This window comes from Setaria viridis, chromosome 3 (genome assembly GCF_005286985.2).
Source record: "Setaria viridis chromosome 3, Setaria_viridis_v4.0, whole genome shotgun sequence".
NCBI lineage: Eukaryota > Viridiplantae > Streptophyta > Magnoliopsida > Poales > Poaceae > Setaria > Setaria viridis.
In genome coordinates, this window is record NC_048265.2 from 6,009,980 (window position 1) to 6,150,675 (window position 140,696).

Below are 140,696 nucleotides of genomic sequence, written 5' to 3' on the forward strand. Positions count from 1 at the left end.
TGAGAGGAGGGAGAGTGTTGAATAATGATGTAGAGCATTGGCAGTAAAGAGGTAATGCCGAAGAAGGTGAGATGTGATGGAGGCTAATAGGTGAAGGACTGAACGGCGGTGGACGAAACACCTAAAAAACACATGCGGTGGAGATGGAATTTCGTTAATTTTACTTTATATTGTTATTCTTGTATTTTTAGATGGTTCATCTTATCATTGCAACTAAAACATAGATACTGTATTTCCACCCATAAAATATAGCTAATGGGAGCCATATCATTTTTATCTTCTTTTATCTACTGTGTTGCATCATAATTCTTTCGAGAAGAATGATGATGTATTTTATTTTAGCATTAATATTGAGAAATCAACTATTTGTTCAAGAAGATGAATATTCTAGAACTAATTATAGGTTATCCCAAATCTCTCATGCAGAGAGTGGTCCCATAAGATCCTAGTGTTCATCTTGTCATATACTTTTATTCTTGGGACTAGTAATACCTCAGGAAATACAGTCCATAAAAAGTCCACTCCACTTTAGAGGTAGCATGATACTTCTTATGACTAGTAATAATATTCTAAAGATAATATCATCTAAGGCTATGTTGGGTTTAAAATGAAGATAATAGATAATTTTCTTGCCATCTAGTGCCAATAAATAAAGATATTTTGTCTTCCCAAAGGCAAGCACATATCAACATTTTATATCATGTGCATAAAAAGCAAGCTAAGTCGTAGTAGGGTGCAAAAATTAGTGGATAATTATCCAAAAAATAATTTTAGAAGCATCCAAGAAATTTTCAGGATGTAATAATTTTCTTAGTTAATGCCGTATATGTGATCATCAAGAGAAAAACTATACTAAGAAAAGATAAATATGAGGCTCTCGGGGTACTTATAAGTCTATGGCCTGCAAGATTAAGAGAGCTCATATACCGTAAACCATGTTTTTGATGTAATCATCCAAGGCCTTGTTATTGAGATATAACATAGCATGTTCATAATATTGGATAATTATTAGGAGCATTCATAATAGCGTAAAAATATCAATATAAGGCATATATACATCAACAATAAATAAATGATATAAATGTGAGGATTTAATTATTAAAATTCCTGCATAACGTTTTGCAGGAAATTCCAAGTTCCTTGACACCTTATTTTCTTTATTCAATACTCCATGCAGTTTTTCTAGAAAACAGAGTTGTTATTGCAAAAAAAAAAATAGAACCTATATTTTTTAACAACTGTGAGGGACTAGTTTGCAATTATAAAGTATAAAGGACAATCCTAATAAGCTTACATAATGGTTAAGATGTACTTTTTTAAAAAGAAAAAGAAAAAAAAGAAAAAAATATAGTGGGAACTCATAATTTGTCGGAGTTTTTAAAAAAATGTGTGGCGCATTTTTTTAACAAGTCCATTTGTACCCCCCTCTAACAAATACCTGGGTCTTTTTTTGCTTTTCAACTTGAAAACAAAGAATGTTTCATATGGAACTATTATCATGAAAATTTTGAGCTTGCACATAAACTTGCGTGAGTATAAAAAGAAATGGCCTAGGAATAGTAACGTGCAAGTCATGTTTAGTTTACATCTACTACCATTTAATATTTAAATGTTGGTTTTTCTTGTTTTTCTACTTGCACAATTTTTTGGGCATGCTCTATCCACCTATTTATTTCGGTGATTGTTCCTGTATTTAGAAGTGCTACCAAGTATAAGTCTAGCATGGTAGCACTTGTTGGTAGCAAAGACGTCCAAATCCATCCACCAAGGTCCTACTTCTCACTCTCTCTCTCTTTTTTTTTTTGCGGTTATAATTAAGGTAATGCACAGTTGCACACGCACATATACTACACGTATACCATGTTCACACGAGCTCAAGTATGCCGTATGCCCCTGTGGCCCTGTCACAAATCATTGAAAAAAACACGTATGTGCAAATTATTATGGGCGTCAGAATTTAAATTTTAGTAAATGGATTCGTGCGCTCAAGCCGGCGGCGCCCCGAGCAGGGCCTTGCGTCCACCGACGTGTGACTCCAAAGAGCGAGGCGGCCTGGCGCACGGCCATTAGGCGGACATGGAGTAGCAGCGAGAACGCGGCGGCGCTCTGGCGAGGCGGCGTGGCGCACGACCATCCGCCCGAGTGAATCGCGCAGCGGCGGAGCTCGATCGAAGGCGTAAACGATACCCCAGGACGTCGGTTGTCTCGCCGCTGCTTGCTTCAAGGGCATCTGAATCTGCGGGGAGACGCGACGACTGGCCATGGAGCGCATTCACCAGGACGTGGAACGTTGACGGCGGCGGCGCGCGGACGCCCGGCCACGGCATAGGCGGCGGCAGGCGCGTCCCACGATGCCGTTACTCCATCGGTGTCCGTGCATGGATCCATATGCCGCGTTATCAGCTTCCCGTTCTCGCGGCGGGCGGTGATGTCGCGGAGACGGCCTCAATCACGCGCCAAGCTGGACGCGATCAATGTCCTCCAGGAGAGCGTGGCCGGGAACGGGGCCTTCTTGTTCACGAACGTGTGGCGATCCGGCTTGGCCTTTCTGGCTCGGGCGTAGTGCAGCGACGACGTTCCAACATGAACGCGACGTGATCGGAGGCGTGCGGCCCAGATTTTAAAGGGCTGCACTTTGGCTTGGTCAATTTACTGACTCGACGGCATGGATCGCGTGACGGAGCGAGCACGGCGCAGCGAGCGGCGACGGCTCTGCTGCCTGATGGAGGTCGCCGGCGGTTCCCTCTCCGGCTTCTGGGCCACCGGCGACATACGTCAGGCGTTTCCAGCTCGGTCGTTGCTCCACCGGCCAGCGTTTGGAGAGACCCCGTCCATGTCGCCGAGGAAGTCGGTCGACCAGCTCCGGGTGCTCGGAGCCCAGCGCGTGGCGCCTGATGCAGGCTCCGGCATAGCTCGGACGACGTGTTGGTCTGCTCGCCGACTTTCGGCAAGAAGACTGCGGCTCGACGGTGAAGTGCAGTCGTCAGCGATCATGCTCTGTCCACACTGCACACTCAGAGCGCCATTCGCCAGGGCGCTGCCGCTGGCCAACGGCGCCCGTGCGCCGGCGCCGCGCCGAGCAGGTTCATGTCCATCGCGTCGATGCATACCAGGCACCAGGACGTCCTTTTGAGGATCAGCATCGCTGCCAAGTTGGTCCGAATCAAGGGAAAACAGCAGATTGCTGTGGAAGTTTCTGCCCGCCACAGGCCGTCGACGTTGAAGCCATGGATGCCGGTGGTGCCGGTGAGCGGGCAGGGCAGCAGGACCTATGTGACCTCACGACGGATTACGTATGGCATCCGGCTCATGGATAGTAGCCGCGGGGATGCGGCGGCGCTCTTGCGAGGCGCCGGGCGCGGCAGGAAGCAGACAGGACCCAGGCCAGGGGGTGGAGGACTGGAGGTATTTCTTTACCGTCCACCCCTTGGGGCCATCCTAACCGTCCGATTGGATACCTATGGTACGGATTCGGCAGGAGATCCCTTGGACTTGGTCGTTTCGTTCTCGCTTCTCGGCAGCGAGAGGGCGGACGTCGTAGGCCTCGCCCGGTGCAGCGGTGGAGCTCTACGGCGACCGCGATGCTCGGGGACGGCGACCTTCAAGACCATCTGTTTCTGCGGGAAGACGGAGACGACCGGCCGCGGAGCGCATTCCCCACCCGGACGGGGACGTGCGTCGTTGACGGTGGCGTCGCGGACGCTCGGACGGGGCATCGTCGGCACTGCGCAGGCCGCGTTGCGTTTGGAGCCGGCCGGGTGAGCGGCCTCGGGCGCGCGGCGTTATGCACCGTGAGCTAGGTCGTGGCGAAACATCTGACGACGCCGTCGCGCTGCAGGAAGAACTCAAGCAGCCCGAGACGTGCGCCACCGCCGCTATGCCGGAACGGCATCCACGGCCGCAGCGTCGATGGCATCAGGCGAGGCCTCCTCGGCAGCGGCGCGCCCTCGCGTGGTCTATCCGAACATTCGCGGTCGCGGAGGTCATCGTCGCTCGATCGGAACGCGCGCCAGGCGGCGCAGGGGGTGGACGGTATTTCATTTGCCGTCCACCCATTGGGTCGAGGGCGCCAGGCCGCGGCGCCCGATGGCCGATGCCATGCCACCAGTATCCGTACCTTGCCCGTGATAGGCGCGCCTGCGCCTGCGCGCTTGGGCGTCTCGAGCAATCCTCCACGGCTGCGATGTCGAGGGCGTCGGAGGCGCTGGACAGCGCGCGCGGCGACGACGACGTCAGCTAGCTAGCCTGGTCGTGGAGACCGGTGAGCGGACGGCCGGGGCGCCGGGCAGGGTGACCGGCGAGTAGCGGCGGGGACGCGGCGTCGCTGTCACCGTGGGCAGCTTGAACGTCTTGGCACAAGCTGTTACTTGAGCTAAGATGTGATCTGAACTTTGCAGATCAACTAATGCCCCTGAAACTTAGTCTCATGCAATATATCTGCAGGCCAAAACATTGTTCTCACACTCAGATTCAAGATGTACATGTAACATGAAAGTAGTACTAGCAGGCTAGCAGACCATCGAGTATGCTGACAACTCACTGGAATGGCGAAGTTTTCATCTCACCTAGTCGTAACATCTAGTACCATCATCAAATTACTGAAACTTGTAGCCTTTAGATCACATAAAGAGTTCGTGTGACAGTGTTACAGTCAGCAACCTATCTTATCCCCAATTTTCGCTCTCTGTGTCCTCAGTTCTAAAGAAAGAAATATCATCACTCAGACAGGCATAGAGATGAAGTTTTAGGTCTGAAGGATGAAAAAAGATCAACTTTATCGCCCATCAAATTTTCTGCTGCTGTCAAGATCCATTCTACTGAATTCACAAGAGAGGAACTGAATCATGAAAACATGGAAAAGATAGGTCAAACACATCAAATATGCGGTGTTTTCCCATGTATTCTTCGCTCGCGAATGTAACATCATAGTCAGAATCTTGCAATTTTTTTCAGGTGTGCATATTCACACATGCTTAGTCTCTGAAGATTCACCTTGTCCAGGCTTGTGCTGCGATCTTAGCTCTCTTAGAAAATTAGAAATCAAACAGAGCATTCAGGCTATTGGCAAATTCAGAGTTTGGGCTCAGCTAGCCACTGTGTCCGTTGCTTCGACCACACACCACGGCGTCTCGCTGCAGATGGCAACCTCGAAATGCTGCACCGCAGGGAAGCAATTCCTATCTCGCCATGATTGATGATGGTTCACCGCGCCGGATGAAGCTTAGCACCTGCCATGTCAGCCGGAGCCCTCTGCGGCTGGTGTAGCATTCCAGCGAGCAGCCTCTGCACCTCTCTCATCCAGCGGCGCTTGCGGGCAGCGGGTGCCATCGTCGGAGACCGAGTGGGTGTGGAATCCCACCAAAACATCTCGGGTCCAGCACCGCCGGAGATCGTCATGCAGAGGTCAATCGCACGCCGAATGGCGTCCGGTCAGAAGATGTTGGGTGGCCAGGATGCAGCTTTGCAGCCCTGGGACGGCGGCGGACGGCGAGCGGCGCTGCTGGATTGAGACGACCCGAACTAGGGGCTTTTTTTTAAATAATCGGATCGCGATTAATAGTCGCGATCTAAATTAGGGGGTTATATGTACATAGTAGGGAGTATTTTGTAAATAATTGGATCGAGATCATTAATCGCGATCCAAATAAGGGGGTTATTTATAAATGTTCAGGGGTATTTTTTAGAAATTCCGGATCGCGATCCGATTCTCCGCCGCCGATCGCCTGAGCACGCCGGCCCTCCCTGTACCTCTTTGTCCTTGTGCCCGGCTCGCATCCGCTCCTGATTGCGTGCACCAACGGTGTCCGGAGCCCACAGTGTTTGGCGGGGGACAAGAGACGCTCCCCTGCTTGGCTGCTTCACGCCGTCCGCGGCTAGCCGGAGCGGCATGTACGGCGGCGCCTCACTCCGCGTCCCTCGCTAGTTGCTTACATCACCTTCCTCCTGCAGTGCCGCGCCCGCGTGCATCTTCTCCCGACCGGGTTCCGGCCGCCCCTCTCTCCGCCCCAAGCGAGCGCGGCGCGCTGCCGCCTTTGCTTAGTCACCCCTGCTTCGGTCCCGCACAGCCGCTTTCTATCCCGCCGTCGCCCGGAGCGCGCCGCTTTCTATCTGGAAACTTCGAGAATGCTTTGCTGTCCTGGCAGCCCTGCCGTCGCTGGTGCCCTCTGTTACTGGTGCAGCTTTTCAACGAGCAGCCTCTGCACTTCAGCGGCCGGCGGCATCGCCACAGAAGTGTTTTTGTCGGTAATTTTTGGTGTTCAGGTAGTATTTTCTGATGAGCACATGATTCTCAATACATTGTATCATCGTTTAATCGACAGTAAGGTAGTATTGTCAGTCAGCAATCTATCTCATCGCCAATTTTGGCTGTCTGTGTCCTCATTTCTCAGACAGGCATAGAGATGAAGTATGAGGTCTGAAGAATGAATAAAAGATCAACTTTACTGTCCGTCATAATTTCCTACTGCTGTCAAGATCCATTCTATTGAATTCACAAGAGAGGAGCTGAACTATGAAAACATTAAAAAGATAGGCTAAACGCGTCAAATCTGCGTTGGTTTCCAATGTCTTCCTCGCTCGCGCTGTAACACCATAGTCAGACTCTCTGAAGATACACTTTGTCCATGCTCATGCTGTGATCTCAGCTCTCTTCGCAAATCAGAAATGGACCAGAGCATTCAGGCTTTTGACAGATTGATTTTGGGTTCAGCTAGCCATTGTGTGTCCATCGCTTCAACCACAGATCACGACGCCTCGCTGCAGATGGTCAACCTGGCAATGCTGCACCGCTGGGATCATCTGCTGATAATGATTGCAACATACAAGATGAGCGCGCGCCGTCCGCGCTCGTTTCGCGGCCGGAAGCCACCGGCCCCGACCGCCTGCTGGCGACCCTCGCGCGCCACGGCCGCTTCGCCGCTACCGCCACCCACTTCTCCAGCGCCTACTGCACGACTCGCGCCCTCAACTCCCTCCTCGCCGCGCTCTGCTCTACCACTTCCTCCCCGACGTTCCTCTGCGTCGGCCCCTACGTCCTCCTCCGCGCCGCGCCTCACGTCGCCCCCGACGCCACCACCTTCCGCATCCTCACCTCCGCGCTATGCCTCGCCCGGCGACCCTCCGCCGCCGGGGACCTCCTGCGCTGCATGCCCGGCCTCTTCCTAGACCCGGACCCACGCCACAGCCCCGCGGTCCTCGCCTCCCTCTGCCGGTGCTCGCCCGCTCGGAACGCGCTGGCATTCCTGGACGATATGCGCCGCTGGGTCGTGTCGCCGCCCCGGTCGGACCACCACGCCGTCCTCGACGCACTCCTGCGGGAGGGGATGGCGGCCCAGGCGTACGAGGTCGTGGCGAAGCAGATGGACGACGAAGGGGTGTCCTCCGGGTCTCCCGGAGTTCGAGCGGGTGCTCCGTCGGAAGCCGAGTGTGTGCGGAACCGCCAGAGCTCTTCATGCTCGGTTGGGTGGGAAGGATGTTGGGTGGGGAGGATGGAGCTTTGTAATTGTAACTCCGGGATGACGGCGGAAGGCGGCAGCGGCGGGCGGCGCTAGATGGATGGAGGACACCACCCGAACCAGGGTCCTTTTCGCAAATAATCGGATCGCAATTAATAGTCGCGATCCAATTAGGGGTCATTTGTAAAACATAGGAGTATATTTCATTTGTAAAACATAGGAGTATTTTATAAATATTCGGATCGCGATCCGATCCGATCCTCCGCCGCCAGCCGTCCCTGGTACCTCCTCTTCCTTCTTCCTGGCTCGCATCCAATCCAGCGCGCGTGGATCGACGGTGTTCGGAGCCCAAGGGGCAGTCGGTGTTTGTGCGGGGACAAGTGACGCTGCTCTGCTTCACGCCGCCCGCTGCTAGCCGGCAGTTGAGATGGCATGTTGAGAGGCTTTTTAATGTAAATTTTGTTTCCACCTTTTATTTCGCGCGTCTGAACTAACGTCCTACATCGGCAGCCAGCACATCACCCAAAATAAGATTCACGTCCATTCTGTCACCCAAATGCATTCAGAGTTCATTCGTTGAAACTCAAACAACGTATACAAAACAACCGGTCCGCAATCGCTGGAAACGCTTTGACAGTTTCCGAATGATGGCTTTTATTTTCAGAACAAACAGAGGAACTTAGATGCCCTTCTCCAGCATCGCCCGGACCCGGGTCGGGAGACCATAGAGCCTGATGAACCCCTCGGCATCAGCCTGGTTGTAGATCTCCCCGTTCTCGAACGAGGAGATGTCCTCCCTGTAGAGGCTGTAGGGGCTCTTCCGGGACGCAACGTTCACCGACCCCTTGTACAGCTTCAGAGTCACCGAACCAGTAGTCGTCGCAGTGATGTTCTCCATGAAGGCGTCGAAGGACTGCCGGAGCGGGTCAAACCAGCGGCCTGCGTAGACCAGCTCAGCATACTTGAGGGCGACCATGTCCTTCCACTGCATGGTCTCCCTGTCCAAGGTCAGGGCCTCCAGCTCGCGCACCGCAGCTGCCATGATGGTGCCACCAGGGGTCTCGTAGACACCACGAGACTTCATGCCTACAAGGCGGTTCTCCACCATGTCAATGCGTCCGATTCCATGCTTTCCACCGATTTCATTGAGCTCCGCAAGGAGGGATGCAGGCGACAGGTCCCGTCCGTTGATGGAAACAGGAACACCTGCAATGATGCCAATCTCCAGATACCTGAAAGCATGGAGCTTTGTAATTAGTCTATGCATCCGGTATGCCAATGAAAACCTCTTTGTTCCCTAGAAAAATGACCAGAATCCTTCTCCGAGAAAAAAGAAAGATTAATAAAATATATCTTTATCAACCAAGTCTGCGCAGGAAGATGGAAATTGACAGCTGGTTACACTAATATGTAAAGAAAAAACAAAAGCAGCTGCGGCAAGGATTTCCTTTTCACGTATAAAAAACCTTATCTCAGTATGTGTATCTTAAAGTGTCTAACAGTCTCACAAACCACTGAGAGCTTGTGACTAGATTCCTAAACCACAAAAGGCAGGCAATATAGGGGAGGCCCTGCTTCACTTCTATCTTTCATAAAAATGATTAATTCATTTCAGTTTCACATTGTAACAACTAACAACAACATGAAGGTACTGAGAGAACGACATTGTAAATTGCGCTGTGCCAATAACTTGCAATTTCACATTGCTAAAGATTCAAAAGTTGAACACAGGTAAACTAGCCATTCTTAGTTCAAACTAATCCTATTCATATTCCAGAGCCACCCTGTTTGGATGGTTGTGTTCTCCAATTCTGGAGGACCAGGTGCCACAGTTTCAAAATATCTCAAACAGCTCTACAAAAAAATGGGGCAATTGACCAATTGTCAGTTGGGCATATGTAAACTAAGCTTTACACTGCAACAAAGGAGATAAAGGACCACAAAGGGCACTTTGTCCTTCAGAACCAGAGCAGTGAAAAGATAAATGATTTTCATCCCAAAAATAAGATCAACAATTGATCACTCACTCAGGTTCCGAAGGTGCATTTTCTGGAGCAACAGACATCATGTACATATCTTCTTTTGGCTCATTTGCTGGGTCCTCCAAGATGTCACCCTGAAATGTATAGAGAACAATTCACTTCATCTCACATCAAAGCCAAGATAATAATTTTCGATTACATACATCAACAAGGCAAAGATGCCGATGATCAGTGGAGAACATTAATATGATATGCACATATTGATGTAAAAGTTTGGAACGTATACATCTTGTAAAATTCTGATAAATAATATTCTGGTGTACATGTATCAGCAAAAATATGAGTATAAGTTCTATGAGAAAACTAAGTTAAAAACAAGAAATTGGATGATACCTCATGGCTAAGGTGCCACAAGTTTCGGTCTCGGCTGTATATTGATTTCTTTGAAACTGGAACTGGCACATTATGTTTCTTTGCGTACTCAATAGCATCTTCACGCCCTGTGATGTCCCACTCCCTCCAAGGTGCAACCACTTTGAGTTCAGGATTTAAAGCATAAAATGTAAGCTCAAAGCGAACCTGCAGGAAAAGTAAGCATCAGAAAATGACTGACCATATGATCCACACCAACAGCATCAGCATATTTACCTGATCATTGCCTTTCCCAGTGCATCCATGAGCAACTGCATCTGCACCAACTTCCTTGGCAACATCGACCATTGCCTACAATGGAGATTTACTTGCTTAATTGCCTATTAGGCTATTACACTAGGCGCACCTGAAGATTAAGAGCATACTGATACTGCGAATACAGCCAACACCCTAAAGACCCTCTAAGGATATATGCAATGTCAGTTTATCACTGCAAGTATAACATTTCCATATTTAATTCATTCGAACACTTACATACCAAATGTTTCTCACGTAAATGAGAGCATAAACACTGGCCAAAAATATAATCCATACAAGAAATAAATGAAGTGCATATGAAATACAGTTGACAAGTGTTAAATACATTCATTCAGCCACCTACACTCTAATTGACAAGTGGATCAATCAAAAGGAAATAGACAGTCATCCAAAGCTTGTAGCACAGACTTCCATGGAATAAATAAGAAATAGAAGAGTAATTGAGAAAAAACTTGCCAAGTCTATGTCAAAAAAATACATCATGTTCTACCAAAACAGATCTGAAATTTACAAAAGTGATAATGGCTACCAAAAGTTACATAAGTTTATACCGGTGATTTTAATGTAGCAGTAATTTGATCCAAATAATAGTATTCCCACATGTGCAAGCGCAATTTCTTTTAACAATACACTGTGTGCTGTGATGTTACAATATACATTCTTGGTGGTTTTACATAAACAAGATGCAGTTGTTGTATCAATTGTACCTTAGCAATAACAGGCCTAGCCATTGAAGTCCCAAGAAGATACTTTCTTTCATAAACTGCACCAGCTCGCAGGCAGGGGTATATATATTCACTAACAAATTCTTCTCTCAAGTCCTTCACAACAAGCTGGCATGCTCCACTAGCTTTTGCCTTCTTCTCCAATCCTTCCAATTCAATGGCGCCCTAAGGATGGTTTAGTATATGCGTTAGACAAAGAGATAAGAGGAAATAAGTGGGCAGAAAATCCAAAGTATGGTACATCCTCATTTACTTACTGACAACTAAATAAAACATATCAATATACGAATAGAATCTAAAAGGAACATAAAAATAGACATTTCAGATAAACAGGTTAAAAATCATTAATTTTTTAATCCGGGGACCTTTGCAACCAGCAGAAGAGTATGCAAACTACTAATCCCTACATCTGCTTCTGTAAGGTATATTTTGCTATGAGACAGTCTTCAAGTGTAGACTTTTTACCTTTGTTAAGTTTGACTTTTCGAAACAAAATATGCTTTACATAAGTGAACAGAGGGAGTGCTAAGCAACAAACTAACATGGGAGGGAAAGAAAAGGGATATGTTGGAATTAGATCACAATTTCAAAAAGGACAGTGTATCCAATTCATTATGTATGCTTGAGTGCTAGTCAGGTTGTTATGCATCATTACGTACCTGGCCAACATCAGCAGTGAAACAAACGACTTCACAACCATAGTTCTCCCTTGAATTAGGCACAAGTGAGGTCAATATTAGACTAAGATTGAAAAAAAAAATGCATAACAAAGCAAGGAGTATTTATACCTGAGCCATGGAACAATAACCGATGTATCCAAGCCACCACTATAAGCTAAAACAACTTTATTTAATTTGCCACGCAAACCACCTTTGTGTTGATCACTACTAGCAGTGGTGACTGCACCCTGCTCTTTTCCAGTTGCCATTGCACACCTGATAGCTGCATAATTTCAGAAAGATATAGGGGTTATCATCATAATAAAAGCAAATGGCTACTGTGCCATCTATATAGCTTTTAAAAAAAAAATGAAATAGACTAAGTCACTAAAATTTCCTATTGCAAGCAGTAAGAAGCTCATGAGTAACTCCAACTCCAACCTGGCAAGTCCATTTTTTGAAAACTTTTTCAATCATGCAACTTAGTACCTTCTAACCATAACATACCAATAATCACCAAGTGTGAAGAAAACAGGATTGAATGATAAATGATGTTTATGCAGTTAAGATCATTTAACCAAAGGCAATTAATCTCACCATGCAATGGGAATTCTAAAAGCAGTTTGACTGGAGCAGTAGAATATTCACCAAAGTAAGATATGACTTGCACATGTTAGATATTTCATGATTGATCAAATTCAGAATGCCAAACGTACACAAGGAAACCTAGCACAAAACAGATGGTGCCAATAGCATGTGCTACATTGCAGGTACAGGGGATGCTGGTTCTACAACGAGTAACTGCAAACAAAAGGTAGACAACACACAAGGCCCACTGCTCGACATAATTTCAAGAAGGCTTGGCATATATCACGAAATACCTTGGCCATTGCGGGCCTTGTTGTGGCACCGGCGAACCTGAACAGGGGCTGCGCCAGGGAGGGAATTCGATCGGGATCCAACCTAGCATCCACATCAACGGTTACACAGGCGTTATTGCTGATTCCTTCCAACAACAAGCGAAAAACAGAGTGGGGGAAAAGACCACCGTTTACCTTCTGAAAGAGGCAGGCCGCACTGGAGTCCGGACGGACACTAATCCCTGCAGGGCCAGCAAGATATTCATTAGAGCAGCCGAACAAATACATATACATAACGAAGCCTAAAAACGTTTAGAGACTGAGAAGATTGGGGAGAACAGGCTGCTACTGCTGCTCATAAGTCATAACAAATAAATCAGCACGGCGCACAGAATACAGCGAGTTCGCGGTCAGCTCGACGGGGATTGGAGCGTTCGCCGCATCCAATCCCGGCGAGGGAGATTGGGGGTTTGGTCGCTAACAAGGCGACGACAAGCCGGGGATATGTCGGAACGAACAGAAGAGGGCGAGAAAGGAGCCGCGACTTACCTACGACCCCGGAGGGCCCTCCCGCCGACGCCATTGCAGGGGAGGGGAGGAAGGAGAGGCGGAGAACTGGAGGGGGCGCTCGAGGACGCGGCGGGCTGGCGGTGGCGGCCGCGCGGGGAGTGGGACGGGAGGAGGGGTTTGGTTTACCCTTGTGGCGAGGGCGTGCGGGGGCTTTTGACCACTGGGGTGGTGGGTGAGAGTTCGGAAGGGAGCCGCCGCAGTTGGGCCGGATCGGGCCGGCAGAAAGCCGTCGCCTGTTGACCGATGACCGGGGTAGGTGTGGGGTCTTCTCCAATAATCAGATTTGGATGCTATCTCGTGTCAGTGTAACAGACGGTTCTTCCCACAATCAGGGCAGACTGCTGCGCTCAAAAAAAAAATCCACTCCACCAACTCCACATTTTTAGGCCCTGTTTGGCATGGCTCCAGCTCTGGATGGAGCTGCTCCACTCCAGAACTTCAGGTGGAGTCAGCTCCACTCCAAAACTCCAGAATAAAATGGGGTGTTTGGCTAGATGGGTACTCTCAGCTCCAAAAAAATCAATTTTCAGTGTGGATTGCAATTGTTACCCCCAATTTAGGTCCCACTTGTCATTTTCTCCATCCCCATCTCCTTCTTCCTCAGAAAGGCTGCCCGGCAACCATGACACACCGTTCCCTCCTCTTTTTTTTCCTTGCCCCGGCGCTCCCGTCGCCTCGCAGGAGCAAGCAAGCAGCTCACCGGCGGAGGGGCTTCGGCGGACGGGCGAACTGGCGGCCGGCAGAGGAGCTTCGGCGGACGGGCGCGAAGGCCGGCGGGGGATCATCGGCGGCGGGGCGAACTGGCGGCCGGCGGAGGGGCTTCGGCGGACGGGCGCGAATGCCGGCGGCGGGCCTTCGGCGGAGCGGCGCGAAGGCCGGCGACGGGTCCTGCGGCCGGTGACGGGGGCCTGCTGCCGGCGGCCGGGGGCTACGGCCGGTGACGGGGGCCTGCGGCGACAGGGCCCTGCGATCGGCGGGGAGGGTCTCCGGGTGGCTGGCAGCGGGCCCTGCGGCCGGCGACGGGGGGCTGCTGCCGGCGGGGGGGGGCCTCCGGCGACAGGAGCCTGCGGCCGGGGGGGCTCCTGCGCCAGGCGGCAGCCGGCGTTGGGGCTCCTGCTGCAGGCGGCGGCCGGCGGCAGGCCTTGTGCAGATCGGGCGGGAGGCGGAGGAAGGAGGCCGGGCTGGGGTAGGAGACCGGCGGCGGGGCTGGGCCGGCCACCGGCGGGGCTGGGCCGGCCACCGGCGGGGCTGGTCCGGCCGGCAGCGGAGGTGGACGACGGCCGCCGGTCTGCCTGGCGGCGGCGGCAGAAACGTCGGGACGGAGGGAGGCGCAGGATGAGGAGACGGAGGGAGGCGCGGGATGAGGAAAATGAGATGCGCGGGGTGACTGGAGAATAGAATCGAACCGTTTTTTTCCATAACCAGTGGCATTGGTGGGTAATTACCCACCAACTCCACGAGGAGGTTCAAAAGAGGGGGTTTTGGAGCAGCAAAAGAGGTGCTCCAAAACTCCACCCCCATTTGTACTACAGCTCCATGGAGTTGGCAGCTCCATGGAGTTTTGGAGTTGAGGTATTTGGCTATTTTTTTTCCTGGAGTCGCTGGAGTTGTGGAGTGGAGCTGTACCAAACAGGACCTTAGCTCCACTCCACCAACTCCAGAAAAATAGGGAGCTATGCACCTGTTTAGCTACCGGATGCAAATTCAGCTGAATTGTAGGAACGAGTGAAAATAAGTCACTCTTGCCCTTTGGTGTTTTTTTTCCACGCCGCTACAGTACTCTAGACAATACCACATTATTATTATTATTTCACTATATGGATCTGCAATAAACAAAATGTTGCTAGTAATGTATTCCACCCGATCCTCCTAACGATGAACCTCAGGCGATACAAGCCATTCTACTACTTCAACTCCACCACCTTCATGGCTTCCTTGGCCGCCATCGTCCTGGGCCAGAAGAGGTCCGCGCTCAAGCACCGCACACTGGAGGCCGCCATGATCATCGACCTCTTTGGCCTCATCGACGCTTATGCCACTTGGAGCTACCGGGACGTGGGAACACCCATCTACGTTATGGCAATGGCCGCTACAGGGCCTTCTCCTACAGCAACTCGTTGAGCTTCATGTTAGTCATCGCTCACATCCTACTCCTCGTGCATCCGAGGATGTACAGGCTGGCGATCCGGAGCTACGCGTTGTCCGTGTGCACGGCGGCGGGTCTGCTGGGTCTCATGGCTGCCTACGCCGCCAGAAGCACGCAACATCTGAAGACGTCCATATACATATTCGTGCTGGCGTTCCTGGTTGTCGTGTTTCTAGCGGTGCTGCTCTTCGTAGGGAAGAAGATGATGACCGGCAACGTCGGAGATGAGCCCACCACTGAATCAGGAGGCAGAGGCGTCGCGAGGGAGAGGGAGCGGCGGCGGAATAGGAGATCGGGCGTTGGTTTTTTTTTCCTTGAAGTGTGTAAACAGTAGCATTGGTGGGTAATATCCACCCAACTCCAAGAGAAGGTATGAAACTAATTTTTTGGGAGCACCCTTTGAGGAGCTCCAGAAAAACCTTGGAGTTGCCCCCCAGATCCACCAGTTGGTATAGTTGGAGCTGGAGATATTTGGCAAGATGAATCTGGAGCGGAGCAGTCCCAAACAGACCCTTAGAGTCTCCTATGCCTATATAGCTTGGGTGTTGTCTGTATGTCGCCGGAGCCAACAAAACCGGTGATGTCGCCTCTAGTGACATCTTTTTTCTTGCGACGCTGACGTCACCGACGCCCCTAGCGCTACCTCCTCCTTCAAATCGCGCCGTCGTTCGCCCCCGCACCGACCTCTTGCCTGTCTCCGACAACTCCCGTCGCCGGCGACCCTCCCCCTCCCTCCGCGCGCTAACCCGGCTCCGTCGCGACTCCCCACCATTTTCCTCCTCCGGCTCCTTCCTCCTCTCCTCTGCTTGCCCTCGCACCGCCTTCCTCCTCCGACTCCGGCAGCTCCGACCGCCACCACCCTCCACCGCCCTAACCCGGCTCCGTCGGGGAGCTCACCTCCAACCTTCGCCCCCGCTCGTCCTTAGCCCATCGGCTGTTCACCCGCCACGCCGTGCCGCCTCGCGACCCGCATCCGCCGCCGGACCTCCCTGCCCCCCCCCCCCCCAAAAAAATCCCCCTTTTCTAAGGCTGGCGGCCATGAACCTCCCCCGACAGCCCTAAACCCCCAAAACCCGAAAACCCTAACCGGTGCTCACCGGCGGGACGCCGCCACACCGCGCCACCCCAAAGCCCGAAGCCCTAACCCCGGCAGCGGCGGCAGCGCGCTAACAGGAGAGGAGGAAGCCAGGGGAGTCGGACAAAGGGAGAGGAAGAAGAGAGAGCTGACAGGTGGGACCCATGCATATGCGACATATAGTATCGGCGATATAGCTTCATACTCCATCCATCCCAAATTATAGGTTGTTTTGACTTTTTTAGATTCATAGACTTTGTTATGCATATAGATGTACTCTATGTCTAGATGCATAATAATATCTATGCATTTAGAATTTAAGGACGTGTGTATAAAACTATCTCTTAAATAATAGATACGTTTTCTTTTTCTTACCTCTACGTATACCTATGAGCTAGCTCAGTTGACACCGTTGGAGAAGACCTAACGCCAATTGCTAAGGCCTGCGGGTCACTCTTGCCGCCTCTGGTGTTTGGTGGCTTGGTGCATTCAACGACTCAACATTCACCGGATATGAAATGAAAATCGCTCAAGCGCACGTGGCATGCATGATATGTTTTCTTAGTTTGATAGATCTTGAAATGTGTCCATGTCTTATATTTTGGCCAACAACTAGCTTGGGTCGCATCTCAAAAATTAAAAGGATAAAGAAGAGCCTAGTCCGACAGTCCAAAATGCTAGAATATAGAATGCATCCACTTATGTTTTTTGGTTAAGTGGTAGTGCACACCAAAATGTTTAGAGTTCTTGGCCGAGAACAGTTAGTCTCATGGTCAACACCAAAGTTCTTTAGTTGTGATGTAGCCACGCAAATTGTCTTTTTACCTCAAACCTGATTTAACATGCCAATCTTCATCTATATTAGCCAAGTACTACACTCCTTACCTTACCTTACCGACTCAGTACACTTATAAAATCGTATTTGCTACCTCTACCCCTACACGTTAGAAATAGAGAAAGTAGTCACAAATTAAATAGTAGTCCATGTGCTAATCTGCACTTTAGGTGTAGCTACACCCAAATGAATTACTGAACAAATTTTCAGTAGTAACCTGATTCGGTAATTCGGAAACTATTTTACTGGACTTGTAATTCGGTTCAGTAATTTCTGCTTAGTTTAGTCAGTAATTTAATACTGCTACACCTAAGGTGTAACGATATCTTCAAATATGAATTGTGTTAAAATTTTCAACCTTTGTGATTGACCAATAATAAAACTCGACAAAAGGATAGCTTCTGCACCGGAGCCATTGCCATGAAGCCGCAAAAATCGCTATCCAACAGCTTTGGTCAACACATGGCCTCTTCGTTCCTTTGTCCATGACGGACCTATTTCACGGATGCACACATCAGCCGTCGATTACTAACGTCACTTCGGCGATACATCCTTCTGCGTTCCCACCATTTAAAGGTCCTTTTCAATCATGAGCTGAAAGTGGTTGAGGTCAAAACTGGTTGTTAGTCTTTGACCGAAACTTGTTTTTAACTAATTTATTAGTTGATAAGTTTTAGCAGTATTATCCCACGTGGATAGGACGAAGATAGTGGAATAATGTTGTATGCACAAGTAGCACACGACAATATGCATATTTTTGGGTGCATGTTAACATTGCAATTTGCAAATGTTTGGAGAATACGAAAGCACATGTGTTCATTGATCACTCAAACAGATGTCCAAATCCCATCGATCTACGTTCCCCTCTATTTAATTACTGAACAAATTGCAATAGCACTTCTCCTCAACTTCACAAGATACACATATATCCTCACTATATACTCATGAAAAATATAGAAACTGCAAATACCCTTCTCCTATCCCTATACCATTACGGAATCATGATTCATGAATGGCACCCAAAAGAATAACCAGCAATAACAAAAACCCAATTACAAGAGATCACAGCAAACAAAATTGAAAAACTGAATTACAAGAGGAAGTGAGAGGGGACGGGAAGAAATGAAAAGGAAAAAAAAAATTCCGATGGCCTTGCGTGTGAGCATCACTTGCGTAGCTGTGTGCTATCGAGAAGATTCATCCATGCCGCATATACACGTCTCAGTTAAGAGTTTGTCATGAGCCGATCTTGTCGAGGTTGTCGGCGACGGCCTTCATCCTCGGCCGGAGCTCGGGATCGACCTCGGTGCACGCGAGCGCGACGTGGAACGCCGCCACCACCTCCTTCTTGGGCAGCGCGGGCCCCCGGAGCAGCGCCGGGTCCACCATCTCCGCCACGGGCCGCGTGTCCTCCTCGAACCCGCGCCGCACCCACCGCACCACCTCCGGCACGGCGCCGCCGCCGTGCTCGCCGCTCCCGGACCGGTCCGTGGCCGTCGACCCCGACACGGTCGCCGAGAACGACGCCGACGTCGACGGCGACGCGTGGTCGGCGCCGGGCCCCCGCCCCGTCAGCAGCTCCAGCAGCACGACGCCGAACGCGAACACGTCCCACTTCTGCGAAGGCTTCGCGCCCGGCGACCGCGCCTCCGGGGCGCGGTACCCGCCGCCGAAGCGGTCCGGGGCCGGCCCCGTCGGCTTGGCGTACGGTATGGCGCCGCCGAGGAGCCCGCCGCCGCCCGAGGACGGCGGCCCGTCCGGGGCGCAGCCGGCGACGGCGAGCAGGCGGGCGAGTCCGAAGTCGGCGACGCGCGGGGTGAAATCGGCGTCGAGGAGGATGTTGGAGGGCTTCACCTCGCCGTGGACGAACCGCCGCGGGCTGCACTCGTGGAGGTACGCCAGCCCGCGCGCCGCGCCCTTGGCGATCTTCAGCCGCGCTGACCACGACAGGACGGTTTGACCCGGCCGACCTGTAAGAAGACAAGTCAACGGTCAACACATCCAGCCAACAGTGCACAAAAGCCATTTTTTTTTCTGGATATCAATGTGATGGCTTCAAAATTTTTGTCTGATATAAAAAACACACGTGCGAATTCAATCAGAAACATTGTATCTAAAATGTTGAACAGGAATGAATTGCATCTCAATTTCCAAATTCCCAATCCAAGCAAGTGCAATGCACATTGCTGGGTGCTGTGGCCGTCAGCGCAGCCCTGCCTGCCAACTGCCATGGCTGTCTGATCACTGTTCATGAGAACTGAATGCATCTTGCATTCCCCCTTACAGAAAGTCTGAAAGGGACTTGCACACTGAGCCATTATTCTTTCAGAAAGGATCCCAAACGAGCCATTAGCTCAGGAATCATTGCCACGCCACCCACACACCAGGCAGTAGTATCTCTCAAGTTAAAGAGGCCCATTAGTCATTAGCATGCAAGCAAAGTTGATGCCCTTTGTCCCATTAGCTCACCAAAAGCCTCCAAATCTGGCATCACCAGCCTGAACAGCCAGCGCTGACACCCATCATTAAGCACGCTGAAAAGGCCCTGATGATGGATTACCAAGGCGTGCCTCTGCTGCCAAGCCCATGCCCAATCATCACCTTCTTTACACTTAATTTTTGTAGACTAATCAGCCCCCAGATCGCGAGAATATTCATGCTGTTAGGGCAGGAGAGTGACAAAGGTTTCGTCGGTCAGGCTTGGAAAAGGCCTCTGCTTTTTTGGTTTGGGTAGCCCCTCTGTTCGACATGCTCTGCAGCCTGCATCTGTGTGAGGGTGGAAAAGGGAGGAACATAAAGGGACCTTCCATTGGCAGCCCTTTGGGCCTGACAGTACCGTGCCGGTGCCCAAATGAGTGAGAAAAGGCGCCTTCAGAGCTTGTCAGCTTGGTATGATTCGGTGTAAAGCTTTTGCCCAACATTAGTGTTTTTACGGAGCATGCTACTTTGCCCCCTCACACACACATTTTGCTGTACTATGGAGCTATATTATAAACCATCAGCAAGCACAGCAGCTACCTTATGGCTTAAGCAATAATCTTTTTTTTAATCTTTCCTTCATCCAAGTATTCAAGCAGATACTGATGCGATCCTACATGCCCACTCTCGAGGAAATTAAAAAGGACTTGCTTATGCACATGTTGCTTAGCATGGTACTATTATGACCATACTATCATACTAGCTGGATTTTCTTTTCGAAGAAGGAAAAAAAAACATGCACCAGTGGGTCTCAGCCTTTGCTGCTTGATCTGGATTATTTGGCACACTCGTTTGTTTTTTTGAAACGAATATTTGGCACACTCGTGAGTAAACAGGTACCTGAACCTCGCTGCCAGTGCAGTTGTTGCATTATATTTTTCGATTGGTGAGGACTGAGGACCCCAAGCTATGTACTGAGGCCAAGCGACGACGCATGACCAGCAGTCCTTAATTTGTTATTAACGTTCTGGTCGAGTCAAAGACGATGGCTACAGAACACCAGCGGTGATAATCACAAGGGGAGATCGTCACTCACCAAGGACCATGGGTCCATCCAGGTCCCCAGCCGGGAAGATGCCCAAGCATGCATATGCATCCATTGGAGCTACCAGAGCATGGTCCAGCTCCAGCCGCCATGGGGACAGGCCGGTGTGCCTTCTTCAGCGCCGGTTTTGGAAGCTTTCGTTGCAGGACTCTCTATGCCTTGTCTGCCAGTGCAGTACGTTCCCGTAGGATAGTAGATCCTCACTCACTCTCTTTTCTCTGTCCTTCTTCTACCGAGGGATAATTCACCCTCTCTTTCGGTACTTCTTTTTGCACAAAACACGCCGAAGCCTAAGTCGGTATAAACCCTACCAAACATGCTCTTAGTTGTCTGGTTTTGCTCGGAATCTATGTAACTAGCTTCGTACAATTGATCATTCTTCTTCGAACCAAGACAAAAGGGGTTCCGCATGAACAGCACAATGTATTTCTATAGGACTCCTAAAATTCCACCAATTTAATTTGGGCGCCACATTATTTTCTCTTTTTTTCTATATATAAATGGGAGTTACATTACATCGAAAAATAGAAATAATAACTCTGCCTCTATTATCTGAGGATGTATGCAGCTTCGTTACATTAAGCCATTGGATTGGAGGAGAGGATAAGCCAGCCAAATTGAACTGAATTCATTTTTGTAGTGGGGGCATGGTGTCTAAGAATGGCTATAGTCGCGTGCCACGCCACCGCAATGAGAAGGGACATGGACAATAAGCAAAGCACCCAACAACCATAAAAGGTCCGTATCAAACCAAATCTAGCTTAGCCTAACACACCACGTATTAATGTACAACGCTATCCACTAGTGCTACCAAGGATCATAATTGCTCATGGTACCACCCACTGTCCTGTGCCATGGCTTGTACGCATACCATTCTCTCAACAGGGTCCTTGTGTGTCCTCTACTGCATTTTTCTTCCCGCAAATTTTATTATTGTCTAAAAAAAAGGTGAACGCAAATTTAGGCCATTATCTTGTGGTATTCTGGATCGCAATCGCGTTTATAAGTTACGAAAATTAAAGGTAGAGTGACATAGTAAATGCCGTATTGCAACCGCAATTCAGTTTGGTCTCACATTTTGCAGGTCACATCCTACATTTAACATTTCCGGGAGTTTTAATTTCAATCTCAATCAGTAGTAAGGTTCCTTGTATGGATGTGGCATGTGATGGTTGGGAGCAAAATTCTCCAACCGGAATCATGGCATTAATCAAATCACGGGCATCCACCACGTTTCCCCGATAAGAAATCGGCTAGAATCCAAAGCTAATCGGCAATTAACAAAAGCAAATCGCATCTAAACCTACCAAAAACAAAACAATTACCAGCAACAGGACTGCAGGAGTGAATGATCGATCGATCGATCAGTAAATGATGGTACGGTATGCTCACCTCGCAGCGCGGTGGCGAGGTTGCCGTTGCCGACGAAGTCGGTGACGACGAGCTTCTCGTCGGCGGACCAGTAGTAGGCGCGCAGCCGCACGACGTTGGGGTGGCGCGCCCGCCCCACGGCGCGCGCCTCCGCCGCGAACTCCTTGCACCGGTCCGCGCCTCCGCTGCCGCCGCCCAGGCGCCGCACGGCCACGGGCGTGGTCCCGTTCGCCACCACCACCTTGTACACGATCCCCTTGCCGCCCTTGCCCAGCACGTACGCCGACGACCGCAGCAGCTCGTCGAGCTCCACGCGGAAGCCGCGGTCGATCGCCACCAGCTCCCCGTCGCCGCCGCTCGCGCCGCTGTTGTACTTGCCGCCGGCCTCGTCGTCATCCTCGCCGCCCGAGGACGCGTCCGACGAGTCGCCGCCGCCGCCGTGCCGCCACAGCATGCAGCGGCAGAGCGCGCTCTTGCTGCTGTCGCCGTCGTCGTGGCCGTCGCGGCGGCTCTCTTTCCGGTCCTTGACCTTCCAGTACACGTAGACCAGGATGACGCCGACGAGGGCGACCCCGGCGGCGTCGGCGACGGAGATGAGCGCGATCAGGCTGGTCTTGATGGGCTGGTGGTGATCGGACGCGGTGGAAGGTAATGGGGTCGTCGTCGCCGGCGGCGTCGGTGACTGCGTTGGCGGCGGGACCGCGCGGCAGGGGACCTGGAGCGGGAACCCGCAGAGGCCGGGGTTGTTGAGGAATGCCGTGGGGCCCTGGCTGGCGAGGGAGCCCGTCTGCGGGATGGCCCCGGAGAGGTTGTTGAAGCGGAGGTCGAGCGTGACGGTGGCGGGCAGGCGGCCGAGCTCCGGCGGCACAACGCCGGAGAAGCGGTTGTGGGAGAGGTTGAGCGTGCCAGCAAGCCGCGGGAGCTCGCCGAGGTCGGGCGGGATGGAGCCGTTGAAGGCGTTGGAGGAGAGGTCGAGCTGCTGCAGGCTGGGCATCTCAGGCCACACCCCGGCGGGGAGCTCCCCAGCGAAGGCGTTCCGTGCGAGCACGAGGCGCTGCAGGCTGCGGCAGTTGCGGAGGTCGAGCGGGAGCTCGCCGGAGAGCGCGTTGCCGGAGACGTCGAGGTTCTGCAGGCGCGGGAGGTCGCAGAGCGCGACGGGGAGGCCGCCCGTGAGGCGATTCCCGTAGAGGTAGAGCGAGTGGAGCGAGGAGGCGTTGGAGAGCGCGGCGGGGATGGCGCCCGACAGGCGGTTGCCGTGGAGGTTGAGGCGGCGGAGGAACAGCAGCGAGCCGAGCTCCGACGGGATGTAGCCGGAGATGTTCTTGCCCGCCACGGCCACGCCGACGACGTGCGGCTGTGCAGGCGAGGAGGCCGAGGAGGAGGAGGAGGTGGTGTTGGCGCAGGTGATCCCCGGCCAGCGGCACGGGTCCGTGTCGGACTCGGACCACCGCGAGAGCGCCGAGTAGGGGTCGTCGGTGGCCGCCGCCTTGAAGGCCAGCAGCGCCAGGCCCTCGGCCGTGAGCGCGACGGCCGACGGCGGCGGCAATGCAAGGAGGAGCAGGAGGAGGAGGATTGTGGTCATTAGCTTGGTGCTTGCTGACACTCTTCGTTGTGAGACGAGAGAGAGGTGAAGAGGCTCTGGGATGGGAAGGTTATAGAAACCACTGCGCGGATCTGGTGCAGGGCCAGGCAGGGTATGTTGGCACCTTGTCATGTGGGAAAACTGCCGGTTGAGATTGGATTCTCGAGTTCAGAAATCCAAATGGAGGGAGGCCCAGGTCGGTGGCCAAACTGGTTTTAGCTTATTTCGGGAAAATTTCAAATCCCCTTCTCCCCGATGTGTACAATAAATCTCCACGTACATCTAATGGTGATGGTCATAAGAGGGCATGCTCTTAAGGTGAAAGAAAAAAAAAGACACGTTCAATCAAACTACCCATAGTGTATTTTTTTTGTCAATGGGTACGAGATTGTGTATATTTCATCGATGGGAAAGATACCTATTCATGGTGTCTTCCAAGGGGATTTTTTTGAATAAACGTTGTAACCTCTCCTCAAACGATCCAAACCGTTCTGTTTTTTTTCCTCTCAATCTAGTAATACCGGGACCCTGCAAATTTCGTGTCACACTTAGCTGGTACCTTATGCCGTTCCGTTCACGCCTGCCCGCGCGACCGGATCTTATTCCATAGCGAGTGAGAAAGTGGGGGGCATGCATATTTTGATCAGTTCAACTAAGTGGGCACTTTAGGTGCTGATGAAAACGTAGTGCGAAGTGGCGAGCGCATGCATGCTACGAGATAGCGACTGCTATTCATCTCTTTCTTTGGTCGAGTCACATTAGTGACGAAGTGGTTATGTGTGTGGAGGAGGAGATGGACCATATGGTGGGGCTCCTCATCACCGTTGGGCCACCAAATGTGCTCGCAATGTAATGCATGGATGGGGTGTGTGCACTGTGGGACAGAGAAAGGAGGAGATTGTGTGAAGGACGGGGAGTAGAAGGGAAGCAAAGGCGGAGGAATGTGAGCTGAAGCCGTGATGATAAGTGCTAGTAGCACCACGGGCATGGCTAGCTAGAGGAGAGGGGGCATCATGAAAGCAAGGTCGTTGCGGAGAGCCGACGCCTGCGGGCGGACGCCGCCCGGCCTAATCATGCTTAGGCCACGCCCCTTTTTGGGTGGCTTGGTTGGTGAGCTAGAGTGAGAGCTCCCGCTTCGCTTCGGCATCATGTGTGTGCTGCATTGCATGCAGTGATTATGAGCTAGTCGCGATCCATCGCAACGGTATACCAAATCATGCACTGACAAAAAAGAAAGCCCAACGAAGCGTATGCGATTTACTATGCAAGGCATCATACGCCAACTAATCGTGCTCGTGCTGTCTCTCTCTCTCTAATTGTGTGTGATGGGACCTAACACGACTGTGGATCTCCTGGTCACAGGCATTAGCGTGCATTGACCGGCGCACGCGTGCCTTGCAATCCTGCCGCTCCTAATCACTCGCAGATCGCGTCGCCGACGCCGATCAATCAGCAGCTAGCCTTCACGATAAGTATGATGTTTCAGGTTGTGCGGTGTGATTACATTGCAGCTGGTGCAGGGTGTGCACGCACAGTGCGCTATCATGAGTGTGCAGGGTGTTGTACAGTAACAGTAGTATATAACACCTTGTTATTGCCTGACGGGGGATGGCAAGTACGGACAACCCGGCTAGTTAATTACTGTCAACCCGTGCTCCCGCACGGGCTAAAACATGATTAATATTTTTAAAAGTTATTATATTTAAAAATTATTTAAAAATTAAACTCCTAACTAATAATCAAAATAGTTTATCTACTATTTTTTTTATTTTTTTCAGTACTTCAATATAATATTTATATAGATATGTAATTATCTTTATCTAGTTGTGTTTGATTTTTAATTAGTAATGACTCTATACACTTTTTCATCCACATCCACACTTTTTTCATTTTGTATCGCATCTCCATACATTGTGTTTAGCATGAAAATCAATATTTTTCATCAATTTCTCACATACATGTATAAATGATCTAAATGGTGACACTAATCATGTGTATATACTTTAACTTAATATTTTTATATTAACAATGGTATAAATAGGTAATTTAGAATCATCTATTCGTTTATTTTTGGACATTTCTGTATGATGCACATGAAGATAATTAGATTAAAATTTAGATGTTTAATTTAGGTTATTTTTAATAACAACATACATACGTGGGTAACTTAGATACAAATTTAGAATGCCATTTTAAGCTATGCTTTATAATGACATGTATGAGTAAATTGGATGAAGATTATAGTGTTACCTTAGATTATTTTTTATAATCTTCGAGCTTAGTAATTTAGATATATGTTTAGAGTTTATTTTTAAATATTTTCATAATGATAGTGGTGAGTAACTTTTTAGAATATATAATAGACCAATGGCTATGATTATTAGAATTTACAGGATTGATGTTTGATATTTTTTATTTTTTGAGAATTTTGAGAATTTGTCTCTTTTTTAGCATATCTCGTGGGAACTAATGCGGATCTCCAATGAAAAAAGAGACCACGTTGCTACAAAACTATTACCATGAGCTACCTCTCATTTGTTAAATATTCGAACACAATACTTATATAGATATTGTGGTAGAATTTAGTTAGTATTTACTCTATAATATTTTCATCCACATTTATAAATGTTAAACTTTTCACTTTGCATTGTAGGTATGCGCTTGAATTTGTTTAATGGATCCTAAATTTGAGTTACAATTTGAACATAGAAATCTGTATTCTCATCACTTCCTCTATATTTTTACAAATGGGGACACACCGTATATACCTTAATTATTATATCATATACTAATAGTGTAAGAAATAGACAATTTAGAAACATATATTGCTGTATATTTTTAATTAAGGCGATTTGGATTCAAATGTAGGGTTACCTCATGTTATTTTTAATAATGAAATATGTGGGTAATATAGATGCAAATTCAAGGGGTCACTTTAAGTTTTTTAGGTATCAATGGTGGGCAATTTTTTTTTCAAATTTAGGAAGTTATTTTAAATATTGTTTATAATGGCATAAGTGAGTAATTTTGATGAAGAATAGGGGTTACTTTAGTTAATTTTATATAATGGCAGGGTGGTAATTTAGATTTAGGGGTTACTTTAGGCTATTTTTATAATGACATAGGTGGTTAATTTTTTAGAAAATATAATAGATCCAATGTCTATGATGATTTGAGTCTACAAATTAATGGCTAGATGTTTTATTTTTTTTTAGAATTTATAGGATTTCTCTCTTTTCCTAAAGTGTCCATCTAGGAATCTTAGGTGGCGTCACCTGGATGCTTCGAAAGGAGTGTAGTAACTGAACTGTGACGTGATGAGTTCCGGATATTGTTGGGAATTGATTACTACTGTAGCATTCATGTAGAGCTCTCAATTTTTCCTGAAAATTCTTTGTTAAGATCTGTACCAGCAAAAAAGTTGTCATTCTTCACAGCAGAGGATACTCGGAAAATTGTCCGCTCTGTCTGCAGTGCTCTACGAAAAAAGCTGCCTACCGTAGCCAGCCCTTTCCTGTACTTACAGATGTAGAACTGGTACAGTATTTTTTCTGCAAAGTGTTATTCTGCCCCTTTCTACCACATCAGTTCCTTTGTTTTACCTTTTTTTTTTGAAAGACAGACTGTTTTACTTTTACCTATTGTGTAACATACTACCTCATCACTCATCAGTCATCACGCACAGAAAACACAGGCACAGGCAGTACCGAGCAGTTTACACTCCCGCTTCGCTGCAAGCAAGAAATACCTCCAGTTATCCATTCGAGACAATAGCATCACCGCGCACTCACCGCACCTGCATGCTTCTCACAACTCGTTCCCAGAGGCCAGAATCCCAGATGCCTTGCCTTCAGAGTTCATCGGTGGCACTCCATCCAGTCTCCAGGTAGTTTTTTTCTCTGACCACAGTGGCCAGATTACTACCCGGCCGTACCTTTTTCTTCTACAGTGCTAGTACTCATTGCCCGCGTCACAGTCGTACCGTACGACAAGATGCATTGTCAATCGCCTGCCCTCTGACAGCAACTTGCTGACTAAACTCTACTTCCCTCTGCGATCCCTGCGATCGATCACGTTGCTTGAGTGAGGGCCTGGCTCCACGGAATCTTGAGGCCTACGGAGGTTTGATACTAATTAAAAGTATTAAATATACATTAATTACAAAATTAATTACCTATATGAAAGCTAATTCGCGACACAAATCTATTAAGCCTAATTAGTCCATAAGTTGATAATGTGGTGCTTCAGTAATCATTTGCTAATGATGGATTAATTAGGCTTACTAGATTCGTCTCGCGAATTAGCCCAAGGCTTCTGCAATTAGTTTTATAATTAGATCATGTTTAGTCCTCCTAATTAGCATCCGAACATTCAATGTGATAAGAGCTAAACTTTAGCCCATAGTATCAAACTGCCCCTGAAAATTCAAGTAAGAGAAGCCAAGGAAAAGTCATGAATAGAGTATATAAGTGTATAATAAAATCTATGAATCTAAAAATGCTAAAACAAACTACACTTTAAATGGAGGATGGCTTTTCTAGGTTAATAGATATTATTATGCACCTAAACATAGTGTATGTTTAGGTGCATAATAATATCTATGAACTTAGAAAAGTCAAAATGACCTATAATTTAAAACGGAAGGAGTATTAGCTATGGAGCTGTGACTTCAAATGCGAGTGGTAATGGCATATAGACACTTTAAAACAATTAAAGGCACTCCACTGAAGCACTCCATCAGCACATCATGCAAATGAGGGGGTGTTTGGTTCCAGGGACAAGTTTAGTCCCTATCACATCGAAAGTTTAGATATTAATTAGGAGTATTAAATATAGGTTAATTACAAAACTAATTGCATAAATAAAAGTTAATTCGCAAGACGAATCTATTAAGCCTAATTAGTCCATGATTTGATCATGTGATGCTACAATAAATATGTGCTAATCATGGATTAATTAGGCTTCATAGATTCGTCTCGCGAATTAGCCTTCATTTATGCAATTGGTTTTGTAATTAACCTATATTTAATACTCCTAATTAGTATCTAAACATTTCATGTAACAGGGACTAAACTTCGGTCCCTGAAACCAAACACCCCTGAGTCTCTTTTTGTGTGCTGGCCTTGTATTGTGGACTCTCTTTCTTTTTTCTTTGAAACCGAGACTCTATTTGTTGAACCACAAGGATTCAAACGCAAGCGTGCTGCTAAGTTATTTGTGATGTGGCGGATGCACAGGACAAGTTAATGTGATGGGCCATTTAGTGCTGAACGCTCCGACACCACCGTGCCTGCTTCACCTGCAGCTTTCTTTCACACTTGCCAGATGCCTGTTTCATCAGTTGTACTTCAGACTTCAGTTATGCCATTTTCCTCTGATGGCCCAGAATTTTACAGTTTGTAAGTGGTATTTCACTGCCTATGACTATGAGTACGAGGCAGTCATGGAGATGCACTACCCATCAACCTAGCTAGCCTGTTGGTATCTTATTTGCCAGAGGGGTTATGTTTTTTTCTGGTTGAGAAAGTGCCACAGGGATTATGTGATTCCCATGTCATGGCTCCATCAAAATGCTCTAAGGTCCTGTTTGTTTCCGCTTATAAGCGGCTTATCAGTGGAAATAAGTGAGAATCCCGCCAAACGCTTTGCTTATTTCCACCGATTCTCGCTTATGTGGTAAGCCGCTTAAGAAATTTGAACTACGAGAAGCGAAAAGCGAGAAGCGAGGAAACCTTTGCTTAGATTATAGTCCAAACGTGGCTAGGAGAAGCGTATACAAATGCTAAATCACGTGCTGACGCCAGGACGAGAAACTAAACACGTCAGGCCCACCAGCAGGCCGACTAGCGGCCCATAAGGGAAACCACATGGGCCAGGGCTTAAAGTGTACGGCCCACTCAGCCCAAACCGCAGCCCACTTGGCCCAATAGGGTACCCCACGCCTGCCAGCGAGGCAGCGAGAGAGAGCAACGCGGAAACCGAAGACCCAAACGAACGCTAGCCTAGTCACCATGCCAGCCAGACGCGTAGGGTCGTAGCCGCAGGCCGCAGCACAGCGCACTCCACTCCGCCAGTCGCGAGCCGCAGCTGCGCGTCGCGTCGCACCCATCCTCCCTTGCCATCTCCTCGTCGTCTTCCTCGCCCCCCCGCCCCGCACGCTCCCAACTAGGACACCGTACCGCCAGGTGATCCCGCGCGCCTCCCCTCCCCTCCGCTTTACTCTTCCCTCCCGCGCCCATATCCCGAGGCCTCGGCCCCCCTCGATCGCTCGCCCCCGGCGGCGGATCCGGCGCCGATTAGCTGGGGGGCCCCGCGACAGGTACCCTGCCCACCGGATCTGGCCGCACGGTTTTGAAATTCAGCTCCCCGCGCGGCGAGGGTAGCGGCGCTGCGTGTGCGGGGGTTCTGTGGTGCGACGAGCGGAATCCTGCGGGGGTTTCGGCCCTGTTGCTGCGGCTGGATCGACGGGGATGCTAGGGTTTAGGTCCGATTTGTGGTTGGCAGGCTAGCTGTGTGGCGCTGCGCGAGGCTGGGTTTCGTTTGGTGCTGGTGAATATCGTGGCTGCAATTTCATCGGGAGCAACAGTCTCGTGAAGTGAGAAGCCCTGAGAGCTGAGATTTTGAGTTCAGGGCTTGTTTTTGGCTACATAGTTCTTTTTAGGGCTAATTTTTCCCTCCCGGAACAGGCCTATTTAGTACCAAAGGGTTTGTAGTTAGGTTAATTGCGGCTCACATAAGCTGGAGCATACTTAGTGCAGTTCCTATTGATGGGAAGCATCAATGTTGTGTGTTCATTTATATGTAGTATTGGCCAAGGCTGTTTTTTCCCCAGGGTTGCTTTGTGCCTTTAAAGCTTTATTACCTGTTTAAAATTGGGAGGTTGTGGGGCTTGTTAGGGACACTTCCACACAACAGAGTCGGTTTTGTGTATCTATCACTTCCATGTGGGGGTATAAGGTTTAAGAGTACGACTTGCCAAGTTAGGCCCTTTCTGAGTGGTCTAGTTATGTACTGCGGCCAAGTTGACGAAATTGAGCACTAGAGAAGGTTTCTGTTGTTGGCAGAGAAACTAATTGATGGGATCACAAGGATCTAGTGTTTGCTAGTTTTTTCAGTACTATAAGTGTTTGGGACTAATGAGATCATGTGGATCGATGCCAGTTCATCAGACAGATGTGTTTGCTCTCTTGTGTTTACTGGTGAACTTTATAAGGCTTTAGCATAATTTCATGGGAAAATATTGTAATTTGTTTTGCAAAGTTAAGTTGAGTTCCTACCAATGGACCTCATGTTATATTTAATCTTACCTTTGCTCTTTGTTTTTCCAATTCAGGTTTTTGCTTTATGCTGGTTCATGTGTCCACAGACAATGGACTAATTGCTGGCCCGTTTCTGTGATTCACAATGGGAAGCAGTGGAGCAGATACACCGTCTAAGACAACCAAGGCTTCTGCCCCTCAGGTTTTTAATGCTGGTCCTGTTGCATTATCTTTCTATCGAAGAAAAGAGAAGCTAATACCTATTTGCTAAAAGTTTGTCCTTTCCTATAACAGGAACAACAGCCACCCGCTACCTCAGGTGCTGCAACACCGGCTGTTTACCCAGATTGGTCCAGCTTCCAGGTGAGTGAATTTCCCCTCCTCTTCCCTGATCCAATCGACCCACCCACAATCTAGGATGCACTTTTATCCCCTTTGGTGGCGACATAAGAGAAAAGGGAGATGAATATATAGGTAGTGGCTGTAACCTTCATTTCCATAAGTAGTAAATATATAGTCCCTATCATAAAAGGAGAACAATCAACACAATATAAGCACAGCTGAAAGCAAAGCAATGCTGATTTTGGATTGCAATTTTGTGCGAGAGATAATCAGAATGGGAATATGTACTTTCCCCCATTATTATGGGTTCACAATGAAAAAAAGTATTTCTTGCATGTCATATTTCTTTTCTTGATGCAAGTGGTTGACTTCCTTATCCATCTATATCATCAATAGAGATATTGTTCCAGCAATGCTGCTTCTGTTAGTAATCATGTTCAATTGTTGTTTTCAGGCATATCCTCCAATCCCACCACATGGGTTCTTCCCTTCACCTGTGGCATCAAGTCCACAGGGTCATCCATACATGTGGGGAGCTCAAGTAAGCCTTTTGCCTTCTTTTTTTAATATATAATGATGGCTGACTGCTTTTGTTTTTCATTTTTATTTTTTTTATCAGTGAGAATATTGTTTAAGTGTAGGTAAAATTTCTATTTACCTGTACACTTCAAATGGGAGAACTTACCTGTCTAAGAAATGTTTCTTGTATAATGGTTCTATGATTTTTTTGCAATTTGATAAGTCTTGTACGAGATGCGGTATAGGAGCTGTCTGCTTGGTGATGTTCTGTTATATGGCAGGCCTGTTGACACCGTTATTTTTACACAATATTCTTTGCAAGGAAAATTAATCCTTATTTCTTTAACAATGACGTGTTGCCATTTAAAATATAGATCTGAACCAACTTACTAGTATACTACTGATATCTGATATAATGGAAGGTGAATTCAGTGGTTCAAAATTGATTTCTTTTGCTAGTGAATAGGTAATATAATTTAATAACGAAGGCATGTTTTTGGTTCACTATTTTCTTATTACTTTCTTTCAGCCTATGATCCCACCATATGGAACACCGCCGCCGCCATATGTCATGTACCCTCCTGGAGTATATGCTCACCCATCCATGCCCCCGGTATGCTCAACACATGGCTCTAAATTTTTAATATATGCTCATCAAATGGCAATGCTGACGTTGACTATCATTGTACTGTTTTGCAGGGTGCACATCCATTCACCCCTTATGCCTTGACTTCTCCAAATGGCAATGCTGATGCTCCTGTAAGACATGACAATCTTAGCTTTATCATTCTTGTGCTTATCATCGAGGAGTCTAATGCTTGGCTTTCTAGGGAACTGCTGCTGCGGCTGGTGATACTGACGGGAAGCCCTCTGAAGGCAAAGATAAAAGTCCAACAAAAAGATCCAAAGGAAGTTTAGGTAGCTTGAACATGCTTACTGGAAAGAATCCCACCGAACATGGTAAGACCTCAGGAGCATCAGCAAATGGAGCCACTTCTCAAAGGTATGTTTTTGTCAACTTAAACACCATTTGTTCTTGTGTACATCCTTCCATTTGTGTTAGTAAAAGGTTTGGTGTTTCTGTTTGCAGTGGGGATAGTGGGAGTGAAAGTACAAGTGAAGGGAGCGAAGGAAATTCTCAGAATGTAAGTTCTGCTCCTTCATTTTTGTTGTATATGCAGTTTACACAAGAATAGTTGCAAACATTTATAATTTCTCTTTGGCTATCCATTGGGGATCTGCCTCCTGATATGTTGTCCAAATATTTCGGACCACACTAGCATATTGCTTCTACTTATCTTTTTGACATGAGTCATGATTTAGCTGCTAATGCTTGGGAGTTTGTTCTAATGCCTTTGCATCATTGGGTAATCTTTACAGGATTCACACCACAAGGAAAGTGGACAGGAACAAGATGGAGGTAAAATATACGAACATATCTACTTGTGTTTCTCCTTTTGCATTTTCTGAAGTTATTTAATTTGTGTGCCAATTTGCATTCAATTAGATGTTCGAAGTTCCCAGAATGGTGCATCACGCTCGCCATCTGAGGGGAAATTGAACCAAACAATGGCAATCATGCCAATGCCATCAAGTGGCCCAGTTGGTCCAACTACAAACCTCAATATAGGGATGGATTATTGGGCCAACACAGCAAGCTCCACTCCTGCAATTCATGGCAAAGTGACCCCTACAACAGGTACAGGTGCTGTGGTCCCAGCAGAGCAGTGGATACAGGTTTGTGTTCTCCTTTTTACTCTGCTTTGTGTGGATGGTGTTCTGCACCCTCTCCTTTTATTTTCAAACTGAGCTGAACTCCATTTCCATTTCATATACGGAAATGTCCAACTGTGTTACAGAAGAACCTTTGCCTTCTATATTGTGTTATATCTGTTTACATTTTTTGTACGCACCATATGATCAGTTCAATGGCCTGATCCTTTGCAATGCGGGTATTCATTAGAAAATCTATATGTTAAGAATAAATTGTGTTGGTGAAATTGATGTCAAACTGTTGTATGAATGTATTTGCTAGTAGCCTGGTTCAATGTACTTTTAGTCCTGTGTACACACATCAAGAATGAAGTGTGTGTTGTCTTTGACTGTGTTTTGCTATTTTCTGTCTTCTTTTCTTTTGCATTGTTTCTATCCAAGTCCTGCACGCATGATATGTTTTATAGAAGACATATGGCTTATGAAAATCACATGAGATATTCAATCAGCAGTTCATATATAAAGTTATGGGTTCAAAATTTGAAACTAGTTATGTTGACTATCTTCTGGTTCAGGATGAACGCGAACTTAAAAGGCAAAGAAGGAAGCAGTCCAACAGGGAGTCAGCACGCAGATCTAGGTTGCGCAAACAGGTAATTGTTGGTTCAACTTAGCTATACTGGATGTCATTGTATTGGTCACTAGTTGATGGAGTACAAATGTGACTTTTGCAGGCTGAGTGTGAAGAGTTGGCTCAACGTGCTGATGTTTTAAAGCAGGAAAATTCTTCACTTAGAGATGAAGTAAACCGTATCAGAAAAGAGTACGAGGAACTCCTATCAAAGAATAACTCACTAAAGGTTGGTCCACCACTTTTTCATTTTTATTGTGCTGAAGTATATATGCTAAATACTTCTGTTCTGCTTTCTGCTCCATAGGAAAAACTTGAAGGCAAACAACACAAAACTGATGAGGCAGGATTTAACAACAAGCTGCAACATTCTGGCGATGACAGCCAGAAAAAAGGAAATTAATTGAGCTATCATGCAATGCTCGCATGGCATGGCCCTAACTAGATTATTGGGAGGCGCAATTGTAGTATGCGTATTAACTCCTTACTTTATTGCAGTTAATTGTTACCAGGTTGTGATAATGTTAATGCCAACCTTGTGTGTGGGTGGTTCCTGTTTCAGATCTATATCTTGGCTTATCTTTTAGAAGTCAAGATGTGACTGAAGACGTAGGTTGTGACCCAGTTCACTGTATCTGTTAGAAATAGTGGATAAACTCAAATTTACAAATTTGTATTGCTGACTAGTGTTGTTATGTATACCTGGCAAAAGACTGGTTTCTTTTAATTCAATCAGGTTGAACATTTTGCTGGGCTTGCACTTCTGCCTAGTTTATGTATAATGTTGCTTACATCAGTTTGTTCCCAGTTATTTGATATAATAATTGACAAATGGTGGAGGGAGAATGTTTCATCCTCTACACCAGTAAATGTTTTGCGTGTGTGCAAGTCCCTCTTCTTTTTGCGTTTGTCTTTACTTTTAAGTCTCCGGGTTAGTTTTGGTCATGTTTAATTGTGAGCCATGGTGGGATATTGTTTCTTTTATTGTTTGGATAAACTGCCAGCTGTTGGTAGTTGATTAAAAGGCATACTGCTAATTTTCTGCTCAGTGCTGTTGACAACCGTTATTCTTTATTATCCAACTTCTATCTCTGGAGTATGCAGCAGAATGGTTTATTAAACTTGTTTTTCTGGGTTGCTAAAAGTTGTCCCTGGTTCTGATAGATTTATGTTGGCTCCTGGTACCTGTACTTTTATGATCTTGTTTTAATTTGTTTACAGGAAAATGTTTCTGGAGTAATGATAGGATCAAAGTTTCGTCTGCTAGATGAGGCAAGCACAGTTCATTAACATGTCTGCTGACTGCTGCACAGGTAGTAATTTATAAATTTTTATTATTTTTTGATAGAATGCTTGATATGAAGTTATCAGACTTCTAGAAGATGTATAATGATTGATATAATGCTTGACGAAGTCAAAATCCTACTTCCATGCACTAATTTTCCTCGAATGAAGATTCATTCATTGAACAAGGATCTGGCTATGGGTCTAGATTCAGAAAATGGAAAATATCAATGCTATCATTAAGGTAGTACTAGCCAATCCAGTTTTGGACATAGAAGTATCTGAACTTTGAGAGCTTCCTGCTGCAGGTTCATTGGCAGGGAGCGTGGCAGAACCTGTGTTGGGAGATGGTAAAGAAGATGTGCTCAAGGATTGGTTTTCAGCCAAAGGTATCACTGGTGCTGCAGAAGTGCGAGTGCAAGCGGCTTTTACTCTCTGTGCTGCTGTTGGCCTTATGACTCCATTTATTCCGTGGCACCTGAACAACTTCCCTGAGTGGCAGAGATCAGGAATTGTGAGCTTGATGCCGTTGATGTAGAGCTTCTGGTCCCTGCTGTTGGTCACTGTGATCGTGTCACCCGAGTGGCGGCGGGTGGGAACTACTGTTCCATTGGGAAGTTTGATGAGGTCGTCGAACTTCAGCGGTGCCGCGATGGAATGCCTGGACAAGAACTCCAGCACTTGGCTCTCGGAGATTGATGCCGTGGACATCAGCCTGTCGCTGGGCATCAGGAAGGTGGTGTTGCGCGGTATCTTCTCCTGCACCATCCTGACGAGCATGACAAAGGTGAAGTAGCGCGCCCGCTGCATTTCCTGTACCGTGGTGGTGATGTCGCTGCTGACCTTAGGTGGGGAAGGTACGGTGGCAGCGGTGGCGCCGGAGGCGGACACCATGTGAGTGATGAACAGGCTCATTGTTGCAAGGAAGGTGGATGCCATGGTGTAAATGGGTTAGCAAGGTATGGCTCTGGTGTGACATCTATTTGCTCCCTGATTCTCAAGCGGGTTGCTTTATTACCAGATTGTGGGGTCGCCTGGTTGGGATGTGGCTGAACTACTTTTGCACACATATCTCCTGTGTGAACTACTGCTTTTTCAGGCGTTGTGCATGTTTAAACTACTTGATACTGCTTACTGTGAGCAGTGACAGGTTTCGTCTCTACTCTTCTACCAATACCTTATACCTCTCTTCTCCTTATTTAAAAAAAAAAACCCTAGACGGTGTTAACTGCTCGAATGTGCTTTCCGGTATCAGGTGTTTGTAAAGATATCAGATTCTTGGTTTTTTGCAGCTGCATATCGATAAGCTTGTTGCAGCATTGCTCTTGGGTTGAGGTTTTCGAACATGAAGGGTCATACCATATGAACCCGTTCGGTGAAATCTTCGTTTGACACCGCTAACCGTATGTGGAGGTTTTCAAAAAATTGAAAAGGATCAAACTTGTTTGTGTTTGAAAAATCTAAAAATTCATAAACTTGGAATCTTGGTCCGTTTCTGAAGCCTTGCGTTTAGCTGGTTGATCTCGGAGAAGTACGCCATCTCGATTCTCGAGCGTTCCACGATAACCAGTTTTTTTTGACATGTCATGAACTCATGATAATTAGTTTTTGACATGTCATGAACTCATGATAACCAGTTTTTGACTTTTGATCGACACCTTCAGGCTTCAGCGTGCGATCCCAACTAACTAAAAGCCGAAACGCAATACATAAATCGATTCTAATTATCAAGTGCACTAACGAGTTGACATACATTGATCAACATTTGCTAAATGCCTGGCAAGGTAGGATCATTGTCGATCAGTTACTGCTAAGTAATAAAAGAAATATACAGGATGACCGTTTTGCAGCAAGATGGAAGAAAAAGGATGATGTTAAGTACTAAACAGTTGTGAAAGGACGACTCAACTTTCTTTTTTTTTTTCTTTCACAAAGTCCCTCCATGGTTGCATGACACTTGTAAAGCCAGCAACAATCCCACACCTCAACAGTCAACACGGATGCAAGTGAGCAGAAACTAGTGAAGATCATTACATCATGTTGATCACAATCTTTAGTCAGTTCATACGCACCCACTCCGAATCCGAAAACACATATAGTTCAACTTCAATATTTGGCTGGAACATTCTGCGGATCTTTTCACGCACCTCCTTGCTTGGTGGAGGCGCAGAGTTCATCCTATGTTTCATGACAACCTTTTTGAGGATTGCCGCATTGCATTTGGATAGTTACTCCACAAATTCCAGTACTTCATGCGAACTTGTATAGGAAGTGATTTCTACCTCTTCAAGTGAATTGAGAGAAATAGCATCAATCCTGTGACTCTGTTCCAAGCGACAAGGGCAAGATGGCAGGCAGGGATGCTTCTGGAAATAAGAAATGACGATATTGTTTGACGATATTGTTATACCAGTGGTGAATATATAGAGCAAAAAACAACTAAGTTTGCTTCTTTCTACTGTGATGTTCAGTGGGCTCTAAATCAAGCACACATCCACGCAGGGACAGTGTAACCCTGTCCACCTCCCTTTTTTAAATGAACCCAAATCAGCAGCCAAAGAAGAAAAGGCACTAGCTAGAGTCGAACTGTCACATTGGTCGAGTGGTTTATATAGCATACCAATATTTTGAATACACCGAACAAACATATCCATAACCACAGCCACACCTCAAGAAAAAGCAGATTAGGAAACTCCCCATTTTCAAACAACAATTAGAAGCTCAAACCATGGAGCGACTAAAATCAAGAAGATTCCCATGTAAAGGTAGCAAGCCTAGAAATTACCGATGCGGAGTCACAGCAATCAAATAGGGAAAGCTTCCTCGTACTGTTGCAACTCCTCAAGAGATGCAACATGCCTGGTACCAAGCCATGGTGTTCCCATGCTGAGGATATGCTCAATATCTTACACTTGGGCAGCTTGTTGGTTGCATTCAAGAAGCTTTCATAGCCATCTATTCCCTGTCACGAGTAGAGATAAAGTAGCCACTGAATAATCAGAGAAACAATTACTTTTGAGGAGACTCTGTTGATACAAACACACCTGTGGAATGGAGATGCCCAGTTTCAACTCATCAACTTCGTCAAATTGCTGCATCAGGGACGCCACTGTAGAACTTTGACCGAGTTCTAGCAGCCGGAGGCGATGGCCAACAACATCAAACTGGTGGCACCGAGGGTCGTAGGCGGCGTTGGATAGCTCTGCAAGCTTCAGGGCAGAGATTCGCGCCTCATCAATGGCGTTAGATACAGACAGCTTTTCCAGCCTTGGTGCCACGATCTCTAGCTGTCGTGTTTTCCAGACACTGAACCACAGCGATTGCAGTGACTCAGAGCGTACGGAGAGGTTGGAGGCATCGACCAACATGATTAAGAGATTGAGGTCTCTTAGGCACGGGCATTGCGTGCACACGAGGGATGTGAGCTCGCTGCCTTCCATGCGGGCAAGAGTATCGCCAGATGGGTCAGCTTCCCGAACAAGCCGGACGAGGGGGGGCGGAGCCGCCAAGGTCCTCCGAGGCTAAGGTCCATTCCTGTCACTCCTCCGGACGCTGGAAGCTCGAGCACTGCCGCCTCTGCCCCATCGACTTCCGGCTCGAAGAACGGCAATACCCGCGGAGGGACGTAGAGGAAGAGCGCGCTCACCACGCGCTCCGAAGCGAAGCGCAGCCACGGCTCGATGCGCCCGGCCAGGACGCCGCCGCCGTACTCGGCGCGCAGCGCGATGCTGAGTCGCTCGAGGGCCGGGGCGTCACAGGCCGCGAGGGCGGCGTCGACGGTGTCCAGGAACGAGGCCGGCGGCGGCGGCGGCGCGTCGACGCGTTATTCAAGGACGAGCTCCGGCAGGGAGGCCCAGACGTGGCGCCAGCGGCGGGAGAGCACGCCGGTGCGCACCGCGGCGCGGGTGGAGCCGAGGCGGACGAGGATGGCGTGCAGCAGCTCGTCGGGGAGGCCGCTGATGCAGTCCTCGCCGGCGTCCATGAGCGGCGGAGGTGATAGGGACTCGAAGATTGGAGGGCGTTTGGGGATTTAGGTTTTGCGAGGTTTGGAAAACGAATCGCGGCGGCGGCGGCGACGACGAGCGACTGAGCGAGCATGGCGGCCGCGGCAGAAGGGCTTGTCAGATGGGCTTTCGGCCCGATGGCATTGCCATAGTTTGTTGGGCTGGGCCGCTCAGATCAGATATTAGTTGCAGCAGGAGAAAGTGAGAAGAGTGTCTAAAAAAAAGTCAGAAGAAAAAAAGACCTTTTTACCTGCCGTTGAGTAATATCGAGCACCATCTTCCTGACACCTTCTTACCTTCTTCCTGGCACCTTCTTACCTTCAACTGATCTTCCTAGTTGACGTGGGTAATTGTATCCTGGTTCGCAAAAAAAAAAAAGAGGGTAATTGTATCCCAATTCATGTTAACTGTGGATAGTGACAAAGTTAAAAAAAAATTCTTTACATACTACAGACAGGTTTGCGACGCACCTCTGTATCAGGGGATAAAAATTTACTGTAAATCCAAATAGTCTAAGAACTCTTTCCCCCCAAAACATTCTGTAAGCTTGTGCTATTCACCTTTACCATTATCTCAAACAAACATCTTATGTTACAACGTTACAGCTAGACTGGTAGCACAGCCACCCACGGTGTAAAGTTAAAAAAAAAATGTACACAACTTCTTGCTGCCTACAACTCTTGATTTGGAAGCGCCGACAATGCAGCTTGCAGAAGAGAAACAAATTTTGACCGCAGAGTGGAGATTGTGAGTCTCACAGACACTTCATCGTCAGTGAAAGAAGCATCACCCCCTCTCGATTCCTCAGCTTGGGCTACCTGACCTTGCAGGAATCGTCGCACGCTGGTCTCGGCAATATCCATTAGGCCCAGGGACGGATGAGTGTGCATCCATCTGGAGATGACAAACGCAGCCAACAGGTACTGGCCTTTGAGGACCAATTCAGATATGAAATACGGAAACAAAACACTACCGAAGAGCAAAGATCTGTTGGTCTTTGACGTGGCTTCATCGTTCCATTGCATAAGGAGATCAGTCTGGAATGACCTTGCAAGATGCCCAACAAGATGGCATAAGTAAGAGAAAAATTTAGAGTATGCTTCTTCCGTTGCGATCTTCTGCATAGTTCCAGATGTCAGAACCAAGGCAAGGAGCTCATGATCATCAGCATTTGATGAGGTGGACACGGTTCCTTCCCTCATTTTCAACTCAACCATCTGCAGGCACTGCAGTCTTAGAGTTTCATATGGGAGTAATAGGACAATTTTGAGAGCCATGAAGCAGTCCAGAGCAGACATAAGTTCAACCAAGCTACAAGCTTCTTCTTCCTCTAGGAACACGCTATGCTTCGAAGATGCTCGGTCCAGAAGTTCAATGACCTTGTGCAGCTCACCAAGCTCAACACGTTTTCTTATAATCTCCATCCAACAACTGTGGAGGGGATGGACAGATAACGGTGCACTCTCTTGTTTGTTCTTTGGACTCTCCAACTCTTCTGGTAGGGCCTCCCATCCATCATCCCATCCATCACTCCAGTCACTTGTTTCTTTTGGTGATTCATGAGGCGGAACATGCTCTTCTTTGGGGGAGAACAATTGCTCCCACTCTTCTAAAACTGCTTCCAAAACTGCAACGTTTGCAGCAGAAGCATGTTCTGACAATTGTAAGAAACAAGATACTGCAGAGTCAAGAGTTGCTAGGCTTTCTGGAGTGATATTAGCATCAGGAAGAAAAGCAGCGACCATCTGAGTAGATCTAAGTGCCACAAGAGTCCCAGTGATGGTGCTAGAGGAGTTGATACTCTCATCAGCTATGGCAGCGCCTGTTCCATGCTCATACCATGACTCCCACGGCTCAACCTGGGAAACTATCTCATTTGGAAGAGTTTTAAGGTTTCTTCCTGTGATACATTGCATCAGCTGTAGCGCATAGACTCGCAATTGGCTCTCCAGCTGCATATCTTCAGAAAAGCGGATTAACTTCCCCCAAACACCCGACCGGACCATTTCTAGAATGCCAGCATGTTTCCCCGTTGACCGGCTCAAAGATGACAGTAACTGATGAAACAATATTTGATATTCACAAGAGCCCTCAATCAAATCTGACAAACACTCTTCTGTAGCAGCATTATAAAGTTCTAATAGATCCAAAGAATTGCTTGGATCTGCACTCTCACCCCCCAATTGTCCCTGTCCTCCATAGTATACTTCAACTACAGATTCAAAGCTACAGCCTGATAGAATCATAGCTCGACAAAAACGCGAGGTTTCCACCATCATTCCACTTTTAAGGCAATCTTTTACATACATGGAGATGGCACCCCAACCTTGGTGCACTGTTATCTCATCATGTATCAAGAGCTGCCTGAAAGCCCCCATGCACAAAGATAACCTATTTGAATTTAAGTATTCTGTCATTTCATATGAGGAAGCATCAATTGACTCCCCCGGTATGTCATCAACAAGTTTAGACCAAAATGTTAGCAGCGTAGCAAGGGGTTTCTTCCACGAAGGTTCCTGTGGATGGCTTCGTGCTAAGTTAGATGGAAAACACAGGGTGCAGTACCTTCCAATAATATATGAAATATCTGTGGCTGGAAGAGCTTGGATGTACTCCCTGCAACTATCATAGTTCAACTCAATTTCACATAGGAAAGCTTGCAACTTTTCATAATCTGTGCAGTTCGATCCTGCTTCACTGCGGCCTTCTAATGATGCCAGCAAGCCAAGAACATAGTGTTTGTAAACACCTTGTCGTGATACGAGTCCCTTGGCCAGAACATCAACATACATACTCACAAGAGCTTGTACCATATCGGCTAGAGCAGTGACAGTAGAGGCATGGATATTCTTGCATACTTCTTCATTGAAATGCTCAAAGTTCAGATTATCCAATCCAGCAATGTTTTTATAGTTCAAGCCATCAATGAAAGAGACTTTCTTGCACTCTTCCTCAAGGACCTTATAATACTGAAATGGTTCGAGCTTATGCGTATGCACATGCTCTGGATATCTCAATTCTATCTCATTGGTCCTCTTCAGATATGAGTGGCATGCTGAAAGAATGCCATAAATGTAAGAGAGGCGTTGCTTATTATACCCATCGATCTCCGGATAGACATCTGAATATATCATATCAATCACACCCTTAGCTGATCTGACAATGTCCTCCCGGAAATCAGAAATTTCGTTCAAAATATGATTGTTATCCCAATATTCAGAGAGAAGACTGCAGGCGAGAAATCGTAAAAGCACCTAAATCCAAGCAACAATATGACATTTTTAAGCATCAGAGACAAAAGTACAGATGAGAAGTTTACATCTAAAGAAAACTAAAATATAAGCTCGGATCTGCGAGAGGATACCTCCGTTCGTTGCAAGCCATATGTCTCAGCTATCTTTACTGCTTCCTTCAGTATGTGTTTTTTCTCCAGCTTTACAGAGTCAACAAAGGAGAAAATTACTCTTTTGATATAATTAACATCACCAGACAAGAATCGAGATGTGTCTATATCAGGTAATATTTGTCTGAGCATTCGCGCTTGATCAGCCAGTTGTTTCTCCTCCTCTAACTTTGATTTCCATTCTCTCCAGAAGGTTGTATTTGCCATATCAATCTGGTCTAAATCATCTGTCAAAGTAAAGGTAAAAACAAAAACAAAATGGTAAATATTAGCATAAAATAATTCACATAAGGGAATATTGAGCCTGACTGAATACTCAAAGGTAAAATAGTGACCATACTGATGTGCTGTTGTTTTTAATACACCTACCTGTATCTGCTGAGGTGAACTTCTCATGAAATTTGTGAAGCAACAGATTTCTCCTCTGCTCAGGAGTGGAACACTCTTTCTTAGAATTATTGAGGGAACTATATAACATCCCTATACTCATCACGCTGCTGATTTCTTGATAACATTCTCGTCTTTTTAGCTCTTCCTCTATTATTTTCACTCCATTGAAAGGGTCCATGAGATTCAGGAGAACTGAGCAGCCAAGTACATCGAACTCTTCATCAACAGGAGGCTCCATTATAGACTTTGCAAGAATCATAATTAGATTATCATTGGGAGCCAACCCATTTACAGCTAACCAATATATGATGCTAATTGTTGCTTCTACTTTTGTTGAAAACCGATATTTCCTAGTGGTATGATCTGTCCTTGAAGTCTGATTTTCACCATCCCACATTTCCTCATTGGACAATTTCAAAAGCCATGGTAACTCCAGGACTGCAAAGGATAAGAATTTCCGATTGTCTACCAGCATAGACTCCCAAGTATGTGCATCTCCATTTGACAAGTCCAAGCAAACTTTTGACAGCATTTCTTTAACAATTTCCACATGATCTTTGTGTCTATTATGGCCACTGTCATCTCTCAGATCAAGTATGTCTTGCACACTTTGCACAGGAAGTGGTGTGATTGAAGACCCACCAATCAAGAAATTGGGAGGATTTGTTCCTGTTGTAATCATTAATTTCTCAAATTTACCATGAACATCAAGCTCCTTCCAAGCATTCAATAATTCCCCAACAGATTCTTCGTCACAATGGCTGAGAGAGAAGCCCAATAGCTTTTCACGGGTACCAGTATCCAAATTGTCAAGTGGAGGTCCTCTAGCAATTGCAGCACATAAATCCCACACTGCACCATGACTCTTTTTTGTTAAATTTAGACAGATATCAAAGGCTAGTTGAAGATCACCATTAACAACAGCTTCTCTGGCAATAGCCTCCTCCACAGCAGCTACTTCCTCTTCACTTCTTAACCCCAGAAGTTTAGCAACATCAATAATCTCTTCAAAGTGAAGATATGCCCCTGTTTGACTCGTAATAACCATGCAAATGATCTCCATAGGGTCCTTTATCTGCCTGAACTGAACAGGAAGGATGGTCACTCCTAGATAAGGAAGTCTAACAGTAAGAGCATCAATTATATCAGTTTCTGCTTGAACATTTTTGCTATTAGGTAACAGATTCAGGCATTCCCTGGCCTTCCAAATCTGCAAAATATTGTATAATCCAAGGGACCATTAATCAGAAATGAAATAGCAGATCAGTATTAGGATGACAAATAGTTTGGTATCATTAACTCACTTCATTCCCAGACAAAGTTGAAGCTGAGAAGAAATACTCCCTTGCAGCTTGTATCACAAGATTTTCAGCCTTCTCTGTGGACAAAGAAACTGCACTTGTTCCTCCAAGATAATTCCTGGCTAGTGAAAATTTGCCAGCTTTCAAAAGCCCTCTGATAAATTCTGCCAGCATATATTCTGAATCAAGAAAAGGAAATGCCTTTTCTTGGAAGAGTTTCAAATCACGCCACATGTTAGCCCACTCATTGTCTGATCGAACAGGTTGACGTCTGCCAAATTTGGATAGAAGCAGCCGTATAAGTTGCTTTACATTCTTCTTATCTAAGTGAGCACTAAGGAAGAAATGTGTTGGTTTTGGGACCTGTAATCAAATTCAGCTATTAATTGCACTGCCAGTGGAAAACATTGCAAACGAGTAAACAATCCACAAAAGTGAAAGGCATAACTGCTAGCAAGCTTTGTAGTTTATCAGATGTACTAACATAAATTTAACATGCCTATGTGAAAATTAATATCCAAAGATGTGAAAATGCACGAGAACAATTGTACAACTTATTTACAAACAGCATCCGCCTAACGTGTTGTTCCCCAGTGCATTCTTATCCCCACTTACCAGAGCTGCCAAGCCCACCAAAGGATAGAAAAGAAAGAACACTGACTAAAGAGCACTACCCTTCAATCTTGGCAACAACTTGAAATCGTTCCTGAAGGTCAGGTTCCTTCCCATTGAAAATCTGAAGGTTGCCAATACTACAAGCTTCTTATAAGCCGACTGAATAAATTGAACTATTCACTGCTAAAATGAAAGATCCTTAAAGTCCATTTAGCAGTTCAAACGTGAGAGTGGTTCTGTGAGGTAAGTGGTGGAAGCAATTATGGGAGCGGATTTTGGTTGGGTCTGGGCTTATGGAAAAGAATAGACAGATAGACAGTTTTTCCCAGCACCAGAGCATGCATCTCCCCTCACATATGCTCACAGGTATCCCTATACAGAGCAGCAATGCTAAAACAGTCCAAGTAGATTTTCTGCAATTTAACATTCAAAAACATGGAAGAAGCCAAAACAAAAACACAAAAGCCGTAATTTTATTGAAGAGGCATCAATACCTGATAATAAGCAAAGAGCCGTCCTACTTCTACATGGCCTTCAGCAACTTTTAGCCTCTTCTCCAATATATCAAGATATTTGACATTATTAAGTTTGTAAGATGCCGAATCATAGTGATAAAAATCTTCTGGACCATTGCCCAGAGCAGATAAGATATCAGCACACACACATTGCATCTCATCATAAGAAACCACAGAAGAACCAAGAGCTTGCTTAGCATCTTTCAGATTGCATTCTTCTTCACTAGCCAATAAAGATTTCTCTCGTTTTGTTTTATGGAGTAACTTTGATAATATCGATGACATGGTATTCCACTGGTTAGTTGCACTGCACATATAAATGCAGTGAACAGATGTTTCTATCATTTCAGCAAGATCCTTGAAGAGCCCATATATTGGTAACTCCCCACAACCATTTTCAACGACGGCTAAGCAAATGGAAAGCTCATTTTCAGCAGCTACCTCTTTCAGCCATCTAACCAGGTAGGATTCTTCTTGTTTGCGTTCATTACTTGAGGAGATCAGGTGAAATCTCTTCTTCATAAAAGGGATTGCATTTTCTTCTAGCCGTTGAACAACTGTATCTTCTTTGACTCCTTTGAGGATGATTTTGAACTTCTCATAATCAGGCAGATCTTCCCATGTCACAAGATTCATTATAAACTCATTCAACTCATTAGAATATACAACTTGGTAGAGGCATTTAATGTCATCAAAGAATGGCTGCAACTCTGCAATGCCCTTTTGACATGCAAGCTCTATCATGGCCAGACAATTTTCCAGCTGTCCACTCAAGCAGTCAATGTCCCTTGCTCTGTTCTTGTACCACTCACAAAGTTCAGCAACAGAAGGCCATGAAAAGCCTGTTGATTGTTTTACAAGTATTTCCGTTTTGATCTCTCCAATCTTGTCTGACTGGGTAGGACAATTGCTTATATACGAAACCATCTGTTCACATTCAACCCAATCACCATCTCTTAATATGACAACATTAGGAGGGGATTTCCCTGGTAGCAACTGACTATAAGTCTGAACAGCAACAGTTTCTGGGATAGCAGACAAAACACGTAAAATGTCTGAAGAGATAGTGTACGGATGACGTTTGAAGATAAGATTTAAAGCCCCAATTTTGCCACTTTCAGCTAAAGCTGTGGCAGTTTCCACCAGTGCCATCGAACGGAATTTGCTATATTCTTCTGCTGAGTACCTGCGTAGCAAGACCATTGCATTTAGGTAGAAGAAACTAGTAATCAGCAAGCAAGTAAAGTCCAATGTAAAGCGGCAAACTGCACATCAACTGTATGTGCAATCAACTTGCAAAATATTTTGCTCAGAAAGATGACATCATCGACAGTGTAGAAAAAGAGGCAACTCTTTGAAGAATTGGAATGAGACATCATAGAACCCTAGAAATGTCTAAGTTATTGATAAAGAGAGGAAAAGGTCACAAACCATTCCTTTGACTTAGAAGATTAAAGATTGCATTCATTTTCCTTTTTCCTTCATGTAAAAGAGCCAGGTTGCCATTGGGTTAAGCTCATTTTGGTGATAAGTGTAAAGCTACGCTAAATTACCAAGAGAAATGTAATAAATGCAGAAATCTCAATAGTACATTTTGAGTATTGGACTGTGACTCAGATATGCTCTATGCGTGTAATGAATCATCTTAAATTTATTAGATGTGTGTAGGTGTGACTTAACAACTGTATTATAGTTGTAAATACTTCCAATATTAATTAGCATTTTGCTGGTTGTGAATCCTTATCCAAAGAAGGAATGGCAAGAACATACCTTCCCATATTAATTCCCAAGAATGTCTCTAACATGTCTCTGTGCCGCAATAAACGAAGCCTAATGATTCGACTGTCCCATGTTGAGCCCTCGCTGCTGTTATCCAACTGAGAAAATTTGTAATGGTCAGTTATGCGAAGTCCAAAAGAAAGTAGAGCCCTTAAAGCTGCTTCTGTAGGCCCAACTTTATTTACACATTCTGATAATACAAATACTTGGTCTTTAATTTTTGCTAAGTACGAGTCTATCTCACTAGTATCACCATCACAGTGCAACCAGCGTGCTTTAAGAACTTCATCCTTATCTAGATTATATCTGGAAGCAAAATCTAAGGCCTCCTTGAATCGATTCTCTCTTATCATAACAGAGTACATTTCTGTTACTGTAACTTTGGAGAATGATATCAGACTCCAAAACATTTTATCCATCTCCGTTTGTTGATGCTCCCTAGAACCACTAGGTAGGTTAGGTTCCAAATCACTGTCCATCCGCTTGTTAGCTGAAGTATTTCTTTCATATCTGCTAGATTGCAGAATAAAAGCATGTCCTTCAGTAGCCTTTGCCTTCTCCAACAGTGGTGTGGATAAAACTGGGTCATCTTTGGAAACAAGATCGCTTTCAGTGATGCCGTACATGCTAATACTACCATCCGCTCTTACCAACATGAGAACATTATCTGTCCACCAACTGATGTCCTTAACATCAATTAGGCATCTACCACTTCCAAGAGTATGAAGCGAAAAAGTGTGTTTGTCACCATCAAGTGCAAAGAGGTTTACAGAGCCAGTCAAATCCAATGTAGCAATATGCTTGCCGTCAGGTGAGATCCTGATTTTTGGGGATGAAACAAAGGTTTTTTGATCATTCAGAGGAGAAAACACTCCTTCCAACTGCACGCTTTTAAATGAAAGACTAAGTTCCAAATTTCCATCGACGTGTAATAGGTACAGAAAATAGGTTCCTAAAATATAAGAGTAAAACTATTAGAAACAAATACACCATTTGACAAGAAGTTCATGGTATGTGGAATTTACAACATAAAAGCTCCTATATGTTCTTTTATCAAGATGAAAATGTAAATATCAAGGGAGAAGATCAGCAGAAATCTATATGGTGCGAAATTTCAGAGAATAGGCTACATAGTGCAGGACTGACAAGTAACAACCAGTAACAGGTGTAGCAGTTGAAAACAGACTAGTACATGAGCATACCAGAATAACTATTGGAGTTAAATGAAGCATTGGAATCCGCAACTAGGACAAATAGTGAGTGACGCTGATCGTAATCAATGCACGATAAACTCCGAGGTAACTGTATAGTCCTAGCTGACACCACATCTTTAGTTGATATAGGTACTTGACACAAACTGGCCTCAGGTTCTTGAGTGTAATCAAATCTATGAACCATGCAGTCACTTGTAAAAATGTAGAAGCCCGGCCTACAAATATTCAAGTAATTTATTAGTTGCTGCCAAATTATCCCAAGAAATGAAGAATCATATATAGACTCTTTAAGGGGAAAGGTTCTAACTGAAAAACAATTGAGAATCACCTAAGCAAGCTTGAACCATCCTGCACAACCAGATCAATAATGGAAGAAGATAGCTTCAACTGATCGCATGTCCTCCTTGCTAATAACTCCCCATTTTCTTTGATCAAGTAGAGTGTGCTTAGGTCATCCACCACACCAAAAATGCCTTGAGCCTCCAGCCAAGCCCCATTAGTGAAAAATGTTATTCTGTCATTATCTGGCCATAAATAATTAGAACACAGTGTGTAATCAGAACAATTTTGATACCTAGTACATCACAATCCCGTGAAATCTACTGCAGAAAAATGCACAAGGAACTATGTTTCGCATTGTAAAACCATTTTCAAGCACCTGAAAAGAAAAGGAAAAGATGCAAATCGGTACTGCGTAGGGATTGGAGCAAAATGCCAACAGTACCACATTTCTGTCAACAGAAACAACAGTTGCCACCTAATCTCCCAAAATTTCTAATTGGTCTCTCTGAGGAATAGAAACATAATGATCACTGCAAAATGTATGCTTGATGTGCATAAATGGTAACATGATGCATGGACTGAAATCCTTTCAATAGTCAGCACAGCTTTTCTTCCAAGCATGGAAATAGCAGCCAGCGCCCAAATCCTCCACATATGGGTCAATAAATTTGGATCCTTCACATATACTACTTACATGCGAACTAGTAAGTTAGGCAACTAGAGTCACAACAACCTTACTTCTGCATATTAGTAATGTAATATTACACATCTGAAAATGCTATTGTCAAGACCAAAGAATGATAGCTTCCACAAACACCAATTTTCATCTAAATAAATGCAGATTATGATGATTACAGATGTCACATCTCATGAAGGACTTCAAAGTTCAAATGCTAGGTAGTTCCTTCCTCATTCCAATGGAAATAGGTTAATACTCTCGATGCACGAGACTTGAGTAGACCCTTTCTTTCATGCTTAATACACTTTATAGTTAATCCATGTTAGTGACACAATAAGAACCAAAACCACTCGTACTCACTTACTTGTGTAAACACCACAAGGTGATGCATAGCCATCACGTTTCCTCAAGATGGTGATGCGATTCCCAACAGTTACAGACACATATTCTGCATTCATCGAGACGAACAATGACACGCCATCCCCCCTCTTCCTCTGGCTACTCCTCCCCAGCGCGCTGTACCTAGCCCACCTCTCCCTAAGCTTGCTCACACCTGCAAGTGTGGTAGTAGCATGTAGAAGCAACTGGTCAGCGCCACACCCTGTATGGATGGATTTGTGAAGGTTTTAAAGCCAAGGAATTGTACCTTGCAAGGAGAGATAGGAGAGGACCCCTCCTCCGGCATCTGAGCTACCACTACTTGTTGCGTCGCCCTGGTATCCTTCCTGCTACGATTGCAACAATTACATAAAACAGTGAACATCGTCAAGATTTCACAGAAACCTTTTTAGCTTCCAAATACTACTAATAAAATCTAGTAAATTAAACACCCTCGCAGCAACGTTGCACAAAATAAAAAAAGCATAGAGAATGATAAATAACTATTATAAAAAATATGCTACAAGAGAAAGCAACTTGTGAGTCAATGTGATAACTCCGGCGACACCTTCACGCAGAGGAAAATGAGGAAAAAAAATGAAAAAACCTCAGGAAAATTAGTGCTGAAAAGAGCCAATCCGACGCGCACCCGCCGCGCAATCTCCTCCGAGCACAACGCGCCCGCGATTGGATTCCGGGGCGGGAGGAAGCACGGGAGGACGAGAGGAGGCGGAGGGGCAGGGCACTCACATGAGGGATCACGTGGGATCCCGACGCGTGGCGGCGGATCTCGTACAGCGCGTCTTCCGCCCCCGCTGCCATCGCCGGCGTCCCGCGCCTCGCCGGAGATCTCCGAGTTCGAGCTAGAGCTCGAGTCGAGGGGTTCGTTTTAATTTCTCTTTCTCTCTGTTTTTTTTTTTCGTTTTTCCTCTTCCGGTGAGGTGCGTCGGCTCGGAGCCTTGTTCGTGCTCGCGCTAACAGGTGGGCTTCACGTGCTGGGCCTCGATCCCTGGTTTCCTATGGGCCTTCCTGGTGTACATGCTGCTTTCGGCCTTTCTGCGATCTGGTCTCGAAGAAAGAAAAAAAAAGGACCGAATGGCCGAATTTTCACGACTGATGTAGTGATGTGTGTTCTCTTTCCTTTTAAGATGCTAGTATTCATAAAGGCATTCCGTGACATTTACGTTATTCTGTTAAATTACGATGACACCTTAGCTGTTTTCTCATAAGTTCCACGCCAGCACTTGCACCCAAGATAAATCTACCAAGAGTGAAATATGTATTGTCCCCCTCAAGACTGATGCAAGAAGTAGAGTATTGAATCCGGATGATCTGAAGAACCCTGCAGAAGTGAAAGCGCCACAACCTAGACACCTAGTCAGAGTCAGACCACAAAAAGCGCCAACATACCTAGAGCTGCTAACATCAGAGGAAGAATTTGACCTTCCAACAGTGCCCCCGGAAGGAAGCCATCAATTGTTCACAAAATGTGACCTTGCAGAACAACAATTCACAAGAAACTATTGGCTCAGGTTCGCACAGTTTTTCAGGTGCATCGAGCGGAGCAGCGGGCAGCCATCTGCAGAGTTGATGCAGATTGCCACTAAGGACAGAGCTCGTGGAAGAGAGGCAAAGGATCAGGGCTGGATCTAGAGCTCTGATCGCCTGGCTTCCACCTATAATTCAGCAATTCTTATGGAACCCTCATTGGGCCGCCTTACTGTGACCTGTCGATCGTCACATCGAAAACCTTATCACCCCTCCCGTCTGTTGAAATTATCACAAGGCTTAGGGGTTGGGTTTTAACATGGGTGGATTAATTTACTTTCTACGATAACGGTAAGGAAACACTTTCTACTCCATAAAAGCTGGGGCTCCAAATCAGCGCATCGCATGCACATCACAGTCACAAGTTGAGGCTCCAAATCAGGCATGTTGATATATGGGAAGCATTGAATACACATTCATCACCGTTTGCCTCCTGAGATTGTATGTACAGTCTGACAGTCATATATATAAACCCCACGTTTCTGGCCTTCCGGGGGTGAACTACCAACAGAGCTTCAGTTCAAGCGATGATAAGGAGTATCTTCCGTCAGCTCACAAAAAATGTACGTGCTTGCCTCTTGAAGTTTACATATGCATGCATGCTGGACTGCAGAGGAAACAAGTATGGCATGAGCACCAACCATAGGGAAAAGTCAAGAATTCAGTCGTTTGTGCTGGAATTTTACCACCAGGATACATAACAATCTGAATAGTGATTTTTAGGAAGACTTAATAAAAGGGCTGTAACCCTACCCTCCAACTGATAGCTAGGACAACATCTAGGTCTGAATGCACCTGTTTTTATAAGCGTCAAATTGAAGCAGGTTTTCTTTTGGGACATGTACCCTCACTTCGTGCTAATTTTGGTGTCATAATAAGCATGGCATGAGCTTAGCTAGCACATAAAAACAATTAAACTGTACTTGAAGACTAGGGTAGTTTGAAACCTAAGGGTGTGGATTAAATGGTTTTGGTTGGTGGTTTAGAGTTCAAAAAAGAGCTCAGAACAAAACATGAGATGTTCTAATTCCACAGGATAGTTCATTTCTACAAGCAAAATGGTGCATACGTCTTCTAGGATGTTTGAGTCCACACAGAAAACTTACAACTAGGATGGCTTTTTCTTCTGCCCAATTTTTGAAAACCGTCTTAGATCTTGGGCACCTTTCTTCATTTCCCTGCATGGCAAAATATGAGAATAGTCCTGGAAATGCCCCATGTAAAAGAAATGTTCTTATCCACAAAGAAGATAGAGCAAACCTCTGGTGCAAGAACACTATGAGATAGAACAGGGGCAAAAGTATCAGCGTCAAGACGCAGAGAGCCAAGTAGAACCTGTTTGTTTGTTTCTGCAGAAAGGGGAAAATAGTAGCTGTAAGATGGCAGAGATCCGTTCTGGGTTTATCAAGTAAACAGTAGATTATTTCCCATGGAAATTTTCTTAATCCCTTATTCTAAATATAGAGAGATGCAAGAAGCTTAGTTCAAATGATAGTGTTTATTTATTGGGAGGGTAATGCTATGTGACAGTTTGCAAGCTCGAATTACAAAAAAAGAAATCTATATTGGAGTCATTCATAAGGAGTTCAGAAAAGAAGCTGAAATGAAAGTTTGTAAGTTATCCCCCAAAAAACTAACCAGAATAAAAAACCAAACGATGCTAGCTCGCTAAAAATGCTATCTGCCGCTTAAAAGGTCATCTATCAGATTTAGCTTCATTCGTTAATGCAAAGCATAATAACCTGAAATAATATAAGCATCAAAACAAAGGTACACAGCTTCTAGATAGAAATTTGCTCACCCTGCCACCTTTAGGGAAATGTTTAGTGCCCCGATTGCAAGTGTGAGCATCACAAAATTGGCGCAAGAAAAATTCTGCAAAAACAAGCAGCATCAGAAAAGATCTGCAATGCCAGCTGCATCAGAAATCAGAAAGAGACCTACATCATGAGATAAATGCGAGTCAATGATCACTACGTTCAAGTAGAACACACTTACCATGAAGACGGCTGGCAGCAAGACCTTGATTAATTGGAAAGCAACTGTCTGCAAGGCTCTGTCAGCAGAAGTAGGGAGTTAAAGATTGCTATCACCCATACACAGGTAAAAGGAAAATAATACATTATTGCCAGAAAAAGCAAAGTACCAAGCAAAATTAATAAAAGCCACATTTTTTACAGTTCTCCAATAGTGAGTCACAATAATCTCAATTATGCATGCTACCAGAATAGAACAAAACCAAACAAAAAAAAAACAGTTACAATAATGATAAGAACCTCACAAAGATGACGGTTCCTCAAAGCTGCAGCTGCATTGCATTTACTCTTTGGCTTCTTGAACTCCATCATCATATCACAGTGAAGTGCTCCACACAGATCTGCCAAGCATCTTCCTTCACTCTAAGGAAATAGTTCAAAATCCACAATTTCAGAGATAGTGAATGAATTGTTAATGAAAAGAAAAATACAACCATCCCATGATATCAGTATGGCAGTATCTCAAACTGACAAAACTGAGCTAGACAAGCTTGCAGGTACATTTCAAAACTGCTGCATAAGAATGAAAATGATGATGTGCAAGATATATTTTGTGAAGTTTTCATCACATGATATCAGTATGATGGTATCAAGGATTACACCCTTCATAGTGACACAATACTAAATCAAATTAAGGGACAGTCTTGGAGTGCTTTCAACACTGCAATTTTACGTTTGATTCTACTGACAAGAGATGGTATTATTTCAGCTATCATGGATTATTGGAAGCATACATTCATATTAGTTATTGCAGAGATGGGACCGCAATTTAATATGTAACGACTAGATTGTCATGCATTTCTGCACAATTGTAAGCTTTTATACTTTGCTTCACCTCCATTTTTCTGGCTGCTAGCTGTCCTTATGAAAGAAGATACAAGCATAGAGCTTGTAAAAACCGCAGACAGTATCAAATTCCTGTTAAGCAAACATTTACTAAGCAAACATAATTACTGTCAAGAAACACACATTATCCAGAAGATTCTTGTGCCGATTTTCGAAATGTTGGTCAAGGAACTTCTCTGCTCGGAAAGCTTTCTTGCAGAAACCACAACGCCACTCATTAATATCAAAATGAATCTTATGTTGCTCTTGCTCCCGGAACATGTCATTATCGGGACGAAGTCTACATTTGCTAGGGAGTTCATATTTCTCTTTTTCCACAAAGGGCATCAGATACTGCAAAGAAAGAGAGCTTGACATGATTAACTGTTATGGATGCTGAAATGGAGATAGAACTGTTAGATTGAATGTGCTACCTCATCAATAGCTTCCCAAGCTGCACGGCTCCTTTCCCTTGAGCAATGCACCTCATGTTTGTGTGGGTCTTGAAGAAGAATTCTGGAATCAAGTGAAATAGATGAGGTCATGTCTCAAACTCTACCTAGGTACCCAAAGAAAATTTCTCAAGTAATTTCATGTTTCCTGTCATTAGGGCTACAAGGAATAAGCTACCTTGGGAGAATGATGGTGTGAACCTTATTTATAATTTATAAATTTTAACATTATGCAAAGAACAAAAACATATTATTTTAGGTGCACATGCAGAATAAAATAAAACATGCCAAATTTCCACGTGCAGTGTATGTGTTTAAACACAGTACCTGGATCTAGCAGCTCCATGGAATTCCTAAAGCACAAAAATGAACAGTTTCTACATTAGTGAGAATAGGGAACAAGGCATTCATCATAACATCAAAGAGAACAGTGGAGGAAGCCCAACATTACAAATGCATAAAACATTGTAATATTAGGTGTTTAGAAAGTACTCATGGTAAGCATTATCATTCCTAATTCCTCCCCTGTATACATGAAGCCTATAATTGCTCTAGCAGTGATATGAAGGCAAGTGATCTGGGACACAACACGACTTGGCATTTTGGACACTTGAAGTCAGTAATGTAAGTATTTCATGAAATCAAGCCAAGTTGGCATGTGCACCACCAAGTACAACTAAGGAACATTTACTGAAAAATCTGGACCAGGAATCGCAAGATGATTTCTTGTTCTTAACTTTAACAAGCTTATGCATTTTGCAAATTGTCAGCAGGCAATAGATCCTAGTAAGAAAATGAACACTTCATAGGCCAAACTAAGCATGAAAAACTAGTCAGATAAGCTTGCACAAGCAAAACTTCATGGGGCCTCCAAACTTTGAATTTTCAAAGATAGTTGCAAGTTTCGGTATGCAGATGCAAAAGGAGGCCAAAAAAGCAACTGTCCTCACACATATCGCAGAATCTGTTGGGCGAGAAATAGTAGACTTAGCTCAACTACAACCGCACAAATCCAGCTCAAGCTCAAATCGCATATCCTAGCCTTACCGAATCTATCAAACACGAAGCTTAATCACCCCCGAGAGAAAGTAATTTGTTGCATCATAGCAACCGGAGAAGCATGGATTGAGCGTACAAATCTAGAATTCAGCAAGAGAAGCCTGGAGTATACTAATACAGTAATACCTGATCCTGATTCCTTCCGGCCACGAGTAGAAGGGAGCAGGCAGAGAGCAGAGCGACGAGGAGGAGCGACGGCGGGACGCCAGCACAGCAAAGCATCCTTGAAGTTTCCAGATCCCTCGGCGCGTCGCTTGACTTCAGCGGCCGCGCGCTCCGGGCGGCGGCGCGGGACCGAAGCAGTGGAAGACGAAGCAAAGGCGACACGCGCGCCGCGCTCGCTTGGGGCAGAGTTAGGGGCGGCTGGGACGCTCGTTTGGGCTGCCGGCGTCAGGCGGCTCTCCGGACATCAGCGGCGGAGGACTGGATCGCATCCAGAATTTTTTAAAAATACCCCTGAACATTTTTAAATAACCCCTAATTTGGATCGCAATTAATGGTCGCGATCCGAATATTTTCAAAATATCCCCTACTATTTACAAATAACCCCCTATTTTCGATCGTGAATATTGATCGCGATTCGAATATTTTTAAATACCCCTTATATTTACAAATAATCTTCTAAATTGGATCGTGATTATTAATCGCATAATCGTAGAAAGGCCCCGTAGTTTCGTATAAGCCTTCGGGTCGCGTCTCCCCGCGTCCATCCAGCTCCACCCGCCGCCGTCGTCCCAGAGCCGCAAAGCTCCATCTTGCCCAACCAACATCTTCTGAACACCTAAGGTCTCCACCCACCCATCGCCGCGCGCCATTGCTTCGCGAGTGACCTCACATCAACCGGACATGACGCGACCTCCGGGCTCCAGCGGTGCTGTTGTGGGGATTCCACACCCACCCGGCCTCCGACGCGCCTGGTTGCGATATCGCCCGCCGCTGCCAGCAAGCACCGCCTGAAGGCGAGAAGCGCAGAGGCTGCTCGCTGAAATGCTGCATCCGCAGCAGGGGGCTCCGGCTGACATGGCAGCTAGCTGGTGAGATCCAACTTTTCATCGTCGTCGGGTTTTGCCTGGTCCGGCGAGGTGAGCCATCAATCATGGCGAGATAAAGATTGTTTCCCTGCGGTGCAGCCATAAACTGAGCATTGCATGTACTCTTGAGGGTCTTTAGAGTGCTGGCTGTATTCATTGTATCAGTATGCTCTTAATCTTCAGAAGCGCCCAAGTGTTATAGCCTAATAGGCTCATACTAAGCAAGTCAATCTCCATTGTAGGCAATGATCGATGTTGCCAAGGAAATTGGTGCAGATGCACGGCGCGCGCTCATCTGGTCTGCGCTGCGCCGCGCCAGCTCTCACTCTGCAATCTGGCAATCTCCACTGCAACCACAGCATTTATATGCTCAGTGACTGGAGAACACCACCACACTAGGATAAAGAGAAAGACAGAAGGAAAAAAATAGCAGAGTTAGATGGAGCTCTTGTTTATTGCAATTATTGTCAACAGACGATTCTCAATACATTACATCATCGTTTAGCCGACCAGGTTTGCCGATTCTGAGTTCTCACTTCCCCCCAATTGATAGCACAGTCTTAAGCCTACCAAGTTTAAGAAACCAAATCTTTACAGTTCTTCGCGAGATGCTTTCCGATCACTATCCCGTACCAACTTTGACCTTAAGATCTACCGTTCTGCCTTTTCTACGACGAGTACTTTTGTCAGTTACTACCAAAATTTCAAGCCCTTACATGATAAGTAAAGAATGAAATACAAGAGACAGGGAAAATCTTTGTTCATCCAAACGTGTGGCATAGTACATATTAATGCAGCATGTAAGAACTAAGACCATAATCAAGCACTTGACAGGAGAGCTCGCTACTGAATTGGAAGGGGCAGTCACCTCTTCCTAATAACAAAAATCAGAGTTTGTTACCTTTGCTGTTCTGAACCTGTGAGGACCCTGCAAGCGCCTGTCTGAAACTGCACTCTATCTCTGCAGGAGGCGGCGGACACCGGACAGCAACTGCGTGTACCGGTACCGGAACTTGGTGGACCACGCCGCCGGCGGCCCGGCGAGTTCACGTTCGAGGGCGTCGCTTCCGACCCCACGCTGTCCCGCACCAAGTCCGTCCGCCGCGCAGCCTGCGGCCACGGCAAGGCCGTCCTTTTCCAGGTTAGCATCATACCTGCCTTTCATTCAGATAGTTCGGAGTCCAAGCCTGACAGCCAGCCACCATGCTTGAATCGTCGGCGTAGGCGACGGCGAGGGGCAACGAAGGCATGGCGCTCTTCCTCGTCTGCTGCAACCCCAACTGCGGCCACCGATGCACAGGCTGAAATGAAAATGCAACGCCTCGGCTGGTTGCAGCAAGAGAATCTTGGTTCAGAGGCCGTAATGCATTCCTTCCCGGTTGCAGGGGCATGGCCATGGCGAGACGCACGCCGGCGCGGCACAACAGGAGGAAGGGGATGGAGGCAAGGGACGGCCGGAGTGAGGCGCCGCCGTACATGCCGCTCCGGCTAGCCGCGGACGGCGTGAAGCAGAGGAGCGTCTCTTGTCCCTACCCAAACACCGACCGCCGAATCCGAAAACCGTCGATCCACGCGGACAGGAGCGAATGCGAGCCAGGCGGAAGGACGAAGAGGTACCCAGGGGACCCGCCGGCGTCAGGCGGCGCTCCGGCGACCGGCGGCGGAGGATCGAATCGCGATCCGATGTTTTTAAATACCCCTGAATATTTTCAACTACCCCTAATTCGAATCGCGATTAATAATCGCGATCTGAATATTTGTAAAATACCCTTTAACATTTACAAATAACCCCATCGCGACTATTAATCGCGATCCGATTATTTGCATAGGAGCCCCTAAATATTATCATATAAGCCCCTGGTTCGGGTCATCCTCTCCCCATCCATCCAGCGCCGCCCCTGCCGCCTTCCGCCATCGTCCCGGAGCCGTAAAGCTCCATCCTGCCCACCCAACATCCTTCCCTCCGAACCGAGCATGACGAGCTCCGGGGGTGCTGAATCCAAGACACTTTTGTGGAGATTCCACGCACAGTCGGCGTCCAACGAAGCTGGTGGCGATGCCGCCCGCGGCCCGCCAGTGCCCGCAACCGCCGCCTGGAGGCGAGAAGTGCAGAGGCTGCTCGCTGAAATGATGCGCTGGCAGCAGAGGGCTCCGGCTGACTTGTCAGCTGCTGAGGTTCAACCTTTCATCGTCGTCGGGTTGTGCTTCGTCCGGCGAGGTGAACCATCAATCAGGGCGAGATAGAAATTGCTTCCCTGCGGTGCAGCATTTCGATGTTGCCATCTGCAGCGAGACGCCGTGGTGTGTGGTCGAAGCAACGGACACAGTGGCTAGCTGAGCCCAAACTCTGAATTTGCCAATAGCCTGAATGCTCTGTTTGATTTCTAATTTTCTAAGAGAGCTAAGATCACAGCACAAGCCTGGACAAGGTGAATCTTCAGAGACTAAGCATGTGTGAATATGCACACCTGAAAAAAATTGCAAGATTCTGACTATGATGTTACATTCACGAGCGAGGAATACATGGGAAAACACCGCATATTTGATGTGTTTGACCTATCTTTTCCATGTTTTCATGATTCAGTTCCTCTCTTGTGAATTCAGTAGAATGGATCTTGACAGCAGCAGAAAATTTGATGGGCGATAAAGTTGATCTTTTTTCATCCTTCAGACCTAAAACTTCATCTCTATGCCTGTCTGAGTGATGATATTTCTTTCTTTAGAACTGAGGACACAGAGAGCGAAAATTGGGGATAAGATAGGTTGCTGACTGTAACACTGTCACACGAACTCTTTATGTGATCTAAAGGCTACAAGTTTCAGTAATTTGATGATGGTACTAGATGTTACGACTAGGTGAGATGAAAACTTCGCCATTCCAGTGAGTTGTCAGCATACTCGATGGTCTGCTAGCCTGCTAGTACTACTTTCATGTTACATGTACATCTTGAATCTGAGTGTGAGAACAATGTTTTGGCCTGCAGATATATTGCATGAGACTAAGTTTCAGGGGCATTAGTTGATTTGCAAAGTTCAGATCACATCTTAGCTCAAGTAACAGCTTGTGCCAAGACGTTCAAGCTGCCCACGGTGACAGCGACGCCGCGTCCCCGCCGCTACTCGCCGGTCACCCTGCCCGGCGCCCCGGCCGTCCGCTCACCGGTCTCCACGACCAGGCTAGCTAGCTGACGTCGTCGTCGCCGCGCGCGCTGCCCAGCGCCTCCGACGCCCTCGACATCGCAGCCGTGGAGGATTGCTCGAGACGCCCAAGCGCGCAGGCGCAGGTGCGCCTACCACGGGCAAGGTTACGGATACTGATGGCATGGCATCGGCCATCGGGCGCCGCGGCGTCCACAGCACAGCAGGTAAAACGTCCTTACTGGCGCAGATCGGCAACAATCGAGCAGCTCGACACGTTGTAAGCCGCACGCTTGAACAATGGCCTATTCAACGCGCGCGCCGCCGGCCCCCGTCCGCCCGGCCTAGGACTCCGATCTCCGGCTCCCCGAGCCAGAAAACAGCCCAGTCCTTGCAAATCCAAGCCGCGCGTGTCCGATCTGACGGCCATCAGGGACCCAAGGGGTGGACGGTAAATGAAATACCGTCCACCCCACCCTGACCTGGGCCTTGTCTGCTTCCTGCCCCGCTCGACGTCTCGCAAGAGCGCGCCGCATCCCCGCGGCTACTATCCATGAGCCGGATGCCATACGCGATCCGTCATGTGGTCTGATAGGTCCTGCTTCTCTGCCCTGCCCGCTCGCCGTCACCACCGGCGTCCATGGCTTCAACGTCGCCGGCCGGTGGCGGGCGGAAACTTCCACAGCAACCTGCTGTCTTTCCTTGATTCGGACCAACTTTGGAGCGATGCGCGCGAATGCTCCTCAAGAGGACGTCCTGGTGCCGGGTATGCATCGACGCGATGGACATGATCCTGCTCGGCGCGGCGCAACGCGGCGCCGGTGCACGGGCGCCGTTCGCCAGCGGCAGCGCCCTAGCGAAGGGCGCTCTGAGCAGTGTAGACCGAGCATGATCGCTGACGACTGCACTTCACCGTCGAGCCGCAAGTCGACGAGCAGACCAACGCGTCGTCCGAGCGCGGCACAACAGGAGGAAGGGGATGGAGGCAAGGCACGGCCGGAGTGAGGCGCCGCCGTACATGCCGCTTAGGCGCCGCGGACGGCGTGAAGCAGAGGAGCGTCTCTTATCCCTGCCCAAACACCGACCTTCGGATCCGAACACCGTAGATCCACGCGGGCAGGAGCAGATGCAAGCCAGGCGGCACGACGAAGGGGGGTACTCAGGGGATGGCCGGCGTCAGGCAGCGGTCCGGCGACCGGCGGCAGAGTATCGGATCGCGATTCCGTTTTTTTAAATACCCCCTGGTATATTTTCAAATAACCCCCTATTTTGTGGATCGCGATCCGAATAGTTTCAGATGCCCCTTCCATTTACAAACAACCCCCTAAATTGGATTGGGACTATTAATCGCAATCTGATTATTTGCAAAAAAAACCCTAAAATTTCATATAAGCCTCTGGTTCGGGTGGCCTCCTTCTCTATCCCAGCGCGGCCCGCCGCTGCCGCCTTCCGCTATTGTTTCGAAGCCGCAAAGCTCCATCCTCCCTACGCAACATCCTTCCATCGTCGTCCCGCACCAAGCCTGCTTGTGGCCACAGCGAAGCCATCTTTTTCCATGCCAGCATCATGTCTGTCTTTCATTCAGTTGGTTCAGAGTCCAAGCTTGACAGCCACCATGCTTGAATTGTTGGCGCAGGCGACGGCAAGGGGCATTGTTAGGATCTAATACCCCTCGTTATGCGCAGCAGCTCCCGGATCATGAAAGGATAATACGAGTATGACACGAGCTTGCACCTTATCAAGAACAACGTATATGAATCTCGTAGAAAATCCTAGATGACAGCGTTGAGGCCACGACAAGAGAATACGATTTTAGCGAAACCAACCGCAAATTTTTTAGGAACAACTTCCAAAAGTATACAAGTGATTGTCGCTCCCTCACAACCCTACTTAACCCTCTAAGACCCTTTGATTCTTGCCCTATACAAGAATCTAGTGCTATAGAACTGTCTAGACTATCCTTCTTGAGCGCTACTAATTGCCTCTCACAAGTCTTGGATGAGACCTTGGGGTTTGCTTTTGGCTTGATTGATTACTAGAGGCTCCACCCCCCTTATTTATATAGTCCCCTCCAAGACTCTCATACATGCAAGTAGGAGTCCTACACCTAGTAGGATTTTAACACTCAAGTTCCAGTAGAAATAGAAGTCCTAATAGCACACCCCTATAGAGTCCTAATCCAAGTAGGATTTGAGTCACCGTACAACAATCTTCACCTTGACTTTAATCCTTTGAAGTCATCGTGCTCCTCCAAGAATTCGCTCCAAATTAGCTTCTTTTTTTTATTTTTTTTACTCCCACCACAGGGACTCATGCACATCATCGCAATGTGCATGTTAGTGTCCTAGCTGGAGCGCCTGAACCCTTCACATGAGAGCTCCTTCGTTGTGTAGTTTGGTTAACCACACTGCCATTTCATACAGCCCTCCATGCCATAGGTTTGTACCGCCTTCAAGCTCCACCTACTCATTGGTATTGCGTGATCGGTCCCACCACGTCTTCCTCCTTTCAACAGCTCGTAGTTTGGCCTTTACGACTATTAGATTTTGCAACTACCTTTGCAGCCTTCCACTTGACTACAAGTGAGATTTGAGTACCGGTTGTTGATGAGACAACTTCCGTATCGTGATTAGGACTTTTACCAAATCTCCCAATGGTTGCACCATCTTTAAGATTTCCTATCACTCGGTATCCTCCATGAATCCAGATATTTTTTATGATTACTTGCCCTTGCATAACTCCACCTTGGAGTGATAAGCCACGACCTTGGAGTTCTAGCGACCTCACAAATATTAGATTCTTTTTTAAATCCGGGATATACCAAACTTCCGTCAGTGTCCAATGTGTTCCATTATGCATCTTCAATGTAACTGTTCCTACCTCAGTGACTACATACTCCTTCCGTCAAGTGAACAGTTCCATTCGTCGAGCGTAGAGATCCTTCGTCAAACATCTTCCTCGCCGAACATATATGGAAGCAACTCCCTGAATATAATATCCATTCATGAGTAGTATCTGGTTGACTGACGATAAGTACATCACTTTCATCCTTACTTGCCACTGAGCATACTCCTCTCATAGTCTTCAAATTTGGACAGTCTTTTATCATGTGACCCCCTTTATCACAGAGATAGCATGTTCGACCGCCCTTGCTCTTGCCTTTCTTCTTCCCATGATTCTTGACTTTGCCTATTCCTCCTGAAACAGTCAATGCTTAATCACCCGAGGATGAAGATTCATGTGGCTTCTTCAAGAACTCCGCCTCCAGTAGGTATGCAACTATCGCGTTGAAGTTGAGAGCAGCTTTCCCGACGAAAATATTCATCACCAATTGCTTCCACGATGATGGTACGGATGAAACCAGTATGACAACCTTATTGTTCTCTTCAATATTCTCATCCACACTAATCAGTTGTGTGACAAGCTTGTTGAAGACATTTAGATGGTCGACAGATTGTGCGCCTTCCTTCATGCGCAACCTGAATAGTTGACGCTTCAGTACCCATCGATTTGTCAGCGACTTTGCCATATACAAGTCTTCTAATCTCTTCCATAATTTTTTCGATGAATTTTCCTTAACACCGAGTATTTTACCTCGTCAGAGAGACATAGTCAAATTGTACTGACAGCCTTCCACTCCATCACCTTCCATTCTTCAGCAGTTTTCCTCTCCAGTTTGTTCCCCTCAAGAACATCAATCAACCCTTACTGGACAAGCACATCTATCACCACGCACTGCCACACGTTGAAATTCCTTTTACCATCAAATTTCTCTACTTGATTCTACATCCCTAACATTTTCTTGATTTTGTGCTTCCTAGCACCGCTGACCTTCTCACAAAATCAAATCAATCCGACCTCAGCTCTAATACCACTTGTTAGAATTTGATACCCCTCGTTATGCATAGCAGCCCTTGGATCTTGAAAGGATATTGCAAGCACGATACGAGCTTGCATCGTATCAAGAACAAGGTATATGAATCTCTTAGAAAAATCCTAAATGATGGTGTTGAGGCAACCACGACAAGAGAATAGGGTTTTGGCGAAACCAACCGCAAATTCTTTAAGAACAACTTCCAAAAGAGTACAAGTGATGATCACTCCCTCACAACACTACTCGACCCTCTAGGACCCTTTGATTCTTTCCCTATACAAGAATCTAGTGCTATAGAACTGTCTAGCCTATCAGTCACGCCACAAACATAAACTTGGAGATGGCAGCCGCCGTACACTTGTGAATACTTGCAGTTCATAAGGGTAGAAGGCAATGTGGAATAGTAGTTTCATCTCAACTAAAGTGACATTCATTCTTTATTCATGATTCCAAGCATACAAGAGTTAAATTTGTGTACTGATCACCAATTTTATTGCGAGTGTTGTTCATAGTCGTCACTCCCCATCCCAACCACACCTTCATCTTCTTTCATTTCTACGGATATCAGTAAAACACAAGCAAGCAATGAGCATAAAGTTAAGTTCTGAACACATGTTCCTGCTTACCACAGGAGAGTTGGCATTAAAAGATAAACAGGAACAACAATAGTTCATAGTTTTTAGTATTTAAGTATTCATTAAGTTATCATAATTTTCATCTTATAGTATTACCCCATCTTTGAGAAACCTACACCATATCCTCTACTTGAGTGAGGATGCCCATCTCACCCTAATACCGACCTTGCAGTATATCGCAGTTTCAAGGATTGGCTATCCTAAGCTAAGTAATACACAATTCTTTTCCTAAATTATGACGCCTAGAGTTCATTTTTAATTATCATCTCATAGTTAGTTACATATATCATGATTTAATAGGTTTTGATATGCGCAACTTGCCTTGATTGGTTCACTGTGTTCTTCCTTGTCCTCCTTGCAATCAGGACCTAACATATTGGATGAGTTTCAGTTAAATTATTACAGTCTTTAGCATCGAATTTAATTAGTGAGAGTAATTATTAAATGTTGATAGTTCGTCAAGTGGGCACATATTTATCAATGCTACAGACTGGATAATATTTAGATCAATACCATGTGCATGTATTCATCAGTTCAGTTCAAGCAACATCAGGTGTGACACCTCCAGAGTCAATCTATATAGATGTTCTTTTGTATGTAAAATAGTCATCAGATTTTAGTAAGATCAAACGTGTGTTCTTCGATTATTTTATTCTAATACATGTGTTCTTCGGTTATTTTATTCTAATTACAGAGCTCTGGTAAACATGCTCAAAAGCATCATCCAGAGTACTACATTCTTGCCGGCAGCAATGACGCTGGCATCAGGACCATGGTTCATCAACTAACATCATTATCAGTGCACATGTAATCATTTATCAGTGCACATGTAAGTACAATGTTTGGTTAATTTAGGTTGCCAAGTACTGTGTGCCTTTGTGTGTGATTAACTATATATATTAAAATACTACAAACATGACTGGGGACATTTAGTTTAACTAACTCAGCTTGTTATAGGAAGCAAGGCAGAGGCTATACACAAACAAGCACTAGTACTGGACATGTATGGAACTTAAGAGAACTAGTAGGAATAGGGAGAAAAGAACAGAAATCAAGAGCAGTAAGTAAATCTGCTAGAGGTACATAGCTTAGCAGCAAGATTACTTCCAAACCTCAGATTTCCTTGATCTCTCCCAACCCTACTGTGCTATGGTTTTTGGGAATTTTTGGTGCAGACTGTGAGCGGAGGAGAGGGCTGTATATATACTACAAGACTTGATCATGGTAGTTTCTACCATGGTTGAGTTTTCTAATCTCTATCTGCTGGGATACGTAGGAGCTAAGGAAGCTTATAGTGCCTAGGGTCTACTTTTATTATTATTATTTACTACTTTTATTATTATTTTTTTCTGTTGCAAGCTACATCTCCTTCTCATCTCCTTTCTTTCCCTTAATTTATTTTGTTGCTGCAGCACAAACATCGTATATTCTGTTCGACACAGTTTTGAACCTGGTTTGGTGATTTTGCAGTTGCAGGCTTGAGCAAAACTGTTGTCTAATTTCTAAAAATTACACAATGATCCATATGTATTTATATTTTTTTTAATTATTACACTATTCCTCTTGAGCACTCCTAATTACCTCTCACAACCCTTGGATGAGATCTTGGTATTTGCCTTTGGCTTGATTGATTTCTAGAGGCTCCACCCCTTTGTTTATATATAATCCCCTCCAAAACTCTCGTACAAGTAGGAGTCCTACACCTAGTAGGATTCAACGCTAAGTTCTTAGTAGAAATAGAAGTCCTAATAGCACACTTTTATAGAGACCTAACCCAATTTGAGTCACCGTACAACAGGCATGACGCTCTTCATCGTATGCTTCAATCCCAACTGTGGCCACCGATTTAGAGGCTGAAATCATGATGCAATGCTAAGGTTCTGGGATCGATGACAGTGAGTCAGTTGCAGAGCTTTTGCAATGCATAGGCATACCTGCCCAGTTGCAGGGGCGTGGCTACGGCGAGACACACGCGGGCGCGGCATTACAGGAGGAAGGGGATGGAAGCAAGGGACCGGCCGGAGTGAGGCCCCTCCGGCTAGCCGCGGACGAGGAGCGTCTCTTCAGAGAGTAAAGCATGTGTGGATACGGGCATTTAAACCTGAAAAATTGCAAGATTCTGACTATGGGAGCGAGGAATACATTGGGAAATAGCGCCAGATTTGATGCGTTTGGCCTATCTTTTCCATGGTTTCATGGTTCAGTTCATGTGTGGATGCACAGATTTGAATTCAGTAGAATGGATCTTGACAGCAGTACTGCAGTAGGAAGTTCTGACGGACAGTAAAGCTGATCTTTTATTCATCCTTCACCTCTATGGCTCTATGCCCATCTGGATGATGGTGTTTCTTGAGAAATGAGGACACAGAGCGCGAAAATTGGGGATGAGAATATGAGATATATTGCTGACTGACAATATTACATACCACTGTCAGGCGAATCCTTTATGTGATCTAATACGAAAGGCTATAAGTTTCAGTAATGTAACGATGTCCAATGGTGATTGTGTACCACTAGGTGAACAGCAGCGCATTGCTGCCGGTTATAGGCGTGAATTATATGCGACAGATAGGATATATATTCATTTTTTTTCCAACAAAATGTGACCCCAGATAGCAATAACGAGAAGCATGTGCATTTTTCGGTGACTCTTGGATTTTGGATTCATCTTTCTTTACTACCTACTGTCCATTGTGCTCAATTGGCCATGGATTGGGCTTGATATTTCTCAGAACACTATTATTGTTTCCCTGAAGGGCAATTGACTACGATTGCGTCCTAATCTCGGTGTCTTTTGACCAATTGCAACCGATCATATGCATCATTGATTTCTATTCTCATCGAAGAAATACCACGAGCGACATGCCATCAGTATGTGATTCCCGAATCCTGCAATTCTCAAACTCGCAGCAATGAGCGGGCCTAGTTCTAAACAAGGCGCAGGCACTTGGAATTCGAATGATCAGATATAGAGAAGATATGCACGGTGACCTACTGTTTCATCTGCTTCAGAAAGAAAACAGCTAGTGAGATTCAATTCTCCACCATATGTACTCATTCATATATACCCATGTCTCCTAGGTTCTGAAGAGATCAAAATATCGTGCGGATAGAATCCACCATCTACTCCAGGCCGAGGTTTGCCGGTTCTGAGTTCTCACTTCCCCCAATTGATACCACAGTCTTAGGCCTACCAAGTTTAAGAAACCAAATATTTACAGTTCTTTGCGAGATGCTTTCCTATCACTATCCCGTACCAACTATGACCATAGATCTACCGCTTTTGCCTTTCCTACGACGAGTACTTTTGTCAGTTACTGCCAAAATTTCAAGGCATGACTGAGATGAAGCTGTACATCAATTCATCTCCCAGCAATGCTCTTCAAGCTGAATGAGATGGAAAAGAAAAAATGCCTGTTGAATTGGTTATCTACAGTCTTGTTGAGCTGTTTCAGAATGCCTTTGGCGTGGATGACATTACAGTACTGTAGTCTTCTGGGGAAGAAGAGAGCACTTCCTTGATGCTGCTAACAAGATTCTTAGTTTCCTGGCCATGTGAAATCGGGTTCCTTGAGTAGGTCTGTGGAAATGTTCACAAGTCCAGTATATCAATGAAAAGTATGTGAGAAGATGTCCTTACATTACGAGCATAAATGCTACATATTTTCCAATTACTTATGCATAAAAGGAGTCAATCTTCTCATTACCTCTGAAGACCACAGGTTATCATCTTTGCTACGGGGAATGATGTGGACATGAGTCTGCAATAAAATCTCTATTAACAAAACTTGGTTGACAGATTCTCAATGTTGTATAGCTAGTAGCTAATAGTACAATATATTTCTTCAAATCAGATAGTTAAAAATTATGTCACAGGTATGTCATATTACTCACGTGAAAAACAACTTGCCCTGCCTTCTCTCCATTGTTGATTAGCACATTGAATGCATCTAAATAACAAAGGTACTATTAGGGAAAACCAAAGTAGTATGCTCACCTTAAGTAGGTGATAAGAGATGACATAGATAAGTTCTACTAACTGAAGCCCTTACATGATGAGTAAAGAATGAAATATAATTACAGCACACTAGACACATCTATCCATAACTACATAAGCACAAGGTAGGGGGAAACCTATGTTCATCGAAACTTATGACTTGTGAGGCACACATTAATGCAGCATGTAAAAAAGTACTACCTCCATGCTTAAATAAACTAATTTGCTTGTCCTAAGCATCATATATTTAAGATCAGAGAGGAGTATTCAAGAACATATTTAGCGCAAATATTCACATATTCTGATGTATATAACTTACATGAGAAAAAGGAACATAAAGAAAAATGCAGTTCTGATAGGATTTTGTTACTATCAACTTGATGGAGTTTAAACAAGCAAAACCTTATTATGTAATAGTCTCTTATCAGGGGTCAGTGTGAATACTAGCTAATTGTCCCAATAATATACAGGCTAAGAGGCCAGTAAAGTTTTGAATTACCTACCACATTGAGTAGCTTTCATTATTGCAGTACCCAGGAGTGGCAGTTTAGAGCAGATAGCTGCTAGTACCTGAATTTAGACAATAAACGATTAATCTACAGAACTACCCAACAATGCTGTGCACCGAACAACATAAGCAGCATATAATTTCATGAATTATAAAATGCAATATGTGCTATGGAAAATATAGTTTAGCATAAGATAAATTTTAATATGTAGCTGTGACAACTGATAAACAAGAATCGTGGAGCCACAACAAGCACAATATACTGTAGAATTTATTTTATACATAGTTTCTAGATATAGAAATGCAAAACAGTATACAACTTATGTTCTTGTTCAGAACGGTCATATGCCAAAAGTAAAAGAAAAGAATTTAGGTGATGTGGTGAAAATATCCAAAAAATGGAGGAATGTGGTGATAATTGACCATGAAGTGTAGAATGCCTATCGAAGCCATTCAGGTGATGACTGAAGAGAGTGGATTGCCCAACAAAGAATTTAGAGTAAAATTTTGAAGAAAAAACTCCATATTAAGTTTACAGTGGAATATAAACAGCATGTTGTGCCCAAGAAATAGCTTATCCAGTAAACTGCATAAATATGAAGCTTTTCTATGTTTTTGTGATAACCAAAACTTACAGTGGCTGGTGTTGTTTGCAGTGATGGATAATGGCTTTTTGGAATGATCAGAGAATGCCTACAGTGGAAACAGAAAACAAATTATTTTTAATTAAGAGAATACATTGACTTGAGATGATATTTAGGTACAGATGGCAATACGGCAAGGCAGTAGGAGCAGGAGATAAGACCAAAAATAATAATTGAAGGATCAATTAAGAAATTGTTAAGCAGTCAACTCAAATGTGCTACCGCATTGCCACATCAGCACCAGACAACTATGTGGCATGCCCTAGAACAGGAAATAAACGACGTTAGCTAATAGAGTTTGACCAACCAAAAAAAATTTAAGCTGTAAACCACTACTAAATATATTCATGTTTGTAGTCAAGACTGATGTAATACCAATTCCAACTCTAGAGATATACTTCTCCATGCTAGTTAGTTCAAAATGACATGGTTTCTTAAATGCACTATAATAATGTTACAGGTAACATTTCGCAGTACAGCAAAGCCACCAAAGTGAAGACATGTCACCAAAAGTAGAATCGATGTCTATATGCATTGAAATTTCATTACCCAGATAATGAGAAAATATAAAAGTTCAGCTATAAAAAAACTGCAACCAACTACCAAATTTTAAAAGAGTGCCACTGGTAGTTATTGGGAACATATGACATATCTGAGCTGATCGATACCACAGTGCCGTACGATGTCATAGGCAATCATAGGACCACAGCACTCCAACTTCTAGCCTCACCAAAGAAGCAGTTCTACAAGACTAACAATTGCACAGCTTTAAAAAGTACACATACCATCTAGTGCATAAATCAAAGGTCAAACTCAGGGATGAAAAATGCTATTTACATTTCCTTTTAAAAACACCAAATGATGACAACAAACAACAGCAGAGATGTCTAGATCCAATTAGGTGGCATATCCCATTTTCATTGTTTTACATTTTTACAGTTGCAAGTACAGAATAGAATTACTTATGAATGGTAGCTATGATCCATCCAAAGACTCGAATATCAAACATTTAGTCCAGACATGTACCAATTACATTTCCCTTTGCGCTGAGCATTAATTATCTCATTCACTCACCCTAGTGCAGAAACTTAAATATCTGATGGCCTATTGAATGCATAAGAATCTCCAGCAACCAAATAATACTTGGACGTAATAATGTGAACCAAGTGCAACATCTTCAATATCTTGTACTTAAACTTCGACGAGTATCCACATCCAAATACAGCCTATCAGATGAACATGTCTGGATGGTATTGACTCAAACCGAAGTACTAAACTGTGGACAGCCAAAATCTCTTAATGGGGATCATGTACTGCCATACTAGAGTAAATTGCACCCACTATACAACAACTTGTCAGGTGCGTGCAAATTGGTCCAACAACTTATAAAATACTCAATTTAGTATAATAACTTGATAGGTAGGTGCATATTAGTCGAACAACTTGTAAAATACTCAATTTAGTACAATAACTTGGCAAATTGGTGCACCTACAATCCAAATGTTATAATGACAACGTATTAAGCAAAGTAGATGGACATGTGAATTTTCTTTCAGTCAAATTCTTAATTTTTATCAATAAAAGTTATTGATCATGACTAAGTTGTTGCTTCTCAACTATGTATATTACTTATTATTATTAGTTAAAATTAAAGAAACTACACCATTGGCATTACGGGAAACTAAAGTCTATAATAGAGACCGTGTGACCTTAGGTTTTTTTTTTTTGCACTTCTACTCATTCATTCAACAAATATATGCAAACATGTTTGTGTGTGTTCTTTTAGCTCATCTTCCCATTCTAAGCAAGTATTCGAGGTTTTAAAAACTATTTATACCAAACTCCTTAAAGGTATTTTATGCATTACATATTATTTTTAGCTGAACAATGCATATAATGAGCATGTAAAAAATAGTGACGATGAACTTATCAATTATTAAATATGGAATTAAATATTTCTCATAAAAATCAAATCAGTATAAAAAATAATTAATATGAAGACATAACATTAATTTTCTAAAAATACTGAAGGTTCTAATCTTGTCCAAGTACATTGCCATTGCGACACGAATATCAATGGTCAAACAATATATGCTCAATAATTTGTTCCGACATGAATATATATACCTGGCATTAGCAAATATGTTGCTCGTTATAACATTTGGACTGCGGATGCACCAATTTGTCAAGTTACTAAATTGAACATTTTACAAGTTATTGGTCCAATCTGCACCCACCTATCAAGTTATTGTACTGGACTGATTATTTTACAAGTTGTTGGACCAATCTGCACCCACTTGACAAGTTGTATCGTAGGTGCAATTTACTCGCCATACTATCTAGAGCCAATTGCATAAATAGAAAGATCAAACTACCCTTGGTACTGGGCGAATTATCTCCTCTCGACCTTGAATACATGCAACATACCATAGTTTTCAAAATATTTGCCAATCCACATCGATCCAACATGCAAACAAAGAAACAAAAGCTTGTTGCACACAAATAACAAAAGCTGCACGTGCTGCACTCAAGTAAAATCGAAAGACCATAGGGGGAATTCACATTTCATACATGCCTATATTGTGTCAACTTGAGGGCGAGCAGCGTGCACGACTAACCAAATAACACAACCAAATTAATTAAGCACAGTAATGCGAGAATCGAAGTAACGATAGAGCTAAGAAGCGAGAAGCGCGTTAAACCCTTACCCAGTTGTTAGCGGTTTAGCATCCAGGATGCACAAGCACTCATCATCTTCGTACAGCTGCAAAATGCAGCACACAACAAACCGAATCCGTCAATAAACAAGCAATCGGTTCATCAACACGTGACGCACGCAGCCATCGCGAGAGCAAATTTAAAACCCCAACTCCACAAACGGTCTGGGAAAACCAGGACAAGCAGATAACGCCTGGCGTAGCGACGATTGTAACCAGAGCGACTGACCTTGAAGGCTGGTGCGGCGCCCGTGACGATGCTGCAGAACACGCAGTTTCCTCCCCCGGAGGACTGGGCCTCCCCGCTTCCTGCGGCAGCGCAGGGGGACGCAGAGAGCTCCGCCTCCGCCTCCGCCTCGGCCTCGGCCTCCGCCGCGGCCGCGGTACCGTGGCGCTCGGCGCTGGCTAGGCGGGTGGTGGCGCGCGGGGCCTCGAGACACGGGCGGAAGTGGGAGAGCAGCACCGCGAGGCGCCGCTCCGGCGCAGGAGTCGACAAGCTCGGCGGCGGCGGCATCTGGGTGAGGTGGCGGCGGTGGCTGGCTGGCGCGCGGGCGCGGCGCGGGGCGGGCTTTGGAGTTCGGGCGCGGTGGCGTGGGAAGGAGAGGAAGAGGACAAATCAAAGGAGTGGGGGGAGCCGGGGAGATGAGATGGTGGTGTGGTCGCTTGCTTGTGTGGTCGCTGCTTTTTATCCGGAGGTGTGGGCTCCGCTGGGGCCTGCTTCACTGTCATGTGGGGGCGAGGTCACCTGGGGACCCACGTAGCAGTAGATGGCGTGAGATGGTTCTGGGCGGCGTGCGGGCCCCCCGTGACAATGTGTCAATGTGCGTGCTGGCGCCTGGCGGGAGGAACAAAACTGTGTGGTGGGCGGCTCACTGACGTGCAGGCCCAGTGTGTGTAGCGGCCCTACCTGTCGGTGCTCGTCAGCTCGATGACGTGGTTTTAGGGCGGATTTTATTAGGTCCACAGACAAGTGGGACTAAGCGTTGTGGAGCCCAGTGTAAGTGGGTTCAAGAGTGGAGAGAGGCGGCTGGGTAGCAGCACCCTGACAGGTGGGGTCCATGTTTGTTGACTACCGTTCACTTGGCTTTAGTAAACGCACAGGGGATCTTGAGTCAACCGGGGGTCCACTAACTGCTGACTTGGGTTGCTTTTAGTGTGCCTTCGCTTACACCTTCAGCAAGGAAAAAAAATAATCCAAGATCCAACATTCCTCATTCTCGTTCCATCAAGAGCTTTTTGCATATTTTCTTTTGATAAATCTCTTCAACTTTGACCCAGCTCGATTAGCCAACACCACGTTTTGTGGCTGTCCATATGCATTATGGAGTAGTGGATGGGTGATTGTAATCTTTGATTGGTAGTACAATTTAGTGAGTGGCAACGTAAATGGAAATAGAACCAGATATCAGAGCTTGGGTGATAGTGATCTTTGATTGGAAGTACAAATTAACAATGAATTCTTTCCGATATTTGTATCAAACGAACTCTTCCCGAAGACTTAGATAATTTTTAAGCTTTCAACTCCAATCTAAACTCTCCAAAACTTCGAAACCTTTTATTAAACTTCAAACGGTTACGGGGTTAGAGAAACTCCACGAACTATCCATTTTTTCATGCAACTCCAATCTAAACTCTTCAAAACTTCGAAACATTTTATTGAACTTCAAACGGTTATGGGATTAGAGAAACTCCACGGACTATCCATTTTTTCTCTCTAACCAAGTTGCTCAAAAAATTTCTTTTATATCAAGTTGTTTATTCTAACATACTATCCATTTCTCACTCTTCAAATCTCAATAGCTAGGTTTCTCTCTAAAAATCTACATTTTCTATCCAATCTAACGACATCTCTATTTCGCATTACAACATACTCTCCATTTTATAAGCGGGACGCACATTTGGCAAGTTAAACTCGCTCGTCAAGTTTAGAGAGTGTGGGAGAGTATTTGGCATGGGATGGCAATGCGGATTTGAAGTTTAGAGAGTGTGGGAGAGTATTTGGCATGGGATGGCAACGTGGATATCACCTACTTTCTACTTTGGAGGGTAATTCTGTTGGAGACGCTCTAGTAATCGCACGCTCAGTCAAATCTTCGCGCCCGCGCAGGCGTTCCAACGAGGATGCCGCCGCCGCGGCCCTTCCCCGCCCCCGCGGCGACGGCGCCGCACCCCCGGCCGGCGTGGAACACGAACCGCAACCTGGTGGTGACCCACCCGCTGCTCTCTCTCCTCGAGCGCTGCGCATCCTTCCGCCGCCTCCTCCAGCTCCAGGCTCTGCTCACCGTCACCGGCCTCGCCGCTCACCGTTTCCCGGCCTCCCGCCTCCTCGCCTTCTGCGCGCTCTCCGACCCGCCCCGCATCGCCCACGCCGCCGCCGTCCTCGCCCAATGCGCCGAGGGCCCCAACGCGTACATGCTCGCCACCATGATGCGCGGCTTCCTCCGCGCCGGCCTCCCTGCCCGCGCGCTCGCCCTCTTCCGCCGCGTGATCCGCGACCGCCTCCCCGCCGACGCGCGCACCATCGTCTTCGCCCTCAAAGCAGCAGCTGCCGCCGCCTCCGCCTCGTCCCCCGGCGAAGCCGTCCACTGCGTCGCCCTCAAGCGAGGGTTCGGCCAGAGCATGCTCGTGGGGAACGCGCTGGTGCATTTCTACGCCAGCAGCATGTCATTTCCCGACGCGCAGAAGGTGTTCAACGAAATGCCCGACCGGGACGTTGTCTCGTGGACGACGCTGGTGGACGGATACGCGCGCGGTGGGCTGCCTGACGAGGCGTGGCGGGTGTTCTGCAGGATGGTGGTATCGGAGGGCATGTGGCCGAACGGGGTCACACTGGTCGCCGCAGCCTCGGCTGTTGGGCAGATGGGGCTGCTGGGTCTGGGGAGGACGGTGCATTGTTGCGTTGCTGAGAGTGGTATTGGCACGAGCGTTAACTTGGAGAATGCACTGGTTGATATGTTTGGGAAGTGTGGGTGTTTGGCCTCTACTAAGGAAGTTTTCGATGGAATGGCAGCCAAGGATGTGTACTCCTGGACGAGCATGGTCAGTGCATATGCTAAGTGTGGTGATTTGGAGAGTGCGGTGCAGCTGTTTGAGGAAATGCCTAGGAGGAACACGGTTTCTTGGACTTGCATGATTGCAGCTTACGCACAGGCAAATCAACCGGGGGAAGCTGTGAGGATGTTCAATGACATGGTTGCAGCAGGAGTGGAGCCGATTGATGCCACTCTCGTGAGTGTTCTGTCGGCATGTGCTCAGTTGGGTTGCTTGGATCTTGGTATTTGGCTGTATGAGACTTACATTGTCACTCATAAGGTTGGGCTTACAGTGAATCTAGGCAATGCATTCATCGATATGTTTGCGAAATGTGGAGATGTGGGTTCTGCATCAAGATTATTTGGCGACATGGAGGAAAGGAATTTAGTAAGTTGGAACTCGGTGATCATGGCCCATGCCTTGCATGGTCAGTCTGAAGAAGCTCTTCATCTCTTTCAGCAGTTCAAAGGAACTGGTATTTTGCCTGATGAGATCACATATATTGGGGTACTTTCTGCGTGTAGTCATGGTGGTTTAGTTTCAGAAGGGAAGCACCATTTCAAAGAAATGAAGGTGGTTTATGGGATTGAACCCAGGGCTGAACATTATGCTTGTATGATTGATCTTCTGGGTAAAGTTGGACTTGTAGAAGAGGCATTTGAAGTTGCAAGAAGTATGCCAATTGGAGCTGATGTGGCTGGTTGGGGCGCTCTTTTAAACGCATGCAGAATGCATAGTAATGTTGAGATTGGTGAATGTGCTGCAGATAAGCTTGCTGAGCTAGATCCTTCAGACAGTGGAATCTATGTACTTATGAGCCAAATATATGCAAGTAAAAGCAAATGGGACCAGGTGAAAATGCTTAGGACAGTGATGAGAGATAGAGGCATAAAGAAGAATCCCGGCTGTAGTTCTATCAAAGTGGATGGGAAGTTTCATGAGTTTTTGGCGGCAGATGTTTCACATGTCCACTCAGAAGATATATATACTGCATTGGAGAATGTTTACATTCATTTAAAAACAGAAGGTTATATTCCTCCTGCTTGATATGTCTGCTGAGTCTTGGCTCCCACGTTCATGCACCTCATAATTGGCTTTGACTGTAGAAAGAAAAAGGAGAAGGTAGCAGCAGACAGGATTTTATATATTTAAAGATCAGCTTACTGATGAACATATTTTCTTTGACATTGTACTGTTTTGTACTTGGTTCATGCATTGTGGCCTGAAAGTTAGATGAGTTCATACTGTTAAAACTTTAAAGATGCCGAGTATACGGGTAGAGAAAGCAGAGTAGTCCATATCTGATGCACAGTCACTGTGACTGTTACACAATAATCCCGATTTCAGTCAGATGTGTGCCATGGAACAGTTTGTGTGCAATGAACTCGATTGAAATCTGTCTGTTCTTTCTCATCAACTAACTGTGTAAGTCCTCTTCAGGCTTAGTTATATGTTTTTATCTTTAGATTATTTAATTAATATGTTTTTATCATGTAAATGCTTTAGTTATGTTATATTTTGCCTATAGGTGTGAATGGCATGCTGTGGAGGTTTTAGGTGGAGTGTCTCTCTTGCAGATGTCCTAGTTGCCGCTTCAGCAGAAGGCCTTCCTATATGTCATTCAGGTACGTTGCATCAGAGTTTCTTTTGCTAAATTAATCAGTTAAATCATAGAAATGATGGTACCAGATGTCCATTTCTCGAAATTTATCACAATGCTGTGAAATGCCTTCACTGGAAATCTGAAACGCATATTCTAGTTACCACCAGAGCAGGAAAACATGTAGGCGCTTTCATAAAACTACTAGCTCTAGTGGAGTCGTTTAATATCTTCTATACACCCTGGGACATATGAGAAAGTTATATGACATCACCAGTCAACTACTCAATTAGCTCTGATCCTAATCCAAGATATATTCATCTGAACGTTTATGTTTTGTTTCCATCCAATACATGCAACATGGCAAATCTAGAGTCATAGAATTGCAAAACAAACCGAAAATAATCCTTTAGTATCCTAGCCGGGGTATATCTAGAAAACAGAATTTTGTGTTTTGCTTGTGTCACATGTGTTTTGTGTAGACCGTAGAATTGTAGACTCACGGTACTGTGGTGACTGATTGATGCTGACCATGTCTCTAAGCATGTATCAGCGTCAGGCCTTCATCTTCTTTGACCATTAGATGCATGAACAGTTGTGTAATCCTATTGCGTTAGTAGTTACTTATGTTAGAGTAAGTTCATTCCAGCCATAAATGCATAACTAATAAGCTGTTCCCTCTCTGGGCAATAGTACCTAAAGTACTATAGATTGTACTACCACTTGAAGGCCTATCCAAATTCATCATAGATGGGCAACTGAGAAACCACCTAACTTTTGGGCCAACCGGCAGCCTAATATGGCAATAAACGCCAACCTAATTGAATGCCACCTTTGCGGTGATTTATACACATCGATCCGGCACACCGTGGCGCAACAGGCCACTGTTGCCATAGTTTTTCGACAGTCCATGGGTGCAATTACATGTCACTGTGGTCAGTTCAACCCGGACATGCTCACTGTTGTCGCTATTTGTCTTCTGTTGTGTAAGGGACCACAAGTCAGGTGAAAATGATGCAGGTTAGGACAAAAAACAAGGGTGTAAGTTTTCAGAAATTCTCGAAAACTTTGTAAGGTGCAGTAGCCAAGTAAAGGCATGGTCTACACCCATGCAAAATTCTAGGTACAAATTTACAGGAACAAACTCAATTCAGAAAAGGTTAAAAAAGACTGCTTGTATTGCAGTTGCACACATTGCCATGCATTTGCAGTGTCATCAGGCAGTAGGAAGATCAGCATGGGGATTGGGGAGGTGCTTGTGCTTCTTCCTGTGCACCTGCTGGCTGTTGTGGTGAGTGGCGCTCTGCAGTAGCTAGCTTTGCACTTGCACCCATGGCCATGATCCTAGGATCCCCCTGATCACCTTTTGTGACCACTCAGGCGCCTGTAGCACTCAGGCGCTTATTCACTCCAGCCAGCGCCTAACCGGCTAACCCCATGTGTTTTGGGAATAGGAGACAAGGGGAAGGGAATAGAATGTACGTACGCGCGTGTTCATTTGCTCGCGACCACGGATCTATCCAGTATGTGCGGCATTCATGCCACGCGCGCGCCCAAATCTACCACCCGGCCGGACCCCAACAATTTTACCCTCTAGCATGAGAGGGGCTGGCAGTCAAGGCCTTTATGGCCGTGTCGCGGTGGTGGCCGAGGGGATCGGCGAGGAGAGGCCATGGCGATGCCGATGCAACCACCGGCCTTCTTCAATGGGGGTGGAAGCGCAAGGCGTGGAAATTAAAGGACGACACATTCACTGTCTCTGTCTGATTGCCGCCTCAGTTTCATTGAAGCTTGCTGTTGCTGTGTTGCAGACTTCTTGCAGTGCAGCAGCTATAGTGAGTGTACTGACTGACGCATGTAATATGTGTATATCCAATCTCTGGCTAGCTAGCTACTACCACCACATCGATCTGTCGCCATTACTATTAATTAATTGACCGACTGCTCAGCAACATTAATATATATAGTTTTACTTGCAACTGGCCATCTCACCGTTTTATGCTTATAACATGATTAACATGCTGCTTAGCCAGTCATGCCCAGGTTGCCAGGTACTAACCCATGCACCACTACTCAACTAGGGTTTTCCTTTCTACAATCATCTGCTGGCGGTGGCGTCGCGCGCCTAGTGTAGGAGGCTCAGGGTCTCCAGCGGCTTGACGGCGGCATGGAGCCTCCGATGCGCTGGCGGCTGCGGCATGGCCCCCCGCGGCGTGGTTGGCGCCAGCGGCTGCACGAACTTGCAGTTGGGGCAGGACGGGGAGGACTTGCAGAGCATGACGAGGAGGTGGCAGTTGGCGCACGGCACGGCCACCATGTTGTTGTTGCCGCCGGAGCTCACGGCGCCGGTTGGCCTCTTCGTCGGCTCGGCGTCCTCGTCGGGAGCAGCGACGACGCCAGCGCTGGTGGTGTCATCGATGGTGGCGGCCGTGGAGATGTTGAGGTCGAGGTTCACGCTCTGCTCCCGCGGCCTGACCCAGCTCTTCTTCAGCGTCTTCCTGTTGAGGTAATACATCCGCCCGGACTGCATGCCCGAAAAATTCACAACGTACGAAACTAGCATCAGAAAGCATACAAATATACAAATACAATGATGAGGCAATCATGACAGCATGGTTCTTTCTCATCCATATCCATCCATCCATTGAATTCATTCATCCTTTTGGGCCCTGATCTAGCTCGTGAAGACTTGCGAGTTTCAGAAATAGTAGTGGCAACTGCCACAAGGGCGCGCACGTTACATGCGTTGCCGCTATTGGCCATGTGGGTGCAGTTGCCTAGCTAGCTAGTATTGTGCCCTGCGCTATTTCTGCCAGCTCGACGTCGCGTCGGTTTTTCACGTACACGCCACGTCAGCGGCAGGACACTTCTAGGAATAGGAGTAGTTGTGCACTAGCACTACCAATTATATTGCCTCTGTTGCTGATTAGCTTTGGCCGTCGACACGTGCAGCCGGCATGTTAGATGCACATTACATCTATGCACGTGAGGACACGACGATCAACATGAGCGAGACTATTATTACAGTAGTTCTTATTTATTTCATGGTCATGGTAGTCATGAACTGGATGGAATAACAGAGCTAGCATGGTAGGAGATGCAACTGGAGAAGAAATATGGCTGTCTTAGTAGAGAGGGAGAGTCCTAGCTACTCACTTGGAGGTCGAGGCACTGCTCCCAGTCGAGTGGCAGCGGGTCATTGAGCTGCAGCTCCAGGCTCGCGGGCGGCTGCTGAGGCTCCTCCCAGCCGGCGCCGGCGGCGTAGTGCTTCCTCTTCTTCCTGGAGGTGCCATCGGACTCGGACGATGAGCTCTTGGCGGCTGGAGCGGGGGAGGCGGCGAAGCCCTGCCACGCCGCCGGGGCGAGCGACAGCTCCGGCTGCAGCTCCATCCTCTTCCTCAGGCTCAGGTCGTCGGCCTCCTGCTGATGGTGGAACTTCTTGACCCGGAGGAACTCGGTGGTCATGATCGTGGCTGGCCGATCGATCAACGGCAAGGCTCTATTTATACACGTCTCCAGGAAGAGGAAGGGGAGGGAGTGTGAGCGTGAGAGAGAAGCTGCTGCTGCTGCTGCGTGGTGGTTTTGATTGATGGGGTCATGCTCAGCTGAGGTGAGCTCATGCAGGGGAGGGCGTGGGCACTAAAGAAGGGCGCGCGGGAGGGGGAGGAGGGTTCTTGAATGGCCTTCATCCAACCCAGCCCGCATTAACGTGAGGGCAGGCCGGGCATTGAAGGTGACAAGTAGAGCTAGAGTGACCTTAAATGACGCAAATCTCTCCACCACCTCCCTCCTTCCTCCCCCATTTAATAAGGAGGGCCTTGCCTTGCTCTACATGCCCCGGACTGTACACGTCATAATGCCGCGGCAGCAGCAGCTAGCCCACAGCCCAGGAGAAGCCACCACAAAATCTAGCAGCGTCATGCATATGCATATGGCCTTGCCATTGCTTGCCTTGTAAGAGAAGCCGCTGCATGGCTGGTAGGATTTGAAGGATATCAGCAGCAGCAGCAGGTGCAGCTGCCTGCTGGGCGCAACAGCAGCTGCTGTAACTTGAGGTGATGTTGGTGGTTCGCCTGTTCAGAAGTTTGGCAGGGTGGTGTAAGTGACTGAGCCGGTTCAGCGGTCAGTGTGCAGGGAGTTGAACCGGAGTTAAGGAGGGAGGGTAGCATCAGTAGGGCGGCCGCCTTTGTAGATCGACTGATGATACATAAAAAACAGATCTTCACCTTGATCTCGAACGAATTCAGAGAAAGATACACTTGCATTGGAAAGCACATGTTAATATGTTATGTATCCATCTGATATGCTTACATCTTACCAACACATAGTGGTAATCGGTCGCCATGCCATTCAGTCCACACAGCACAGAGTGCAACAAACGCAGTGTCTCTGCTGTGAGGCAGCTAGGAAACAACAGTGCACGGAATTTAGTGCAGCTATGCGGCGGCCAGCTCCCGTCCAATGGGGAAACCGAAACCGGTGGTGCACGTCCGGCGGTTGGAGCTAGCGGCCACCTGCAATGCAATGCAATGCTTTCCATCATCTATGGCTCCCCTCCTCCCTGCAACAGTGCCTCCTCTACTACAGCAGCGCTGCACAGGCCGGCCGGCCGGGGCGTAGTAAGTGATGCCGATGCGTGTGAGCTTGTACAAGATAGGATCGAGTGGATGCAACTAGCTTCTCGGTGGCCGGCCATGGCCATGGCCTGGAGGTGAAGGAAACCCACAAGGCAGGCAGGCAGCGGATGCAGCGGAGGCAGAGAGCTAGCGCGCGCCCTCCGCCGTGTCATATTAAATCTCTCTTGTACCCTCTGACCACCCTCAAACTCGCATACCTACGTCCATTAACTCCGCCGTAATCATGAACTGCTTCTTGTGCTTGTGGGTGCGCATTCATGCCTTCCATTTATTCATCCATCCGCACATATTTCATTTTCGTTCGTCTCATCAAGCAACAAGAAAGCCCCATGCAGTAAATAGGGCGAGGAGGGGAATAAATAGGGGCTTGTTGCTTGTTGGGCCTTCTACTCCTCTTCCTCCTGCACACCAGTGCCAACCGCAGCAATAAATAACGGCGCCTCTCCATGGTTGTTGGGGGCGTGCATGAACACATTCAAGCTCCATCTTTCCCTATTAATTTCCCTTTCTCTTCCTGACGCCGCCCCTCCTCTTCATTTGATTTGACCTTGTCTGTTCTTCCCGCCTGTTCCATGGTAAATACTTTACGTACTTCAGGTTTAGGGTAAGTTAAGTGCCTGTGATTAAACTGTTTTGATCAGAGGGATGCGAGGACCAGCTTGGCTAAGCTAACATGGGTGCCTTGATGGCGTACCCCTGCGGTGGTGCACTTATCGTCTCGCAATCAATTGACATGATTGTTGCATTGTGATTAAGTATCAATGCGCAGCAAATGAGTATTGTTTGTGAGTTGTTGTCCTCTCTGCTGGTCGCTTGCTCAGCTTCTTCTTGGCTTCAATTGCTCATGTGTTTTTGTTAATGTTAACTGTTGTTGCTTCGTAGAGGCCTTGTGAAACAAATTGATTAGCTTTCCATGGAGCAATGGAGGTACTCGATCACTTCCCCTTGGAGAAGTGTTGGTCCCATTACTTCTATCTAGGCATGCCTTACTTCTAATATCCAGACCTCTGTACCTACCTGCATGTACATTTCCTGCTTTGGAGACCATGCTGAGATTGGCATTCAGTGAGGTGCTGATGTTTATGATTGTTTTGTTATCTCGTCTACGGATAAGAATTAGATACTACACACTATATAACATTATCGTTCCTTGTAGGCAACAAAATAATTGCAGAGTCATCAAAATGGTGGCTTTCTAAATATTACCATGGGTACTAAATTCATGAGGCATATAATAGGATGATGCTAGGCGTAATAAATAACTTTTTTCTGGCATTTCAAAAAATAGAAATCATTCACATGTCTGTCACATCTGCTAGTATGGGTCGGTTGATAAACTCCACTGGAGCATTTTAATGGGAGCAGAGTTTCTGAACCTCTACGCGTAGCATTCACTGGTATATATATTGTCCTTCCCTGCTGAAGATACACCTCCATATTTTATCCATTTATTTCAGGGTATAAATTGTGGATGAACACATAACTTGTCTGCTCTCCTGGTCAAGGGCGTACCCATAAATTCTGTCTGGGCAGCTGGCTTGCTCTGCATCAGTTATTAGCATCTTAACCATGCCTCTGAAGTGGCCATGAGACATGAGCTCTGCAACACATAAACCTCTGAAGGTATGTACAGAGATCATTTAAACGGTTGGCCAATTCAACTTCCTTGACAGTTTTGACATTTAAGGGACTCAACTTTGATTTTTGAAGCAGTTGATCATCAATGGTTAGGATAGAAAAAAAAATAAAAAAAAGTTCGTCAAAGTCTTTCCATATTGATCCATTCCCATCAAGTTTCTGAATTGCATTAAAGAAAAGCAGGAATATAAGTTACTGCTATAGTACTTATTAACAAGCAATGAATCTTACAAACTGAATAGTATTATTTCCCCGCTGTCACGTTCTCGTGAGTACCCTTCAGAATTTTAAGTCGTGCTGGAACGTATTATTGTCACTGTATCCTTCCATGGATGCAAGATCAGGTCCAATTGTTTTCCCATTAGTACATAGTACTACTACATACTGCCTCCAGTGACAAATAAATGTGTTTTGGTTGTCTAAAGTCTACTTTTAAACTTTGATTATAAATTACATTTATATGTAGATTGGCGAAATCCATCGAGCATTTTTGTTTCCTCTGGCCACTCATTCTTGCCCATTTTCATCGAAACTTGCAGGGGTTACATCCTAACCTCAGACCATCTTGCTACAGCCTGCCCCCAGCTGCCAGTGACACTACTACACAACCCATCATACGCCGGAACACAGGAAAGCTTCTCACATCCTTGTCAAGATAGACGGCAACTCCACGACCAGAAACCAAGCTGCTGGCGTCCTTATCACCAGCACAACACAATCTATTCTCCCGGCCGGCGCTTGATTCTTTTTCCCTCATGCAGAGGCCAGGTGATCTGATCCCGATCACATCGCCTAAAGAAGCTCGCGTGTGCGATGAGCCGATGAGTGATGAGGAGTACGAGCGTGTTTGCTGCGCAATTCAAAGAGCCTGCCGATGTTGTTGGAGCACCGGGCCGGGCCGGGCCCCATTCCGGCGGAGGCAATGAATAGGGGTGAATGGACGGACGGGTACTTGGCCTTAAAAGTGACGCCAGCGACCTCGTCGTCGTGTTGACAGGACGCGCGCGCATGTGGCTCCTCTGACAACGAAGCTTCTCTGCCTGCCGTGGATTCAGGGGTGTGTGTTCACTGCCTCCTGTTGCTGTTGTGTTGTGGTGCCACGAGGAGTTCTTGATCTGGGACTGCGATCTCATTGCCACAAAAATCGATCGAGAGCTCCTGCTGCTTTTTTCCACTTCCAAGGTATGTGGCATTGATGATTTCAGAACTCACTGTTATGACAAGATAACGAATCTTTTTTTTTGGAATAATCATTGTGGAAATTATGATAGCTTATGATGATATAATGTTAAGTTCTTGCTATATTGGTGGAAAACCGAGCATTAGTCCGGTTAGTAAGCCTCATAGTTCTCGAAAAACTAACCGGGACTAACTATTCATGACTAAAGGTCCCCCATTTACCCGGGACTAAAGACCTCCTTTAGTCTTGGTTCAACTGGCCTTTAGTCTTGGTTCAACTGGCCTGAATTCTTTTCCATATTAATGCTAATTGTTGCTTCACACGTGCGCGTGCGCACACACATATATATGTATGTATACACACACGTGTACATCCTTAGCGTACACTACTTACACGTATACGCTCGTATTGTATGCATGTTGTATACATATTCATAATATTAATTATAACTATGATATATACAATTCTTAATATATTATACACATCAAACTAGTATTTATACAATTACTATGTATACAATAATCTGTCCTCTTCATTCTTAGGATCCTCCCATTGTGGTGTTGCTCCGTTCGGCTACTGAATGTCCATCGTAATAAAATTCTCCTTTGAGATTTATCACCTCCACTAGAAATCCTATGAGAGCTTCTTGGATTGTCAAAAGCCTCTCCTTATCCACGAGTTCTTCTCTAATCCGCAACATCTGTAATTTGGAAATATGTGAATATTTCATGAACAATTAAATATAAAGAGCTAGAAAATAATTAATTATTAATAGGTTTATTTTATGTACAGTTATATTAACCGATATCACCTTGTCCCTCACAAAATGGTACATGTGCTCACAGACGTAGTATCCATATAAATTATTCCCTAGTATTCATATAAATTATTCCCTTATTCCTATCTCAAGCACTTTAGTGGGAGAAAAATAAGTTATGAAATATTCGTGTTATAGAATATACAAAATGTGCAAATTTCATACGTACGGGAATGTTGTACTTATATAAGTTTTTCTTTGAATTCACCATGGTGAGTCTTAAGTGCGATGCGAATTAAAATAATGAATGATAGAGTGTTAGTTGAAAATTTAGGAAACAAACTTTTGCATAGAGATAAAGGTCCAGAATTATTACAAGTTTAGCATGTCTTGAATGTCTTGGTACTCGACCTTTGGTTTCCTCGACGAATCAAACATAATAATGTTGCTTTTATCGATCATAATTACAAGGAGAATCCAGTGGAAACTGCGTATATAAATGTTCATATTAGAACTAACTAACATTAATTAGGTAAGGTAAAGGAAAATGAAAATAGACGGTACCCACACTTACTTAAAGTTGTATGCAGTAGTATGTATTGCTTGTAATTTTGTTGCTCCAAGAATTTATATATTGCGTCCAATGTAGACTTTGGTTGATCCTGTATCTGATCTTGGTTAACAATGGATCCATGAAGCCAATGTTGAAGTAGGATTCTTGGCGGCACCTTTGAATTATCATCCTACATAAAATGAAAGATAGTTAGTAGGACGAGACACACACACAAAATAATGATCTGAGCCAAAATTTACATCTAATAGACACACATTTACAGAACCCAGGCGCTGATGAGAGAGATATCAAGGGCATCCTGATGGTACACTTCATAAATATCCTTGAATTCCAACCACAGGAGTTTCTCATCTTCACTGAAAAAATCAATCGGTTTAACACGAAAAGCGAACATGACCCTTCCCTTGGCCGACTGCTCCATGTACCACTGATGGAATTCATACATCTTAGTTGAGAGCTTCCGTACCAATTCAGGCCTGACTAGAAGCTTGCCAAACTCAAAGGGCTATTTAGGTATAGTCTTTTCTGGAGGTGGCGGTTCAGCTTGCCTTAGAACTTCAGCAAGCAATAGACCTATCTTCTATAAACTTAATGATCTGGATTTGTTGTTCTAAAGACAAAGCTACTATAGCTAGAGTGTCTTTATCTGCTTGCTGATCTTGCTGCCCGAGCTGGGGGACAGTATGACTGGACGACGACTCTCCTTATTTTTTTCTGATAAGACTTAACTAACGAACGATCGTAGTTCGATAGTAACGTCTTCTTGACTTCTTTTCTCATTCTAATAAAAAACTTTAATTTTGCTGAATCTACTGGCTTAGGCTCCATCTCCTTCGCTTTTCTTTCTGCAGCTTTTTTTCAAACCACTCCCTTACATATGCTTGCGATGCCTCCCCCAATTCCTTAGGAGTCATATCACCTGCTAGCTTCTTAATAGGTTCAGACTTCTTTGTTTTCTTCCTCGATGGTCGTGACTTCTTGACAGGTGATGCAGGTTCCTTGCTCGCACCATACTTCAGTCCCAGCGCTGCAAACGGTGATCGGGGAGAGGTGTTTTGGTCGTCGTCGCTCGCACCACCAGGATTCAATGGTCTGGAGACGGTGATCGAGCAGGATGTGACGGTCCCGGTGCTGACGATGGTCTTGGAGGTGGATGCGCTGGAGATGACGGTCTTGAGTTCTAAGGAGATGGTGGCTGTGGGGGATCTATAGGAGGCAATGATGCCTCCTTGCCGGGGATGATGATGTAGCGTTTGTGCTATTGAATGATACCGTAAAGTGCATCTCCTAGTGTCCTTTCCCCGTCACCTCCCGGGAGGTCGAGCTCTAGGCCTTTGTATTGACTATCACAAATCTGCTCCACCCCAACGTTGGAGTAGCTAGGTGGAATCTCCATGCCAGGGCTTGTCTGCTCTGACAGGATTGGTAAAGCACTTCCGTACGCCACCTGTACATATAGGAGAAATAAAGAAGTTATTAAACTCTTGAGGCGTGGATCAATTGAGATAATTATATAAATTATAAATATGTATACCTTAATAGTAAGGTTGCTAAATGGTTTGTATAACTCACATGAGGTGCGCTGAGTGATGTCATCCATAGGGTACCGTTGGTTGTCCTGCACAACCATGGGTAAGCTTGGCATGTTCTCATTGGGGATCCCTGTGGAAGCACAGCTGCTTCGGCATTGAGAAGGGTTGACGATGACGTTGGGATCCGGGAGTGCTCCAGATTGGACCATCTCAGTAACTGCCAGGGCCACTCACCGATTAATTTCTTCCTGCATTCTTACGTCTTGTTCATGTACTTCAGCTTCTAACATGCGCCTCCACCTCTCCTCTTGTTGTTCCTTTCTTCTCTTCTGGCTTCTGTACATGTCGATGTCTCTATGGAAAGCAAACTTCCACGAAACGACCCTGAAGCCTTGGCAACATTCTGGGTGTTTGGGATTCCCGAGCGCTGAAGTCAGCTCATCGTTCTCTCTATCAGGCTTGAACTTTCCCGCTTTAGCATCTTTAATGTTTTTGATAAGCCTGAGGGCCTTCTGATGTATTGTTTCGTTGAAAATAAGTGTCCCATCCTCAGGACTAAGGTTGCCTCCGTGAGCGTAGTACCAATTCTTCGATCGATCGGGCCAGTCAATAGTCGTTGGTACGATACCTCGATCGATTAGGTCTTGTTCCATCTTTCTGCATTTGGGAATTGCACTCATGTAACCACCTCGTCCTAGACAATGATGGTACTCCTTCTTCTAGGCATTGCCTGAGTTGACACGAACCTTGTTCGCACTAACTTCACTCCTCCTGTCTTCCAGAAATGAGTTCTAGTGATCTCTTAACTTTGGCCAGTCATTAAAATCTGGAGTTCGGCCGTTCTTGATATAGTTGGCATCTAGATTCTTCTTGAAGGTCTGGAATTGGGTTGCCATCTTCTTCAGCATCAAGTCTTTCACAACTTTTTTATCGATGCCGTCAGGAAGTGTGAAGTGTTTCTTGACATTTTTCCACAACATATCTTTCTGTGTCTGTTGGAGCACGTATGAATCATCTTTTTTTACCCTTCTATTCTCGAATGTTGATGGGCATGTTGTCCCTTACAATAGCCTCGCATTGACTCACAAACTTTCTAGCGACTTTTTCGGGAGCAATTGGCTAGTCCTCTTGTGTCACTTCGGTGATGTGAAGCCTTCCCTCAATTATCTTTGTACGACCTCGCTGCTTCTTTCGGTTCATCGATCTAGAGGGCTAAAAGTTCAAGATTCATTAATTAGTACATAGTAATAATGAATATGAAGTTATAGATGGGGTAAAACAATGAAAATGATACATCCCTCGCTGGAACCTTCCATCACGGCAATGTCTTGTTCCGCATTGTCATTAACGCTGTGCTCGGGCTCATCATTGCCATCACCAGACATGTTGAGGAACATGTCCGGATGGCTACCCTCATCCTCGGTATAGGTTCTTGGAACGTTTGAGCCACTACTGCCAGCAATAATCTGCTCCATTATATACCTTTCATCCTCTTTGTCTCCCATCTCAACTAATAATGACATTAGTTATACACACATGTAATCGCGGATGGTGGCGTAGGGGGTCGGGCATCGATGGACGGTGGTGTAGGGGACCCGACGTCGGGGAGGCGGCCAGGCGACGGTGGACGGCGGCGGCCGGTGGTGCTACTGTAGTGGCGCAGCGTCCGAGTGCTCGGCGTGCGGCGCCGTGTGGCGGCGGAGAAGCTGGCGGGCCAGGGGAGGAGGAGGGTGCCGTGGCGCGGAGTCGGGCGTGGAGGTGAAGGGGCAGCCGACGGAGGAGGAGAACGGGGCGTCGGGGCATTGATGGGAGCGTCGCGGAGGAGCTGCCGGCCAGCGGCACGACGGCTAGGGGGACGACGACGACGCTCGGTGAGGCAGCGGCGGGGCTGGCTAGGGGAAAGGGGGCCGTGGCGCGGCTGGGGAGGAGGATGGAGAGGCGCGGGGAATGCCAATGCTGAACGTTGACGGAGAGGTGCGGGGAGGAGGACGGAGAGGCGCGGGAGATGAAAAAGGCCCCTTTAGTCCCGGTTGGGACTAATCCTGGTTGGTAAATATCAACCGGGACTAAAGGACCCTCCTTTTCATTTCCAGCTGGTTTTGTAGTTTTAATTTATATACATTTTAAGTTGTTTTGTACTGGTGTTGTTAAAGAAAAATAAAAAATTTACATATTTTGAAGATGCAAAAATATATTAAATTAGCAAGTATATTTAAAATAAGTTTGAATTAGTCATTAATTTTATACTAGTTTATTAAATTTTTAAAATAATTATTTTAATGCATCTTGATCAACAAACTCTTCAAGTAAATAATTTCAACGCGCAAAAAAATGCAATTGATGTTTGTGGTTAAGTTAACATTATTTATATTGATAAAAATAGTTCACCATAGAGCATTACAATATAATTGAAAGGTTTTGATGACCATTGAGCATTACATAAAGGTGGACCACATTTAATGCATTACAATGTAACGTTAAAAAACTTCTTCTTGATGAAAGTTCCTTGGTCATGATTGCGGCGTAAGTATGGAGCCTCTTCTTTGGCTAGCATGATGCTTAGGTCAATTTTGACAGCGAATGGAGGCATGCCATCAAACTAATCATAATCATCTGACTGGTCTATTTTGTCCTTGACTCCCACGATTTTTCTTTTACCTGGAAGAACTATGTGGCGCTTTGGCTCCCATGGTTTTTCTTTATCTTCTGAATTTTTCTTGGGTTTTCTAGACATGTTCTTCACATAAAAAACCTGATGCACATCATTGGCAAGGACGAATGGTTCATCATTGTATCTAGTCTTGATCAAGTCCACTATTGTCATTCCATACTGATCTTTCGTTACACCACCTCCAGTTAGCTTCACCCATTGGCAACAAAACAGAGGGATGTTCAGCGGTCCGTATTTGAGTTCCCAGATCTCCTCTATGAAACCATAATATGAGTCCTTGCTCCTGTTGTTGTCTATGGTATTTATATGGACACCACTATTTTGGTTGATGCTTTTTTGGGCTTGGGCTCTCATGTAAAATGTATAAACATTTATCTCGTAACCTTGGAATTTCACGATTGTACTAGAAGGTCCCCTGGCTAACCAAGCGAGTTGTTCGTGAATTGCAGAGTTACCCATAATGCAACCAACAGGGAAAAGTATCCATGTGATGATGTATAGTCCAAGCATCGGATTTCATCGGGTATTGGGAAAATAGAATTTGCTTGTGTTCCTCGATATACGGAGCCATAAAGGATGATTGTTGCAGAACCGTTAAATGTGCTTTATGCAACAAATCACTGTCACTGCTCAAACTTGATTTCCTTCCAAGGGTGCCCGTTCCCCGTAGCCTCCCCTCATGTCTCTTGGCGATGCTTCCTTCTGGACGGGTACGATTAAGAACATAGTTTTTTAGACTGACATAAACCTCTCGAAAGGTCACATATTGTGTACGAATACTAGACCTAGAATAGTAATCTCTTTGACTAGGTGAACCAGGAGGTGCGTCATAATATTGAAGAAGGATGGTGGAAATACCAACTCAAAGCTGACAAGAGATTGTACCACATCATTCTGTAGCTTTAGTAGCTTGGTTGGATCGATTGCCTTCTACGAAATCGCATTGAGAAATGCGCATAGCTTTACGAGCGCCAATCGTGCAACCGGAAGCAACGGGTCATCAACATGTGGCAGTCATGGGCCTTTAGATTTGTGAACTTTTTTCTTCATATTTATTATTCCCTTTATATTCGAGAAGTACCCAGATAGAACCTTGATACTATTCATGCAGTCAAACATGCTATCCTTATCTTCATTGCTGAGAGTGTAACTGGCAGGACGTAAGTAGTGCTATCCTTTATCTCTCTTTTCCGGATGTAGGTCATGTCGTTGCTTCATACGTTTCAGGTCCTATCGTGCTTCCAATGTATCTTTTAAATTCCCATAACAACCTATGAAACCTAGCACGTTCATGCAAAGATTATTCGTTAGGTGCATCACGTCTATTGCATTGCGGACCTTTAGGATTTCCCAATAAGGTAGCTCCCAAAATATATACTTCTTCCACATGGGTGCATGTCCGTTTTCGTCGTTCGGAATATGTTCGCTACCAAGATACTTTCCAAAGACTACCCTTACATCCTTTATCATCTCAAATACACGCGTTCCATTATGGTGTCAGGCTTTCTACGATGGTCTAGCACCCCTTTGAAATGCATCACTTTCTTTCTTAACGGGTGGGTAGCAGGAAGAAATCAACGATGGCCCATATACATGACCTTCCTACAGTGTTTCAAATACATGCTATCTGTGTCGTCTAAACAGTGGGTGCATGCCCGATATCCCTTGTTTGTCTGTCCTGAAAGGTTACTCAGCGCAGGCCAATCATTGATGGTTATGACAACAATGCTCGTAGGTCAAAGCTCTTGTCGGTGTTTTATACTGGTAGCCTACCGAGGGGGTACCCGAGGTAGTAGATTGGTTGGTGGGGAATCGCCGGACCTGGAACTCGAAGGTAAAAGCGAGGATATAAGACATGGATTTATACAGGTTTGGGCCACCAGAGTAGCATGATACCTTACATGCTATTTGAGGTGTTGTATATTATATTGCGCCCTGCGCTTGGGTGTTGTGTGGTGTTGAACCTCTTGGTGGTTCTAAGGGTTCTGCTGATCTAGGTACCCCTGCCCTCCTTTGTATACTTCAGCGGGCAGGATAACTAGCAGGTTACAAGGAGGAGTCCTAGTAGGATTACGTGGTATGAGTCCTAGTAGGATTGCTGAGGAATCCTAGTAGGAATCCGTCTTCTTCCTTCCTTGCGGGTATTGGGGATCTATCCCCAACAAACCCCCGAGCGCTTCATAGTCGAATGCAGAAGTCTTCGAGTACTTTTTAGATCCTCGCTGAGTAGTTATGGTGCTCTTCAAGTACTTTGTCTGGCTGAATCTTCAAAGTTCCTCAAAATTGCCATGAGGCTATGGTATGCTCAAGCCCTTGATTGTAGTCTTCATATATGGAGGGCGGCGAAAGTCGCACTCCATATGGAGTAGCCCCCAAGCCTTAGGTTGAATCAAGAAATCAGGCTGATGGTCAATAAAATCTTGAATCTTCTTTCATCTTGAAAAAATCAACTGATGGGTGTAGCTTATCAGCCCCCGAGCCTTGGATTGATTGAATAATCAATACAAGGGTAGCTTAGTATTCACGCAAGTCATCATCCGAGTAGTTTTGCGGCGTCCATTCCCTGAGCTTATGCGCCAGGTGAGCCGTGTAAGCCACGTCGAGTAGTTATTAGCACTTAGCCCCCGAGCTTGGAAGCTAGCTGAGCTATTGGAGATATTTTGAGTAGTAATTGGTGCTTAGCCCCCCGAGTTTGGGAACTAGCGGAGCCACTGGAAGTATTTCCGAGTAGTAATTGGCACTTAGCCCCCGAGTTTGGGAACTAGCTATGCCTTTTGAGGTATGCTGAGTGTCCTGGAGTGTCGTCGTCGAAGCTTAACCTGTAAAAAGAAATGCATGCATTATATAACATATTTGTAGAATATTGAAAACTACTGAAATTTATTCAATCCTAAATATAAATGTTTTGTGTCATGCTCTTGTTTGGGCCATAATTTTCCCAAGTAGTTAGCCTGTTGTGTTTAGACTCGATCTCTGTTTAGCCGTAGTCACTGCGTGGCGAGATCTTTGTCTCTTGTACGCGTACGGGCACTGCCGTTTGCACAGCCGAGATCTTTGTCTCGTGTATGTGTGCTAGCATTTAGGCATGATAGATTATCCGAGTCTTTCACGAATTAAGGCGTGTTCTGCTCGAGAAGATTAGTGATCTTAAGAGAAGACAAAAATGAGTAGTCATCGTTGCGACAAAAAGAGAGCGCGATTGCGCGCAAGAGTTTGCTGCCTTCCGGCGAGTAGAGCGAGTGTTGTGCGCAAGAGTTTGCTGCCCTCCGGCAAATAGAGCGCATATTGTGCGCATAAGATTTGTGCCTCGTTAGGGTGTAGCCGTTGTGAGCCTCCAGTATTTAGTGCATCAAATCTGTGGCAATTGCCTCCAAAATTCAATGTACAGAACCCGTGGCGGTGCCTCCACAATTCGTGTACCAAACCAGTGGCTGTAGCCTCCATAATTTCGTATACCAAGCCTGTTGCTGTCGGTCAACATGTCTCAGGGATAGTTGGCAAAGTGTAGCTTTGGAGGGTAATTCCCGTCGAGAGACGTACACAAATAAGTAGTTGGCAAGTTGCCCTGCATGCGAAAAACAAGCTGGAAAATAAGTAGAAAGAGTGACTTAGCTTGATTCGTGGATGATTGTCGATTAAAACCGTGTCAGTTGTTGATGAAGCCAACTAGTCGGAGTCGATTCCGACTAGTTGTTGATCACGTGGAACCTGCCCTTGACTAGAAAAGAGACGAGTAGTCGAAGTAGTCCGTCCTCGACTAGTTTTCTTATCGAGACGAGTAGTCGAAGTAGACCGTCCTCGACTTGTTTTCTAGTCGAGACGAGTAGTCGAAGTAGTCTGTCCTCGACTAGTTTTCTTGTCGAGATGAGTAGTCAAAGTAGACCGTCCTCGACTAGTTTTCTAGTTGAGACGATTGGTCGAAGTAGTTGATGGTGTGAAGTCTGCCCCGATTAGTTTTCTAGTCGAGATGACTAGTCGAAGTAGTCGTCGACGGGTCGCTGAGCGCTCTCGTGAAGTTGAAGTAGTCGTTGATGAGGTAGTATGCGTACTCCTCTTGATGCGAAGCTTTCTGGTAGTTTTCTTGTGTGTGTGTAGCTAAAAACCAGCAAATCAGGCTATGGCAAAGCGGCAGCAGATATTTACGCAACTTCTCTCTTGGTTCTGAATTTTTGTTGATGTTGATCCCTTATCTGATTTGATGGACTCTAGCAGGGGGTGCGTTACTATGCCACTGCAAAAGCCTTGTTTTCCATGCATGCTTGCGGAGTTGCAGTCTCTAATTGCTTTGTCTTGTAATATGCATCGGACATAGCTACATCCTGGTCCTTGAATCGGATCAGACCCCATGCAGATCCGATTCTTCTGTTCCTTGATTATCCCTTTTGGATTTTTGTTTTTTGACTGCGCGAGGATGAAATCATGATCAGGACTCAGTGAATCAAACCAATGCCCCATCACGCATCCCTGTAAGCTATCAAAAGTTCCGCGCGGAGGACTTCTTCCTGGTGGCACCGACTTCTGGGAACCACACTTCAAATTCACCTATGCGCGAGTTGATGATCTTGATTTCCGTGATGAGCTTGACTAGGCGAAGTGTAATTTGACCCATCCCTGCAACACTGATCTCGGTCCTTCGCCGGCTCCGTCTTGAATTCGATGCATGGAAACGGCGAGTCGCCGGCTCGACTTATCAACGTAAGTATAGTCACCACGTCGTAGGAGTAGATTGATTTTGTTCTGAGGATGATGTCCTTCAAACTCACCCGAAGATCTCGGCGATCACCCCTACCTAGCGCGCCAGATATCGGTGTTTTATAATGGCAGCCTACCGAGGGGGTACCCGAGGTAGTAGATTGGTTGGTGGGGAATCGTCGGACTTGGAACTTGAAGGTAAAAGCGAGGACACAAGACACAGATTTATATAGGTTCGGGCCGTTAGAGTAGTGTAATACCCTACGTCCTGTTTGGGGTGTTGTATATTGCGCCCTGCGCTTGGGTGTTGTATGGTGTTGAACCTCTTGGTGGTTCTGACGGTTCTGCTAATGTACGTACCCCTACCCTCCTTTATATACTCCAGGGGGCAGGATAACTAGCCAGTTATAAGGAGGAGTCCTAGTAGGATTATATGGTATGAGCTCTAGTAGGATTACAGAGGAATCCTAGTTGGAGTCCGCCTTCTTCCTTCCTTGCGGGTACTGGAGATCTATCCCCGACAGCTCTCTTGTTTATCCTCATCCCACACATGTACCCCTTCTTCTTTCCAGAGTAGTGAAAGTTCATCAACTAACGGTTTTAGGTACACGTCAATGTCGTTACCTGGTTGTTTTGGGCCTTGGATAAACACTGACATCATAATTAACTTCCGCTTCATGCACAGCCAAGGAGGAAGGTTGAATATACATAAGGGTCACAGGTCAAGTACTATGACCACTACTCAACTCATCGAATGGATTGAATCCATCAGTACTTAAACCAAACCTTATGTTCCTTGCATCACTTTCAAAATCCGGGAATGTTCTATCAATTGATCTCATCTTGCCCCATTCGTGGGGTGTCTAAGCATCTCATCTTGCTTACATTTTTTTTGTGCTATCGCATCAACTTAGCATTCGCCTTATTTTTGAACAAACGCTTCAAACATGGTATTACAGGGAAATACCACATCACCTTCGCGGGAACTCTTTTCTTAGGAGCCTGCCCGTCAACATCATCAGGATCATCTCGCGTGATCTTATACCGCAGCGCTCCGCACACAGGACAAGCATCCCATTTCTCGTATTCATCACCACAATAGAGGATACAGTCATTAGGGCATGCATGTATCTTCTGAACTTCTAACCCCAGAGGGCAAACAATCTGTTTAGCTTCATATGTTGTGGACGGCAATTCATTATTCTCAGGAAACATGTTCTTTACAATTTTCAATATCCCCTGAAATGCATTATCGGACACACCATTTTTTGCCTTTCATTGCAGCATTTCCAGTGTGGTACCCATTTTTTATGCCCCTGCTTGCAATTTGGGTACAATAATTTTTTATGATCATCTATCATGCGCTGCAATTTTTCTGATTCCTTCTTAATTTTGCAGTCTTTCTGTGCATCCCGTAGCACCTGACCAAGATCATCAATAGGGCTGTCTTCTGCAAACTCTTCTTCAGCAACCTCGCCCATTGTAGTATCTGCGAAAGCTTGGCCTACAGCCTAGTCCGGAATATTGTTATTATCCTCCTCTTCTTTGTCGTCTTCCATTATAACCCCTATTTCGTCGTGCTTGGTCCAAACCAAATAGTTAGGTATGAAACCGTATCTAAATAAGTAGCTGTGAAAAGTTCCCCAGGAAGAGTAGTCCTTCTTGTTACTGCATTGGAAGTATGGACAACATATGAATCCCTTCTCTGACTTGTTGGCTTTAGCCACTTCGAGAAAATAATGCAATCTATCAACAAACTCCTTGGTCCGTCTATCCTCGTTATACACCCCTTGCCAGTTCATCTGGATTGTATTACATGAAAAATTGACATAGGTCTTTATATTAGATAAAAAAACTTGATCAATATTGATAATTTACACCAATCAACCTTCATAAAGATAAAAACAATTCACATGAAAATTACACCAATCAACATTCATATCATTCACTAGGTCGACAAAAAGAAAAATACTAGAATTCTGGAACAAGATAATAAAGATATATATACACTAAAGATTACCCCAGACGCTCCATAGTGGACTTCACGTTGTCAATAATCCTAAAATAATAGTACAACATAATAGAATATTCGCCCTCCAAGCCATCTCTGCATATGACTCAATCTTCTACGAAGTCTATGAAGAGTCACCTCCACTCCTCTAGTACCCGAAAATAATGGTACAACAAAAGATCTTCGAGTCCATATACTCGGGTTGAATATAAAAAAGAATCTTAAAATAATTGTCCAAACATCTTTTGGAGCAAGTACTACATTTTCATAATAGAAGTACGGTGGCACACAATAGCATGTCCGAGTAAAAGATTTGTTCACTGAGCATGGCCCATTTTGACAAGCCACAACCAACCAAAAGCCGATGGGTCAAGGTCAGTGAACTGATCTATGCCTGAACAGGCTATTGGGTCCCATACTTCTATTATGAGAATGTGGCTCCAAAAGGCATTTGAAAAATTATTTTATGATATTCAGCCCGATTTTATGGACTCAAAGTTTTTCTGTTCTACCATTATTTTTGGATTCTTGACTCCGTAACGTCAACTATGGAGCGTCTGTAGTCTTTAGTATATCTTTGTTGTCCTGTTCCACAATTGTAGCATTAAGTTGACCGGTGTAATTTTCATGTCATTCTAATTTAACATGCAAACTATCCAAAAAAATTATAGCAATGACCAAATTCTATTTCTTACACCTACAATTTATTTATCTTAATTTTATTGCAATGACTAAATATTAAATATTAAAAACACATTTACTCTATTTTTTCCCAAACCTAATATTGGTCAAGATATTTATCTAATACGAATCATATATAACAAGCAAGTTATCCATCAAATTTCAGCTCAAAAACATGTATAAATAAAAAATCTTCCCATTCTCGCTCATTTTAAAAAACTCATTTTTCTCTATCTCTAAAGCATAAAACAAAACATAAATAACAATAAATGAAGGTAGGATGAATTAGCTAACATTTACAACACTTTGGATGAGTGAAATCCCCACAAAAATGAGGAATAAAAATCGGGCAGCATCTCCCTAACCTTGCTTGCTCGCTATGGAGAAGGAGCCTGAAGCTCTCGATCTGAGTGGCTCGGGCTCGGGGAGGAAGAACCTGACTTTTATAGGCGAGGCGTTTAGTCCCGGTTGGTGTTACCAACCGGGACTAAAGGCCATCCATTTAGTCTTGGTTGGAAGTACCAACCGGGACTAAACCGGTTGGTGTTTTCAGCGGAGACTAAAAGCCCCACCAGATTCCGTCGTCCCACTAGCCGTTACAGCAAGAACTAAATGGGGTCTTTAGTCCCGGTTGATATTACCAACCGGGACTAAAGCTTCTGTCGTCGGTGGCCGTCGGTGGTGGCCATTTGACCTGGGACTAGAGGTCCTTTAGTCCCGGATTCAAAAAGGACCTGGACTAAAAACGCTGAAGGAAGGTTTATTCTCTGCTTAGTGTTAATAGTGTTTTTTTTGCATGTTCTACATGCATAATGAGCTTCCAGACTTATTCTGAGGCGGATGATGCATACGCCACGACAGATTACTTTTTGATTCGCAGTGTCGATATGGTCGCCTCCCTACGGCAACTTTAGGAGGCACGAGGGTGTGTGTTGATCTATTACTACAGATTTGGTTGCATGACCCGTCATTCCGAGCGGTCGGTGCAAGTACAGGTGGGACTTAATTATACCCTGCATTCTAGTGGTCGCCGAGCACCATTTGAGACTGTTGAAACATGAATGGATCGTAAGTTGTTTGTTTTTTCTTTCTTCAGTTTGTACTATTTTCCTTGTATAATCTTGAGTCTCTAGTCTAAATCTTCTGAAGGTGGTGGTTGTGAAAGGCAATAAAAAAACACCTTTTTCCGGAAGACATTGGCCAGGACAGCTCATGCTTAAATTTCTTATGTCCTTGGATTTCTTTCCAGTATACGCTGCTGTTGGAAAGATCACTCAAACGTCAAATCACCAGAAGCATGGTAGATAGTCTCTGCATGTTGGCATTCAATAGTCATCAGGACAGTCACTACCGACCCTGTCTCCCTCTTCTTCTCCTTTTGTTGTGCATGGGCCTCGATCAGGATTAGTAACGTCGATCGTTGGACTGCAATCATGCATGATTAATATTCTTGCTAACAATGCTATAAGGCCTGCACAGCACTTGCATACGGTGTGTGTCAAAGAGACATGTCAGGATTCTAACAGTTGTTGATGACATTGATCACCTCCTATATATCTAGTATAGCGTACGTTCCATCGCCCTGCATTATGGTCAGGATCAAATGCCGCATGCAGTTAATTATCAAGATCCCATGACGCTGACATCTCCTCAATCAGATGCAGATATACTCGCTGCACACTCAGTCGTCATCAAGCCATATCCAGTGAAGTACTGCAAATTTTACTACCTCTCTGTCCTGCGCAATCCAAACTCGCCACGTGGCATCTCATCGCATCTTCGCCTTCGTGTGCGTGGATGTTAAAATAAATCACCCTAAGTACGTGAGGAAGCTAGATACGAGTGACGTGGCCTCCATGCGTAGAGCTAGCGTGGCAGACCCCTAGCGGAGATGAAGCAATTTGGTGTTGCATGTGTAATTGTGTAGATAGGATGGGCTACAAACAGAATAATACAAAGGGTTAAGCCAAAAGACGTGAATGTTTTGAGCTGTAAAATGGGTCTTTTCCTACACTGACATCAATTGATAGATTGGTTCATAAAACTGGATCTGCTTATTACATGATTGTTTGCTAATTTCGGCTAAAAAAGAACACTTGTTTTCAACTAATGTTTTGAAAGGCCAATATGATGTCATAAAAGTTTCTACAACAAACAAATTTGACCTCATGATTATTTTAATTTACTCCAAACAACTAATTTCATCCTTACAAATTCAGATGGTACCATGTACTCCTACGTTCCTACCCAGATATTGAAAGACCAAAAAAAAAGACATGTACCGCAGAAATTGATCGTGTTCTGAACTTGTGCTGATGCTCTTGGCTGGAGTACATTTATAAGACGATGGACATTTAAATTTTCCCACTCTGTCCAAAAGATCCTCCTGGGAGCTTATTTATAGTGCCATGAACGCCCCCGTCCCCCGTGAGCGTCTGAGCTGTGACTGTGAGGTCATGCGTGCCCTCGGTGCATTGATACGTATCTAGCTCCAGTCCTGAAAGATCGATCGGTCAGGAGTAGCTTCTGTAGTTGTGAAGACGTACAAGTTGATTTTTTTTGAAAATGGAAGGTCGTTTTTCTACTAGTACGATGGTTACGATGAACCAGTGAACGCAAAGTCAACGACCTGCCTCTGGCATTCATGGCGTTTAATTCTGAGCTAGTTGATGCATTGGTTTCAATTCCAAGATTCTACCTCGCGCCCGGCTTGAGCCGATGCTGGACTGCCGGCCTCTAATAATTTGCACTGATGGTGTTCATTTCTGTGCAAATCTCCGGCGCAAAAGGTGTTTGTACAAGAAAAAAAACTGTAATTAACTATAAAACACTAAACACAACCTAGCGCATCAAAACGGAGCACACCATGATGACAATTGTCATTAGACGTGGCTGATAGATGTGAATTGAATGGGGGTGCGGATCCACTGCGCGCAGCAAGAAAGAAATTACGCCGAGGGAATCGAGAGCAGCAGGGTACGTGCGTGTGTGCATTCAACCGATGGAAGAAGTCGATCGTAGCAACTGCAAGGTGCAATTCAATTCATCCGCCTCCTTGCCTCTGCCTCCTGGCTGCCTGCATTGAACTCGGTTGCCGTGCCATTGCCAGTGTTCATAGATGCGTCGTCCTACCACTGCGCGCACGCACTGCTGATCCTGCTGCCACACGGACCCAGCACGCACTTCGTCACACGTACGGCTAGCTAGGCCTATATGGCTATATAGCTAGAGATGAAGGACTGCTGCTCATCGTTGCCATGGATGCAAGAAATTTAGTGCACTGATCCAAGTCATTTCAATTGAGCTTTATTGCAAAGTTTACCAGGTGATGGGAGCTGATGAGAAATGTGGGAGAGAGCTGGGGCCTGCTGGGCTGTGGAGAGCATACGTACGTACAGTAGAGTGTTGAGTGAGGGTTCGTGGGTCTGAATTTCAATCCTTTGAACACGTTTTTGTCTCGAATGGACCGTGATGTTGTTTACTATCGATAAGGTAAAATGGGATGTGACGTACTGACATGGATATATTTTTCCTATTAATTTTGAATTTTTTATTAAAAAATATTTAAATTTACTAGTTCAACTATAGATTGTATGAATCATTGAGTTAAATTTGAAACACCCGAAACCGTATACAATAACTAATCACAATGATTATGGTCTTATGGTCACAAATACACGTGAAAATTCCATGTCCAAAATTGAAGATCGAAAAAACAAACAAGCAATAAATAGTTAAGTTTGATGCCTGGGTTGGATGTCTCCCGACTAATGGGCCTCATGGGCTTGATCTGCGCTCGTGTCAGAAGGATGTTCGGTTGTGTGCGATGTTTATCTGTGTCTGACCTGTAGTTAGGCCTGTTTGATACACCCTCCTAAAGAGGAGTCCACTTTTATGACACTTTTAGAACTTGTGTATCCAAATATGGGTCCTAAAAGTGTACTCCTAAATTTTAGGATGGTCATTTTCATTAGAAGAGTCAAGGGGTACTAATGGATCCTATTTCTCCTAAAAGTGGTCCCCAAGTCCCCCTTTACCCCTATTACTCTCGCATGCATTAATGACGTGCACAGTGCAGGGGTAGTTTAAAGGAGTAATTGGAGGGTAAAAATGACATTTTCCCTTTAAGGTCCTAAAGATTAGTAGTCCATCCAAACAGCCCTGTACTAAACTTTAGGACTAGCAATTTGAGGGTTCTAAACTTTAGTATACTACTAAACTTTAGGAGTTTGTATCCAAACTGGGCTTTAGATGGGCTGAAACTATAGGCAATGGATGGTAGGTACTTCCTCCGTTTCAAATTGTAGGTCGTTTTACTTTTTCTAGGTGCATCCCGTTCCAAATTGTAGGTCGTTTTAGCTTCTAGGTGCATCCCGTTCCAAATTGTAGATCGTTTTAGCTTTTTTAGGTGCATCGGTTGTTTTGACTTTTCTAAATACGATGCACCTACAAAAGTTAAAATGATGTACAATTTAGAACGCAGGGAGTATCGCTAAAACTGCAGTTGGGCTGCACGATGCCGATCATGTCCCCGAAAGGTTTTATCCATACATATTGGCTTTATAGCTAGTCTAGAAAAAAGAGGTTCTAAGTAATAAAACTTTTAAAACTCCAAAAGATATTACTAGTTTTAGCAACACCATGGTCTTTAAAGCTACAGAATCTGCTAACCCAAACACCTCTTTGCTTTCCAAAACTTTGCAAAATCATAGTATTTTTCAAACTCTGAAGAAGCATTTTGAAATACTAAGGTGGTGTTTGGTTGGCTCAAAAGTAACTTCAAAACTTTGCAAAATCATAGTATTTTTCAAACTCTGAAGAAGCATTTTGAAATACTAAGGTGGTGTTTGGTTGGCTCAAAAGTAACACAATCGGAGGCAATGAATCTCATTACATATGTTTGGTTGTAGTGGTTTGTAATCAATTGATATTGTAATCGAATCTCTTATCTATACAAGCTTGTTACCCCTCCTCTCCCACCGTAACCAGATACAACACCCACACCGTAATCTGATTATGTTACCAGAGTGCAACCAAACAAAGAGGGTAATCACCAATTCCACCGCCAAATACATTGCAATCTGATTCCTTTTACGTTTACATTATCTTAGCACGAACCAAACACCATCTAATGTGATAGTTCATAGATGACCCCTACAGTAACTGTCACCAAATGGACATCCCACGTGCTAAGGGCGCATTTCTGAAAGATGTGATAGTTCATAGATGACCCCTACAGTAACTGTCACCAAATGGACATCCCACGGGCCAAGGGCGCATTTCTTTCAGCAACGCAGGGAGAGCTATACTCCGTATATATGTGTACGACGTATGTGTGACATGCGCATGACGTATATAGCGCGTCTCGCCGTCTCGTCTCAACTCTCAAGCGGGCAGGCAGGGGGCACCGCATTTACGACGAGTAGCTAAAGGTTGGATCCATGTCTCGATCTTTCCTTTCTCGACACAAGAAAATCGAGCTCTATTTTGATTGGAGTTTTCATCGTCTTCCTCCAACAATAAAAAAAATGACTATTAACTAACGCTCGTTTGGTAAGGTTGTAACTCCTCTAGTGGAGTGACTTCTCTGATGGAGCTGAAGCCATTCTGAAAAATGTTTGGTAAAACGGCTTCTTCCGTATCTTTATGAATGGATGTGAAGGATCAAATGCCCAATATACCCTTGTTTGTCTCTAGTTCTATATTTTTCTCTAATTTATAATGTCTTGACATATAAAGTGAAAAAGGATTAATGAATTTAATTATATAATTAATTAATAATTTCTCTTATTTTTTACTCTCATTTTTCTTTTTCCTCCCTTTATTTTTATTTTATCTTTTCCTCCTTCTTTTTTTCCTCCCTTTTTCTTTTTGCTCCCGTATTACTTTCCTTCCTTATCCGATTCCCTTCCTTCCCGCACTTTACTCCCATCCCTCCGCCTCATGGTCAGCCACGGCATCCTCCTCTCCCTCCGACACCGTCGGCGGCCGGGTGCTGTCCAAATGAGGAGGCGGTGCTCCGTCGCCCATGATGCGAGCGTGCCCAGATGCGAGCGTGCCCAGAGAAGGAGGCGGTGCTCCGTCGCCCCAGTTGTTTTCGCGAATGGCTTCGCCTGCTGCTTCGCTGCCGAAGCTGTTTATTAGTCAGCTGGTAGGGCTTTCATAGAAGCCGGTGGAGAAGCACTTGAAAAAACCCTACCAAAGAGGTCTTAAAGTGCACGCCTGCCTATATCAAAGCTGTACCAAACACCTGCATTTTCCAGGGTTGGCTTCTTGGGCACATGACGGATTGATTCTCGTTAAAAGCGACATGCGTATCAGCATCACATACGACCTTTTTCTATTGGTCCTCAAGAACACGGGCTTAGATATTGCAATTCCATCAAACTGCTACGCGCAAAATATTTTCCGATCTCTTTTATCAACATCTCAACATGAATATACAGAGTCAGGTGAGATATGTGGTCACTATGGCATCACATCACAGCAGCTAGCAAATTGAATCCATGACACTGCAAGCTACGCGCAAAAATAAAAGTGTGTGAGAAAGCTACGCACTATCCTTTGGTTGAAGCGCGTATCTACCAGTCGAGAGCTGCTTGCAATTCACCCCGCCGGCCGCTATACATAAATCCCCAATCCACCACAGCAATTCCACTCATCCACACGCAGCACACAGTCCTCTAGCAAGGAGAGGGAGAAACTGCTGGAGCTATGGCGACACGTCGCCACTCCCATTGGTGCCTTCTCCTCACCGTGCTCCTGGCGACACCGCTCGCCGGCGCCACCGCCTTCGACGACGACGGAGCGGCGGTCACGGCGCGCGTTTCGCGCGCAAGCAGCCAGAACGTGCCGCCGTCGAGAAGCCGCAGCTGCACCCAGAGCCCCAGCACACGACAGGACCCATCAAACCAGAGCCCCTGCCACATCCTCCAGGACCTAAACCACCACCCAAGCCAAAGCCTGAACCAAAACCAGTGCCGCCGGGCCTAGATCCCAAACCTAAGCCCTTACCTCAACCTGAACCAAGGCCCAAATCCTTGCCCAAGCCTAATCAATATTTTAAATAGCGAGCTATGCCCTTTAGCGTTTGGGTTTTGCTAAAAAAGCTATAGCCGGCTATAGCCTCAGATAGCTCCATTTAGCGGTTTAACAAAAAATGCATGTTTTAATTCAAAATTTAGTGGATTATGCACATATAAGTATAACTAAGGAACATTTCAACATACAAAAAACATGTTAAGGGCTTCATGCTTCATTGCATCATCATAAAAGCACAAAGTTTAGTAGACTACAAACATGTCAAAGGTCTCATGCCTCCATTACATCATCAATCAACAACATTGCATCATCAATCAACAGTTAAATTGTTCAACACACATAGTTTAGTAGTCTTAGTGCAGTGATCCAAATAATGTCAAAGGCCCAAGTCATGTTGCAGGCGCTAAATGAGGGGTCATTTAGCTTGTTTAGCCGGCTAATAGCGGCTATTAGCGGATAATATAGTTTAGCACTAAACGGTGACTATCCTAGCCCTGGAGCTTCTCAGAGACTAAATCCGGCTATAGCGGCAGCTATAACCGGCTATTTAAAACATTGAGCCTAATAGCCTTTAGAGTGCGTTTGGTTCGAGGGACGAAGTGGGATGGGACGGGACGATCCCACTTCGTCCCGCGTTTGGTTTGGAGACAGGTGGGATAGGGACATCCCTACGAGGGAATATACCCTCCAGATGCGGGATGCCCCCATCCCACCAAAACGAGCGAACGGGGGCATCCCACCTCACCCCCGTCACGTGTCGCCTGGCGCCATCTGCTTGGGCGGCGGGGAGGCGACCACTGGATGTCGGAGGGGGCGAGCTTGGGCGGCGGGGAGGCGACCACCGGAGGGCGGAGAGGGCGAGCCGTCGACAGAGGAGGCGAGCTTGGGCCAGCTCCGTCGCGGCCGGCGGGACCTGGAGCTCCGCCGCCAGTGCGGGCGAGCTCCGCCACGGCCGGCGGGAGCTGAGATCCGGCGGGCGGCGCTATGGAGCTCGAGGCTGGCGGGGCCCGATTCACGAGCGGCGTGGCTAGGGCAAGCCCCCCCCCCCCCCCCCCCCCCCCCCGCAGTGCAACATCGAGCTCCTAGGGCGGTGCAGGGCAAGCCCCAAGACCGGTGCCACGAGCGGAACGGGGGAGGAGGAGGAAGATGGTCGAACAGAAGGAGAAAACGGTACTTGTCCCGTCTATTGCAATCTCTCCAACCAAATAAAAAATTAGGAAGGATCTATCCCATTCAATCAAACACGAGATGGGACGATCCCATCCAAAAAAATAGGGACGGGATAGTCTCGTCCCGCGTTGTCTCCGAACCAAACAAATGCTTAGTTGGTCACCCTAAACCAAAGCCTGAGCCTCGTCACCCCAAGCCCTCCTTGCCCAGACCTGAGCCTCTTCTACCTCATCCTCCTGAACCAACAAAACCGGAGCCTCCCCATCACCCCAAGCCCTCCTTGCCCAAACCTAAGTCTAAGCTGAAGCCGAAACCCATGCCTCATCCTGAACCAGAACCTAAGCCAGAGCCTAGGCCTAATCCCAAGTCCGAACCAGAGCCGGAACCTGAACCAAATCCTAAACCCGAATTACCGAAGCCTGAGCAACCGCGCATCATCCTACCAGCAGCTGACAACTGACGATCGACGTGACCACATATGCTTGAGCGTATCTGGAATTCTGAATAAACCGGCCGGGCTGGGGTCTGCCGGAGTTGCAGCATCTAGATGTAGGTGGTAGCTGCTGCCTGATGTGCCTTTTCTCTTATGCTGATTACATCAGTGCAGCCTTAATTAGTTTGCCCTTTGTATAAACAAGGTTGTGATGAGCCATTGCTATAAAGATTCTCTATGCCATGCGTGTATGCTCACAGAGTCTCAGGCTATATATGTACTTATGCTTCCCCTCCTTGGTATTTTGTGATCACGTACAAGTATGTTACTATGGACGGACAAGGGTTTCGATGATTGCCACATATTTATTTTATTTTTTTGTGAAAAAATTAAATGTAATTTAACATTAATATATAATACATAGAAACTCATTCAAGTTCAGAAAATACAGAACATAAATTACAGAATTTGGGCAGGGTTGCTAAGGGCTTTCCACGATCACGTGCCCCTCGACGGAGATGTAAGGGACGAGGCGAAATGTCACAACCTCGAACCTCGTTCCACCACCTCCAAGTTACATCTGCGGCGTTGGAAGGACGGCGTAGATGAGGCCGTTGACGCTGACGGCAGCACAAGCCACCCTGAAGTTGTGCGAACAAGGGCAGTTTGAGGCCATCAAGCCGCCCGTCCTGGCATGGATGGGCCGTCGGTGCCGGCGCTTTGGGCCAGTGTGGATGAGGCAAGGCAACATGCATAAAATCTTTCCAGGGCGGATTTTTTATATATTTTTTATTTTATGATTTTGCAAAAATAAATATCAGAGGAAAAAATTGCAGATCTAGATCTATACCGCCGGATGAAATGGCTATAGCTATTTGAAGCCGTGGTACGTAAGAAAAGAAAATAAGTAAACCGTTTAAACCGGCGATAGGTTACATGGCAGGGGTCGGGACCTTACCGCCGGATGATAAGGGTTGCCGCTAGCTTGTCGCTAGCTTCCGAAGCTACAGGCGCTTATAGGAACGGCTATAGCCATTTCATCCGACTATAAGTTCATTTAAATTTTTTTAATTTTGAGAAGTTTTTTCTTAGCTAAAAAAATATATAAAGTTAGATCGGAAGCATTAAATATTCAAATATGATATTATTGGTTTCAATATGAAATTCCAAATTTTAGAGAGAGAGAGAGAGTGCTTTGAGGAAATATTATAAATTGAATTACTTCCCGGCCATGAAATACATAGCTGTTTCTAGCGAAATTACAACACATGAAAATAAAATCCGTGCACAACATAGGAACACAAATGGATCTGACTAAACAATAGATTGCAGTGGTATGTGCGGCACTGATGCTATCCTAAACATGTGCCGTTGCTAAACCTAACATGCCTTAGGTAATTGAAATAGCCGGGGATAGAGCCATCTCTACTTTCTAGTAGAACTGGCTTTGCGAGAGCTGGGTCCTCATAATATCCAGCACCCCCAGAGGAAGGTAGTGACGGTGGGCGATCCTTGTTGTGGTAGTAGGAGCACTTGCACCATGGATCGGTACAAATCAGATTGCCAGCGATGTTAACCGCCTAAGGATTTGCATCAACGTCGGCTTGAAGATTCTCCACCCTATGCTCGAGGTTAAAGATCTTGCACTTGAGGTAGTGGATGTACTCTTGAGTTAGCTCAGGAAGTGGAGGATCCACCCACTTCTCATAGCGGCAGTTTCCTTCATCGAGATAAGATTGAACATAATGTTAGTTTCTAGCATGAAAAGAGTAGCAAAAATAACGAAGTAATAACATGACTCACCAAGCCATACGGACATCGAAAGAAACGCCGGCTACCATCACCGTAGCCATCAAACAGCTGCACCACGCAAGTCAAGTCATGGTGACACATTGGCCACATATCATGACGGTCATCATATGGCCTAAGGGAGTTTGGAGGGGCATAGTTAGCCCTATCATGCAGAGAGAAGTTGTTGAGGGTTCCTCATACTCTGTTGGGCCAAAAGAACCTGGCCAAGTGATGGTGGGAATAAGAGCATTACCTCCTCTTCCCCTCCTTCCACGACCTCTCCCTCTTGCGGATGCTATTGTTCTTCCTCCTGCTCAGTGGTGTGGAAGAATACGGGAGAGGGAGGTCCATATAAGGAGAGTTGAGATGGAGATGCGATTTACCACCCTTTGTTTAGTACCCCGTCATGTTGAATCATCCTGAAAAGGCTTAGATATAGGCTTTGTAGGTGTATGGATGTAGGGCTTAGTGTGGAGTCCTATCTGCCTGAAAAGGCTCACGTTTAGGGTCCCTACAGTCTATAGTGTAGGCTTTTCAGTGACGGTTCACGTCAATAATAGATTACCACTATCTGAGTACCATACTGGCAATAGGGTGGAATCTGAGTACTTGAAGCGTCGATACGAAATGTTATCATAGTACAAACAACAGTACAATGGCATGTGAGGTGCCCAACATGACAAACCTAAAGGGCACCTTGCCTAGGATAACATGCCTTAGGTAATGTAAATTGGTGAATCACAACTAATGTTCTATTGGGTGAACCGGGGAAGTTTCCCCACCCTCGCTTTTTTGGAGGAACATTCTCCATTCTACTTCTTCATGTTCTTATGTCGTTCTTCTTCCCGGAGAGTTGTGCCTGACGAGCTTCGAATTCTTCCTCCTGCCATTTTAGTGCTGCCTCTCGAGCACCCTAACTTCTCGCACCGCCTCTGCAGTTCATCCTCCTTACCCTTCAAACGGATATGTTGTTGGACAATGCGTCACTCTTGCTCAAGCCGAGCAAGACGTGCTGCCTCTCGAGCCTATCTATGCCTAGCATAGTATTTCCCTTTGGTCTCTAGCTGGTGAAGGATTAGGCCCACCTCCCATAAAGGCCTAGTGTCAATCCATTCCATGAATGTACAAGCTTGCATGTTGAAAACAAATTTAAAATGTAACGAACGGTCGGACCTTGAAATCATCATCAATGTTGAGACACTTAAAGCACCTACACCCCTTCTTACCTCGAGGTAATCGATCATCCCATACTTGCAACCACGCACGGAAGCCGCAGTGGCATTTGGGGTGCTCATTCCATGGTGGAATCCCATTTTAGTCATCCCTAAAGCAACAAGCAAACTCATTACAAGAGTTGGATTTGGGTTAGACAGTGGTAGGAGTGCATTGGAACGTTGCTTGGATGCCTGTTATATAGAGCACAAGTGACATGGACCATGTCCATCATGGTAAAGCAAAAAGAACTTCCATGGACATCATATTCTGCACCGGGCTACATATCAAAGTCTCTGCACCGGCCTACGCCTCTTAGCCTACACCAGCCTACACAACATAGCTTTCACTGGCCTACAAAAGATAAAGAAGGACCTATGGACTAAATGCATCCTCGCTTGTGACGCACAACACCAGCACCACGTCTCGCGGCCCGCTACACTGCTCTGGTCTGGAGCTGGTCGTACGTCAAGGGCTCCGGAGGGGCAACCTCGCGAGCCGGACATCCTAGTGCGTCTGCAATGGTGTTGCAAACTCCTAGGTCGAGCCCTGTGTCGAAGGCACTGGCGCTCCACCCAACTGCGAAGGACCTATCTCCTCAGGGTTATAGCTAAAAATGGAGTCCGCCCAGCTTGCATTCGTCCTCTGGATATTCTCCTCTATGGAATCGTCATCAGTGCCTCTGTGGCCTGTGTACACTGTGATGGAACAAAGAAATGTTATTGTCAATTTGGATTTGGATCCGTATTAGTAATGAAAAAGAATGCATGTATTGAACTATTGATGACTCACCTACGTCGTCCACATGGAGTCCACGCGAAGACGGTCCAGCACTAAGTGGTCGTCCGCTGAAGTGTTGCGGCACTGTGTCATGAAATTATAAGTTAGTACGACCAATTACTAGTGGAATTGGTGAGTGGAAAAAAAGAAAGTAAGAAACACATACTTGTGGGGTAGAAATATTGTGGACGCGGCGCGTAAGTGGAAGGACCTGGTGGAGCTGCAACCCAAGATGGTGCAACTGGAGAAGTAAACGACCCGCGGTAGCTTGCGTGTGCTTGTGCTGCAGCTACTCACCTCCTAGTAATCCTTCCACTCGTCTTTGTATGCGTGCACCCTAAAAGGTCAATTGCTTTTGACATAACACACATCATATATTGTCTAGCTGCTCTTCACCACCCTAAACTATCGTTGCAAAGATAAAGTCTACCATCACTTTATAGCTGCCTTCACCTCATCCTCATTAGGGTACAATGCACCGACATAGACCTCATTCTCCCTTTACTTCCAAGGGACATTTTCCCCTTCATTTACTGCTAGGTTCGAATGGTCATAACTTGACCAATTCTGTGGGATAGGATTAGCATCATCCTCATCCGACGAGTCATCATCCATGGCATGAAGGTCCTCTTCTCCCTACCTCTCTACCTGCTCAACTAATCTAGGGATGTGTTCGCCCTCATCAGCCTCGTGATTTGGTTCACGGGGTACCTCTTCATCCTCTACATCTGCTTCTTCTACCCCATGTTCAGTATCTTCTTCAGTTTATCCATCGGTAATCTCCGGACCTTCCTCGGCTCTAACTTCCCCACCACCGACTTCCTCTTGCAACTGACTGTTAGACCCAATCTTCTGGAACATTTCAACAAACAATATCAGTGGTAAACCGCATTCAGTAGCAGTATTTACATAGGCCCTCCAGTTCTGTGTTCCTTCAAGTGGCATCAACTCCCAAAATATTATGGTAGGTCGGAACCTCACTACAGCCCTGACAGATAGCTCAACTTGGTCTCTATCAAGCTCGAAAATCTTAAATAGCCAGTTGCATATTGATCCCCAAGTACTCTCTCTTGCTCTCGGTACTTGTTTGCAGAACAACTTAAATTAAGATAGATCTACCCCTTCGGGACCATATCTAACCTCCCCCAGACCATAGAACACTTGGAAAAATAAACTATCGGACATGCCTGTCAACATACACGACATCAAGAAGCATTATTACTAAATGTTACTAATTTTAACTAACCCTAATAACACCCATGCATTTTGAAAAACTAACTCATGCATTACCATTAATATTAAATTTAGAGTTATCTAAATATGTCCACAAACTAAATCTAATTACAAGTAAACTAAGCTAAATCTACTTCATCAACTAACTAATATTTATCTATGCCTATTTTATATACCTAGGTTGATTTAATACATAATACTACACCAACCTTAATACCTAGTACTACATCTACTAACAACAAACTTAGATAAACTGCTAGATTTCAAAAATTACCTGAAGCGAAGCGAAGATCCAACAAAACTTCGCTTCAATCCCCCCTCCCCTCCTCTCCTCTCCTCTCCTTTCCTCTCCTCCCCTCCCCTCCTCCTCTTTCTCTTTTCTTCCCGAAACCTGCAAGTCCTGGGCAATTTTGGCTTTTGTAGCGTGGGGCATCCTACCGCCGAGTGATCCGGCAGGATTTCCCCACTCCCGCCATTTGAATCGGTGGTAGAGCCTTCCGCCATTTCAGCTGGCGGTAGGGGGCGTGGGGCCCTAGCACCGACAGCTTCCTGTCATATGAGACAGTGGTTTTTTGCCGTGGTCCCCCGCCCGCCGTTTCAAGCGGCGGTAGGCGGTTTTGCGCGCCACGCTGGACAGCTCTCACGTGGCGCCCCGTTTTCTGTGCGTGGTTGTTTTTTTATTCATCTCGCCACTTCAAATGGCTACCGCAGTTCAACTGGCGACTGGGACCCTACTGCCGAACCAAACGGCGGTCGCCGTTTCATCCAGCTGTATAGGTCTAAATCTGCTAATTTTTTACACGGGTATTTATTTTTGCAAAATCGTAAAATAAAAAATTTTCTCCAGGGAGCTTGGCGCGCTTCACATCAGCATAGACCCCTCATTGGTGGGCTGGGAGATAGAGCAATTCTTGTTGCATGGACGTACCATTGATCTGAGCAGGATGCAAACATGTCTGGTTTACCTGCAATGAAGCGGTACTGTGACGTCATGGGTGCAGCAACTTAATTATCTAACTGGAAGTTGACCAGTGGGTGATAGATGATGCATTATATGAAATTTTACCACGCACAGCGCCTGTCAACATGATATATAGAGGTAGTCCTTGTTTATAGCCAGGATGTATATATATGATTGAGATGATCCATTAAACCTGTGTGTCGCTCCTATAGTAAACGCTAAACGACTCGCAATGCAAGCCGTCGCTGAGTGCGTGACGAAGCAGGTCTTGCTTTTTCCAGGCCGGTGTGCATACTAGGAAGGAGGGGATACACCTTTTCATACTGGGAAAAGGTACTTTATTTGTGCAAATAGTGTCCCTGCTGTCCCTGTCCGATATCATCGACTTCAGTTTATATTTAATCTGATCGATATACTACCTTAAGCATGTGGAAATGGCAGCAGCACTCGTCGCACGGTCTTTAGGCTGCTTGACAACTAACACCAATCATGCGTACCAGCCCACTAACAGGCAATTAATAAATCATTCTAGTAATTTCTAATTGACTTGCCGTTAAGCTAATCGTGCTTTTGCTAGCTAGTACGTGCTAGAAAATAATTCAAAAAGTTCCCCTACGAATTCACAGCCGAATTAAATTGGACGTTCGGTCCAATAAGACATAGTGCTGACACACACACATTACGTTATTTTCACTACTTGGGCTTTTATTTAACTGCTTGGTAGAAGCAAGCAATGCAAGCGTACATTTTATGCATGTTCCAAATAAGCTTGTGTTACCAGTGCAGTGAGCTTTTCGTCTCCCACGAATTGAATATAATTACCCAAATAAACTAAGTAACTAACTAACTAACCCCTCGGGCAGGGCAACTTATGGTGCTGGCAGTTGGCACATTGTAGTATACTACAACTTGCTGCGTTGTACTGAGAAATGCTTAATTACATATGATCACGTGTTTCAAATAAATTTGGCCCTGCCCACTTAATTATATAATAATAACAAACAAAAGGAAGGATGCGCGTGGAGGCTTGGTGCGTACGTACGTGCATGCCCTGCAGGCCCCCTAGCTAGCTATATAATCGGCTCAACGCTCCTTAAACTAGCGCCCGGCCATCGTATCTTTCGTCCCTGCTTCAGCTAGCTATTGCTATTGCAACGTAGCCATCCGGCCTCCATCCATCGACGATGGTGTGTATACTGGCAGCACCCGTGACCATGTGATCTACGCCTTCATCCTCGCAGGTGTGCTGACCGTCGGATGCCTGCTGGGTGTCGCAGGCACGGCGCTCTGGTACTGCTGCTCCGCGCCACCGCCTCCGGCTCCGGATCAGCAGCGTCGCTCCGGTTGGGAGGGCTTAAAAACTGCCGTTGGTGCAGGGTACCATGCGATCGAGGGCTTCTTTACGGGAAAATGGTAACATGGTACGATCCTAGTTATGCATATGCAAAGCCGCAGCAGGTAGCGTTTGTGTTGGAATAACATATCCCGAGTGGCCGAGTTGAGTCCTTGTTCTGCTTATTGTCTTAAAAGTTTGGATGTTCGTTACTACTTCTGCATATACTACATATAACGGCAAGTTTGCCTGCTCCTAGCTACAAGTTTGCTATGCATACTGTATTACTGTACGCGGATGATCGATTTGTTCTTTTGTGCCGTTGTCGTTTTTTTTTACTCCCCATCTTAGCTTGGCTTGCTCCCATTTATTTTCTGGAATGGTATATATACGGCCGGCCAGTGAATCTGATACAACACAAAAATACAAGACTACGATCCTAGGAGGTCATAGGTAGGAAAAAAAACTATACTTGTATGGTTGGATTAGAACATCAACGCAGGTAACCACTCAACTCGATACTGCCAAACCCGACCGGTTGGATTGGGACCTCAACGCGGCCGCACCACTCTACTCGGCAATTGTAGCCGAACTGAAGCCTTAACGCAGCACCCAGCAACATTCTCACGCTCATATAGTCGCCGAAACGTCCATGCAGAGACCCGAAAGAAACAGACCGCACCGCAACGAGAAGGCCACCGTCATGCGGGATCTTTAGCCGTAGTGCCGCTACAACACCACATTCCACCCGACAGAGTAAACCTCTCACAGTCTGCCTCGCAGTCACCACCACGATAACACAAATGCGCAGGGACCTCACCACACCTGCCGTTGGACTTCACCTCACTCTTGTTGCCTCGAAGAAACACATGGGACATACAACAGAGACCGTGCCCGACTCCAGCGAGTAGGTGAGCTCGCTGGCCATGGGGTGGAAGGCGCGCAGGACCTCCGCGAGGGACGACCTGAGTGCGTCGACGACGTCCGGGAAGGCGACGGGTGGCGGCGGCGCGGGAAAGAGGAAGGCGCGGCAGTGCGGTGCCAGCTCGATCCAGCGTGTGTCGAATGGGGAGAGTGGCACCGCCCGGCGGCCTTGCGCCGCCGGCGGTGGCGCTTCGCCGGTGGGGTGAGCGAGACGGTGGCGACGCGCCTCGTGCGCACGGCAGACGCCATGTTGATCTCGACGTACAGATAGCGAGGTACGGTGGCGCAGTTTGGCTGGACTCGGTTCTTGGCATTGTGCAAGGTCGCAGTGCTTCTGAAATATGCCTTGAGCATCGTGAGAAGTGGCTTTGAGCTAGTTGGGCAGATGAATACACTTTATTCAATATGATGATGATCGGTGACAATTTTATTTGATAAATTATGATTTTTGTTGAAGTCTTAGAAAACTGTTTTTAATCGAACTACCATGGTCCATGCATTGTTCCATCGAAAATGAGCCATTGCATTTGCTTTGACGGTTTGGATGGATGAGATGAGGTGACAGAGCAAATCAACCAATCATATTGATAACATGTGGCGCAATTTGATTAGAGGGACGTATGGATAATTAATTAGTTTGAATCTAAACTTGAAATGCATTTCTCCTCTTAAAAACTCAAGCCATTTTCAAATCCGTTTCAACCACCCCGTTAGTTGGAATAAGTACATCGAAATAAGATTCAACATGAATATTTTTATTTTAAAAAATCAATATTTCAAATGTTCCATTTTAGTATTTGGAATATACTAATTTAATAATTTAATGTCGTAGTTCAATATTTCCATTTTAAATGTTGAACTAGTTTGTCCAAAATCTTTGACTTAAATTTTATTGATCGTTGAATCCAGTTTTTTTTTTAAAATGTTGAACTATGTTTTGTTTTATAGGTCCTTGAAGAATGAAGATGTTGTATTAGATTTTTCCTTGTGTTGGGCTAATAGCTATGGACCTTTTGTCTTTGGGGGCAAGCTGGGCTGTACCCTGATGTGAAGAAAAATGGGAACAAAACATGTGCTACTACTACTTACAGCCCATGCAGGTGATCCTTGGGCCATTTGCCTTCCTGGGCTTGGGCGACGCCCACATATTCACACGTATCTCATATGTGGCTTGGTCCACCTTCATGGGAACAGAGGTGGATGGTAGGTGCTTCTTCAGTTCTTGACACCCCTCCACCATACATGTCTCAATCTTTTCTTTTCCCTGTTAATGACAAGTCATGGGGTTTCTTCTTCCTCTGACACGACAGCAAGGAACTACTTTTGACTGAATTAAAGCTCACGCGTATGTGTCATTAATAAAGCCTAATTGTGTCATGTTCGACGCGACATGCAGGTCAGGACCATCGGAGAGAGGCCGGGTGACAAGAGACGATGGAACACGGCTGCTTCGTTCCGCCTTGCTTGTTGCTTGCCCAACGTTAACCCACACACAAAGATACTAGTATTTGTTACCCTCCCGGAAAGAGAGAGAAAATAGGTCTTTTGTTACAGTGACATGCATATCACATATAGCCTTTTTTATCTCACATGCAAAAATGTTACTAGTTACCTTGTTGGGTACAGTACAATAATCTTGTTCCTTTCAAATGTCAACATCTTTTGTTTCTGTTTGAAGTGAAGCCAAGGGGGGTTTGGAAGGAAAGAGAAGGCGTGTGGAAAAGGCCGGGCCATAGGAGTCATGGGCACTACATCTTGTTGGATATAGGAAGGAGGTTAGAAGGTAGTTGTCAGTGTCGGCGGAAAGAGTCATTGGAGATCCGACGAGACGACGAACCTCTCCTTCGCCTTCTTGCGTTGTGGCCGCCAGGATCCAAGAAAAAGCGATGTCCTGATGCGTAGCTGTGCAGTACGTGTCTCGTTTCTTCTGGTAATGTGTCTTCTAGAAGTAACTGCTAAGACTAGTAATTTCACAAGGTTATTACCATCCGTAAATTATAACTAGGTAGCTAGAGAACTCCTATAGATGTGGTTTGTGATTGCAAATTATTGGGAGTTCTGCACCTTCCGGCCGGCCATTCCTTCGTTTTAAAATATACGACATTTAGAACAAGGCTTAAAAGTTGTGTTTGAAAACAATTGAGATGAGGCTAGGGAGAACTTTTCTTGAAAAATAGTGGAACGATTTTGTCTTCTCCTTCCATGCAAATTTATTCTTTTTACCGAAATGTTTGCCGTTTTCCCTCAGCTCGATCCATCCTAGAAAAACAAGGAAAATAGAAAAGAAAATCTTAGCTGATGTATCCATCTCCATCTGGGAATAATGAATGGATTGTTGCGGCCGTACCGTACTCCTCCGCAACCGCCACTGCTGAGTGTGATGTGTGAACACAGTTGGGTCTCGTCGCGTCGCCTCCATATCCCATCCACTTAGCCACGACAATGGCAGCAAACCGCATACCGCTGAAACCCAGAGCTACCAGGCAGCGACATGTACATGTACTACTGCCTTCTAAACTATGATACGATAAGGCCTAGAGAAGAAAATGTACCTTGAGATGAGGTCTACATGGATATCAGTCTGAATGTCTGATTATTAGTCTCTGGACTTCACAACCATTTATAAACAACCATCTTGAACTATATGCAAATAAAGTCTGAGAGCATCTCCAGAGATCAAAAGAAAGCAACTCATGGAATGACCTGGCGCAGCAGATGAGTTGATTCTTTCCCACTGTAATGTTGAACAACCGAATCTTTCACAATTCAAAAGATCAACCTAAACCATGAGTCTCATGAACATTAGTGGAGTAAAGAAGTATAGACTATTCTAGATTATAGTTATAGTAGTAGAATTCCAATATCATTTTGTGAGTGAGATTAATTAGGATGCTTAGTATAGGCACACTAGTGCTGATACTTAGTGTAGGTCACCAGGTCTCATGATTACTGTATAGGGTAATTTTCTTGTTATGGTAAAGTATCAGTTATATTGCATATTATTGTTAATTTTCACTACCACTGAAATGAAAAAAAAACGAAGACACAATGCCACAAATGGCATAAAAATACACACATATGGAGTGGTACCAGAGACGGACCACATGACCCACATCAAGATGCCTATGATATACCACAAGGTCGAGACCCGTCTCTGATGCTTACTCATCATAGATGTGTAGAGCATCAATAATCAATGTATGTGATCTCATTGTACATGTATCTCGACGAAAATCGTTTGTATTTAGTAGCCTCAATTATTAGAGAAAATTACCGCCGCCTACCAGTGCCGTCACGTCACCACCATCCGTCCATCCTCCATGTGCTCCTCATCACCACTGTCCTCCCTCATCATCCTGCCCTGGATCTCATTGGCTAGGAATTCATTTTGCTTTCCCATCACGTGCGTAATATGTACACCAGTCAAGATGGTCTACTGTTCCTAATTTCCTCCTGTTGGAGGGTCCAATTTAGTTTGGTTCGCACATCAACAAATGACGCTAAACCTAGACTTAGGAATGACAACGGCCAACAAATATCTGGACATTTTAAATAAAGTGGTCAAAGCTCAATTTTTTACTCATTGTTCTTGCTAGTTCTAAACCTAGCTCCCCCCACTATAGTTCAATTTTTCTGTTTAAATTCATTTATTTTTTTTAAATCAGTTCATCAGTTTCCCAAACATTTTCCATCTTTTTGCAAGCCTAGAATGTAAGCGCAGGTTACTATCTTTAAATTAACGAAACATACCAACTGTACGTATTATTTACCTTCTTCATGAATGAAATATTGATGCACACTATTGTGCATAACAGCAGGGGCGGATCCAGGGCCCGGGCTGCCCGGGCTGCAGCCCGGGGCGAGACCGTGGAGTCCCTTTAACCTATGTGCTATTTAGCCTAACAAAATGAGGCTTAGGAGACAAAATTAGACTATTTTAGGTGTGATTCAACAGCTCAGCCCGGGGCGCAGCTCCGTTCTGGATCCGCCCCTGCATAACAGCACAAAATGTAAACAGTTTATCACGGTTTTATATGTGTTCAATGCCTAGTAATTTTATAATAACCTGCCCGGTAATTCTCTAAAATATATTTAAATGCACATTTTACTAATTTTTGAAGCTTTCTCCGGACTAAACCTGTGTTACGGATCTACAAAATCGGATGCAATGGAAGTTAGAACCAACTATGCGGTGAGCCGGTGACCCTTTTATTGGTGGAAGAGAAATTGAAGTCCCATGTGGAGGAGGACCTTGCCCGTTGGCCAGGTAATAACTGATGGCCACACACGTAGAGGAAAGACGTACTGTATAGTACACCCCTATTCAATTACTTGGTCATCAGAACAATCCCTTGTTGTCAAAGCAAAAGAAAAAAAATGGAATCAAAAGATTGAATCATTGGGGCACGAAAGAAACTACCCTTGACTAAATTGCACGCGTATGCCATTAAGGCTTAATGGAGTCAAGTGATGGATCGATCGGGGACGAAGTGTTAATCACGGCACGGCTCTGCCTTCTGCATATCCGTTGATCAAGGGCTAGCTCAAAGGCAAAAGATGTATATAGATCTCTCCTTTGCCAAAGTGATTCGCATGTGACAGACCATGCGGTAGCCAAAGGAAGAAATGAAAAGGAGGACAGGTGGACCTGCAGGGGCCCATGCACGGCCTTTTTGCTATCCGACGTGTACAAAGAAGATCAGACTCAGCTCCATCAATACAAAGTTTCCTCCCCACCTAACCCTACATCTCATCCTTTTTGAAGCTCACCACTTGCTTGGGAGACCAGTGACATATGATCTAACTCCTATTGTTTGTGATGAGATCAACCTAAAAGAGGGCCAGCTCAATCAAGTCTTGCAGTGGCCAAATCTTCCATCACATCTATTTTTTTTTACTCGACTCACTTTTAAGCCAGAGAAGATGAATTGATGGCTCGTTACTGTACATGTACCTCAGTACCACTCTATTGAAGCAGTGAAGATGCGTTAATCCCTTGTTAATGCGTTTTTATCTACAACTTGGTAAAATTTGCCTACAGTTTTCTGATATACACCACTGACATCAGCACACTCCCATGACAGAAGGCATTGCCTCTGCTTTCATGCATGTCATCTCCTTGCTACTGGACAGAAGGATAACACCATTCCAGTCGAATGAATGTAGCAAAAACCTTCTTAATTAAGCCCTACATATTAGTTTCAAATTTAAAAATTATACAAGTTTTCTAACGTTTTATTATTTGTGTCCATTTGCGAAATGGAGTGAGGAAAGCAAAGAACAGCAAGGTTCATGATCGAAGAGAAGGGGATAGGAGGGCCCAAATTAATAATGAAGCTGTGCATGCTAGCAGCAACAATCCGGTGGTTGGAAGGTCGTTGTCAAGATTGTCGAGTCGGTGGACGGAGCGGATGGGTAAAGATCCAACGAGAAAACGACATCTCCGTCGGAGCAACGGATGAATCCATGGATCCGGCAATCCGTACGCCTCCGGCCCCCGCCACGGGTGAGCTCGACGCGTGAACATGGTCGGGTCGCCACCACACCCTGTCTTTCTTCAGTCCATCCACGACTGTGGATGCACAGCCACACGTCGCTGATCCTAGAGCTAGCGAGCAGCGACAGCTACCTTTTCAATTTGTGGCCGGCCGTAAATCTATGTAAATGCATGAATATGCATGCAGGTAAAACTTTTGTGGTAATATAATACCAGTACTTTTACGAGCCTCCTCGTCCCTTCCCTGGACTTCACTAGAACCGTCTAAACTCTACTCCCTCCGTTTCCAATTGTAGGTCATTTTGAATTTTCTGGATACATAGTTTTTGATATGTATCTAGACATCATATATATCTAGGTGCATAATAAAATCTATGAATATATATAAGTCAAAACGTACAATTTTGAACGGATGGAATGGAGTAGTATTCAACAAGGGTCTAGAGACTCTTTGTATGGAGGTTCTCAAAGGAAGTTTTACTGCCCGGCTGGCAACCGATGTGGACACTGTCGTGTTGCTCACGCAGCAAATCAAAGTCACCCTCGCTGCTCTTGCACACACAAAAGCAACAGCAGAAATTTGACCTTCTGCAAGCCTGCAACCCATGCACCATGTCACAGTGCCCTCTTCCTTGGGCGACCCTGGACTCCACTCCACAAATGCAAGCCGGCCATCTATGACTGCTGTGCAGACCTGCAACAGAAAAAAAAATTGGCTCTTCGTCATCATCAGCACAAAATATCTTCTTCTCGAAGCAAGGAGAGGATCGGAAGATGTAAAGAACAGTCGCTACCTAGCTGGTGGTCATCAGAGGCAGGGCATCACGTTGTCAAACGCAAGCTAGATACTGGTGTACCAGAAGCTAACACGTACACGTCGGGTGTGATATGTGGTGACGACTCGCGCAGGGCAGCATGTGCTGGAAGCAGAAAGCCTTACGCGCTAAAAAAGTAAAAGTGAAGAAAGCTACTACGTGCTGCTGCTACCCGCTGAAAAGTTAATAACCCTAGCTAGCTGGTCAGTGTTCTCAAGATTCGATCGAGAGCTATTTTGCTCTTCAGGCTCCTTTCCTCCGTTGAATTGGAATTGAATGAAGCACGATTCCTTAATGTACTAGTACTATTATTTTTAGTTTCAGAGAAGAAAAGAAAAGAAAAGGTACATGTATTAAATCCTACTAAATATTTCACTGTTAACTCTCTACTAACATTTTGATCAGGCATTTTAGAAAACAAAACCACCGTGTCTGTTCCTATACTAAACAATGCTTCAGGGGACGCTCTTCAGTTCTAGCACGTATTTACAGCCACTCAAGCTTTACTATAGCAGCATTTTACAAAGTGCTTCGTACATGCATTTCAGTTGCAAAAACCACAGTAACAACCGTTCTTCAATTTTGTCCGGGAAAAAGAGCTAAACATTTCGCTCAGCATTTAGCAGAGAAAAAATCGTTTCATTGCTCAGGCATCGCCGCGACCCTCTTCAGATTTAGCAAGCATTTACAGCAATCGGAGCTTTCCTTAGCAGCTTTTTACTAACAGCTTCGTTTAGACATTTCAGTTGCAAAACACGCACACAGCACCCGTTGAAACTGCTACGCGCAGAAAGTAAAACTGAAAGTTACGTCCTACTGCTACCCGCTGAAAAACTAACCCTCGCTGGTTGCTGCGACCTACCAGCCGATACGGCGGGGCCAAGCGTATAAAGCAGCGAGGCAGGCAGCCATACACGCGTCTCAATATCCTTGGCTCTCGCCGGCTATAAATCCAAGCCAGCACCAGCTCCATTCATCAGCACAGACACAACAGAGACCACTCGGTCACTAACGCTCTTCGGTTCCAAAGAGAGAGGGAAAGCAACACAGGCACAGAGAGAGAGAGAGAGAGCAAGCAAGAGTTCGTGGGAGCTGCAGCAATGGCGACGCGTCGCCTCTCTTCCTGCTGCCTTCTGCTCGCCGTGCTCCTGGTGGCGGCGGCGGCGGCCACGGCCTTCGACGAGGCGGCGGCGGCTGCCGGCGTCGGGCTGGGTCACGGGGCGCGTTTCGCGCGAAAGCCTGGGCGTGCTGTCGCGGAGATGCCTCAGCCGGAGTCCCAGCCTCAGCCGGAACCCAAACCTGAACCGAAACCAGAGCCCATGCCACATCCTGAGCCTAAACCTGAACCAAAGCCCATGCCGGAGCCAAAGCCAATGCCACATCCAGAGCCGAAACCTGAGCCCATGCCTCACCCTGAACCGAAACCTGAGCCAAAGCCCGAACCTAAGCCTGAGCCAAAACCCATGCCCGAGCCAAAACCTGAACCAAAACCCATGCCCGAGCCTAAGCCGGAACCTAAGCCTGAGCCAAAACCTGAACCAAAACCTAAGCCCGAGCCAAAACCTGAACCAAAACCTAAGCCTGAGCCAAAACCCATGCCCGAGCCGAAACCTGAACCAAAACCCATGCCCGAGCCTAAGCCTGAGCCAACACCCGTGCCCGAGCCAAAGCCGGAACCTAAGCCCGAGCCGAAACCCATGCCCGAGCCAAAACCCAAGCCCGAGCCCAAGCCGGAACCCAAGCCCGAGCCGGAACCCAAGCCCGAGCCGGAACCCAAGCCCGAGCCAAAGCCGGAACCTAAGCCCGAGCCAAAGCCGGAACCTAAGCCCGAGCCGAAACCCAAGCCTGAGCCAAAGCCCGAACCGAAGCCAAAGCCCGAGCCAAAGCCGAAGCCGGAACCTAAACCCGAGCCCAAGCCTGAACCAGAGCCGAAGCCGTATCCTAAGCCGGAACCAAAACCCAAGCCAGAACCTAAGCCCGAACCCAAGCCCAAACCCGAGCCCAAGCCTGAGCCCAAGCCGAAGCCAGACCCGCCGCACATCCCTCCCGCAGCTGACAACTGACGAAGTGGCCGCTAGCTGTTTTGTATGACGTTGCAGAGTATGGTAGTATCTGAATAAAACCGGCTGGACCGGGAGTTGCATCATCTAGATTGGTGCTCGCTGCTGCTTGTTGTACCTATTCTTTCTTTCCATTGTATTGAGCTGAGTACATTACTAGTGCAGCTTCATTTGTTCTTTGTACATGCATTATTATCCACGTGACTCGTTGCTACACATTTTTGGTGTCATGCTTGATCTCTCGCCATCTTTGCACGTAGGCCTGACGGCTCTTTTTCTATCGCATGCTCCCTCCGTCCCAAATTACAATTTATTTTGACTTTTCTAGATATATACTAACGGAGGGAGTATGTTTCTACGTGTTTATGGCATCTGAACGACAGAACACAGACATGTGCAGTATAAGGATTATGACTAAACTCAAATTTTTGTTCTACTTTATAGTAAAAGAAAAAAAGCAAAAGTGGTGATAGCAAGAATAATGAAAGAAACACGTGATCGAGTCGAAAAGAACTTGGACCGATTACAGCCCTAACTTTTCTATCTCTCGACAGTCTATAAAGTCAGACAGTCAGTCCATCGATTTGATCTTTCAGCATCAAAACATGACCCACACCGGTCGCTTCCCCTCTCACGTTTTTTTTCTTCGAGCTGATGTCAACATTGGACATAAATGCATGATGGGCTTCCAAGATCGATGGTGGACCAACATACTTCATTTTTCTTCCATCCTTCAGTTTCTCAACTAATGCGAATGCGACAGGCGATTACAACTTGGATATAGACCAGTCGTCGTACAGATACATAAGGATGCCGATCAGTCTTGTGCCATAAGAAACTTAACTTTGCTCTGCCTCCTCCTCCTCCTCCTTTCTTTCAGGTAGTGCAGGACTACAACTTGTTAATGTTGTATTGTTGTTGCCTCTCACGGTGGTTTCATGAGGCCCTGATGTGTTGAGGATAAATAAAAATGCTGTCAAATTTGGTGGTGAGAAATTGAGAATTGTATATTATGTGTGGTTGTGTAATTTAAATTAGGTAATAATCTCTAAGACCATTTGTATAGTATCAGGTTCCAATCGCTGCCACTAATTAGAGAAACAAAAACTTGATTTGAATCGTGAGGTTGAGGATGGAGCAAGCAGCTAGCTGCCTGCCCAGGCAAGCTAGTATTCCCATTGGTTGCAGGTTTTTATCAAGATTCGATAGTGATGAACCAAATGAATGAATGGTCCACCAATACAGTACGTGTTGTCCTGCCCTGTCCTCGCATGAATGAATGTGCAAGATTCTCGCACTTCATTCTATCCCGAGTGTTGCCCTGCTGCTATGCAATATTACCGTGCCAAATATACTATTTTGGGGCGTTTGGATACTTAGGTGCTAAACTTTAGCAGTATCACATCGGATGTTCAGATACTAATTAAGAGGATTAAACATGAACTAATTATAAAATTGCAGAACCTGTGATAATTCGTGAGACGAATCTATTAAACCTAATTAATCCATCATTAGCAAATGGTTAATGTAGCACCACATTGTCAAATCATGAACTAATTAGGCTTAATAGATTCATCTCACGAATTAGACTCCATCTGTGTAATTAGTTTTGTAATTAGCCTATATTTAATACTCCTAATTAGCATCCAAACATCCGATGTGATAGGTGCTAAACTTTAGCGGGTGTAAACACCTCCTTTGTTGCAAAAGGACTTACTGCCACGAAATATATTCCGTTGCAGCAAGACTTGTTGCCACGGAACCAAAGTAATAGTCATTATATTGTCACGGCATCAGTCATCGTAATTGTTTTCTAATACAATGCTAATTGGGTGGCAATTAGAATAAATGTTGCAACAACATGAAATATGCGGCATAAACTTTGAAGCGTGCTACTATTTGCCACTCCTGCCAAAGATTTTGATATCGTTGCAGTTAGTATATATTGCCGTGTTTGACCCTACTGTGATGATTTTTTTTTATCAACGCAAAATCATGATTTACGTCTATTGTGTTGGTGGGTTACTTCTCTATCTTCTAATACGAATGCATATACATGATCTTTCTATTGGGCCTCCGGCCTCTATTAATTTTCTATTATGTGGGCTGATACAGCTCATACGCCTTCAGGCCAAATCAGATAGCCAACTAGGCCTTTTAGCCCACTTAGCCCATACGCACACTAATAACTGGCCCATTAGGTCCCTTTCCCGTGGGCTGTGGCCTGTGATATCAGTCAGATTTACACTTGCTACAGTTCCAAGTTCATATACCTTCCTTTTTTTAAGGCCATATACACAACTTTAGAGATCTTGAGACCTGCCACAAATGCAAACATATACCACCAGACATGCAAAGGTAAAAGCAGCTATCCATTTCTCATCAATAAGAGTGAAAGGGATCTGTACCCAACAAAAATTGACTTTTGTCTTGGTTCATGTACACAACCTTTGATGCTTTTTGTTGAAGACAACGTTACCATTAATTATTTTAACCATCATGCCTCCAGCTTTCATTAAGAATGTTAATCTACTTACAAACAGCACGGAAGGATGGTGTTCGTCTCCAAATTATCTTGAAAAGTTGCTGAGCTAATTTGACGGTGCACGTGCCTAATTGACTCCGACAGGCCAAAACATATATATAGAGGGAGAGATCGAGTTGGGTAGATTTCAAAAGTAACTTTTCGTGGAGGAACAGAATAAACCGCACCGAATCTTGTGCATAGGCTGTCCAGATTATATTCAGTGAACCGTCTCCTAATTATCTTAAAAAGGTGGCTAAGCTAATTTGACGGTGTACGTGGTTAATTGGCTCCGACAGGCAAACATTATATATAGAATTGGATAGATTTCAAAAATAAATTTTGAAGGGGGAACAGAATAAACTGCACTGAATCTTGTGCAGTATGCTGTCCAGATTATATATAAGTCATACAATCTTACTCCACTGCTGATGATGCATTCTGTTTCTATCAACCACGCAATGCTTAATAAGTGTCTGCTTTAGTTTGACAGCAACTTTAATGTTTTTCTCATTCATCCATCAGTGGTTATTGGAAAAGTAAGGAAGATGAGGAAGCTCCAATTAAAAGCCAGCACTCGGGAAAAAAAATAACTCACATGTTCTATAGTAACTAAACAAAAATAAAGTTCGATTACTTAATTTATGATTTTTTTTGTTTCACTTTTCCGTGTTCGATTACTTAATTTGTTATGGAAGACAGCTTTGGTCTGCTTTGTAATTTCTTTTCTTCCAGCCCATATCCCTGTCTCTTTCTCTGGTACTAACATGAAGTGTAGGTGTATAATATTCTCACTCACTTCGAATTATTAGCACACTTGCTACCAGTTCCATGTAATGAAGGAATGTTGTCTTAGAGATTAAAAGAATAAATTGCCACTTTCGTATAGAGAGACATATGGCCCTCTGTTGAAAATTATACTAGAATTCTTTGCAAACCAAAAACGTATATATGCTGCTATACGATAATGGCACTGATCTAAACAGGAAAAAATTAGGTATTGTTTGTTGCTAACAAAAGCTCTAGGTATAGTATTACTAGTATATATGCGTAGCTCCCAGTGTCCACCTTTGCTGAGAATTTCTTCAACATTCGGTCTCGTTTATCAATCAAAAAGCTATTCATTAAGGGCCATGTTACCTTGATCTATGCATGCATATGATTTTTGGGTAACAGAATTTAAAACTCATAACAAATTTTGGTATATGTTCAATCTTCTTTTTTATTATCATATATGGACCCCCAATAATTGAGACCCTTTAATTTCTTTACAAGACATAAGAAATTAAACACTTAAATTTAAGAAGCCCCATATCTGTGTGTATTACTGAATGGTCAATGCATCAATCTGATTGAGGATGCCATGCGATTTAAGTAATACTAGTTGTCCGATGGGAATATATGCAAAATGCTAGGATAGCTTTAGACGTCATGATACAAAGTATCTAACATTTGCTTATGTTTTCCTTGCATGTCAAAGGTTCATTGGGTGCATCATTTTACTCTCATGCCGACAACTCAATATATTCTTAGTTGTCTGAAGAGTGCACTCATACTCTCATCCTAAAATATGGCTGGCATATTCTTTACGTAGGTGATGCGCACTTAACCAGAAGATGCAACTACAAAGAAAATCATGCAACTGGCTACGATTGCTACGAAAGAGAAGATTTGATGCTGTGGTCAATAATTGACTTCCATGACAAATTAGGAAAGGCAATGATGATGCCCTCCATATTTAGCTTAATAACGGCCTCTTTAATGGTAGAGGATAGGTCCTTTTATCCAATAAATTTTGAAATGTCATAACATAAATTTCACTAAGCTATTTTATAAGGAGAAGCACGCAGTAGCCATCAGAACAGTTCATTACTAAAATCAAACTGTTTGTTTCCCTTTTTCCAACTGGGAGCAGAACCAAATAGGCCTAGGTGGCGAGCGCCATGCTTGCCACCAAGCGAACGTGCCTAAATTTTGTATATAGTTACTATGTACTCTAATAGAATTATTGTCTTTTAAAATTTGCCTTGATCTGGTGGCCGCCTGGCTAACATCTTGTTACAAGGCACCGATGCTCCACATCATCGATATGGCTTCTCGAAGGCACAAAGGAACGCACGTGTCTCAATTCCAAGGGCAAATCAACTTTGCTCTAAAAGTTGTATCTATCTCAATGCTTGCATATCCCGGTAGTTTCATGCAATGTGGGCTAAACTTCTGCGTTCACACATCTCAAAAATTTTCCGTCCTCTAGTGCCTTTCACTTTGTCTCTGGAATGAAAGAAGAATGTGAGCTCTAAACCTTTAAAACGGAACTTAACAACGTAACTTAAGAATATACTGAGACGCTAGATATGTGCCTGACATTGATGATTTTAATCTCATTAATGTTGATAGTTTGGTACGATAAGCATGGATTCTTAAGCGTCAAATAAAAAAAATAACTGGAGTACAAATAACACGACACAATTTGAACTCATAGTAACATTTTTCTGCATATATTTACTCTCTAGCTATACACAAGAGAATAGTTTGACTGCAAATGTTGTATCTAGTGTTTTACGTATCATATTGACTGCAAAATAAATCCTCAGAAAATCTGAGATTAACAAATTAATCACACCAGAAAACATGTGGTGAAAATTAAACTATATGGTCAAAGTTGGTAAACAAACAAATAAAGTCTTATAAACCTTAGAGCTTAATTATATGATATTATATTTGGCCCTGAAGAATATTTGGGCAGAAAAAAGCGTGCGTGCACAAAATCATATAAGCTGTGTAAAAATATGCCATTTTCTCGACATCCACTCATGTGCAGAATCCAATACCACAACCCATCACTGGGGAGCAAAATTAAGAAACTCGTATACGTATGCCGGAACATGAAGGAAACTGTAGTCACATCTGTCTCCTGATGTCACAAAAGTCAAGAGGAAAAAGAAAAAAGGAGTGTGAGAAAGCTTCCCAGCCTACACACATATAGGTGCCGGGGACCTGAGGTGGGGTTTTGTTGGGGCTCAAAACTAAGCTCATTATCTAGGGTCAACAGCTTTCAAAAGCTACATCTCCTTCCTTAATTTTCTCCGACCCAAGTATTGGGCATTGCATCCGTCCATCCGGTCCAGATCTCGAGAATAAATGGCACGTAGCCTCAAGATCTTCTTGCTAGCTTGTTCATTGGTAAATACTAGATTTTAACTCCAAATTAAAACGGCATGTCCAGCCACTACATATCTACGCAGCCCTAATGGATTGAGATGGACCTTTACAAAAGAAAAGGTAGATTCCAAGGACCCCTGGATTAAGGATTATGATTAGGAATCGTATCATCCACTCTACGTCCAACGTTGTGGCGATACCGTGGCCGTCCGATCGGAAATGAATGATCCAAGATACACACCAGGAGCACTAGTGTAAGAAATATATTCTTGCAAGATAGCGTGAGGTGATCCACCACGTATCCTTAATTTCATGGTACTCATCGTCTAGATCAGTATCTTGCAAATTCTTGTTGCAATGACTGCTGAGGAATATTTGACCAAATTAAAGCTCATCAACCATATCTCTTTTATTTGCACTGTGTGAGTATACGAGCATCTCATTTCAGAACTCTTCCCACGGATGCCTATAAGTAGGCAACAGTCGTACTCCCCATACCACGCCACACCAAGCCCCATTTCAGCTTAGCAAGCTTTGTGTACCAGTGTCTTGGTCTTTCTGCAACAAGCTAAGTGACCAGACCACAAGCTATATAGGGCCGAGCGGCGATGAGCATGTCGAGGGACCCGCTCGTGGTCGGCAACGTCGTCGGCGACATCGTGGACTACTTCCCTGCGTCGGCGCTGCTCCGGGTGTCCTACGGCGGCCGCGAGATGACCTGCGGGTCGGAGCTGAGGCCGTCGCAGGTGGCGACCGAGCCGGCGGTGAGCATCACCGGCGGAGGCCACGACGGCAGGGCACTCTACACGCTCGTGATGGTGGACCCTGACTCGCCTAGCCCAAGCAACCCCTCCAAACGGGAGTACCTCCATTGGTACATACGTCTAACGACTAAGCTCTCGCTAGATACATTTTTTTGCATGCTAAATTGCTAATGCATATTAGAGTTGCTTGGGGTTGGGTTCTTTGTTGATTTTGCTGTTTTTTCATTTGTTGTATTATTGTCTAATCTGAGTTCACATCTTTTTTTAATATAATCAACAGCTCTTTTACCCGATTTGTTTAAAAAAATGCTAATGCATGATTTTCTTAACGATGATGTCTTGCATCTATAGGTTGGTGACTGACATACCAGAAGGAGCTGGTGCCAATCATGGTACGTGAGCTTATGTACATAGCTCAGAGCTGTATTTTGAATTTGAATTTTATGCACGAACCAGTTCACTCAAAAAACTTATGACATTCATTAAGAATGATGGTTGAGGCCGGATTTTTCCTTGATCTAAAAAAACTCAAAAAAAACGTATAACGCTCCATCGAGGTATTGACAATAATTGTGCATCGGCAAGGAAACGAGGTGGTGGCGTACGAGAGCCCGCGGCCAACGGCGGGGATCCACCGGTTCGTGTTCATCGTGTTCCGGCAGGTGGTGCGGCAGGCGATCTACGCGCCAGGGTGGCGCGCCAACTTCAACACCAGGGACTTCGCCGCCTGCTACAGCCTCGGCGCCCCCGTCGCCGGCGCCTACTTCAACTGCCAGAGGGAGGGCGGCTGCGGTGGCCGGAGGTACAGGTGAAGCGATCAAGAAATAAGCCATCGGGAGCTAGCCGGTGGTGATTATCAAAGGAAAACGGATATATATAGCGATGGAGAAAAAAATTATGGGACACACAATAATGCATGGAGTGTATAGGCTCCTATGCTCCTTATTGTTTCTAATCCATCTACGATGTGCATGATTGATGAGGCTGTTAATAAGCAGTACTCTAATCTATCCATTTGATAGCACTTTTCTGTTATCGTTGAAGTGTCTTCGTTTCAAATTATTTGTGCACAAGGAAACAGGAATGTGTTCGTTACACTTTTGCACTCTCTGCCCAAAGTTTAATATTCTCAAACGAAAAGGTTAAGGATTTGCAGTATCGGATTGTATCACCTCAGTCAGGAAAATCTGATCTGGATATTGACCGGAATTCGCAGACTAGTAACAGCTCAAAAACACCAAACGTAATGCATGAAAAATTGGTGCTCTTGTAAAAAAAATACTTGGGCTTTTTATCATATGATCAAAATATGGTTAAGCGAAATTCCCGGACTTGCTAGTAACAGCTCTAAAAAACTATTCAAATGCAATATGAAGAAATGGAACTCCTACAGAAAAATTGGACGTGTACCAAATTAACTAAAATTTGAAATAGGCCGGTATATAATATATACACACACACACTTGAAAAGGAGATGGAAGATAGATGAAATTTCAAGTACTTTATACAAAATAAGTTCGAATGTGATCCAAAAACTGCAAGCTTGGACAGGCCCACACGGTCTATCTATCTGTCCAAGTATCCATCTTCGATCGCGTGGTACGCCAACACATGCAGCGCCGCAAAGGCAACGAGCACGCGTGTAGAATAGCACCGCTAGTTCAATAATTTGTTGTTAATTTCCGAGCTTAAGATTAAGCTGTTGTCTGAATATAGGAGTAGGATGCATCGACACAAGGCAACGAGATGTACTACTTTTTCTTAATAGAAATACTAAGTACTGTACTAAGCTATCAACAGAAGTACCCACTAGCTAAAGCTCTCAAGACCACTTAGCGGCAGTTTAGCTGTTCTTGGGACCAAATTAATTTGATTATGAGACCACATATGAATATCAATTCCTACTATCTTCTTTTATCTGTCACGTATTAATAATGCACCATCGTTCTGTCATAGTCCATTGTGACATTGTCAGACAATTCCTGAAAAATGAGCGTATGATAAAAAATTCCTAACTAAATCCACAATTAAGGCATAACATATCTTCTCTCTACTGACACACGTCTTGGTGGATCAAACTCTTTCAACTTTAGGTCGGTCCTATCGAGCACTTTAGGTCGGTCCTATCGCTCGATAGGAAGGGAGACCGACAAGGTGAAACCTATCTCACCCAAAATTAAGGGCTAGCAGCTTCTCAGCGTGAAAAATTAGAAGTTTAAATAAACAGTAAGTTTCCTATGCAGCTTCTGGAAGCTGGAAGCTTGAAAAAGTTGAGTTTATATGGGATGCTGAAAAGCTCAATTTTTCAAGCTTTTCGTAACCTTTTAAGTCCAGAAAGCTAAACACATCTTCTAAAAGCTAGTATTAGTTTTTAAAAATAAAATCAGCAGCAACTTTTCAAAAAAATTCAAAAGCTATAGCTTAAACAAACTGGTAGTACTCACTTTTTATTCTCGCACCACCACCGCCACACTTGCCGTGTGATGTGGTCTATGGCTGCTAGGTAACCGTTACCGGACATATAAGCGGTGAGGATGCAGCTCACGTAACACGAGAGCAAAAAGATAATGAGGGAGTCATTACTTGTCCTCCTCGTTTGTCGGAAAGTAGGAAATGGTTGTAACTTGTACTCATTGGAGGTACTTTAATAGCATATAGTAGGTTATTTCCAATAGCTTAGCTATATCCTTGGTTGTCTTCATTGGAGGGGTGATGTCATCCTCGATGATTTTTAGCCGTTGGAGATACAAGAAATTAAATCTTCATATATACTGTGGCAGAGAGTTGTCTAGTTCGCTCACATTTTTCTAGTAATCGCTGTATCATCAAGAAGTGCACAATGGCATTGCGTTATCACTTTTTTTCCTTTTGCAAAAGAACACAGAGCTCAGACGAATGCACACTCTGATTACACGTATTTCTATAGCATCCTCACTCAGTAGACGTACCATCACATAAGAAAAAACAAAAGTAAGTTTCCATCTCGCCGGTCTCAATCCCACATTGTTCGAATCCTTCCTTGCAGTTAGCAACGGCCAAACAGTGAAGCACTTCCAAAAGGAAATTATTCCTACCCACTACACATACGAGGTCAGGTCCGGTCAAGACGAAGACGGACGTGCCGACGTTGGTTGGTAGTTGGTACGGCCGAGTTGCCGACACAACCCCATATTTGCAGAGCAGATACCAAATCCCACAAACGACGAGGATCGAGCTGCTTGGCCGACGACGCTGCACGTTCGCCGCCGGAGCAGGGCCGGCCGCCGCAATTTCAAGGCGGGGCCGGCGATGGCGAGATGACGGCGACGCAGCTGGGCACGAATTGGAATTGATGAGCAGCGAATGATTGCCCCGCCGGAAAGATTATTCGATCCGATAGATTGGTGAACCTATAGCTAGTGCGGCCGAAAGCTGCAGCGCCTTGCGTTTGCGTGGCTGTGGCGCCGTGCAAAGTGCATCCCGCGGCCCGGCCGCCGGCGCCGCCGCCCTGCAGGGCGGAGCAACTTGCGCGCCGTCATCGGAGCTGTGATCGACACCCGGTGTAAATCTCGATGATCAAGCTAGGTCCACGCACCCAGCTGATAGCATGTGGATCAGTATATATCCAGTGATTGCTATGTGACATCTGTGTATAGCAGGGCGAGCACAAATCTCGAGAAAACGTGAGTGTATACCTGACCTCCATCTAGTTACTAGCTAATTGCATGAGGAATCCGGCAATTTTTGTTGCCTAGCTGGACAGATGGAAAGGCATATCGATCTAGTATACTGTACCAAAAGTGGTGTGGGATGGATCCTTGACTGGGATGGGATCCAAGCACTTTCCTTTCAGCTACATTACAAGAACATTAATAATGGAGCGACTTGATTAGAGCATCTCCATTGGTCTCCCAATAACTAGTTAATAGGATGTCCCAATATCACTTTCATTGTTATTGGGAGAGTTGCTTTTGCAGTCTCCCAATAATCTCATCCCAATCCAATTACCGTATTGGGAGGGTCACACTTTATTTAGGAAGATTTGAGGTGAATTATTGGATAGTCCCAATAATTATTGGGAAAAGAAAAAAAAGGTAAAGGGAGACGGTTGGAGCACTATTTTCTTATCAACTCTCCCAATACGATAGTTGGATCGGGAAAAGGAAGACTACTAGAGATGCTCTTAGGTCCATCGATGTAGAACCAACCTATCCGTTTCAAGTATCAGATTCAAAAGGTGCATTGTATTTCATGGCTAATTATTCTTTCGACGGTAGGCAAAGTGGCCGTAGTAACTACCTAGTTCTAGAACTAGTTTTCAATAACAATTTCAGTTGATTTTAGAACTATTTTAAAATTCAAGTTCTTTTAAATTAGACTATTCAACTGCCCAACCAGAATATATAAAATTTCCTGTAGTTAATATAAATGTTTATGCAGTGGCATTTATTCCATCGAATCTTCCTAGCTAGTTTATGTCATTTCACTCTCATAAGCTTCAAGACAAAACGAGGTCAACATCATACGAAGAGCATAACGATACTAATCAATTGGTGAAACGGCATCATAAATAACATGGAGGTCCAGAGTTGAGTACCAAGGGGAATTTGTGTAGCTTTCAAACATAAAAGGTAATATTCTAGAGTTAGAAGGATGATGATACCACTCAAATTTTTGGCCTCACATGCGGATGCGAGCCAGATAACGTGTCGAGCATATATGGTGAATTATTTAACAAGAACAAAAATTTATTCGCATGGAACAAAATGGTTCTATACCTAAAAAAATGAGGTAAACACATGGTGATGAGGACATCGCCATGCTGGACACCCACGAGTCATGGTCTTCCCCAAGTTACAGGTCGTCACCAATTCGGTCGTTGTGTTTAGTTCGGATTCAGCTGACATCCTTGCACGATTTCGGCCATAATCTCCCTCATACAACATCGAAACAAGACGTTCTTTGATGCGTTGGAACGGGGATGACGACGTCGTTCTTTTGGTTCTGGTCCTAGTTCTAGAAGGTTCGTGGATCATTCTGTGTGACCACAACAAGGTGCTGCATCACCAGTTTTGGGCCAACTTGGCCTTGTATCGTGTCGGGCCTTAAGCCCAAGTTGTGGGCGCCCCCCCTGGTCGCACCCAACCCTAGTTTGCCTTTTTGATATAAACTCAGTAGCCACCACCTTAGAAACTCGGGTTTTATTTAGTTCTAGTTTTACTTTAAGAAACTGATATTGATACGTTGTAACTGTGGCGACAAGTCCTTTTACAGTGATCCAGGGCTCCTGTTCCTATTCTCGTCGACTGTGTCGATTAGTCCTTTCGAATTGAGAGCTTGGACCCTTCTTTACTTCGTTCATATTTGCAATTTCAGATTGCGTGTTTATACTTTCTTGCTTGTGTCCTTCGATTCGCTTGCAGGGAAAGCCTTCTCGGCGAGGTCAATCAAGTTGTGCTTGGTTAATAACCAACAGAGCAGCGGTGTAGCGGTTGCAGGGATTCGAATCATATCTGATTAGAAGCTCAGATCGTCAACGTCGAGTCTCCACCAATCAAATTTATCACTACCTTTCAGAAGATCGGGCAAGTGCTACATCACATGGAACAAATTTTCTAACCCGTGTTTTAGTTAACATGAATTGCCGGCACACAACCTTCATTAAAAATGATTCAAGTTCCTTTTTTAGATAATGGATTCAAGTTAATTACTCCCACGATTGAATTCAAACCTTAGAATTTCTACTAATGGAAATAAACACGAAAATGGTACAGAAGGAAAGAAATGCAGGTCAGTGTGATCGCGTAAAAACACGCGGCAGTAAGACAAGACAGCGTAAACGGCCTGACACAGGGGTTAACCGCTCCCTCCCCTTCATCAAAAACCGCTACCCTCTCTCGCGCGCCATTGCATCTCCGTTGCGCCCTCCCACGCCCGCCGCTCAGCGCGCGGCCTCGCCCCGCGGCGGCTGGCCGCCGGCCTGTGCACCGCGCCCTCTCCCACCGGCCACCGTCGATCACGTCCGTAATGGCGGACGGGCATGGCGAAGGTGCCGCCTGGGAAGGGCCCTACGACCCGTTCCTTATGCAGGACGACTTCGACGACGTCATGTACTTGCTCGACATGGCCGCCGTCGTCCTTGACCCGCCGCCGCTGGCAGCACAGGCGCAGAACGTCGCCGCTGGTCCCTCTCCCTCCGGCGACAATAATCTCCTGGAGTGTCCGGCGAAGTCGAACAACGACTCCGTCGGCAACAGCGCTCCTACACACAATGCCGGCGTCACCACCGGTTCTCCTAGCAGGGCGCAAGACGTGGGCGCTAGCACATCGGCGACCGCATCGACGTCATCGCCGGCGGCCACGCACCAGAACGCGTTAGATTGCACCGGCTGCCAATTGCTGCGAGAAGTTCTGCACTCTAACGGTAGACACACGTACCGACGACATGGATCGTCCATGGATGCCGATCAATCACGAATGCTCATACATCTGGCTTCTTGCGAATTTCTAGGGTTTGAGGCGACAAAGCTTAGTATCCATGGGGCCGCCGGGGTGTTCTACCATGCAACACTGCAGGTGTACCGCATCAATTCCGAGGGCATGGCAACATCACTGACGCATCAATCCAACATTGAGTAAGTTGGAGAGACTCGAATTTCATGTTGTGGCAAATTTCTCGAATGCTTTTGCAGTGCATCTACTAGCAGTAATTTGGTTGAAGCCCATAGTTTCAGGTGCCGGGACTACGAGTGGGTGAAACGCTACCTGACGGGCTACGCCCAGCAACGCGCTGGCGGAGGCTACACCGTCATCCATGACTCGGTCTCGGCGTTCCACGACGCCCTCTGCACCAGGATGAGCTACGGCGGCGGCAACGTTGAAGGCGGCGACGACCGCTGTGAAGGGGAAATAATGGCGGCAGCAGCAGTCGAAAATGGTGGTGGTGATCATCAGCATCAAGAACTCGCCGGTGCCGCTGATGTTGCTGCACATCCTCCCGTCGAGCAGGGCGACGCGCCGGCAGCAGCAGCAGCAGCAGGTTGGATTGTGCATCATTGCATCAGCTCTTCTGATCTTCTTGCCCTTTGCATTAGGTTCTAGCTCGCTAGGGTTTAAGTTTCATATTCAGTTTATCAGTTACGACTTATGAATAAAGATTACTGTTTCAAATGTATAGGGCCTTCTGAACCAAGTGCTGATAACGAGCAGGAGCAACGGGAGGTTCGCCCGGTTGGCGGCAGGAGTGCACTTGCGATCCAGGTATCTATGACACGTGATCATTCCACTGGATCTACTGTTTTCTGGCACACAAATTGTTTGTTACACCTCAGCTACGGTTAGTTAACATTGGAATTACAAATTTACAACTAGTTTAACATTTTTAATTTGCAGAGGGAGAGAGCGAGCAATCTGCAGCTGAGCGACCTGGCGCGCTACTTCCACCTCCCCATGACCGAGGCCGCCAAGCACCTCGGCGTCTGCGCCACCGTCCTCAAGACCACCAGCCGCAGGTTCAACGTACCTCGCTGGCCTCACCGAAAAGTAACCACAAGTTCACATGACCTAGCTCTCCTTAATTTAATTATGTGCTTCGTCCTAATCTCCTTTACTAATATTTTCTGATGATTTTTTCTCTTTCATATGTTTAATCAACCGGTGATGGGGATTATATTTGTTTGTGTGCAGATCAAAAGCATTGACAACCATGTTGCCAAGCTGAGGAGGAGCGGCGGCAATGGCGGTGCAGCGGCGATGAGTGAGATGGAGAGGCTCACCGAGTCCAGGAGAAAGATTTACGCTGACCTGGTTGGTCAGTAAAGACCAGGCACATTGTCTACAATTTTTACACTGGAAATAGTACTTGTAATAAGATGCCGCGCAGATATATACTTTGTTGTCTAGTAAGATGCCAACAATTTTTGTTTACAAGAAAGGGAATAAGGAGAGAGCCCTCTCCTAGATTTCATGGATGCTAAAATGAGATGGATTGTCAGGTCCGAGGAAAAAAAATCAAAAATTAAATAAAACGCCACATACACGCACGTATAATTGCCCCTGCTAACACACGCACGCAACCCTACCCCAATAAGCACCTCCGAAAGATCTAGCCGGCAAATTCTCGAGGTTGACGAAGTCACCACTGAAGTCTCGCTGCCCGTCAATCCAGGAGCACTCGTGGAGTCGAGGACTCGAACCTCGGTGGACAGGTTCCACCGTAAGGACCTTAACATCACATGTATATTGGCACAATCGAACAAAGAAGTCGCGGATCCATCCCCTTCAAATCAATTCATATCTCCCAAACTATAGGTTTGATTACAATGCATGGATTTTTGTATAGGCATGTATTTCCATGAATCCCCTACTCATATCAAAGTTTTAGATCAATTGAACACCATCTTACTATCCAAATTGAAGTGACACAAAATTCAAGTGACACACAATTTATTTTTGTGCGTAACAAATATTCCAACGGTGGTGGTGGTGCTGACTCACATATGGTAGATGGAAGGAGAGAAATTTGGCCCACTTGGGCCCACATCAAACATCTCGGAGTAGGTAGATAGACGACTTGCGATTTACAAAGTAGGGAATTCAATCACAAGTTATATTCAGACTCAAATACCGAACGCAAGATTAATTATTCATACTAACCGAACCATTTTGACCAATCTTCAAACTTCAACTCAAAACAAATGTCAAATTATTTTTAAAATAGCATGGTTTGTGTTACAATTTGTAAGTGACGAAGTACTTGATTTTTTTTAAAAAAAGATTACTCCTCGTACGGTATACACTGGCACTAAATATTCAGTTTTACCAACAGTACTGACGATGGCCATCGTATTTCCTTAATATTTCTCTCGTATAGACGATGGTAAATTTTAGTGCAATTCAATACCATTCCATATGCTCGTCACTTCAAAAAGGGCAACCAGTCTCCACACGTTATCATTCCATGTGAGATTAATTTCAGAGACAAAAATACTTGAATTTGAAATGGGAATTCACAGGCAACATCGATTTTTCCTTCGACTATACCACTAATATACACAGTTATCCGCTAGCTATATGATTATGTGTTTGAAACGAAAACTCAACTATTTTGTCATCTGTTATGTACGATCTAAACCGTGACTGCCGGAGTTGGGAGCTCCGGTATGCCACCCTGGCTGTTGAGCACGATGACCTTCCCCTCTGAGTCAACATCCACAATGGCAGAGTCACCCTCCTTGACCTCCCCAGCGAGCATCTTCTCCGCAAGGCTGTCCTCCAGCAGCCTCATGATAGCCCGCCTCAACGGCCGTGCACCGTAGCTGGGGTTGTAGCCTTCATCCACCACCCGCTCCTTGAACTTCTCAGTAACCTGCAGGTTGATGTCCTTGGCCTTGAGTCGGTCGAAGACCTCCTGGAGCATAATATCTGCGATCTCCTTGACCTCGAGCTTGGTGAGCTGCCTGAAGACGATCATCTCATCGAGACGGTTGAGGAACTCGGGGCGGAAGTACTGCTTCATCTCCTCAATGACGAGGCTCTTGATCCTGCCATAGCTGCTGTCCTTCTCGTCGGAGTCGAGGTCAAAACCAATCTTACGCCCACCCTTCTCAATGACACTGCTCCCGACGTTCGAGGTCATGATTAGGAGGGTGTTCTTGAAGTCCACTGTTCTTCCCTTGCTGTCGGTCAACCTCCCGTCTTCCAAAATCTGGAGCATCATGTTGAAGACATCAGGGTGTGCCTTCTCAATCTCATCAAAGAGCACAACTGTGTATGGGCGCCGTCTAACTGCCTCAGTCAGTTGGCCACCCTCAGTGTATCCAACATATCCTGGAGGTGAACCGATCAGCTTGGAAACTGTGTGCCTCTCCATGAATTCACTCATATCAAGCCGGATCATAGCCTCCTGAGAGCCAAAGTAATAGGCAGCAAGGGCCTTAGCGAGCTCTGACTTCCCAACACCGGTGGGACCTGCGAAGATAAAGCTTGCAATCGGCCTGTTGGGGTTCTTGAGGCCCACACGAGCACGGCGAATGGAACGACTAATAGCTACCACAGCCTCATCTTGGCCAATGACACGTTTGTGCAAAGTCTCTTCCATCTTAAGAAGCTTATCAGATTCATCACTGGAAACCTTCTCCACTGGAATGCCAGTCCATGACGATACTATGTGCTGGATATCTGCTTCATTAACCATAGGTCCTGTCTCTCCAGATTCCTCCTCTGCTTTGCTCATCTCTTTGCTCTTGTCAATGAGGGCTGTTATCTGGGCTTTCAATTCCATTTCACGGTCTCGCAGCTCTCCAGCCTAATGGCAATACCCAAAAAAAAACAGAATTTAGCTGTGAGCATTGGGGAAAAAGGTACACACAATTAAGTAAACAAAAGTACAGGCAGAAAGGCAGAGCATAGGCATCAACATATGTAACGAAAGCAGGGAAAACAGTTAAATAAACAAAGGCAGAATGAGAGACAAGTGAAATTGCACGTTATCAAATTTTAAAGTCAAGTGATAACTATTTAAAGTCAAAAGTGCAGCAATTTTTTTTTAACTCGTATATTACATCTTAAAATGGAAAATAGAGAATATCACTCAAATAGAACACTGACGAAAGGAACAAGAATTGCTGAATCATCCAAAAGTATCTGTCATCTACCAACTATATATCTAAATATTTTGTATATACAAGTGAATGTTTTCCATAAAGCAGTTATGGTGGATGGAAGTTATGGAGTAATATCATCTGCCAGGAGGAGAGGCCTGGTACCATTTCAGTTTGCATCACAACATGAAATAGATGTGAAATTTAGTAAACCTAGTCAGTTACCTTTTCAAAATCCTGGCTACGAACAGCTTCATTCTTCTGTTTTGTGACTTGTTTGAGCTCTTTGTCAAGCTCTCTTGCTTCCTCAGGAACCTGCACTAAAAGTTCGATTTAAAATTGTTTTGGGCATGCAAAAATTAAGCATAAAAAATAAACGAAAGCAGATGCCTCGGGATACTTTTACCTGTGCATGCTGTAGCCTAACACGGGAACCTGCTTCATCAATCAAGTCAATTGCCTTGTCCGGGAGGAAACGATCACTGCAAACAAAATATGCTGTCAGGTGATGATAAAGATGCAGCATAGTAGCAGAGTTAAATCATCCATGAACATAGTCAGAAATGAAGTGCACTAGTTTCTCTGAGATGTTAGCTAAGGTTCCAGGGTATTTTGCTTGTACTTGTTTACATGATCAGCTGAAGTGACACACCTGATGTATTGATATGAAAGCTTTGCAGCTGCAATCAGAGCTTCATCAGTGTAACGAAGTTTATGATGGATCTCGTATCGTTCCCTAAGTCCTCTGAGAATTTCTATGGTTTCATCTACTGTTGGCTCTGGCACTTTCACGGGTTGGAAACGCCTTTCCAGGGCTGGGTCTTTCTCAATGTGCTTCCTATATTCATCAAGTGTAGTCGCTCCAATGCACTGAAATTAGACATAACAAGTTGGTTGTAACAACCTCAAGACAAGGAAGAGCGATGAAAAAACTCATGTTGAAGGAAAAGAAGATACTTCACTTGCGCAAAAGAAAAGAAAACAGAAAATTAACCACAACATAGGAACATGTAATCTTATCTACGCACCTGTAGTTCACCTCTTGCTAATGCTGGCTTCAAAATGTTAGCAGCATCGATAGCACCTTCTGCTGCTCCTGCTCCTATCAGAGTGTGAACTTCATCAATAAAGAGTATTATCTCGTCACTTTGCTTGATTTCTTCCAT

General features: G+C 45.3%; 12 protein-coding genes and 1 long non-coding RNA gene across 15 annotated transcripts in view; 5 read left to right on the forward strand and 8 right to left on the reverse strand.

The window, feature by feature from the left end:
• Window positions 1-7,997: 7,997 nt before the first annotated feature.
• LOC117849928 (argininosuccinate synthase, chloroplastic) lies at window positions 7,998-13,083 on the reverse strand. The gene is made up of 10 exons (XM_034731670.2): window positions 12,920-13,083; window positions 12,566-12,612; window positions 12,392-12,473; window positions 11,640-11,793; window positions 11,511-11,559; window positions 10,834-11,016; window positions 10,085-10,159; window positions 9,830-10,015; window positions 9,482-9,570; window positions 7,998-8,686 (listed from the first exon to the last, which is right to left on the reverse strand). Exons 1-10 carry the CDS (start codon window positions 12,951-12,953, stop codon window positions 8,134-8,136), a joined length of 1,452 nt encoding a protein of 483 aa, XP_034587561.1. The 5' UTR covers window positions 12,954-13,083; the 3' UTR covers window positions 7,998-8,133.
• Window positions 13,084-17,832: 4,749 nt separating this feature from the next.
• On the reverse strand, window positions 17,833-23,732 carry LOC117850822 (receptor protein kinase-like protein ZAR1). Its single transcript, XM_034732698.2, has 2 exons — window positions 21,912-23,732; window positions 17,833-18,966 (listed from the first exon to the last, which is right to left on the reverse strand). Exons 1-2 carry the CDS (start codon window positions 23,602-23,604, stop codon window positions 18,233-18,235), a joined length of 2,427 nt encoding a protein of 808 aa, XP_034588589.1. The 5' UTR covers window positions 23,605-23,732; the 3' UTR covers window positions 17,833-18,232.
• A 5,767-nt stretch (window positions 23,733-29,499) lies between these two features.
• On the forward strand, window positions 29,500-34,680 carry LOC117850023 (bZIP transcription factor 1-B). 2 transcript variants are annotated; one of them, XM_034731798.2, is made up of 13 exons: window positions 29,500-29,657; window positions 30,806-30,933; window positions 31,026-31,094; window positions 31,528-31,614; window positions 32,122-32,205; window positions 32,292-32,351; window positions 32,423-32,595; window positions 32,683-32,737; window positions 32,973-33,012; window positions 33,100-33,329; window positions 33,881-33,958; window positions 34,040-34,165; window positions 34,244-34,680. In XM_034731798.2, the coding sequence occupies exons 2-13, from the start codon at window positions 30,877-30,879 to the stop codon at window positions 34,337-34,339; spliced, it is 1,155 nt and encodes a 384-aa protein (XP_034587689.1). In that variant the 5' UTR covers window positions 29,500-29,657; window positions 30,806-30,876; the 3' UTR covers window positions 34,340-34,680. The 2 variants fall into 2 exon arrangements, with proteins under 2 accessions (XP_034587689.1, XP_034587690.1); XM_034731799.2 differs by having other exon boundaries at window positions 29,652-29,791.
• Window positions 34,681-37,227: 2,547 nt separating this feature from the next.
• On the reverse strand, window positions 37,228-39,833 carry LOC117850026 (putative F-box protein At1g49610). Its single transcript, XM_072292337.1, has 7 exons — window positions 39,695-39,833; window positions 39,045-39,581; window positions 38,834-38,948; window positions 38,265-38,741; window positions 38,006-38,182; window positions 37,503-37,586; window positions 37,228-37,415 (listed from the first exon to the last, which is right to left on the reverse strand). Exons 2-7 carry the CDS (start codon window positions 39,200-39,202, stop codon window positions 37,278-37,280), a joined length of 1,149 nt encoding a protein of 382 aa, XP_072148438.1. The 5' UTR covers window positions 39,203-39,581; window positions 39,695-39,833; the 3' UTR covers window positions 37,228-37,277.
• LOC117850022 (MAG2-interacting protein 2) lies at window positions 39,603-50,717 on the reverse strand. 2 transcript variants are annotated; one of them, XM_034731797.2, is made up of 11 exons: window positions 50,531-50,717; window positions 50,049-50,127; window positions 49,767-49,955; window positions 48,770-48,965; window positions 48,430-48,656; window positions 47,219-48,179; window positions 45,428-46,634; window positions 44,322-44,681; window positions 42,997-44,227; window positions 42,589-42,854; window positions 39,603-42,478 (listed from the first exon to the last, which is right to left on the reverse strand). In XM_034731797.2, exons 1-11 carry the CDS (start codon window positions 50,600-50,602, stop codon window positions 39,896-39,898), a joined length of 7,371 nt encoding a protein of 2,456 aa, XP_034587688.1. In that variant the 5' UTR covers window positions 50,603-50,717; the 3' UTR covers window positions 39,603-39,895. The 2 variants fall into 2 exon arrangements, with proteins under 2 accessions (XP_034587688.1, XP_034587687.1); XM_034731796.2 differs by having other exon boundaries at window positions 50,049-50,130.
• A 976-nt stretch (window positions 50,718-51,693) lies between these two features.
• LOC117850024 (uncharacterized) lies at window positions 51,694-56,124 on the reverse strand. Its single transcript, XM_034731800.2, has 10 exons — window positions 55,827-56,124; window positions 54,969-54,994; window positions 54,624-54,705; window positions 54,334-54,543; window positions 53,605-53,727; window positions 53,327-53,384; window positions 53,130-53,203; window positions 52,589-52,677; window positions 52,435-52,506; window positions 51,694-51,935 (listed from the first exon to the last, which is right to left on the reverse strand). Exons 1-9 carry the CDS (start codon window positions 55,920-55,922, stop codon window positions 52,437-52,439), a joined length of 828 nt encoding a protein of 275 aa, XP_034587691.1. The 5' UTR covers window positions 55,923-56,124; the 3' UTR covers window positions 51,694-51,935; window positions 52,435-52,436.
• Window positions 56,125-56,359: 235 nt separating this feature from the next.
• On the forward strand, window positions 56,360-57,240 carry LOC140222336 (uncharacterized). Its single transcript, XR_011897723.1, has 2 exons — window positions 56,360-56,782; window positions 56,974-57,240. It is a non-coding gene; the product is annotated as an uncharacterized lncRNA (long non-coding RNA).
• Window positions 57,241-67,405: 10,165 nt separating this feature from the next.
• Window positions 67,406-72,870, reverse strand: LOC117850644 (adenylylsulfatase HINT3). The gene is made up of 7 exons (XM_034732502.2): window positions 72,474-72,870; window positions 72,236-72,291; window positions 69,519-69,576; window positions 68,879-68,945; window positions 68,273-68,328; window positions 68,086-68,139; window positions 67,406-67,958 (listed from the first exon to the last, which is right to left on the reverse strand). Exons 1-7 carry the CDS (start codon window positions 72,756-72,758, stop codon window positions 67,830-67,832), a joined length of 705 nt encoding a protein of 234 aa, XP_034588393.1. The 5' UTR covers window positions 72,759-72,870; the 3' UTR covers window positions 67,406-67,829.
• A 1,323-nt stretch (window positions 72,871-74,193) lies between these two features.
• Window positions 74,194-84,635, forward strand: LOC117850703 (pentatricopeptide repeat-containing protein At2g22410, mitochondrial). The gene is made up of 5 exons (XM_034732560.2): window positions 74,194-76,702; window positions 76,806-76,902; window positions 78,959-79,383; window positions 82,972-83,137; window positions 83,692-84,635. Exon 1 carries the CDS (start codon window positions 74,366-74,368, stop codon window positions 76,322-76,324), a length of 1,959 nt encoding a protein of 652 aa, XP_034588451.1. The 5' UTR covers window positions 74,194-74,365; the 3' UTR covers window positions 76,325-76,702; window positions 76,806-76,902; window positions 78,959-79,383; window positions 82,972-83,137; window positions 83,692-84,635.
• LOC117850704 (uncharacterized) lies at window positions 78,789-80,986 on the reverse strand. Its single transcript, XM_034732564.2, has 2 exons — window positions 80,034-80,986; window positions 78,789-79,401 (listed from the first exon to the last, which is right to left on the reverse strand). The coding sequence occupies exons 1-2, from the start codon at window positions 80,340-80,342 to the stop codon at window positions 79,003-79,005; spliced, it is 708 nt and encodes a 235-aa protein (XP_034588455.1). The 5' UTR covers window positions 80,343-80,986; the 3' UTR covers window positions 78,789-79,002.
• Window positions 84,636-121,400: 36,765 nt separating the features above from the next.
• Window positions 121,401-122,716, forward strand: LOC117850293 (uncharacterized). The gene has a single exon (XM_034732119.2). It carries the CDS (start codon window positions 121,541-121,543, stop codon window positions 122,501-122,503), a length of 963 nt encoding a protein of 320 aa, XP_034588010.1. The 5' UTR covers window positions 121,401-121,540; the 3' UTR covers window positions 122,504-122,716.
• Window positions 122,717-128,694: 5,978 nt separating this feature from the next.
• Window positions 128,695-129,985, forward strand: LOC117850058 (protein FLOWERING LOCUS T). Its single transcript, XM_034731838.2, has 3 exons — window positions 128,695-129,060; window positions 129,302-129,342; window positions 129,536-129,985. The coding sequence occupies exons 1-3, from the start codon at window positions 128,795-128,797 to the stop codon at window positions 129,760-129,762; spliced, it is 534 nt and encodes a 177-aa protein (XP_034587729.1). The 5' UTR covers window positions 128,695-128,794; the 3' UTR covers window positions 129,763-129,985.
• A 7,865-nt stretch (window positions 129,986-137,850) lies between these two features.
• The window catches only part of LOC117848071 (chaperone protein ClpC2, chloroplastic), a 6,476-nt gene continuing 3,630 nt past the window's right edge, over window positions 137,851-140,696 (reverse strand). The window contains exons 6-10 of the mRNA XM_034729381.2: window positions 140,559-140,696; window positions 140,183-140,400; window positions 139,937-140,012; window positions 139,756-139,845; window positions 137,851-139,235 (exon numbers count right to left, since the gene is read on the reverse strand). The exon at window positions 140,559-140,696 is cut by the window's right edge and continues 78 nt beyond it. Coding sequence (XP_034585272.1) covers window positions 138,057-139,235; window positions 139,756-139,845; window positions 139,937-140,012; window positions 140,183-140,400; window positions 140,559-140,696 — 1,701 coding nt within the window. The 3' untranslated portion in view covers window positions 137,851-138,056. The remainder of the gene's footprint in view (window positions 139,236-139,755; window positions 139,846-139,936; window positions 140,013-140,182; window positions 140,401-140,558) is intronic.

Coding starts and splice junctions, on each gene's coding strand:
- LOC117850703 (XM_034732560.2), top strand. CDS start 74,366: ATGCCGCCGCCGCGGCCCTTCCCCGCCCCCGCGGCGACGGCGCCGCAC.
- LOC117850822 (XM_034732698.2), bottom strand. CDS start 23,604: ATGACAAGGTGCCAACATACCCTGCCTGGCCCTGCACCAGATCCGCGC. Junction 18,967..21,911: donor CCTCGCCACCGCGCTGCGAG/GTGAGCATACCG, acceptor GTCTTCTTACAG/GTCGGCCGGGTCAAACCGTC.
- LOC117850023 (XM_034731798.2), top strand. CDS start 30,877: ATGGGAAGCAGTGGAGCAGATACACCGTCTAAGACAACCAAGGCTTCT. Junction 32,352..32,422: donor ATGGCAATGCTGATGCTCCT/GTAAGACATGAC, acceptor TTGGCTTTCTAG/GGAACTGCTGCTGCGGCTGG. Junction 33,959..34,039: donor GATCTAGGTTGCGCAAACAG/GTAATTGTTGGT, acceptor TGACTTTTGCAG/GCTGAGTGTGAAGAGTTGGC.
- LOC117850058 (XM_034731838.2), top strand. CDS start 128,795: ATGAGCATGTCGAGGGACCCGCTCGTGGTCGGCAACGTCGTCGGCGAC. Junction 129,061..129,301: donor AAACGGGAGTACCTCCATTG/GTACATACGTCT, acceptor TTGCATCTATAG/GTTGGTGACTGACATACCAG. Junction 129,343..129,535: donor AGGAGCTGGTGCCAATCATG/GTACGTGAGCTT, acceptor TGCATCGGCAAG/GAAACGAGGTGGTGGCGTAC.
- LOC117850024 (XM_034731800.2), bottom strand. CDS start 55,922: ATGCTTTGCTGTGCTGGCGTCCCGCCGTCGCTCCTCCTCGTCGCTCTG. Junction 53,204..53,326: donor TGCTGCCAGCCGTCTTCATG/GTAAGTGTGTTC, acceptor TTGTTTTTGCAG/AATTTTTCTTGCGCCAATTT. Junction 52,507..52,588: donor ATAGTGTTCTTGCACCAGAG/GTTTGCTCTATC, acceptor TTTGCCATGCAG/GGAAATGAAGAAAGGTGCCC.
- LOC117850293 (XM_034732119.2), top strand. CDS start 121,541: ATGGCGACGCGTCGCCTCTCTTCCTGCTGCCTTCTGCTCGCCGTGCTC.
- LOC117850022 (XM_034731796.2), bottom strand. CDS start 50,602: ATGGCAGCGGGGGCGGAAGACGCGCTGTACGAGATCCGCCGCCACGCG. Junction 44,228..44,321: donor CAACTTTGTCTGGGAATGAA/GTGAGTTAATGA, acceptor AATATTTTGCAG/ATTTGGAAGGCCAGGGAATG. Junction 42,855..42,996: donor GTTCACCTCAGCAGATACAG/GTAGGTGTATTA, acceptor TTACTTTGACAG/ATGATTTAGACCAGATTGAT.
- LOC117850026 (XM_072292337.1), bottom strand. CDS start 39,202: ATGGACGCCGGCGAGGACTGCATCAGCGGCCTCCCCGACGAGCTGCTG. Junction 38,742..38,833: donor TCCTCTACGTCCCTCCGCGG/GTATTGCCGTTC, acceptor AATGGACCTTAG/CCTCGGAGGACCTTGGCGGC. Junction 37,587..38,005: donor ATTGCTGTGACTCCGCATCG/GTAATTTCTAGG, acceptor TCTTATTTCCAG/AAGCATCCCTGCCTGCCATC.
- LOC117849928 (XM_034731670.2), bottom strand. CDS start 12,953: ATGGCGTCGGCGGGAGGGCCCTCCGGGGTCGTAG. Junction 11,017..11,510: donor TCACTGCTGATGTTGGCCAG/GTACGTAATGAT, acceptor AACCATCCTTAG/GGCGCCATTGAATTGGAAGG. Junction 8,687..9,481: donor AATGCACCTTCGGAACCTGA/GTGAGTGATCAA, acceptor CCATGCTTTCAG/GTATCTGGAGATTGGCATCA.
- LOC117850644 (XM_034732502.2), bottom strand. CDS start 72,758: ATGCCGCCGCCGCCGAGCTTGTCGACTCCTGCGCCGGAGCGGCGCCTC. Junction 69,577..72,235: donor GCTAAACCGCTAACAACTGG/GTAAGGGTTTAA, acceptor TTTCCACTGTAG/GCATTCTCTGATCATTCCAA. Junction 67,959..68,085: donor ATAACCTGTGGTCTTCAGAG/GTAATGAGAAGA, acceptor ACATTTCCACAG/ACCTACTCAAGGAACCCGAT.
- LOC117850704 (XM_034732564.2), bottom strand. CDS start 80,342: ATGACCACCGAGTTCCTCCGGGTCAAGAAGTTCCACCATCAGCAGGAG. Junction 79,402..80,033: donor AGCAGTGCCTCGACCTCCAA/GTGAGTAGCTAG, acceptor TCGGGCATGCAG/TCCGGGCGGATGTATTACCT.